The following is a 110363-nucleotide window of genomic DNA, read 5'->3' as shown; positions in this document are numbered from 1 at the left end:
CCATGAAGATGTGTATCCCTGACGCTTCTCTGCATGTCACAGTTTCAGTCACGATCAATCGAGCACTCAACTGCTACATCCGACCTTGTTGAATTGACCCCTTCATGGAAATTTCTTAATGTGCTTAACTAATTACCGTATTTCATTATCATAATAATTAATGTCTTCACTATGGCAGTTCTGTGCTAACTACGGTACCGCTCGGATCGTCTTGGAGACAGGGAGGGCTGGGCAGGCAGGGAGAACTGACCCACCCAATCCAAGCAGGCTTTGTATACACTGTGCAGAGAAAATACATTGCTTACCGTGATTGGCTGGTTGTTGTATACTGGGTTGGATTGGCGATTCTGAGGGAAGGCATGGGGGAAGCAGGAGCATCTGCACTTCAGCCAATTCTAATGTTGGAATGGCGGATCTCTAATGAAGTTTGGTGTGCATCTTATCTGTGGTGAAAAAGCAGAGTCTATCTGGTGAGCAGATACATGTGGTGGTGAATACAGTACAGCACCAGTATCTTTACATACAGTACAGCACCAGTATCTGTACCGGTTCATACAGTACAGCACCAGTATCTGTACCGGTTCATACAGTACAGCACCAGTACCGGTTCATACAGTAGAGCACCAGTATCTGTACCGATTCATACAGTAGAGCACCAGTACCAGTTCATACAGTAGAGCACCAGTGTCAGGGATCGCGGCTCCGGACTCCTGTGTCACGACGCCGTCCCCCGCGCATGCGCACTGGCGGCGGATCGCGCCGGGACACGGGCACTAGGTCCCGGCGAGCCGCGGCTGACAGGGAGCCGCGCATGCGCAGTAGAGAGCCGCGGGCGCGCCTCAGGCGTCCAATGACAGCCGGGGGCGCGTCCTAGCCAGCCAATGACAGTGCAGGGCGCACTATTTAAAGATGCCCTGCACTGTCACCAATTGCCGCAAGGTCTTCCTGTGATCCTGAACTCCTGCACCCGTTTTGTGACCCTGTTTTTGACCCTGACTACGCTGCCTGCCCCTGTGATTGACCCGGCTTGCCCTGACTATTCTACCCGCTCCTGTGATTGACCCGGCTTGTCCTGACTATTCTGCCCGCTCCTGTGTTTTGACTCGGTTTATCCTGACTATTCTACGGACTGATTTACCTGGCTGACCCTGCATGTGACCCGACTACTCCTTGCGCGCCGATTCGGTACCCCGCTTACCCCCACGGGACCACTATCCGTACCACCCTGCTGGGGCCGCCATCCTCTTCACATCTGGCTCTCCCGGTACCTACACACATCCCCGGAGGCCTCCTCAGCCGCTGGTGGGCCCGCTCAGAGGTCGTGACCTGGCCCGGGACTGTTTCAAGTCCATCCCCACCATCAGGGGCCCTGGTGAAGGCACAGCCCGGGCTTAGACCCCACGCTCTGGGTTGGTCTGTCAGTTGGCAGCTGGAGGGCTCCGCCTGGCGGATCATAACAACCAGTATCTGTACCGTTTCATACAGTAGAGCACCAGTATCTGTACCGGTTCATACAGTAGAGCACCAGTATCTGTACCGGTTCATACAGTAGAGCACCAGTACCAGTTCATACAGTAGAGCACCAGTATCTGTACCGTTTCATACAGTAGAGCACCAGTATCTGTACCGGTTCATACAGTAGAGCACCAGTATCTGTACCGGTTCATACAGTGCAGCACCAGTATCTGTACCGGTTCATACAGTGCAGCACCAGTATCTGTACCGGTTCATACAGTAGAGCACCAGTACCGGTTCATACAGTAGAGCACCAGTATCTGTACCGGTTCATACAGTAGAGCACCAGTATCTGTACCGGTTCATACAGTGCAGCACCAGTATCTGTACCGGTTCACACAGTAGAGCACCAGTATCTGTACCGGTTCATACAGTACAGCACCAGTATCTGTACCGGTTCATACAGTACAGCACCAGTATCTGTACCGGTTCATACAGTACAGCACGAGTATCTGTACCGGTTCATACAGTGCAGCACGAGTATCTGTACCGGTTCATACAGTGCAGCACCAGTATCTGTACCGGTTCATACAGTACAGCACCAGTATCTTTACCGGTTCATACAGTACAGCACCAGTATCTTTACCGGTTCATACAGTACAGCACCAGTACATACAGTACAGTATACAAATGGCTAACAGTCAAGACCCCATCATGGCTCCACCAGCAAGAAGAAAGAAATATGAAGCCAGTTTCAAACTTAAAGTTGTAAACTTTGCCATGGAACATAATCACTGTGCTGCTGCAAGACAATATGGAGTAACAGAAAAGATGGTTTGGGACTGGAAAGCAAATGAAAAAGCATTAAAGAGTATGCCAAGGGGTAAGTGTGCATTAAGAAGAGGCACCCCACATTGGCCAGAACTCGAAAAACATGTAGCAGACATGGTGAATGAGCATCGCCAAAACGGTTATATAGTGACAAGAGATAAAATACGTTTGTTTGCACTTCAGTGGGCCAAATCTAATCCAGATCACAGCAACAGATTTAAGGCCACTGTATCCTGGTGTACTAGATTCTTGGAAAGGCATAATATGACACTGAGGCAAAAGGCGAAAATTGCACAAAAATTACCTGCAGATCTTGATGCCAAAGTAAATAGTTTCCATCGATACCTAATACAACAGCACAATAAATATGGCTATGCGTTAAGTAGTATCGGAAATATGGATGAAACTCCAATGAATTTTGATATGGTTGGAAATAAAACTGTCCATCCAAAAGGTGAAAAAACAATTTTAATTAAAACAACAGGACATGAGAAGTCCAGTTTTACAGTGGTACTAGCATGCACAGCTGATGGCGCCAAACAGAGACCAATGATTATTTTTAAAAGAAAAACAATGCTGAAACTCAAGTTCCCTGTTGGTTGTTTTGTACATGTGAATGAAAAAGGCTGGATGGATGAAGAAGGGGTAAAGCTATGGCTTTATAATGTATGGAGCAGGCGACCAGGTGGACTTATTCAAAAACGTAGTCTACGGGTGTGGGATATGTTCAGGGCTCATTTAACTCCCAGCACCAAGCAAAGGCTTGCAAGAATAAACACAGATGTGGCAGTTATTCCTGCAGGATTGACATCGTTGGTACAGCCACTGGATGTGTGCCTAAACAAGCCATTTAAAGATCGCATTCGAGAACAGTGGAATGAGTGGATGGTTAGCAGCGAAAAGTCATTCACAAAAGGAGGAAACATGCGTTCTCCACAGTTGGATGTTTTGTGCAAGTTTGTCATAAAAGCCTGGAATGATATTGATGCAGAAACAGTAATCAAGTCTTTCAAGAAGTGTGGCATATCAAATTCATTAGATGGTATGGAGGACGACTACTTGTGGCAAGATGAAGAGGAAGCCGAAGCTGAGACCACACCATCTGATACGGAATTATATCCATACGATGACTGCCTTACAAATATATCACAAGATGTCATTGATGTACTTATGATATCAGATGACAAACAGGAGGATTTTGAAAGCTTTTAAAGGGGAACTGTCATGCCAGCAAAACCTGTAAAAATAGCTTGCAGTTATGATGGGCGTTGCTGACTCGCCAGGGACTTGCCCGGCACTTGCTCTCTCTCTATTGTTTGTTATCTTCCTCCTATCATCATCAGTTCCAGTTTGGTTGACTGCTTAGAAAACAAACAGCATGGCAGCTCCCATGGGTTTATTGTCTTATCCTTCTTTCAGCTTTAGAGTGAATTAGGAAAAGTTTAATCCACTTGCACTGTTTTATGTTTACATGTTTGATGACAAACAGCCTTATGTTTATAAGTGACAGTTTTCCTGCTAAGTATCTGCATGTCATAAGCATTTGAATTAAAATTACCATATTGAAATCAAATCTGATGTTTTTTAATTTTTATTTGGTGTGCATTGGAAGAGAGGTAGTCTTATACTGTGAGTATAGCCCAAACCCTATATTTTAACAGGAAAAGTAGGGGGGTCGTCTTATACGCCAGAAAATATGGTATTTTTTGCCTTTAAAGAACTACACTGCTACCTTAGGCCTTACAAAAATGGTGAATACACTAATGTTGATATGCAGTGGGTTTCGTTACAGTGGTTGTAAAGGCTGAAGGTTTTTTAGAATGCATGAAGGTAAAAAACCTTCAGTGATCAGCTCCCCCTTCAACCCCCCCCATACCTACCTTAACCTGATCTCAATCCAGGGATGTGCATGAGAGCAACAGACTCTCCCTCCTCATTGACTGAGACACAGCAGTGGGAGCCATTGCCTCCCGCTGCTGTCAATCACAGCCAGCGAAGAGGGAATGGGGGTGGGGCCAAGCCATGCTCTGCGTGTCTGATAGAGCGAGCACACACGAGTACCCCCAGAGCAAGCAGCTTGCTTTGGGGGCACTTAGCATGGGGGAGGGGCCAGGAACACCAGTGGAGGACCCGCGAAGAGGAGGATCAGGGCTGCTTTGTATAATGGAAATTTTAACTAAAAATGTTTTTCGGTCATGACTTATTGTCATAATAAAGTACAAATGATTTTACTAATAAGTGTATATGTATTCTGTGCCTCCATTTTTTCCTTTGTACTCTTCCCCCTTTTTATAGCCATTGCAGAGTAGGTGAGTATAACTTTTTTTTTTTTTTTTAAATATTCAAACCTTAAGTATCACTTTAAATTCTAGGACTTTATATTTTTAACTTGACACAGATGGTATAAAGTGAATACAGTGTGGACTAAGCAATTTACAAAACATTTATTGTGATTTACAGTCAGGTCCATAAATATTGGGACATCAACACAATTCTAACATTTTTGGCTCTATACACCACCACAATGGATTTGAAATGAAACAAACAAGATGTGCTTTAACTACATACTGTCAGCTTTAATTTGAGGGTATTTACATCCAAATCAGGTGAACGGTGTAGGAATTACAACAGTTTGCATATGTGCCTCCCACTTGTTAAGGGACCAAAAGTAATGGGACAATTGGCTTCTCAGCTGTTCCATGGCCAGGTGTGTGTTATTCCCTCATTATCCCAATTACAATAAGCAGATAAAAGGTCCACAGTTCATTTCAAATGTGCTATTTGCATTTGGAATCTGTTGCTGTCAACTCTCAAGATGAGATCCAAAGAGCTGTCACTATCAGTGAAGCAAACCATCATTAGGCTGAAAAAACAAAACAAACCCATCAGAGAGATAGCAAAAACATTAGGCGTGGCCAAAACAACTGTGTGGAACATTCTTAAAAAGAAGGAACGCACCGGTGAGCTCAGCGACACCAAAAGACCCGGAAGACCACGGAAAACAACTGTGGTGGATAACCGAAGAATTCTTTCCCTGGTGAAGAAAACACCCTTCACAACAGTTGGCCAGATCAAGAACACTCTCCAGGAGGTAGGTGTATGTGTGTCAAAGTCAACAATCAAGAGACTTCACCAGTGAATACAGAGGGTTCGCAACAAGATGTAAACCATTGGTGAGCCTCAAAAACAGGAAAGCCAGATTAGAGTTTGCCAAACGACATCTAAAAAAGCCTTCACAGTTCTGGAACAACATCCTATGGACAGATGAGACCAAGATCAACTTGTACCAGAGTGATGGGAAGAGAAGAGTATGGAGAAGGAAAGGAACTGCTCATGATCCTAAGCATACCACCTCATCAGTGAAGCATGGTGGTGGTAGTGTCATGGCGTGGGCATGTATGGCTGCCAATGGAACTGGTTGTCTTGTATTTATTGATGATGTGACTGCTGACAAAAGCAGCAGGATGAATTCTGAAGTGTTTCGGGCAATATTATCTGCTCATATTCAGCCAAATGCTTCAGAACTCATTGGACGCCGCTTCACAGTGCAGATGGACAATGACCCAAAGCATACTGCCATTACTATTAAAGAAAAAAAAAATCCCAGTATCTATACCGCCATTTGTAGACGCAATAACATTCACATAAACCAATTAATTTACACGTATTGGGATTTTTTAGCAAAGACATGGAGCAGAATACATTACGGGCGAAATTAGATTTTTTTTACTGGATATATTTAATAGCAAAAAATCTAAAATAATTTTACCCCCCAATTTGTTTTTGTTTTTTTTTATATAGCAGAATAAATAAACCGCAGATGTGATCAAATCCCACCGAAAGAGCTCAAATCAGGGAAAAAAAAGACAAATTTTATTTGGGTGCAGCGTGGCACGACCGCGCCATTGTCAGTTAACCTCTTCGCACCATCGGTACACAATATGCAGCCTCTCAGCGGCTGGCCCTTGACACCGAGCAGTCGCATATTTGCGTAGTTTATAAACAAACGTGCTGAGAGCGTGCGCCCTGCATGTGTCAGTGTCCTCTGGAGAGGAAGGAGTTAAGGAGACATACAGGGTCTAAAAGACCCCCAACGCCTCCTCTGGATGTATGACACCAGTCACACTGGCACCAGTGGCTGTGGAAGTGACGTCATGATGACAACTTGGCCTGGACAGCATCTGATTGGTCAGCACCGTCCATTGGGCACATAATTCTCTGTAGGGATCTATAGAACTCCCAGCTCTCTCCATCCATCAAGTGGGCATCTCCTCCATCCTGAAATGGGACCCTCCTCTATCAGCTCTGTATCTCCTCCATCCTAGATAATGGGCCCTCAGAATAACAACATGGCCGCCTCCTCCTCATCATCTATCAGCTCTGTATCTCCTCCACACTAGATAATGGGCCTTCAGAATAACAACATCCCCTCCATCCTGAATATGAGAAGCCTATCCCCAGTCACACACATCCCTCTCCCATCCTCCACACTCTATATTCCCGGTCTTCTCACAGAAGGATAAACATTCTCCCCTCTCCATGTCTGCACACACACGTCTTCCTCTCCCAGCATCCCCTCCGCTTTCTTATACTCCTCCCCAGACACTAGAGGACGATCCCTCCCATCACAGGGCACAGGCAGGCGGCAGCCATCTTGCCGATGACAGAACACCTTGTAAGTAATGAGAGATGTCCCTGACACTAGAGGACCGAGTGTCCCACTCAGACTCCGGCCGCCATTTTCTGGAGGACAAACTCCTCACATGGCTGTATAAAGGGAGAGAAAATGACGGGAAAGTTAAATTTCATATATATATTATATATATAATGAGCTGTGTGCTTCGCCCATCACCTCCTGCATCACCTAATATATATATATCTATAGGAGATACATAGTCCAACATTGGTTATACATAACAAAAAAAGAGTGTTCTTAATATGAGAATACTATCCCTATATATATATATATATATATATATATATATATATAATGAAACATTATATATACTATACAGGCGTACCTCGATTTACGACTTTAATGCATTCTGTGGGATTTTTCATATTGAAATATTCCGAAACTCTGTTTTCTATAGGAATACATTGAAAACCAATTAATCCATTCCGGAGGTCAGAAAAAAAGTAAAAGAAAAAAGTATTTCATCTGTTCAAAACTCTTTATAAAGTGCATTCTAAAGGCATAAATATTGTACAGGGACATGAGGCATTATTTTCAATGGATTTTCATTGGTAAACCGAAAAATATGTTAACCGAGGTGTTCGTGAACCGAGGTGCACCTGTATTGCCAAAAGTATTGGGACACCTGCCTTTCCACGGACATGACCTTTAATGGCCTCCCAGTCTTAGTCCATAGGGTCCAATACTAAGTTGGCCCCGCCCTTTGCAGCTATAACAGCTTCAACTCTTCTGGGAAGGCTGTTCACAAGGTTTAGGAGTGTCTATGGGAATGTTTCACCATTCTTCCAGAAGCGTATTTGTGAGGTCAGGCACTGATGTCGGGGGAGGAGGCCTGGCTCACAGTCTCCGCTCTAATTCATCCCAAAGGTGTTCTATGGGGTTGAGGTCAGGACTCTGTGCAGGCCAGTCCTCCACCCCAAACTGGCTCCTCCATGTCTTTATGGACCTTGCTTTGTGCACTGGTGTGCAGTCATGTTGGGACAGGAAGGGGCCATCCCCAAACTGTTCCCACAAAGTTGGGAGCATGAAATTGTTCAAAATGTCTTGGTATGCTGACGCCTTAAGAGTTCCTTTCACTGGAACTAGGGTGCCAAGCCCAACCCCTGAAAAACAACCCCACACCATAATCCCCCCTCCACCAAACTTTACACTTGGCACAATGCAGTCAGGTAAGTACCGTTCTGGCCACCACCAAACCCAGACACGTCCATCAGATTGCCAGACAGAGAAGCGTTATTGGTCCCTCCAGAGAACACGTCTCCTTTGCTCTAGAGTCCAGTGGCGGTGTGCTTTACACCACGGCATCCAACGCTTTGCATTGCACTTGGAGATGTAAGGCTTGGATGCAGCTGCTCGGCCATGGAAACCCATTCCATGAAGCTCTCTATGCTCTGTTGTTGGGCTCATCTGAAGGCTACACCAAGTTTGGAGGTCTTTAGCTATTGACTCTGCAGACAGATGGCGACTTCTGCACACTGTGCGCTTCAGCATGCGCTGTCCCCACTCTGTCATGTGACATGGCCTACCACTTGGTGGCTGAGTTGCAGTTGTTTCAAGTTGCTTCTACTTTATTGTAAATTATCCTATTTTTTTTTTGTAAAATATAAAAGATGAGGTTGCAGCGAGTAAATAAATATCCAACATGTCATATCTTTGGTACCCTATATTCTCTATAGACGACACTTATAAAGCCCCTTATAGGTCATCAGTATAGTGTTACAGAGGATGTCTCGTGCTAGAATTATTGCTCTCATCCTGGCGTGCTTGGTGATATGTAATGTGTATCACAATCAACGTCTTCATGCGTAGGCGCCCCAGTGTGTGCTTTTACGTTTGCATGTGTGTATATGTGGGGGGCTTCAAATTGTTTTTTGGAGGTGATACTATGTGCTTGGCTGTAACTTTAATTTTTTTACAATTTAAAAAAAATTTTTTTGGTTTCTTTTACTTTATTTTTTTTCACCATCACATGGGGACAAAAAGTCCCCTACGTGATAATTTTTGGTGACATGGTCTCTTTATTGAGACATCCAGGATCTAAAAGACCCTGCATCTCTCCCCTGTACTCCACTGGATGTAAGACTGATACAGAGTCAAATTCTGGTGCTTACACTGCATTAAAATATAATGATGTATTAATGATTAAATTACAAAAATTGTGTCTTTTATATCTGCCTGGAGTTCAGCTTTAAATGGCTTGCCATTTGAATCCGCTGATTCATCTTGGGTTTGAGTTTGCTGCCTGAGGAGTGATATATATTTGTAGCTATTCCTGTGTACATATTATGAGCACAGTATGAGAAAGCAAAAGACAAAGGGCAGTTTGAAAAGTAATATTCTGTTGAGATGAAATTCTTCCCCCAGGTCTATTTTGATATTGTTTAGCTGGTATATAGAAACTGAATCTTCATAATGAGTTTTATGAAAATGCAAGTTATAAATATTGCTATGAGTAACACTCCTGCGTTAAAAGCTAAAGTTTCTATGGGAACCATAATGTGCTTCTCAAATGTATATATTATTGCTGCTCTTTAGCTCCTGACATTTATGAAAGTAACACTAAATGATATCCATATTCTACAAAAATAATCCATAAACGTCCACTACTTAATGGCCCTGTAATCTATTTTTCATGAAATTGTTTCTGTGTTTTTTTTCCTCCTTTTTTCCTAATCACTTGTTTGTTTGGAATGGAAAGTGCACGTTAGTTGGGATCATGTGCACTGCTCTTTATACACGACAATTCCCATAGCCCATCTTGGGAGCAAGCAGAAGGGTGGTTATGTTCCTACATGCCATAGGACCATTTAGAGTGAACATAGCCACCCTACAATAGGAAGTCTAATCACAGCAGCAACAAAAAGAGTTTGAAGGAGGCTGAGAATTATAACATGGGCTTTAAAGCCAAACTCTGAAAAACTGGAAAGGATTAGAACATCAGATTTCCTGTCTGGCAATAGGGAGCAATAGAAGGTACTTTTCTGACTTTTTTTGTTTTGGTTTTGATAGAGGAGAGAGGGATTAGAACACTTGTTAGGTTTTTATTGCTGTCTGTGTGAGGGAGGTTCGTCCTTGCTATTTGTCCTGTTTACCATTATTCTTGAAAGTAAAAGAAAATTCTAAATTTTGGGTTGTCCCCAGAGAGTTGATAGAGGGGAAATCGTCCAATGGGGACACTAGTTCTGGTGACCTGGGGGTTCCCAAGAGATTCTATTAATTTGCAGGGATTTCCTCTCACTTCCTGTTTTGGATATGGGACAGGAAGTTAAGGTAAATCTCCCCAATCAGACAGAGGGCAAGCATAAACCTTACAGGGGTTATACCCCCCCTCCCCTTACTTTGCCCAAAATGAAAAAAAAAAAAGATTTGCCTATAGTTAAACTTTAAAGGATAAGTTCATCTTAAATATATGAATATATATATATATATATATATATATATATATATATATATATATACAATTGTGTTCAAAATAATAGCAGTCAGACATCACTAACCTGATCAATCACTGTTTGTGGTAGAAATTATATTTCTACATGGCAAATAATTTACTAGCAGGTGTAGTAGAGTAATAGAAATCCAACAGACCCAACAGTCATGACATGCATGCTGCTGATTCTGTGTAATTGAATCACTCATTGAAAGGGACATGTTCAAAATAATAGCAGTGTGGAGTTCTATTAGTGAGGTCATTCATTCTTTAAAAAACAGGTGTCAATTATTGCCCTTATTTAAGGAAGGAAGGCAGAAAATGTTGTACATGCTGGTTACAGTGCATTTCTCTCTGAAATTCTGAGGAAAATGATTCGTTCCAGACATTGTTCAGAAGAACAGCGTACCTTAATTAAAAAGTTGATTGGAGAGGGGAAAACATATAAAGAAGTGCAGAGAATGATAGGCTGCTCAGCTAAAATGATCGCAAATGCTTTAAAATGGCAACCAAAACCTGAAAGACGTGGAAGAAAGCGAAAAACTACCATTCGAATGGATAGAAGAATAGCCAAAATGGCAAGGACTCAGCCAACAATCAGCTCCAGGAAGATCAAAGAAGGTCTAAAGTTCCCTGTAAGTACTGTTACAATTAGAAAACGCCTATGTGAAGCCAAGCTATCTGCAAGAAGCCCCCGCAAAGTCCCACTGTTGAAAAAAAGACGTGCTGAAGAGGTTACAATTTGCCAAAGAGCACATTGACTGGCCTAAAGAGAAATGGCGCAACATTTTGTAGACTGATGAAAGTAAGATTGTTCTTTTTGGGTCTAGTGGCCGGAGACAGTTTGTCAGATGACCCCCAAACACTGAATTCAAGCCACAGTACACTGTGAAGACAGTGAAGCATGGTTGCGCAAGCATCATGATATGGGGATGTTTCTCATACTACGGTGTTGGCCTATTTATCGCATACCAGGGATCATGGATCAGTTTGAATACATCATAATACTTGAAGAGCTCATGCTGCCTTATGCTGAAGAGGAAATGCCCTTGAAATGGGTGTTCCAACAAGACAACGACCCCAAACACTCCAGTAAACGTGCAACATCTTGGTTCCAGACCAACAAGATTGACTTTATGGAGTGGCCAGCCCAATCCCCGGATCTTAATCCAATAGAAAACTTGTGGAGTGACATCAAAAATGCAGTTTCTGAGGCAAAACCAAGAAATAGAGAAGAATTGTGGAATGTAGTCCAATCATCCTGGGCTGGAATATCTGTTCACAGGTGCCAGAAGTTGGTTGACTCCATGCAACACAGATGTACAGCAGTTCTCAGAAACAGTGCTTATACAACTAAATATTAATTAAGTGATTCAAAGGAAAGCAAAATCTTCAAACATTTTTCAGTTTATATAGTGAATGTTTGAGTTTGTAAAGAAGAATACAAACACTGCAATTTTTTGAACAGTCTAATATTCACTTTTCTTCATTTTTTTTAGAGGAACAACACAAATTTGATATATTTTTCTTCATGTTTTGATTTGGAATAGAATGTGTAGTGTTCCCAATGCATTTGTGTGTATGGAAATAAAAGCTATTAGAAGGATTTTGAGCTTTATTCACGTTTTCAACACACTGCTATTATTTTGAACACAACTGTATATATATATATATATATATATATAAAAAAATTTTACTTATTTTTTTTAAACAATTACCTTGGCAGACACGTAGCATCAGAACAGGTCTTCACAGACCTCCTCACCAACAGCATAATTTGGCATTACACATTTGGTTGTGTTTTATATATATATATATATATATTTATTTATTTTTTTACTTATTTATTTATTTATTTATTCAAACAATTACCTTGGCATACATGTAGCATCAGAACATCCCCAATCCACTTTTATTTGAATCATTGTTTTCCGTACTAGTATTGACAGGTGGATAGAAATTGGCTATTGGTTCAACTGAGGCTTTGTTTGTTTTCTCAAATGCAAAACTATGCTGCCGCTGATTTCTATTAAACTCTTAGATACAGCTGTGTAAAAATTGACCAGTGGCAGGACAGGTTGAATCAGCAAGAACAGGAGAAAATGCACAGATGCAACATAAAACAAAAGCTAACACACATTTTGGAAATTCCTCCCTTTATGCACTATGCTGGCTTCAGGGTTTGCGAGGCTTTTATTTTACTATAATGCAGAAAAGCTTCCCAACAGGTATTCAGGTAGTTTCGTGTTTATATTCAGGTGCAATAGACAAGTGGATTGTTTAGGTACAACACTTTCTAGTATCCTAGACAAGTATTGTTTAACTTGGTAGAGCTTGCAAAAGTTTGTAAAAACTTTATTACTTTTCCTGTTTAACAAAATCAAATAGTTTCATTCACAAAAAATGTTGGAGGAAGAAATCTTTACATTGTCTGCCATCTAGTGGATGAATTGTATAATTGTAGAAGCCTTGAACATTTGAATTCATATACACTAGGGCAGGGGTGGCCAACCTGCGGCTCTCCAGCTGCTGCAGGACTACAAGTTCCATCATGCCTCTGCAAGTCAGTAACTTCCCATCTTTGCAATGCCTCATGGGAAATGTAGTTCCACAACAGCTGGAGAGCCACAGGTTAGCCACTCCTGCACTAGGGCTTACTCCCTTGCCTGGCGTGTGTTATAAAATTTCAGCCAAGTATAATTTTTTTTATGTTTTTAGATAAAGTGGGAAGAACTAGAATCTCTGTCAGGGTTTTACTTCTGTATGTGTGCATTTCGAGGAAATTTTCCCTTATCCACTACACTGAAGATGTGTTATTGTCATATCCGTGTCTACAGTGGAGCTTTACAATCACTTCCAGTCGTGACCTGTAAATGAGTGCTCCATGTGCAAGAACAGCCAGTGGTGAAGAAGATGGAAACAAAGTTGAGTGGGTAGGGTAGCTTATGTCAGAAGCCTATGGAGGGTGGGTAAACATTAATTCTCATGTGCAATAGCCTCTGCTGCCCCTCTGAAAAGCCTTTCAGAGTTTGACCGGTGGAGAGGAGTTTGACCGGTGGAGAGGAGTTGATATGTTGTTTCCTCACTGCCTGTTTTAACCCTACAAAGGCCAAACCACCCTGCCACAACTGCATGTACTGCACACAGTTGCAGGCAAGGTGCAGCTCAGCCCAGTACTGCCCACCAAATGTGACTTGCATTTTAATGTATGCTGTGGCATGTGCATGGCTCTCAACAGCTGTATGCTCTTCTTTAGGTGGGCAGTCAGGGTAACACTGTAGCTCAGCTGCCTGCTTTTACTGCCCGGAGCCACCAGTGTGAATGAGTCTTAGTGTAAATTCCATTAAGGGATCATTCATACTAGGTGTGCTGAGTTGCACTAATCAGCATTGACTGACACAGTCTCAGTGCTAGGGCACATAGAATATCATCATGCATTCTGTAAAAATGCATAAAATTTGTATTTTTAGTTGAGGCGCACAGTTGACTGAAATGTAAAAAAAAAGTTTTTAATAAAAAGTAAACAGTATGATGTGTTTTAACGCCAAATAGCGCTGCCTTTCACATCGTACACCCGCTTGCATGTGCTCTATGAACCATAAGACCTAGTTTACACCTGCTTTGCTCTGTGAAGAGCATCCCCGCGTTCAGGTTGCTCTTCAGAGAGCATTTGACAGGAGGTGCGGAGGCACTGTATTGCTTTTTTTACCCCCTAAATGCCAGACAACTGTGTGAGTTGTGAGCAATTGCGAGATGGTTGCAGCGTGACCCCATTCACTTGAATGAATTTGGTGGGAAGTGCTGCCTGGCAAGTGCGACAGTGGGTATGATTTCTGCGTTAGCCATGAACCCTCTGCAGCAAAAAAGGGAGCTGTTGAGGGGCATTAAAAAGTGGCTCAAGCTCGAGTTTTTACTGCCCGCCAATCACAAATGTAAACGAGCCCGAACATGGACGGGTGGTGTGAATAAGTATTAACCTCTTCACGCCGGCCAAACGCAAATGTGCGGCCTCCCGGCGTTTGGGCCTAGACGCTGAGCGGTCGCACGTTTGCATTCTATTAAAAAAGGACATAGGTGCCGAGAGCGCGCTCCCAGCACACATGTCTGGTACTCACGGAAAGGTCCCGATCTCCTCTTTCGATCGGGACCTTTCCCAATCATGTGACCGCCGTCACGGCGCATCACAGCGGTCACATGACCCTAAACCCCGCCCCGCCTTCTGGAACTCTTAAAGGGCCGGGAGGCGCCGGCGTGAAGAGGTTAAAAACACTCTTGTGATATAAATCCCGACAGAGGTTCTAATCTTTCTCCATTCTATGTAAAACTAAAACATGTTTTAGGTGGAGATCGGCTTTAAAATTCTGCACACTACCACAGATGATCCTCTCATTCCTGAATAATGATTATGTCATATTCTGAATCCTGTAACAAGTATGTCAGATACTTTATAAGGTCCCCACTGCTGGCAGACAGAGGAATGTCTGGTATACTGATTGATTTTAACGAATGCTGCATTGATTGCAGACAGGATGGTTGGGGTTCTCTACGCACTGCAGAGTTGTTAGTGGCCTGTTGGCAAAAGACAAAATAAAATGTTATATGTCAGAATGGAATACATACCATGAACTCTAAATGCTTTGTCTGCAGGTCTGTCTGATGATACATCAGTTTAGCTTTATTAAAAAACAATGTATAATTATCACTGTCCATAGAATGACTACTCTTATTTACATCATGTGTGATTATTAATGCTGATATTATTATTGGTTGTCATTGCTGATATTATCTGGAAGCATACTGCTACAGGGACAAGTAAAAAGTGAGGAAGATAATTAGAAAGAGAATACTCAAAACATGTTGCCTAACTTTGTTCTTTTTTATGTGCACTATAAAGTTCTTTAAATTATTTATTTTATGGATTTATACTGTGTTTTTGAAATTCTATGTCAAGTTTGCTAATTTTATTTGTGCAGATTCTTCTCACTTTAAAGCTGAACTCTCTAGGCCAGTGGTCTCCAAACTGCAGCCTGTGGGCTGAATGCGGCCCTTTGCCTGCCTCTATTTGACCCTTGGGGTGCTATTACTCCCACTGAAACCAACAAGGAGGCACCATTTCTTCCACTGGCACCAACTATGGGGCATTTTTCCTTCAATTGACTCCAATGATGGGGCACAATTCCTCCCACTGCTAGAAACAGTTAGATACTATTCCTCCAACTAATACGAAGTGTGACGGAGATCAGGAATATTATTTTATATTTGTGTTGTTTTGTTGAAATCAACAAGTGTGTCAAGCAGTCAGCCTGTCTGCATAATTAAATCTTGGAATTCCTGTGCCCCGCAGGGGGTGGGAGATGAGGTTGATCTCAGCAGGAGGCACAGACAGCATGGTGTCCTATGGCTGTGAAAAGCCAGACATGTGGGCACTGGGGGCTTGAGGCTTGGTCAAATTGAAAGGATCATATAATGTCCCTTTGGTGGGAGAAAACTCTCAGAATGTGCAGAGCTTGAGTCAGGATGGACAGAGCAGCTCATGGCTGCAGGCCTCGCTAGGAGATGCATTGAACTGTGCTTTGCTTTTTGCACTGCTGGGACTTGTGGTTCTACATTGTCTGTATGGATTTCTGGACACTGGGACTCTGCTCTCCTCTCTGCTCTGCATCCTGTGTATTGGACTAACACCGTTGTGCCCAGATCTCTGCCCTGTGCTGGACTTAGCCCGATTCTGCCCGAAACCCTTGCCTGTGGACTCCAACCCCTGAGGTGCCCTGTCGCTCTGTCCTATTGAACTCTGTGGACTATCGGCCCCCTGTTGTCCCATATTGCCAACCTGAGAACCCTACTGTATCGCTGTGTCTTGTGTTGTTCTGTGGACTATCTGTTCGATTGTCCGCACCCCAAAAAACTCCCCAATAAACGCCTGCACGTCGGGTTCCATGTGATCTGTCTCCGTGAGCTCTCTCTGCGCTCCTAGTTCATCACACCAAGGATGGGACACTATTCCTTCCTCTGGTACCAATGATGGGGCACTATTCCTTCCTCTGATACCAATGATGAGGCACCATTCATTCCACTGACATCAATGATGGGGCACTATTCCTCCCATTGACACCAATGATTGGGCACTATTCCTGCTCCTGACACCAATGATGGGGTGCCATTTCTCCCACTGTCACCAATGATGGGGCACCATTCCTCCCACTGACACCAATGATGGGGCACTATACCTCCCATTGACACCAATGATGGGGCACTATTCCTCCCCCTGACACCAACGATAGGGCATCATTCCTCCCACTGTCACCAATGATGGGGCACTATTCCTCCCACTAATACCAATGATGGGGAAATATTCCTCCAAGTAATATCAATGATGGGGCACTGTTTCTCCAACTAATACCAATGACTGGATACTATTCCTCTTATTCCCCACCTTCCACTGACTACAAGAACTATGCCATTTTTTTTTACTCCTACTGACGCTGGGACATTTCCTACTCCCACTGGCCACTCCGGCCCTCCTAAAGTCTGAAGGACAGTAAACCGGCCCTATGTTTAGAATGTTTGGAGACCCCTGCTCTGGGCAGATAGTAAAAGGTCACCACTGAATTCAGTTATATACTTGATATCTTAAACGCATATTAAATGTAGTATACAGTATGTACTTGAATCTATTGTTATATGGGTTTCTTTAAATCCTCTGCACAGCAGCACAGGGGAAGGACAAGTAGCCAATCTAACTGCTTGCAGAGTGCAGTCGCTATAACACTGGGTTTTAGCAGGCTGGGGTGCATGGCTGGATCTGGGGGGGTTTGCTAGGGTGGGATTCGCCCCCCAGATTTCAGTTGTGGGCCCCCTCCACACACACACATGCCAGCCTCCCCCATGGACATTGTTCCCAGGATGGCTGAGCTGGGACAAGGGGCAGCCTGACATAGTGTGAACTAATTACAGGTGAGACAGGAGAAGTGTTCGTAGCAGAGAAGAGAGAGCCATAAAGAGGTGATCTCCTCCTTTCTGTCATAACAGCAATCCTCAATATGGCAGATTACACAGGGTTGCCCTTAGAGTGGATTACCCACCTCCTATCTCCTCCAAGGACTTCTCACCTCCTGGAAATGTGGGTTATCAAGCCATGTACCATCCTATCTAAGAGTGACCCTGTGTAATCTATCAAATGGAGAATCACTGTTATGACAGGAGGGGGGAGAGCACAGAGGGCAGGGGCGGACTGACAACTCACGGGGCCCCCAGGCAGTAAGAGAAAATGGGGCCCCCTGTGCCCCCACCTACACTCAAGCACACCCACACAACACCCTACCTACATATTGCAGCTCAGCTGCATAGAAGGGGCATTTAAATATTTACTGCAGCAAAGACTGCATGAATGTCCCGGCTTCTTTCCGTAGAAGCCACTGGGCACTTTCAGGTTTAAAGATGGCTGCCATGTGGGCAGGGGCGGACTGACAACTCATGGGGCCCCCGGGCAATAGGGGATCATGGGGCCCCTGTGTCCTCGCCCACACTCAAATCACACCCAAAAAAGCCTATGAAAGGTACCAGGGACATCTCATGGGGCCCCCTACTGACCCCGGGCCCTCGGGCAGTGCCCGAGTTCCCCAATGGTCAGTCCGCCCCTGCATGTGGGGGAAGTGAAAGAGAGAGGGGAGTGAGAGGGTGAAAAAGAGGAGGGGTGTGAGAGAGATAAACATTGGGCATGGCTTAAAAGGGGCGTGGTTAAATAGTGTCTGAGATGACTTATATTGTGCAGAATGAGGTAATGTTAAATAGGGAATGTACAGTGTGGAGTGTATGGCGGTGGGTAGTATGTACAGGGAGAGGAGTATGGAGTGTATGGTGGTGGGTAGTATGTACAGGGAGAGGAGTATGGAGTGTATGGTGGTGGGTAGTATGTACAGGGAGAGGAGTATGGAGTGTATGGTAGTGGGTAGTATGTACAGGGAGAGGAGTATGGAGTGTATGGTGGTGGGTAGTATGTACAGGGAGAGGAGTATGGAGTGTATGGTGGTGGGTAGTATGTACAGGGAGAGGAGTGCGGAGTGTATGGCGGTGGGTAGTATGTACAGGGAGAGGAGTGCGGAGTGTATGGCGGTGGTTAGTTTGTGTAGGATGGTGTCAGTAGGTGGTGTCAGTAATTCTTCATTTTTATTAGTATTTTTTTTTTTTTACAATTGTATGATTTATTTACAAATTAATGTTTTATTATTTTTTATAATTTGTTTTCAAAATGCTTTTTGGTGGCCAGTGGATGGTGTCAGTAGAACAATGGTGTGGGTGTCAGAAGTTTTTAATTTTTATTATCTAATTATTTTTTACAACTTTTCTGTATTATTTTTTTCACAATGATTTTGTGGGGGCAGTGGACAGTGTCAGTAGGGAGTGAACAGGGAGCACTAGTATATGTTGGGCTGTCATTAGATTTGGATGAATAAACAGAACCTGTACCCCCTTATATCAGAAGGAAGGAAATGGATGGAGGGAAGGAAGGAAGAAAGAAAAGGGAGAGGGAGGGAATGGATGGAGGAAGAAAGGGGAGGGAAGGAAGGAGGGGTGGGAGAAAAGAATGAAGAGAGGAGATGGAGGAAGGAGGGGAAAGAAGAAAAAGGAGGGAGGGAGGGAATGGATGGAGGAAGGAAGGAAAGAAAATGGATGGAGGAAGAAGGAGTGGGAGGTAGGAAGGGAAGGAAGAAAAGGGAGGGAGGGAAGGAATGGATGGAGGACAAAAGGAATGAAAGAAGGAAAGAAAATGGATGGACGAAGTAATGAAGGTAAAGGAGGGAAGGAAGGAAGGGGAGGGAAAGAAAGAAGGGGAGGGAAGGAAGGAAGGAAGGAAGGAAGGAAGGAAGAAAAAAGAGGAAAGAGATGGAGGGAGGAAGGAAGGAAATGAATGGAGGAAGGAATGAAGGAAAGGGAGGAAAGGAAGGAGGGGAGGGAGGAAGGAAGGAAATGAAAGGAGGGGAGGGAGGAAAGAATAAAGAGAGGGGATGTTGGAAGGAAGGAAGGAATGAAGGGAGGGAGGAAGGATTGAAGGAAGGGGAGGGAAGGGGGAAATAAGGAAGGAATGATTGAAAGATGAGGAGGAAGGGAAGGAAAAAATGAAGGTAAGGAAGAAGAGGGAGGGAATGGAGGAAGGAAGAAAATGGATGGAGGACGGAATGAAGGAAGGGGAGGGAAGGAAGGAGAGGAAGGAAGGAAGAAAAAGGAGGGATGAAATAGATAAAGGAAGGAAGGGAAAGAGGGAGGGAGGGAAGGAAGGAAAGAATGAAGGAAAGAAGAAAAGGGAAGGAGGGAATGGATGGAGGAAGGAAGGAAATGAATGGAGGAAGGAATGAAGGAAGGGGAGGGAAGGAAGGGAGGAAAGAAGAAAAGGGAGGGAGGGATTGGATGAAGGAAGTAAGGAAAGAAGGGAGGAAAGGAAGGAAGGAAGAAAAGGGCGGGAAGGAATGGAAGTAGAAAGGAAGGAAATGAAAGGAGGGGATGGAGGAAGGAAAGGAAGGAGAGAGAGAGAGATGAAGGAAAGGGAGGGTAGAGAGGAAGTTAGGGAGGGAATGGATGGAGGAAGAAAGGGAAGGAAGGAAGGAAATGGATGGAGGAAGGAAGGAAGGGGAGGGAAGGAAGGAGGGGTGGGAGGAAGGAAGGGAAAGAAGAAAAGGGAGGGAATGGATGGGGGAAGGAATGAAGGAAGGGAGGAAGAAAGAAAAGGGAAGGAGGGAATGGATGAAGGAAGGGGGGAATGGATGAAGGAGGGAAGGAAGGAAGGAAGGAAATGAAAGGAGGGAGGGAGGGAAGAATGAAAGGAGGGGATGGAGGAATTAAAGGAAGGGGAGAGAGAGAGGGAGAGATAGAGAGGGGGGGAGAGAGAGAGAATAAGGGAGAGAGGGGGGAGAGAGAGAATGAGAGAGAGGGGAGAGAGGGAGAGAGAGAGAAAGAGAGGGGGAAAGAGGGAGAGAGAGAGGGGGAGAGGGAGAGAGAGCGAGATAGGGGGAGAGAATGAGTCACAGAGCTGCCGACTGTTCTGGTCAGGAGAGGCAAAGCAGATCCTCTCTCCACCTGCTCTGCCGTGGAGGAATGGGGGAGGGACTGGACACTGTCAGAGAAGACGAAGCATCAGAGACCTGCTGGGGGGGGGGGGGGGTGCTGAGGAGCACAGAGGGGGGGTGGGGCCAGGAGGGAAATCCGATGCACAGTCAGAGATCAGTGCAGGGGAGGGACAGTGACAGCACCGATCTCCCTGCATGAATTTCAACGAGGCAGCTGGAAGTCTCTCCCTCCTGCTGCTTTCAGCTCCTTCATTGAAATCCATGCAGGGAGATCGGTGCTGTCTCTGTCCCTGCACTGCACCGATCACCTCCGACTTTGTTCCTGATACATATCATCCATGAAGGCGGGGTGTGCACGGTGTGTCCGGTGAACACCCCACACCCATGAATGATATGCCTCTCACCTTCCCACTGCCCACCAGCTCCATCATCAGCACAGTGTCTGGACCCATCACCCGACTCACTCTGCCCCCACATGAAGTGACACGTGAGCTACTTCTGGGTCGGGATCTGAGACTGCCTCCTCCTCTGCTCCCCACACTGTCACTGGACAGTGATCCTCTCACGGACCCCCTACTGACCCCGGGCTCTCGGGCAATGCCTGAATGGTCAGTCCACCCCTGACAGAGAGCCCGCACCTCTTCACTACTCCTGTAGTTCCATTCTGTAAGATTGGAGGAGGGAATGCGGGAAGAGGGAAAGGGAGGGGGGAGAGGGAAAAAGGGGGGCTTGTGGAGGAGGTAATGATGGGGGGCTATTTGTGCTGGGAAGCGTAAAATGGGGGGAATTTGTGCTAGAAAATGAGTGGAAGGGTATGTGTTAGGAGGCAGGATTGTGGAGGATTTGTGCAAGGAGTGGGTTGTGCTAAGAGAAAGGATTTGGGGGGATTTGTACTAAGAGGGGGGATTTACAGAGGGAAGATTTACATTAGTAATGGGGATTTGGGGGGAGGATTTATGCTAGGAGTGGGGATTTGGGCAAAGGATTTACGCTAGGAGTGGGGATTTGGGGGGAGAGGATTTACGCTAGCAGTAGGGATTTGGGGGGGGGGATTCATTCTAGGATTGTAGATTTGGTGGAAGGGTTCTGTGTTGGGAGGGGTGATTGGAGGGGGGGCTTGTACTAGGATGGGGGATTTGGGGGCAGAATTTGTGCTAGGAGGGGGGATTTAGAAGGAAAGAGGATTTGTGCTAGGAAGGGGGATTTTTTTGGATGAGGGAGATTTGTGGGGAATTAGGGAGATGTTTGAACTGGAAGGTAGGATTGATGGGGGGGGGGGGGCAAGATATGTGCTGGGAGGGGAATTTGGACTGTGAGGATGTGGAATTTTTGTGTTTTTGTTTGGGGAGAATTCTGGCTTTTAGAGGGAATTTATGCTTAGGGGTGAACATGGTGATTAGTGTTTTTATTTTTTTTGGGGGGGGGGTACATAGTTTGTCACCTTCGGCTTGGGCGCTAGCTGACCTTGTCCCAGCACTGCCTGCACTACACACACATAGCTGAGATCAACTTCCCTTACAGACACAACCCAAATGTTTACAATGTGTAACTGGCTGGTATGCTGCAATTCTGACCTGTGAAATTCCCTGATCAGATTGGCAGCTGCAGTACCCAGTTACACACTGTGGAGGGATACCAATCTCAGTTATGTGCTGTGTGGGGAAGAGGAGATCTTGTGAGTTCCCTGACAGCAGTGACCCTGTCCTCAACTCTGCTGACCACTGTCTTCCACCCTGCTGACCCCTGTCCTCTGCACAGCTGACCCTTATCCTCTGTCCTGCTGACCCCTGTCCTCTGCCATGCTAACACCTGTACTTTACCTTGATAACCCACTGTACACTGCCCTACAAATGAATGGCCTCTGTACACTTCCCTACAAATTTCTGACCCTATCCTCGGCCCTGATAACTCCATGTACACTGCCTCGCTGACTCTTATGCACTGCCCTACTGACCTTGCATCCTCTGCCCCCCTGACTTTTTTTTTACTGCACCCCAAAAATCAGACAGGCTAGATCCAGCCCTGTTGGGGCGAGCCAAAGACCAAAGCTGTATCGCTCAGCTTCGTTAGTGATGCTCCATTACTATACAATTTGTAGGCTGGGGCAAGCCAAACACCAAGCTATATTGTTTAACGTCACTGGTGGTTCCTGATTACTATACAATTAGGAGGCTGGGATGAGCCGAAGGCCAAGCTGCATTGCTTAAATTCAGTAGAAACCAAGAATGTCACTGACTTGGCTATGTTGTCTGGCAGGGGTGTCAGGGTTACAAAATTGCTTGAACAGAATTACACATCTTTTGTCAGTTAAGACAATTCACACGTTTATATTCCAACTGTATGTTTAGCTAATTGCTTGGATTTCTTCAGTATAAGCCAAGGACAAAGAAGTATACTCACTTATAGTTATCAATGCAGGAATACGCCAGGTTGTGCTCTTCGATGTAATGCTGAAGCTCAAGCAGTGACTCGCTGTTGCAGGAATTTCTGAAATATAAAATTGCTTTTTTAGCATAATTTAGATTTACACATCCAGCCAAAGAGAGAGCACCATAAATATAGGAAAGATATTTTACTAATCCATGCGTATATTTGTGATGAAATATATATACAGACAGGAATGGACAGTGGGTGGACCAAGGGCACGACGTGAAAACAAAAAGAGAGGGCATCATAGATATAGGGTATATATTTTACTAATCCATGCATATACAGTATCTGTGATGGAAAATATATACAGACAGGAATGGACAGTGGGTGGACCAAGGGCACCACAACCCCCCCCCAAAATAAAGAAAACAAAAAGACACAATTTAAGTGTAAAGAAAAGCAGGACTTTAAAGCTACCCTACACATCTAATAACATATTTATATATTAAAAATTCATAGTTTTGTTAGACAAAAATCCTTTAAAGACATTTAAAATACATGACATTGATCAACTTCCTGCATATGTTAGATAAAATAAGTAACTTTATACAGATGAAACTGCAAGTAGTGACTTCAACATGTTTTCAACATGTTTCGGCATATTGGCTTCATCAGGAAGAATATTGCTACACGTACAAGTACACACAAATAAACCACCACAACAGAATGAGATCACTGTGACGTGTGTGTCACACCCCCAGAAAAAGGCAGGGGGAAAAAAGCAAAGAATAAAAAGAGGGGACAGACAATCCCTGCATATATTGTGCCTCACTCATGCCCAGATGGCTAACAGTGGACCACAGGAGGAGCATAGAGGGGAAATAAAACTGCTGGCACTAAAAATGGTCAATATTGATGTGTTATCACAAGGGGGTGCCCCAGCCTCACTGTTAGTTTAATAAAATCAGTAGAGCCTGGAATAGTGAAATACTAATGGTTGTCCCATACCCCAGCCAATACACAGGGGTTGAAAGGAACAGTCATTTACAGAGGGGAGATAACAGTGTTTGTGCTTCCAATTAGGCTCACAGGATAAGAATACCACATTTCTGCCAGGATCAACATACATTTTATGTACTTGCTGAAAATGTTCTTAGCTTGCAAAATGAAAACAAAAGTAGCCACACTACTAAGCTGCAATAAATTACCTCTTTTTTGCCTTGGGTTTACATATCCTTTAATAAAATAATGTGGAAACATTATCTGTGAGTAAATTTTCCTTACCTGTCTTGTCCTTGAATATCATCAATCACCCAAAGCTTCACTTCAGATACTTTGTTTGGATTCAAACTTGGTATTTCCACTGTCCTTAACATACTAGGAGGGAAAAAAAGAAAAACATCTATGTGTTTATAAAGGTGAAAAACATCTCCATTACAAAACTATAAGAATACATAATTTCTCAGGATTTGTAGAGTGCTGTACTTGTTCTGAGCTTACTCTGCTCTGTGCCTGTTTGGTGCCATTTCTGATTTCAGTTCATAGTTACATAGTAAATCTGGTTGAAAAAAGACAAAAGTCCATCCAGTTCAACCATTAACCTCCCTAGCGGTCTGATTATTTCAGATTTTTGGTGCTGAAAGCGGTACCATTATTTTGCATGGAAATATGTAGTTTTTTTATTGTAGGCTGTAATATTTAGGAATAACTCACTGAAATCTGTCCGAACTAGAGTCTATTAAACATCCCGGGTATGATAAAATTTGAAACACAAAATCATAAATTATAATTTAATAAATAATCATAAAAAATAATAATATAATAATAATACATTTAATTCAATAATATAATCAAACCAAAAACACTGAAATTTGAAATATAGCACCAAGTTCGCACATCACTGAGCAAAGTCGCAAAATTGTTTTCAGTGTCTGATGACGAATTTCTCCACGAATCCTTATCACTCAATTCTGCAAGTGGTTCTAATTTTGTTTCCAAAATGCATCAGGCTTGTCTATATGTTCATTTGCAAAGTTCAGACGATGATTTTTGGGGTGAGGACGTAGAAGAGGTTTTCTTCTGGTGACTCTTCCATGAAGACCATATTTGTACAAGTATCTCTTTATAGTGGAATAGTGTACCACAACTCCAGTGTCTGCCAGATCTTTCTGGAGGGATCGTGCAGTCAAACGTGGGTTTTGAATTGTTTTTCTCACAATCCTGCGAGCTGTTCTGTCTGATATTTTTCTTGGTCTTCCAGATCTTGCTTTAACTTCCACTGTTCCTGATGACTGCCATTTCTTAATTACATTCCGAACAGAGGATATTGACATCTGAAAACGCTTTGCTATCTTCTTATAGCCTTCTCCAGCTTTGTGAGCATCAACTATTTTCAGTTTCAGTTTTCTAGACAACTGCTTAGAAGAACCCATGGTGCTGATTGTTGGGGCAAGGTCAGATGAGTCTGGGCATTTAAAACCTTTGAGATTGACATCACCTGGTCTTCCCAGACGATGATTGAGAACAATCCATGACACTGGCAGGTCTCAGCTTTGCAAAGGGGGCAGTGCATGCTATAAATTCTGCAGGGTGCCCAAACTTTTGCAGACGCCATTTTTTGTTTTCTGTTATTTTGAATGATGGAAATAAAATCTAACTTTTGTTGACATATTATAAGAATGTCTAATCTGTAATTTGATGCCTTTTGGAGATTTTTCCATCTTTCCTTTGGCTTCTTTATGCACATTAATACAAATTTTTAGCTGGGGTGCCCAAACTTTCGATCCCCACTGTATGTTTACTATTGTTTTGGAAAAAATGAAATTTTTTAAAAATTTTCAAATTTCCCGCCGGCGGCGGCGGCACCCGTACGTCCCGATGTCACAGGGCCTGGAACACAGAAGCCGGATGCCGGCATCAGCCGGAGGAGATGGCCAGGGACGCTGCAGGGGACACATCGCGGGAGCGAAGGACAAGGTAAGCTCTGCAGGGACTCCCTATGCAGCGCCGCATGGTAAGCCCGAGTGTAGCTCGGGGGTTACCGCTTTTGGTACTGACATTTTACCCCGAGCTACACTCGGGAATACCGCCAGGGAGGTTAAAAAAAAAGTTATAATCCTATACCCACAGTTAATCCAGAGGAAGGCAAAAAAACCAGCAAAGCATGATCCAATTTGCTCCTGCAGGGAAAAAATTCCTCCCTGATCCCGAGAGAGGCAGTTGGATATTCCCTGGATCAACTTTACCTATAAATGTTATATCCAGTTACATTCTGTGTATTAAAGAAACAATCCAGGACTTTTTTTAAAGCAACCCACTGAGCTGGCCAGAACCAACTCTTGAGGGAGTCTATTCCACATTTTCACAGCTCTCACTGTGAAGAAACCTTTCTGTGTTTGGAGATTGAATTTCTTTTCCTCCAGATGTAAAGAGTGCCCCCTTGTCCTCTGTGATGACCTCAGGGTGAATAACTCTACACAGAGTTCACTATATGAACCACTGATGTATTTATACATGTTGATCATATCCCCCCTTAATCTCCTGTTCTCAAAAGAGAATAAATTCAGTTCCTCTAATCTTTCCTCATAGCTGAGCTCCTCCATGCCTCTTTGGTTGCCCTTCTCTGTACTTTCTCCAGTTCCCCAATGTTCTTATTGTGAATTGGTGCCCAAAACTGAACTGCATATTCCAGATGAGGTCTTACTAATGATTTGTACCGGGGTAATATGATATCTCTCTCTCTGGAGTCTATACCTCTTTCAGTACAAGAGAGGATTTTGCTCACTTTAGAAGCTGCAGTTTGACATTGCATGCCATTATTAAGCTTGTGATCTACCAGAACTCCCAGATCCTTCTCCACCATTGATTCCCCCAGTTGTACCCCCCCCAGTATGTATGATGCATGCATATTCTTAGCCCCCAAGTGCAGAACCTTACATTTATCAACATTAAACCTCATTTTCCACATAGTTGCCCAATTAAACAGTGCATTGAGGTCGGCTTGTAAATTGGAGACATCCTGTAAGGACGTTATTCCACTGCACAGCTTGGTGTCATCTGCAAAGACTGAAATGGTATTTATAATCCCAGACCCTATATCGTTTATAAATATATTAAACAGTAAGGGTCCCAACACTGAACCTTGGGGTACACCACTGATGACCCTAGACCATTCAGATTATGAATCATTAACCACTACTCTCTGAATACAATCTTTTAGCCAGTTTTCTATCCATTTACATACAGATTTTTCCAAGCCTGTAGACTTTACCTTACACATTAGCCATGTGTGGGGAACTCTGTACCAGGGGCAGACTGACCATTTGAAAACTCTGGCACTGCCCGAGGGCCCGGGGTCAGTAGGGGGCCCCATGAGATGCCCCTGGTACCTTTTTCATAGGCTTTTTTGAGTTTGGGCAAGGACACAGGGGCCCCATGATCCCCTATTGCCCAGGGGCCCCATGAGTTGTCAGTCCGCCCCTGCTCTGTACACTTATTTTGTTCTGGCCTAAGAATACTCTATAACAGTGTTTTTCTACTAGGGTGCCGAGGCATCTTGGTATGCCCTTTCAGCTTTCCATGGGAGCTCTGCTGCATCTGGTAATTTTGCACAACGTCAGGTGATTCCATAGTGCAGTTGGGTGCAGCTGCAGCATTCAGAAGGGGACTAAAGTCTGCCTCTGTTCTCCTGCTCCGCTTACCACCCACTGCCATTCTGGCACTATGTGTCTCAGGGACTCTGATATGAAAGGGGAAAGGGATGAGAACTCTGATGTAAAAGGGGAAAAGGATGAGGAGTCTGATGTGAAAGTAGGGATGAGGACTCTGATCTGAAAGGGGGTAATGAGGACTTTGATGTGAAAGGAGGGGATGAGGAAAGGAGGGGAAAGGAGGGGACTCTGATTCTGATGTCAATGGGGGAAAATGAGGACTCTGATGTGAATTGGGGGGGTGGACTCAGTCATGAAAGAGGAGGAGGCTAAGGACTCTAATGTGAAAGGTAGGAGGGCTGAGAACTCTGATGTGAAAGGGGGTTTTCTTATGTGATACAGGACCAAATGTAAGACTGGGTGTCTCAAGATTTTGCATATTCTTGAAAGGTGCTGTGAATAAAAAAAAACTGCTGAAGAAAATTGGAGGTATTCAGAGGTGAAATATTCAGAGAGTACTCAAAAGCTGAAGGTTTACCGGGGGATCACCCAAAATTTAGACAAAAAGAGTGTATAGAGATGTGGGACTTTATACAGTATATAGCACAGGTAGCCGTACTATACAAAAGTAGCCACTTGATATTAAAAAAATTATTTTATTCCACTGTATTTAACACATAAACATGATATCAATCTATACATACAAAACTAAAACCAGCATGCTTTCTTCAGGACCAACAAGGAATACTGACAATTGGAAGGTATAAAAGATTCTAAAATCATATATAAAAACAAATCCCCAATGAGTTAAGTGAAGGATACAGCCAGAGGATATAACTGTGTCAGGAAGGTGCACCTATTGGCCCATGGGAGACGTTCCCAAGTTATATTGGTGATCATAGCATGTGGTCAGATGGAATAGTAACCCAAATAAGTCCCAATATCAATGGCTAACAGACTGTCATCAGACTCAATTGTTAGGTGTCATTTCTGCCTTTTATCATCCTGTAGTGCAACATATGACTACACAATCCAAATCTCAAGTGTTACATTTTTTAACACTCTATGCTCTATACAACAAAATATTTTTTCAGTAATATTATTGAAATGATGATGTCCCCTTACATTAGTGGCCAGTACAGAAGTGGTCCCGTACATTGGTGGTTAATGAAAAATTGCCCTCTTGCATTGGTGGTCAGTGCAGGTGGGAGATCAATTCACCATTGCTAACTGCTCAAGGAACCCCTGGAAACCTCAGGAGGAACCCTAGTTTTTTATGTAGCCTGGTTGACAAAAGCTATTCTATGGTCTAGTCAGTTTCAAAGCTCCCTAGGTTTTCAAGTAGCACAAAAGATCTGGTTGGCTGCACATCCGGTTAAAATCACTTTTATTTCAGCATATTCATTTAAGCAATTCCAAGTCACAAATATTGGGGAGCAGCATCACCAGCTGACAATTATCATGCTCACGTAGCACTTAATCATAACTAACTGTATCAGCGGCCAACCAGATCTTTCTTGCTATTTGGAACTTGTGATGGAAAGGGCCAGCACCTGGAAGTGTGTCCAGGAAGGTGGAATCAGGAGACCGACCTTGAGCAGTGTTTGCTTGTATGCTTACCCTGGGTATCAAACCTGGAAGAGAACTGAAGCTGTACACCGGCACTTGCTGGCCCCTGCTGGCCCCAGCTATTGTATTCTAGTACTCATTTTATCATAACTACAGGCACACTTAATAACAAAGAAAAAATGAATGTACAACCATCCATTGCCCTAAAAAGAAGTCAGCTTTCATTAGTCTTCCCAATATAAGTTGCTACCAGATATTTTATGTTGGTTGTAATGGGTCCAGTGCCCTAATATGTTATTACAAAGGAGTGTGTTCTTTCCACTTTTATTCTATAACCACATCCTTACCACGCTATAGCCAAATGACGGCTACAGTGCGGTTGTCCAGTTTTGGGAGGGTGTCATATGACTTCCTCCCAGAACGCGTCCTCCTGCGCGCCCCCAGCAGCGTGCAGCCGGTGATCTCAGTGATTGCTGTGTCCTATGGACATGATGAGGCAAAAGGCCAATCACAGCAGCCTTTTACCATGTGATCAGCTGTCCAGTGACACAGCAGATCACAGAGTAAATACAGTTGCCGGTTATCAGCAGCACTTTCCTCATGCTGGTATTATTATTATTACACAGGATTTATATAGCGCCAGTAGTTTGCTCAGCGCTTTACAATATAAAGGGAGACAATACAGCAACAATACAGTTATGGAAAGTACTGCCGATAACCGGCAGCTGTCACAAAGCAGATCGGCACTGATCATTAGGGCAATAATGATCAGTGCCCTGATGATCTGTGCCCTGCAGTGCTGCCCGCCAGTGCCCATCTATGCCCAGCGGTGCCACCCATCAGTGCTGCCCAGCAGTTTCGCCCATCAGTGCCGCCAGTCACTATCGTCAGTCAGTGCTGTCAGTCAGCGCCGCCCATCAGTGTCACCCATCAGTGCCGCCTATCAGTACCCATCATTGTTGCATATCAGTGCAGCATCATCAGTGCCTCCTCATCAATGCCCACCAGTGCCGCCTCATCAGTGCCACCTCATCAGTGCAGCCTATCAGTGCTGCCTATCTGTGCCACCTCATCAGTGCTCATCAGTGCAGCCTACCAGTGCCCATCAGTGCTGCCTATCAGTGCAGCCTCATCAACGCATCAGTGAAGGAGAAAAATTGCCTGTTTACAAAATTTGTGGCAATTAAATACCTCCAAAAGAAAGCTCTATTTGTGTGAAAACAAATGATAAATATGTCATATGGGTACAGTGTTGCATGACCGCGCAATTGTCATTCAAAATGCAACAGAGCTGAAAGCTAAAAAATGGCCTGGGCACGAAGAGGGTAAAAGTGCCTGGTAGGCAAGTGGTTAAACAGTTTCATCATACTACACTGTATTTAGTGAAGTGTACAAAACTTAGAAAAAAAAAGTGTCACGGTATGCACAGCCTAAATGTGAAGATATTTTTTTCAAAGTTTAACATCAGTATTTGAAACATTTTAGGTCCCACACCCCGTACATCCCCCACAAATACACTCCCATGGATTCAAACCTGTACCGTGTCTTCCTATTCCTCTATTGTACTGTACACGCACAATACAAACATTATCAGGGCAGGGGTCCTCTTATTAATACAGGTATTAAGGATGAGTATTTTCCATGCACTGGAAGAAAAAGTAATTCAACACCTTTCTTTCCTGGTGATGGCACCATCTGCAGAACCATTCAGCATCACATGTACTGTTCCACAAGATGCTTGAGAAAACTAGAGGGAAAACAAGACAAAAAATAAATGAGTAAGAATGGTCACGGTTATTACAATATCACGGCATTTTTTTCAATTGACCTTAAATATTTTTTTTTGGTTGGTATTTGCTTTAGGTTATCCAGTAAAACAAATTAGTTCTCCTGAAATAAATAGAACTTATCTTGATCATGTTTTAGAACCTTCAGTAACAAATGTCTCCACATTCAATGTTGCTACTATAAGATAAGTATACACATGAAGCAGACCTTTCTGCCTTTCTGAAAAGCGATCCACGATGGATGATAGGCAGTGAGGAGGTGATGTGTAGCCTCCTTGGCACCTGTGTTAACCCTCTAAGGTTTGTACCATCATACCGCAACTTCGGTTGCAGGGCAGTTGCTGCATGGCCCCATTCACTGCCCCCTAAATGTGACAGGGGGCATACTTTTTTTCTGTGGTCAAGAAGCATCGCGGTCACAGCATGTGTATATCCCTGTCTAGCTGCAGCTCAGCTTTAAAAAATAGTAGAAGATGCATGTACATGTAGAGCAGTGGTCTCCAAACTGCAGGCCTTTGCTTGTCTTTACCCAGCCCCTGGAGCATTTGTTCCTTCCACTAATACAATGCACTATTCCTCCTACTGACACCAACAATGAGCTACTGTGCCATCCAATGACACCAACGACAGGGCACTATTTCTCCCACTGACACCAACGATGGGGCACTATTCCTCCCCACAATACCAATGATTGAGCACTACTTCTCCTACTGACTACAGGCACTATGCAATTTTTTTTACTCCTGCTGATTACCAAGCCTGAGACATTGGTTACTCTCACAGATGCTGGGGCTTTTTCTACTCCCACTGGTCACTGTCTGGCCCTCAAGGTCTGATGGACAATAAACTGGCACTTTGTTTAGCAAGTTTGGAGACCCCTGATCTATAGAATTGTTATACCCACTACCAGGGGCGGACTGACCATTTGGAAACTCGGGTACTGCCTGAGGGCCCGGGGTCAGTAGGGGGCCCCATGAGATGCCCCTGGTACCTTTTTCATAGGCTTTTTTGAGTCTGGGCAAGGACACAGGGGCCCCATGATCCCCTATTGCCCGGGGCCCCATGAGTTGTCAGTCCGCCCCTGCCCACTACCATATCTCCCTGCAGCTCTTTAGTCATATCTTTACATAGAGTTGAAGAATACATATGCATGTATACATGACAGAAGCAGTCCAGTCCTCTTTAGCAGTTAAATTGGTTCAAAACATATTTTTACCTTAATGCATTCCCTGCATTAAGGTAAAAAATGTTCCAGTAGTTGTCCCCCCTGCCCCCTCCTTCCCCTAGATACTTACCTGGGTCCTATCTCAATCCAGCACTGTGCCTGTCTGTAGTGCTGCTGCTCTCTGTTCCTCTCCTCACAGGACATAGAGGCAGCAGAGGGAGCCATTGGTTCCTGCTGTTGTCAATCAAACTGTGTGGAGGGAGAAGAGGACAGGGCTGAGCTGTGTTTGTCTATGCCTGCAGGAGTGCCCCGACAGCACACAGCTTGCTGCGGGGGAACTCAGAGAAGAAGAGGAGCTATTAGCATGAGCAGGGGACCCCAGAAGGGAAGGTTCAGGGAGGCTCTGTACAATACATTACAAAGGGTACGTAAGTATAACATGTTCTTTATTTTAGGGAAAAAATAGTGCTTTAGAAACACTTTAAAATATCATGTATAGATGCAGTCTTAGACTACAAGAAAATGGTGCCTGGCCACACACAGGATCAAGAGACGTTTAGCTACAATACTGAAAAATGATGAGAATTGGCTTCAGCTCAGTTCCCCACTCATAGAAGAAATCCTCCTAATGCATTTTGCTCATGTGGGGCTTAAAGTGATTCTAAAAGCATGATTTTTTTAAAAGAAAAAAAAACAAACATGTCTGTACTTACCTGCTGTGTGCAGTGGTTTTGCACAGAACAGCCCTGATCCTCTTCTTCTGGGGTCCCCCGCAGGCTCTCCTGGCCCCTTCCTCCTGTTGGGTGACCCCACAGCAAGCAGCTTGCTATGGGGGGCACCCGCTGCTCCATGTGTCCATTCACACATGGGGACATGGCTCAGCCCCGCATCCTCTCTCTTCTCATTGGCTCACTGGCTGTGATTGACAGCAGTGGGAGCCAATGGCTCCCGCTTCTCTCTCAGCCAATGAGAAGAGGGAGTCCCGGGATAGCAGAGACTCTAGTGCACATCACTGGATCAAGAGGAGGCTTAGGTGAGTATTAGGGGGGCCGGGGGGACGCTGCACGCAGAAGTTTTTTTTATCTTCATGCATAGAATGCTTGAAGGTAAAAAACCCTGAGACTTTAGAACCACTTTAATCATAGGCCTCTATGATTAAGCCCCATATGGGTGAAAAGCATTAGGGGGATTCTTCGATGGGTGGAGAACCATGAGATTTAATCGTAGGCCTCTATGACTAAGTTCCACATGGACGAAATGCGTTGGGGGGGGTTTCTATGGGTGGAGACCCGAGCTAAAGCCATTTCTAATCATTTTTCACTATTTTAGCATTACAGTCTTCTTTGAGGCCGGGCACCAGTTTCTTGTAGTCTAAAATGAGCCTGAAGAGCCTTAAATCATTACCAGCACCAGCATACAGCCACGGGACTTACCTTCTGGAGCATTAGAGCAATAATGTTTTTTTAGTTTAGCCTACAGTATTATAGATTCAGTCATTACACTTACAGTAGCAGAGGCAATCTTCCAGAAAGAGGAGAGCGAATTGTTGGCACATTCTTTCCATGAAGGACACGCATTATAGTTCATCCCTAAAATGAATAATATAAATTCATAAGAGGCATATACATTAATTATGTCTCTTTATCAAGTGTTGAAGTCGGTAGATATAGTACTGTGCTTTTTATACCATTCTGTCACTAACTTTCAAGACCTTTTGCCCGGTGATCTCTACTATGTGGTACAAAGATTCCTATAGTTCTGATATGGAAAGATATCTGTTTGCCCTGCTGGAGACCTTCTGTGATGAAGACAAGGCCTAAGGCTGGCCATATATGATTTGTTTTCATTCAATGCAACGAAACAAAGGAAAATTAATCAATTCCTTTATCCACATATTTGAGATGGGTGGGGGAATCCCTCCCATGGAGCTACTGTATTCTGATATAAGGAGAGGAGGCTTCCCGGCTGTCAGAATACACTCATCAGCACCACCAACTACAGTTGGCGGCACTGATCGAGCAAAAATTTTCCAGCAGGCTATTTGTACAGAAGTCGATCAAGAGATCAACTTCTGTACAACCAGCCTGCCCATAGATGGATCCAAATTTGGCAGGTCCCTGCTGATTCGGATGAATTTCGATCCATCTATAGCCTAAAGTGATTTTAAAGGCAGATTTGTTTTTAAATAACAAACATGTTATTCCTGATCTGTGTAATGGTTTTGCACACAGCATCCCTGATCCTCCTCTTCTCGGGTTCCGTGCAAAGTGCCCCCACAGAAATCCACTGCTTTGTTTATCCATTTACATACAGCACAGCACAGTGGCTAAATGGTTAGCACTTCTGCCTGGCAGTACTAGGATTGTTGGTTCAAATCCCAACCATGGTACCACCTGCCTGAAGTTTGTATGTTCTCCCCATGCCTGTTTCCTCCAGGTACTCTGGTTTCCTCCCACACTCCAAAGACATGCTGGTAGGTTAGTTGGCTCCTGTCTAAATTGGTCCTAGTATGTATGATGTGAGTTAGGGACCTTAGATTGTATGCCCCTTGAGGGTTAACGACTGATGTGAGTGTGCAATATTTATGTAAAGCACTGCATACATTGAAGGCTCAATAAAAATACCTGAAATGAAATAAATAGAGACACAGCTTGGCCCCACCCCCCACTATCTACTCATTGGTTCACTGACTGTGATGGATGGTAGTGGGAGCCAATGACTCCTGCTGCTGTCCCAGCCACTGCAAGAGGCGAGACCCTAGACAGCTGATTGAGATGGGACTGGGTAAGTATTGGGGGGCTGCTGCTCACAGAATATTTTTTTCTACATTCATGCATAGAATGTATTAAGGTAAAAACCTTGAGCCTTTACACCCACTTTAAGACGTTAGCTTCTGAAATTTACTTCCTAAAAAACAAGAAATTATTTGTAGCTAATTATTTAGACATATTGTAAGCAGCACTATAAACATACAAAGTACCCTAAAGCAACTTTGATAATTATTAAATAAATTCATAGAATAAACACTGTCTCTGCAGAGTCCAGTTATGGAGCTTAAACTTAATGTAGAACTAAAGGCAACACTTTTTTTTTTATTTTGAGTAGAATAAAGGAGGGTTATAATCCCTGCCTCTTTTGCCATTTGTGTCCCATTGGGGAGATTTCCCTTCATCTCCTGTTCTATAGCCAATACAGGAAGTGGGAGGAATCCCTCCAAAATTAGGAAATCCCTGGTTGTTACCAAGAACACCAGAAGTGTTGTTCCCATTGGAAGATTCCACCCCCCTCCCCCTTTTCCTGTTCTTGGAACATCCCAAAGTTTTGGGTTTTCTTTCACTTTTGCATCCCAATTTTCTGAGATGGGAAAGAGGGATTCATATTAGCAAAAAAGACAGAGCCGTGCTGCGCCCCATTACATGGAGAATTACTATAAAGACTATTACTATTAAACCCAAAAGTGCATATTTGCCACTACTGCTCCCTTTTTCCTGGCTTTTTAAATTTACAAATGCAACAATTTAGAAATCATATGAAAGGTGTAGCTCTATAAAACACTTTTTGATAGATAAATAGTGCATTTTTATACAGGTATAGTCCATAAAGCAATTGTTATATTATCTTGTCCGAACATTTGAGCAAAATTCTACAGGCATAAGGTCAACTTAAGTGGCGCACTGTACAGTATACAGGTGAAACTTGAAAAATTAGAATATCATGCAAAAGATCATTTATTTCAGTAATGCAACTTAAAAGGTGAAACTAATATATGAGATAGACTCATTACATGCAAAGCAAGATAGTCCAAGCCGTGATTTGTCATAATTGTGATGATTATGGCTTACAGCTCATGAAAACCCCAAATCCACAATCTCAGAAAATGACACACTTCTAAGCCCTGCATCCTATGCATCATACGCTCCTTGACCCTGCAGGAGTGTTAAGTACCTGACACCTTTTCTCTGAGAAAAGCCCTATGTGTATATAATGTGTGTGTATATATGTGTATATATATATGCTTTTATTTATTTATTTATTTATTTTACATCAGGGGTCTCCCTTTGCTAGCCTTTGTGTGGCCCAAATTTCTCCCAATGATATGCGGTACTCCCACTGACACCAACAAAGGGACACTATTTCTTACGCTGCTACCAATGATGGGACATTATTCCTCCCATTAATACCAATGATGGGTATTAATGGGAGGAATAGTACCCCATGTTTATTTTCACTGATGCTGGGCCCAGGACATTCTCTACCCCCACTGATCACAATCCAGCCCTCCTAAAGTTTGAAGGACAGTAAACCTGCCCTTTGTTTGAAAAGTTTGGAGACCCCTGTTTAACATCATGCCAATGAGTCACTGCATTCCAATAAGTTTCTTCCTCAATATTTACTTTCTTTATTTGTAGCAAACACCTTCTGACAGAAGATGATTACTACAGTATGAATGTCATAAGATGTTTGCTTCAACTAAAGAGAGCAACTACTGAACAAGAAACGTTTGGAAGAGAGCGGTGTCTGGATGCAATGGAGTAACATGTTATGAAGGTCGCCTGGCAATGTCATGACTTTATACAGGAGAAAAATGGGATTGCAGAGACATAATGCGGTCAAACATATCAGAGGGGCACACCTTGAGAAAGGTGGCTGCACCCCAACCAAACCCTAAACCACATTAAAAGATTCTACCTGTAATTTGTCTCCTATACAAAGCCCTGAAAGTGCCCCAGTGAACATTTTTGTTTTATTGCCATATGCTCTTAAAGAGAGACAAACTTTGCTTTGTAAAGGGCCCCTACATACAGTATTTCAAGCTGGATGGGAACACAGGACCTTATTGCTGTACTAAGGGAAATTTGAAAGCTGCTATTGCTGAACCTCTTCTTAAAACATTAGTTGCCTGATTGATATGTTGTTGCATTGCCTTATGTATTTTCTAAATCCCCAATCCAGAACAAGCATGCAGCAAGTAAAGTCCGAGGTCCTGATCTGTGTATGCTTAGTCCCGGGTTAGTGAATAAGTAAGGAGAGAAATCACAGGGATAGCAGAATAATCATTACATTCCATGGGCAGAAAACGTTGGAGCTTCTATCTGTATACTAAAGGAACATACTGTATACTGAAACTTTTATAAGTGCTTTTAAACCCAATATCTTTTTTTTTAACATAGTCCACCTTTCACCAATTTTCTCTACAATCCTGATTCACCTATATTTGAAGGGTCAGTCCACCCAAGAGTGACATATTAGTTATTGTTGAGTCGCCTATACTATGAGAATTTTATATTTCTTGGAAACTCCAGGATTGAAATATCCACTCCCCAGTTCCAAAGCCTGTTCCAGAAAACCTGGCTGAGTTCCCACCCCTCCTGATACATTCCCCATAATATAGCTTAAAGTGGAATTTCACTCAAAAAGTCAAGCACTGCTGATTCTCTCCCTTCCTACTTGCCTGTGACTGAGTTGCTGATTTTTGGGGGAATGGGGGGTTTTGAGTACTGTGTTTAGCCTGTACCCACTCCCACTTCTGCAATCCTCATCTAGACTTGTCCCACCCCCTCCCCACATACACTACAGAACACCTCCTCATATGTTATAGAGATGGGTAGGTGTTCATAATCCAAATCAGGAGAGCAGCCTATATTAACAGTGCTACTCCTTCATAGATTTAGTACAGTGAGTAACAGGGGCGGACTGATCATTTGGAAACTCGGGCACTGCCTGAGGGCCCGGGGTCAGTAGGGGGCCCCATGATATGCCCCTGGTACCTTTTTCATAGGCTTTTTTGAGTTTGGGCAAGGACACAGGGGCCCCATGATCCCCTATTGCCCGGGGGCCCCATGAGTTGTCAGTCCGCCCCTGGTGAGTAAGTGCTGTGACCCTAGGTCAGGAAGTGTATTACTGGCAAGATCACTGGATGAAAATAAAGAGAATAAAAGGCCACAAAAGAAAACTAATGCAGCCACAACATCTAAGGATTGGCAAGCTGCAATATATGCAATTATTTTTCTTGTGTTTAGATAGTATTTAATGTATTTTATTCCATCATTTCATGATTGGTACTCTCTCCTGACACCAGGGAGGGAGGTCCAATCATCAAGTACTAATGTTGTCAGATGGAGAGTCACATACTTGGAAGTATTAGAACAGGGGTCTGCAAACTTTCTAAACAAAAGGCCAGTTTATTGTTCTCCAGATTTTTTAGGGGGCTGGACTGTGGCCATTGGAAGTAGAAACTGTCTTGGTGTCAGTGGGAGTAAACAATGCATGTTTGGTATTAGGAGGAGGAATAGTGCCCTACCACTAGTGTCAGTGTGAGGAATAGTGCCCCATCATTGGTGTCAGTGTGAGGAATAGTGCCCCATCATTGGTGTCAGTGTGAGGAATAGTGCCCCATCATTGGTGTCAGTGTGAGGAATAGTGCCCCATTGTTGGTGTCAATGGCAGAAATAGTGCCCCATCGTTGTAGTCAATGGCAGAAATAGTGCCCCATTGTTGATGTCAGTAGCAGAAATTATGTCCCATTGTTGGTGTCAGTAGCAGGAATTATGTCCCATTGTTGGTGTCAGTGGGAGGAATAGTGTCCAATTGTTGATGTCAGTAGCAGGAATTATGTCCCATTGTTTGTGTCAGTAGCAGGAATTATGTCCCATTGTTGGTGTCAGTGGGAGGAATAGTGTCCCATTGTTGATGTCAGTTGCAGGAATTATGTCCCATTGTTGGTGTCAGTGGGAGGAATAGTGTCTAATTGTTGATGTCAGTAGCAGGAATATTGCCCCATTGTTGGTGTCAGTGGGAGGAATAATGTCTTATGTCAGTGTAAGAAAATGTGCTCCAAGGGCCAGATAAAGGCAAGCAGGGGGCCACATCCGGCCCTCAGGCCACAGCTTGGAGACCATTGTATTAGAGATTCTCTTCACTACCAGCATATGAACCAAGTGGTAGGAGAGTGAAGGTACAATTCTGGTTCTGGGTGGAAGGAGGGGATTATAGTGTAACTTTTGCTATTCCTTGCCTCATTTTTACTTTTAAAAGATAAATTAGTATTCCATATTTTAATCACCAAAGGTTTACCTGGACTAGCAGTCTTCCCACACCACGTAAGGCCATTGAATAGGAAGCCTAGGAAAGTGTCCTCCAGTGTCAGAAAACTTTCTGTGGCTTTTGTATAGCGATGAACCAGATCATTTGTTCTACTCCAAAGAAGACTCTTGAATAAAACATAATACATTCAGGCAATGGTGGAAGACTCTGGGCACAGTTATTCTACATATTTGAATGTACTGTATTGTGTGGTTAGTCTGTAAAGACAGGACTGAAGAGGTTTCAGCTACTTTTGTATTCTGTACAGTAAAAAGTCTTGTTTCATTCACAATTCCTTTTCCACTCTAGTTAGTATTAATGTATACTGGTCTGTAACCAATAAAAAAAGAAAAAATGTTAAAGTGGAATTCCAGGATTAATCCCAATTGCTCTTAAAACTGCCCCCTCCTTCCTAACATCTATGCTTACTATCCTGTGTTAGAAAGAGTTGTATACATACCTATTTTTAGCCTGCTCCGGTTGGGTTGCATGACTCCACTCCCCTGTGTCAGCTAGCGCAGGCACATGGGAGAGGAGGGAGCGCTGACAACAGATGGACCATTGAAGTCTATGAGTGATGTCACCACTTCAGGCTTTACTAGTCATTGTTGGAGCACTCTCTCCTTTCCCCCGCAGCACACAGTTAACCCTTTGATTGCCCCTCATGGTAACCCCTTCCTGCCCAGTGCCATTAGTACAGTGTCAGTGCTTTTTCTTAGCACTGATTGTAACAATCATGCACACAAGGAGAGGCGCGGTTCTCCATTTTGCTCCAAACTTCTGCATGTTGGTATTTCTCTTAAATTCCAAATCAGTCTCCCTCCTCCGATTTTCCCCCTCCCTCAGGAATGCAATCAGTGTATGATGCTGAGCCCTTGCCTAACAATCCTTTGCCCAAATAAGGTAATTGGGTTCTGTTGTAAGAGACACCCTGTTGACTTTGGGTAAAATAAGCTGTTATGCTTTGTGTGTAGACAGAGAAGTGAGGACCTTCTGCGTTTTAACATCTAGAAGACAGAGAGAAAGGGGAATCTTGCTGTAACAATGAAACTGAGTGCGAGACCAGAAATCCCTTTTGAGCTCACCAGTCTTGAAACTGCTTAACCCCAGGCATCTTTCGGCAAGTACTTATTTACCTAATCTTCTTTCTGTTATCTGTTTGCTGTGCTGTTGTGCTCTGTATATTTATATATATATATATATATATATATATATATATATATATATATATATGTTACATCTTTTTTCTGTAAATATTTCTACTGCACCCTTTTGACCTTTTAGTAATAAATCTTACTTTCTGAAAGTGTTGAACTGTTTCTATAGCTCTTTAATGTGACTTATGAATCCCTGCCGCTGAAGAGTGCTACTATGAGTGTTTAACCCTCTGTATTACCTGTCCGCGGAGATAGCGGTATACCGACGATTAACCAATCATCCTAGTGTATTGCTGAGTTTCCTCTTTCTCTATACAAAAAGGAGGTGGTGGCAGTGTGAAGGGTTAATTGCATAATTAACCTGACCCAGTAATAAACGCTCCCAGGCTGCAGGTACATCGATTGTGGTCCAATTAGCTGGAAAATTGTTGTGCAGGGTGCAGCTGGGCGTGGCATTGTTAAGCACATGACATCGCGGTTTTAGATTGGCTAGTCCTTCGGTCATGAGTAGAGATGAGCGAATCGAACATGACGAAGTGGAATTCGTTCCGAAGATTTGGAAAAATTCTATTCGCGACGAATCCGAAGATTAGCAAACTTCGGATGCACGAATCGAATTTTCCCAAAAATGGCGGCGACATGTGTGGCGACGGAGAAAATGGACAGAGAAGATGGGGCGGGGATCTCTGGGAAGGCGCGCAGACAAGGCGCGCTGATCCATAATGCATTCATGACATGTGATCGCATTAGCCAATCAGCAGCCAGCCAGCACTGTGTAATGGTGGAGCTATAAATCGCGGCCATCTTAGAATTCTCCATTAGCCTCCGGTCATTCAAGAGAGACAGACCTGTGTGTATTAAGGGACAGAGTTAGGGCCACAGAGACTTTAGGGCCACAGAATCGTTACTCAGGGACACAGAATCATTACTCAGGGACACAGAATCGTTACTCAGGGACACAGAATCGTTACTTAGGGCCACAGCTATCAAAGAATCGAAAATTTAAAGTGACATACACCCTTTTTTTTTTGGTGGCTGTCGTGCACAGTTGGTGCTGCAGTTTGCCGATTGTGCAAAATAAACGGACTTTCGGCTTCACAACCACTATTGTACGTTCAAAGAGTTAAATCCATTTACACGCCGGCTGGCGGTAATATTTTTTGGGTGATTAGTGCATTCCAGTGACATAAACGTACAGTTTACAGCCAACGGCAAGCTGCAATTGACCGATTGTGTACAATAAACTGACTTTCTGCTTCACAACCACTATTGTACGTTCAAAGAGTTAGATCCATTTACACGCCGGGTGGCGGTAATATTTTTTGGGTGATTAGTGCATTCCAGTGACATAAACGTACAGTTTCCAGCCAACGGCAAGCTGCAATTGACCGATTGTGTACAATAAACTGACTTTCTGCTTCACAACCACTATTGTACGTTCAAAGAGTTAAATCCATATACACGCCGGGTGGCGGTAATATTTTTTGGGTGATTAGTGCATTCCAGTGACATAAACGTACAGTTTACAGCCAACGGCAAGCTGCAATTGACCGATTGTGCTAAATAAACTGACTTTCTGCTTCACAACCACTATTGTACGTTCAAAGAGTTAAATCCGGTTTTATTTTTGGGGTGCTTATTGAATTAAAGAGTATGTCAGACAACACGCAGAGGAGTGGCAGAGGAGGCAATGTTTCAGGAGCGAGCAGACGTGGCAGCAGAGGAAGGGGTCGAGGCAGCACTAGTCGCAGCCAGAGGCCAGTGCTCCCGGTGTCATCCAGCGGTCGTGTCTCCACCGACAACCCTGCCGTCATCGATTGGTTGACTCGGTCGTCTTCCTCTTCCCAGGTCACCTCTGACACCTACAGCCAACGGTCGGTGGGTACATCAGACACAACCGTTAGTTGGCATGGCCCGGGAGCAAGCCCACTGAAATCACGTGTCCTCGACCTGCCCCTGTCCTTTGGTGTTCTCTCACCAAGCGAAGTATCGCATGCTGTGGGCTCAGCCCCACTGTACAGTGAGGAAGAGCTAACAGAGGGCGGTCAGGAACGGGGGGAGACATCCGCCTCTTCAGCAGCCAGGCGAAGAAGTACTGGCGAGGAGAGTGGCTCGGTAGCCGGTCTAGAGACAGGTCTGTCTCCTGACCCACACGCAGCCGAGGGGGCTAGTAGTGACACGGAGACCCTAATTGATGATGATGAGGCTGATCGCACTTGGCAGCCTCGTCGTCATCAGGCTATTGCTTCCGCATCATCAGGAGAAGAGGGTGCCAGCTTGCCAGCGAGCCAAACAGTCGGTGGGTTGCCCAGGAGGCAGCAGGGTCGCAGCAGTGTCAGTGGAGCCAAACGGCCACGGAGTAGAGCACCAGGTCCACTGCAGCCTACCACCACGGCCAGTAGTGGTGCCGGTGTGCACGGAGGAAGTAGCAGTCAGCCAGTGAGGAGCAGCGGGGGCAAAGTTTCCTACTCGGCGGTGTGGCAATTCCGCCCGAGGAAGTAAACGTAGCCGTATGTCGACTATGTGGCCAGAAAGTCAAGCGTGGCCAGGGGGCCAATGTTGGGACTACAGCGTTCCGTCAGCATATGCAGCGTCGCCATTTGGTGGCCTGGGAAAACCGTGATAAAGATACGGCGGTTCTGCCTGCCCCAGCCCCCGCTCCATCACCCGCTCCGTTACTTGCTCCGTCACCCGACGTCAATCTCCCTCTATCAGCCAGTCAAGGCTCCAACACCTCTGCTGAGGGGAGTTGTCGCTCGTTGGCATCTTCCGCTCGTTCAGATGCTCCTTCTCCTGCTACTCCTCTTTACGGATTCCGTCAGCAGTCTTTCTTGGAATCCGTTTCCAAGAGACAACAGTTTGCGAGCACACACCCGACGGTGCAGAAGCTGAACGTCCTCCTGTCCAAGTTGCTGGTGCTGCAGTCCCTCCCTTTCCAAGTGGTGGACTCAGCACCTTTCCGAGAAATGATGGCTTGTGCCGAGCCGCGGTGGAGAGTGCCAAGCCGGCATTTCTTCGCCAAAAAGGCAGTGCCAGCCCTGCATTCACATGTAGAAGAGATGGTGGGCCAGTCTTTGAGCATGTCGGTCTCTGCCAAAGTGCACGGCAGCGCCGACGTGTGGAGCTGTAACTACGGTCAGGGACAGTACATGTCATTTACGGCCCACTGGGTGAACGTGGTGCCGGCACAGCCGCACCAGCAACTTGGACAGGTCACGCCGCTTTTGCCTCCACGTTTGCACGTCCTTGGTCCAGCAAAGATGTCCGCCTCTACCACCTCTTCTTCCGCCGTGTCCTCAGCCGCCACCCCCGTGCCAAGTCCCATTACCCGACCGGCATATCACATGTGCAGGGCGCAACGGTGTCACGCTGTGCTGCACGTGGTATGCCTTGGCGAACGTAGTCACACAGGGGAGGAACTTCTGAGTGTAATGAACAGAGAAATCGACAGATGGCTGTCTCCGCGCAAACTGAAAATCGGAACCATGTTGACCAACAACGGAAAGAACATGGTGTCTGCTCTGCGTCAAGGAAGGTTGTGCCATGCGCCATGCATGGCTCACGTGTTCAATCTGGTTGTCAAGCGGTTCCTAAAATCCACCATCCCACTGCAAGACATCCTTAAAATGTCACGTAAACTTTGCATGCATTTCAGCCATTCCTACACCGCAAAGCACACCCTCCTTGAGCTGCAGCGGCAGAACGGAATTCCACAGCATCGCCTGATCTGCGACGTTGCAACAAGGTGGAATTCAACCCTACATATGTTAGACCGCCTTTACGAACAGCGAAAGGCCATCACAGATTTCCTGATGTTACAAGCGGATAAAGGTACTCCCCTGTGTAACTTAGATGTCAGCCATTGGCAGCTCATGCGTGACACCTGCCGCTTGCTCAGGCCCTTTGAGGAGGCCACGCTATTCGTGAGTCGGCAGGACTATGGGATGAACGACGTCATTCCTCTGTTGCACGTCCTGGAACAAATGCTGTTAACAATGGCTGGTCAGGGTGCGGTAGACATAGCGCACAGATCTCAACGCCACATGACCCCTGTGGGGGCAGGACAGGAAGAAGAGGAGGAGGTAGAGGAGGACATTGGTGCTCAGGAATTATTGAGTGAAATGGGTGGTTTTTCCACTCAGCGGACAGGAGTGGAGGAGCAGGAGCATCTGGTAGAGGAGGAGGAGGAGACAGAGGACCCAGACGCACCATGGCAGTATGCTGTGGAGATGGAGGCAGGGAGTCCCTCGCATTCCTTGGCACAAATGGCCCATAGCATGCTCGGTTGCTTGCATAGCGACAGCCGAATAATAACCATCAGACAGAGGGATGACTTTTGGCTGTCCACCTTGTTGGACCCTCGCTACCGTTCAAAAATGGTGGCCTTTTTCACACCTGCTGAGAGGGAGGCCAAAATAACGTACTATAAAAACCACCTATGTAGTCAGTTGGTCTCTGCCTTTCTGCGCCAACGTCCATCCTCAGACACTGTGGGCCCTGTGCGCTCGCGTTCCGCTGCCATGGCAGCAGGGGAGGGGTGGGGTGGTAGGAGCAGTGGCAGCTCCACCAGCAGCGGCTGCCTCAGTCTGCAGTCGATGATGAGTAGCTTTCTTCACCAGCGCAGTGAGGAAACTACTAACCAGCCGCAGCAGCAGCAGCATCAGGTGGACCTGGAGCAGGACCTCAAACAACAGGCTTGGGCCTACTTGGACAGCACCCTGCCAACCAAGGTAGACAATCCCCTTGACTACTGGGCAACGAAACTTGACCTTTGGCCCCAACTAGCTGAATTTGCCCTTGAAAGGCTGTCATGCCCGGCCAGTAGCGTGGCATCGGAGCGCGTGTTTAGTGCGGCAGGAGGTTTTGTAACTCCGCGGAGGACACGACTGTCCACCCAAAGTGTGGAGAGACTCACGTTTGTGAAAATGAATCAGGCGTGGATTAGTCTGGATTTCAAACCACCAGTTCCTGACACAACTGACTAAATCCGCCATGAATCATGCCCCAAACATGTTATTAGGGACAAATGGAAGACCTCCACCTGATCCGTACATTTGTATATATATTTTATTGAGAGGCTGCTGGTCGGCCGACTCATGTTTTGCACATTTTTAATGACTTATACTCTGCAGGTCGGGCCCCTCATGAATTGGGGTTTTTAAATTATTTATACTTCGCTGGACGACCGTCACATGAATTGAACCTTTTTAATGACTTATACTCTGCTGGTCGGGCCCCTCATGAATTGGTGTTTTTAAATTATTTATACGTCGCTGGACGACTGTCACATGAATTTAAACTTTTTAATTATTTATAGTCGACCAGTTCCAGACCGATGGAATAGCAATTTTTTTAAATATTTATTTGACACGTGTTGTCCATCTCATCAATGAGGTGGACTGTTTATTTATTGGCCACGGTTTGGCCCCCTCCTGTTTCTTACATTGTTAACTTGTTGTATCGGTCACGGTTTGGCCACATGTTTGGTTGTCTTGTTAAGATTTTCTGTAATGTACACAGTTACGCTTGACTTGTCGACTTTCCACAATCTACTAAGGTATAGCATCGCATCAAAGTTTTTTGTTTTTTTTTGGTCTAAACCATTTCTTATAATGTCAATTTGTAGGATACGCCGCTGTAAGGCGACCTACTTTTTTGTCACTGTGTAGACATCTATTTATAGGCCGATGTTTGGCCAGAAAGATATATTTAGTAATAACCTAGCCGTTCAAGCCGCTCACTGAACACCTCGGGAATTGCTTTGTATATCTGTCGCCTTAGGGGCCGCTGTCTGGCGACATAATTTTTTGTCACTGTGCAGACATCTATTTATAGGCCGATGTCTGGCCACAAAAATATATTTAGTAATAACCTAGCCGTTCAGGCCGCTCCCTGAACACCTCGGGAATTGCTTTGTATATCTGTCGCCTTAGAGGCCGCTGTCTGAACAGCTCATGAATTGCTTTCTATATGTGTCGCCTTTGAGGCCACTGGCTGGACAGCTGATGAATTGATTTGTATATATGTCCTTATTGTCCGCTGTCCGGACAGCTCATGAATTACTTTTTGTATATAGCCTTCCAAACCACTCTCAGAATAAGTCATGATATTCATGCTGTGTATAGCCTTATAGACCAATGGTCAATCAAGTCATGATTGTTATAGTGTGTATAGCCTTATAGGCCGCTGTCTTTACAACTTTATAATTCCATGCAGTATATTTTATGGGTATTACTGTTTAACCAGATGGTTTTTAATCCATACGTTTGTCATATTTGATGTATTTGGTTTTTATCTGCATCTTTATTCAGTGCCAGAATCGCTTCATATATGAGATCCCACTCATTTATATTTTTATAACTTTGCCTTTCACCAGGCCGTTTTTGCTACAAGGGGGCACACAGTATGGTCCATGCATTACTATACTTGCCCCGTGCGTTTTTAGGATTGCAGTATCTTATTCCCAGTAAGATTACTGCAGAACCAACACCTGTATGTCCATATATTCATGTTGGTCTTCTTTAAAATGGCCGCCGCGGACACTACTGCGCATGCGTGAACGGCCGATCGCTACTGCGCATGCGCGAACCGGCAATAACGGTGCCGCCGCATTGCAGTGATTTTGGCGCCTTTTTAGGTTTAAAACACCACACTTACCACTGGCACAGTCCCCTCTGATGATGTGTACTTACACGATACGCGTTAGGGAAGTGCCAAGCTATCTTATGTACATGTACCTCCGGTCTGGCCGTTTATAAGCAGCTGTACCTTTTGCTAGCTCTTTATTTCTGGGGAGCCTGTAAATCCAGAAGGTCCTGGGACTGTGCCCAACAAGAACACATCTGCAGTGACATCCCTGGATCCGTGATACAGCTTCTCCTGGAACCGATGACATCTAGTGGTCACCCTATAGATGACACCCACCTGATCCATTAACACAGTGGCTGGATACAGCTTCCATCCGGACAGATGACATCTAGTGGTCACCCTATAGATGACACCGCCTTGCTCCAGTGATACAGTGGCTGAGTACCAGGGACAGGTCTTAAATGTCCCATGCGCTTTAACATGCGCTATCTGGTTAGTGCATTACTTGGCTATTCTTTATCATTTCTGATATCTACTATCTCTGGCTCCTCACGCGTTGGAGACTGTATACGTATTTAGCACATCTGATGAACTGACGCCGTCATTTTGCCGATCCACATTCATATGGGATCTATCATATGTGTAATCATTGTTTTAAGTTAGCGCTGCACTTTCATATTTTACCATTTACTCTGGAGGTTCACGAGGTGCCTTTTTGTGCCAGCAGCTACCCTATCTACATCCACATACTGCGCTCGATTTTATATATATTTTTTATATATAAGTTTATTTGATTTGTATATATGTACTTATTGTCCGCTGTCCGGACAGCTCATGAATTACTTTTTGTATATAGCCTTCCAAACCACTCTCAGAATAAGTCATGATATTCATGCTGTGTATAGCCTTATAGGCCAATGGTCAATCAAGTCATGATTGTTATAGTGTGTATAGCCTTATAGGCCGCTGTCTTTACAACTTTATAATTCCATGCAGTATATAGCCCTATCGGCCACTTTCTGGCATCCAGTTGCTGTAGCCCCCATCACCACACTGTGCCACGGGCCCCTGTACCGCCTTCTCATACTGCTGCCAGATCCATCTTCTGCCATGTGCGTCTTTGTCGTCTGCTCACGCTGCTGGGTTCCAGTTTTAAACCTAGGCCTGTGTATGGCTTCCGAATACTGCTGCCTCCACCGCCACCCTGCGCCATGTGCCTCTGTCGTCTGCTCACGCTGCTGACGGCTTCCGCTTTTTAACCTAGGCCTGTGTATGGCTTCCGAATACTGCTGCCTCCACCGCCACCCTGCGCCATGTGCCTCTGTCGTCTGCTCACGCTGCTGACGGCTTCCGCTTTTTAAACTAGTCCTGTGTATGTCTTCCGAATACTGCTGCCTCCACCGCCACCCTGCGCCATGTGCCACTTTCGGGTCTCCTCACACTGCTGCCAGGTCCATACTGATTCATGGCCCCCTGTACCGGCTCCTCATGAACGTGGTTCAGCGGGTTTGCATCACTTAACGGCAAATTGTTGACAAATGCTGGGACGTTCAGTGTTGTGCGCATTAAGCCAGACACCAAAGGGCAGCACAGACCTGTTATTACTCGCTCAAGCATGGCTGAACAAAACCAGTCTCTACCACAAATTGGACCCAGACCTGCCCAGGGTCTCGTAACTAGATTGCACGGAGGAGTAGAGTCCGTTATCGGAATTAGACAAAACGCCACACCAAAAAGAGTGGCCATTTCCAACACTTATTCCAGAAAGAGGAACAACCCGTTTCATATACGGCCCGTAGACGTTTCACGTCTGCCACATTCAGTCGATTTAAGACGCAAGCTCCACTTCCTGTGGTCTCTGACCGTCGATATACCTTTAAGTGTCAGCTTTGAAGCTATATTCCCTCCGGAGCACTGACACTGGTGCCCTTCCGTCAACATGCCTTTAAGTTTCAGTTTTCAACCATATTCCCCACAGAAGCCAAACTCTTGGGTATCCCAGAAGCTGCTCAGCGGGTCAGGGCAATAAAGCTCCCGGTTCGCAGGTTGTTCCGTCTTATGGATGGAAGTACGACGGTATATGATCTTCTTCGCACCCACGGCATTACCTCATAAAATTTCTGCATTGCATCTGCAATCACAACGCTGACTTCCCGGATCGCCACTCAGCCATTGGACTCTTGATAGTCGTCTCCCCACACTGCTGCTGGGGGGACTTTTTAACCTAGGCCTGTGTATGGCCTTCAATTGAAGCTGCTTCCGCTCCGCCACTCTGCCATTGGACTCTTGATAGTCGTCTCCCCACGCTGCTGCTGGGGGGACTTTTTAACATAGGCCTCTGTATGGCCTTTAATTGAAGCTGCTTACGCTCCGCCACTCTGCCATGGGCCTCTTGGGTATCCCAGAAGCTGCTCAGCGGGTCAGGGCAATAAAGCTCCCGGTTCGCAGGTTGTTCCGTCTTATGGATGGAAGTACAACGGTATATGATCTTCTTCGCACCCACGGCATCACCTCATAGAATCTCTGCATTGCATCTGCAATCACAACGCTGACTTCTCGGATCGCCACTCAGCCATTGGACTCTTGATAGTCATCTCCCCACACTGCTGCTGGGGGGACTTTTTAACCTAGGCCTGTGTATGGCCTTCAATTGAAGCTGCTTCCGCTCTGCCACTCTGCCATTGGACTCTTGATAGTCGTCTCCCCACGCTGCTGCTGGGGGGACTTTTTAACATAGGCTTCTGTATGGCCTTTAATTGAAGCTGCTTATGCTCCGCCACTCTGCCATGGGCCTCTTGGGTATCCCAGAAGCTGCTCAGCGGGTCAGGGCAATAAAGCTCCCGGTTCGCAGGTTGTTCCGTCTTATGGATGGAAGTACGACGGTATATGATCTTCTTCGCACCCACGGCATTACTTCGTAGAATTTCTGCATTGCATCTGCAATCACAACGCTGACTTCCCGGATCGCCACTCAGCCATTGGACTCTTGATAGTCGTCTCCCCACACTGCTGCTGGGGGGACTTTTTAACATAGGCCTCTGTATGGCCTTCAATTTAAGCTGCTTACGCTTCGCCACTCTGCCATGGGCCCCTGTACCGCCTCCTCTTGCTGCTGCCAGGTCCAGAGTGTGTCATGGGTCCCTGTACGGCCTCCCATTGCTGCTGACTTCATCGCCAGACTCTGCCATGTGCCATTTTGAGGTCTCCTTACACTGTTGGTGGGTTCCATTTTGTGATAGAGTGCTGTATGGCCTTCCATTGCTGCTGCCTCCACCGCCACCCTGCGCCATGTGCCTCTGTCGTCTGCTCACGCTGCTGACGGCTTCCGCTTTTTAACCGAGGCCTGTGTTTGGCTTCCGAATACTGCTGCATCCACCGCCACCCTGCGCCATGTGTCTCTGTCGTCTGCTCACGCTGCTGACGGCTTCCGCTTTTTAACCTAGGCCTGTGTATGGCTTCAGAATAATGCTGCCTACACCGCCACCCTGCGCCATGTGCCTCTGTCGTCTGCTCACGCTGCTGCCAGGTCCATACTGATTCATGGCCCCCTGTACCGGCTCCTCATGAACGTGGTTCAGCGGGTTTGCATCACTTAACGGCAAATCGTTGACAAACGCTGGGACGTTCAGTGTTGTGCGCATTAAGCCAGACACCAAAGGGCAGCACAGACCTGTTATTACTCGCTCAAGCATGGCTGAACAAAACCAGTCTCTACCACAAATTGGACCCAGACCTGCCCAGGGTCTTGTAAGTAGATTGCACGGAGGAGTAGAGTTCGTTATTGGAATTAACTGTGAGGGACTTTTAAACCTAGGCCTGTGTATGGCCTTCAATTGAAGCTGCTTCTGCTCCGCCACTCTGCCATTGGACTCTTGATAGTCGTCTCCCCACGCTGCTGATGGGGGGACTTTTTAACATAGGCCTCTGTATGGCCTTCAATTTTAGCTGCTTACGCTCTGCCACTCTGCCATGGGCCCCTGTACCGCCTCCTCATGCTGCTGCCAGGCCCGTAATCTGCCATGGGCCCCCGTACCGACTCCTCATGCTGCTGCCAGGCCCGTAATCTGTCATGGGCCCCTGTACCGCCTCCTCATGCTGCTGCCAGGTCCAGAGTGTGTCATGGGTCCCTGTGCGGCCTCCCATTGCTGCTGTCTCCATCGCCACACTCTGCCATGTGCCACTTTCAGGTCTCCTCACACTGCTGGTGGGTTCCATTTTGTCATAGGGTGCTGTATGGCCTCCCATTGCTGCTGCCTCCACCGCCACACTGTGGCTCCACACTCTGGTTTTGGCCCCGTGACTGCCCAAATGAGTGAAGTGTGCGGTGATTCTAAGATTGACGGCACTCATCTGCATGTCATACTGACTGACAGTATTATTTCTCTTCCCCAGCAGACTCCAAGGGCATTTAAATTAAAGGTACAGTGTTCTGCACTAATATAAAGGCTCTCTGAAGCCTAGAAACACCCTTTTTATAGGTTAAATTCGCAGCGAATATATTCGGCTCAAAGCGAATTTATTCCGCGAATTCGGCGAATCAGCCGAACCGAATTTTTGAATAATTCGCTCATCTCTAGTCATGAGTTTGGTGAGAAGGTCAGGGGTCTCACACCACGATCGTCACACTGATCACTGTATTGGTGTCAATGGGGATGTCAGTGACACCAAGTCAGTTCCCTCCAGTGTCAGAATGCCCGCTGCAGTCCCGCTATAAATCGCTGATCGCCGCCATTACTAGTAAAAGAAAAAATAGGGGAAAAAATCCCAATATATATACCGCCATTTGTAAACACTATAACTTTCGCGTACACCGATTAATTTACATGTGTTAGGATTTTTTTTAGCAAAGACATGTAGCAGAATACATTTTGGCCTAAATTCATGATGAAGTTTGATTTTTTTTTTTTTTTATGAACATATTTAATAGCAAACAGTCAAAAATATTGGTTTTTTTTTCTCAAAATTGTTGGGCTTTTTTTTTTTATTTTATAGCGCAAAAAATTAAAAGCGCACAGGTGATCAAATACCACTGAAAGAAAGCTCAATTCGTGGGAAAAAAAGGGCATAAATTTCATTTGGGTGCAGCATTGCATGACCGCACAATAGTCAACAAAAGTAACGCAGTGCTGTAACGAAAAAAATGGCCTGCTTAGGAAGGGGGGTAAATCCTCTGGAGGGCAAGTGATTAATCTACTAGTGTATGGCCAGCTTTAGTATGTATGTGCCATACCTGTGGGATCCCTCTGAAATCTGGAAATCCCTGTACTAGGCACTGCTAGACAGGAAGAAGGACAGAGGTGGGGAAGTGATGTCACAATTTCCATCTTGTCCAATCAGAGAACACTTTGCATTCACTGAGAAATTGGAAAGTGTTCTCTAAATGGCATCCATGCCAAGCGAGTGACCTCCTGTGTTCAAAATGCATCAAGGCAGCTGCTCAGCACAAGACCTGGAAGACAGCAAGGATCACTGTAGCAGTAGTAATGGTGCCTACTATGGTGATTTCCAGCTTCCAGGTGGATCTCACAGGTTTTGCATATACATTGGTCAAAGATGAACTAATGTAACTATGTAAACATTGCCAGGCCTGGAATTCAGGTATAAAATTAGCACAAAACAGGACACTGAGAGTTTTCTGTAAAAGAAGGGCTCCAAACCAACCAAGTAATACTTTGCACCAGGGTTCTTTCATTTTATAGTTCCATCCAGGGCAGGGTGGCAATTGCCCCTGGGCCACTCTGATGCCCCCCATAAAGACCACTGCAGCGCCGTTTCACTCACAGTATGAGTGTCCCATTCCCCTTGTTCCACACTGGCTGCTACTGCCCACTGCCTGGTTGATAGGACCTAGCATCTGGCAACCGGGGACATCACCTAATGCAGGCCCCAGCATTTAGGGTTGGGTTTGGGGAAGGATGAAACGTCTTCCTCTTACTCCTAGTGCTTAGCTCCAGCCACCTCCTCCGGCCCCCTGTTTAGCATTTGGGAGTCTCAGTCTACTCAGTCTGAGGTGAGGCGGGCGCCAGGGATGGAACCACATGTCATGAGGGAGCCAGTTAGAGACCCATCAGAAAGGATGACCGCTGAGCTGCTGCTGTAGGAGGACAGATGAACCCCGCTGAGGGATGGGAGGAGGAGGTCACAGCCTTAGATCTCTGGGTTACATGCTGGGATATGTAGTCCTTCACAGTTGGGGGATGTGACCATCTCAAAAATGGAAGACTAAAGGTCCCAGCATGAACCCATCAGAGCTGAAGATGTGACACCCCACCCACCCCAACTAGTGATTTCCCATCTTGAACCCCTGAGATCTAAGAGGTCACATCCTTAGATCTCAAGGTTCATGCTGGGACTTGTAGTCTTTCACTTCTGTGGGGGTCACATCCTTAGATCTCAAGTCTACTCAGTCTGAGGTGAGGCCGGGTGTCAGGGATGGAACCACATGTCATGAGGGAGCCTGGCAGAGACAGCTGAGGATGACAGCTGAGCTGCTGCTGGTGGAGGACAGATGACCCCCGCTGAGGGATGTGAGGAGGAGGTCACATCCTTAGATCTCAGGTTTACATGCTGGGATATGTGGTCCTTCACTTTTGGGGTATGTGACCCTCCCAAAAGTGAAAGACTAAAGGTCCCAGCATGAACCCATCAGAGCTGAAGATGTGACCCCCCTCCCCCAAACTAGTGAATTCTCATCTTGAACCCCTGAGATCTAAGGGGTCACAATCTTAGATCTCAAGGGTTCATGCTGGGACTTGTAGTCCACTTCTGTGGGGGTCACATCCTTAGATCTCAAGGGTTCATGCTGAGACTTGTAGTCCTTCACTTCTGTGTTGGTCACATTCTTAGATCTCAGGGGTTCATGCTGGGACTTGTAGTCCTTCACTTCTGTGGGGGCCACATCCTTAGATCTCAGGGGTTCATGCTGGGACTTGTCACTTTTGTGGGATGTGACCCTTCCTAAAGTGATGGACTGCAAGTCCCAGCATGAACCCCTTTGAGGTGAGGACGGGAAACACCCCAACAAGTGAAAGACTACAAGTCCCAGCATGAACCCCTCAGAGCTGAGGATGGGAAACACCCCAAAAAGTGAAGGACTACAAATCCCAGCATGAACCCGTGAGCTCTAAGGATGTGACCCCTCCAAAAGTTATCAGTAGTTGGACTGATAAATTATATGCTTCTTTTAATATAATACTTTTTTTTTATTTTGTTTTTTTTTTTTGTTGCAGGGGGGCTGAAGGGGTGCAAGTAGCTGGTCTTGCATAGCGTGAAACACCGGCCCTGCATACACAGTATTGGATTACTATTTATCATTCAGTATTTGCCATTTCTTGTGCTCTGATGTAAAGAGGGGTTTGTATGGCGGAGCCACAGAAGGACTACATTATTCACACACTAAGGTCCCTGAAGAGGACAGTTGGCCATGACTTGAAGTTAGAAGAAAAGAGGTTCACAAAGTGGACCAATGTAACTATGCAATACAAACCATACCTGGAATTCGAAGGAAATAGATAAAATGCAGCGCTAAAATCAACAAGCAGAGAAATCGATCTAAAAAGTTCGATCTAAAAAGTTCGATCTGAAATTTGTTATCAAATGTTTGTTTAGTTCATCAATATGATATTAAAGTGGGCACAGCTATGAGGAATCCGGAAGAAATGGCAAAAATGCGCACTCACCGACCGCGCAAAGGAAATGCGCATGTGTGTATTAAATTCCACAGATATCGATCTCCCTCAGGAAGGGATGTCATCAAACGATAGTCTGCTGGGCTCACAGTGTCCCCTCTGATGATGTACCTTAGCACGAAAGGCCTCAGGAGGAACTGACAGCCTGTGACGCCTTATTGCCGCACAGACCACGAGGAGGTCTGGTGGCCATTCTACTATTCAGGGTCAGTAACTTTTTTAACCCTTTGTTTTCCTGCATTATATTTCTTGGCATTTGCCAGCACCTATACAGATCTACCCTGCACTAAGTTTGTTACCAATAAAGTTTTTTGACATACTACACTATGGGTACTCTTCCCCTTTTTGCCCCTCATTGAGGGGTCAGCAGACACAGCTTCCAATTTATACTACATCCAGAGGAGGGAAGCCTTCACCTGGAGGGATTCTTTATCCGGTTGAGCCATCCTGATCCTAAGGAGGTCCTGTGAGCCCAGCAGACTATCGTTTTGATGACATCCCTTCCTGAGGGAGATCGATATCTGTGGAATTTAATACACACATGCGCATTTCCTATGCGCGGTCGGTGAGTGCGCATTTTTGCCATTTCTTCCGGATTCCTCATAGCTGTGCCGACTTTAATATCATATTGATGAACTAAACGAACATTTGATAACAAATTTCAGATCAAACTTTTTAGATCAAACTTTTTAGATCGATTTCTCTGCTTGTTGATTTTAGCGCTGCACTTTATCTATTTTCTTTTACTTAAGGCGGTTGTGATCTCCTTTTAGTGCTATTAGCTGCTTACTTTATTATTATACAGGAGCGCTCACTACATTTTTTACATTTCATACCTGGAATTCAGCTTTGATAAATAGCACATTTGCTTCTACAGGTCCATACATAAGACCTAGAGGTGGACAGAATAACAGATGGATCTGCTGCCGAAGAGGGACCATCACTCCAAAATGAAGAGCCGAGGGATCTTTGTCTCTAATTCTAATGCTGGCCATATACAGCTGGAACTTTCTATTGAAATTCAGGTCACGGGTGGTACTCTTGGCACTACCTGACTTGACAAAATTAGATTTGAAAATCAAAGAATCTGCGTAAAATTCTAGGTTGAACAGTGACTGCAGCCAATCAGATATCAGGTATTGTCACAGTTGCAGGAGCAGCAGCTGTCACAATATAATAGCCGGCAAGGGAGATTCCTCACTCTTCCCTGTTTATCATGGATGGGGGAATCTATTGATGAATGAGAGAAATCTTAAAGCAGTATTAAACCCAAAAGAAAACTTACTTTTATTATATTGCAGCTTACTGACTCTTAGATGTTAGGCTGCATTGGTTTTCTTTTTTAGGCTTCTTCCATTTTCATCTGGTGATCCAGCCTGGAAGCTGTTTTTCAAAAGAATAAGCTCCCTTGAAGTTAGCGATGAGACAAAATATGTAGCACTGACAGGGGTGCTTACAATGATAAGCTTTTATTTATTTATTTAAAACCTTTATCCCAAAAGGAGAAAACTGTTCGCTGTAACTACTTATAAAGTGTGAGTTGGAGTTTGGCTTCAATTTGTTTATGTATTTAAATCTGCTAGTGCATCTAACACTCCCCTTCCCCCAGACTGACAATGCCGCTGTCCAAAAGTACCTCCTGTGCACCTTCATCCAGAGTGAGGGCACTCTAGAACAGGAGATGTGTTACTGGCCAGATCACCAGGTAAAAACAGAGGGAAGAACTCCTATAAAAGAACACATCTAATGATTGGTAAGCTGCAATATATTACATTTTTGGTTTTGGATTTAATTCCTCTTTAATGTGTATGGCTAGCCTAGGACTGTCCATACATGAGCCATTTTTTTGTTCATCTAGCGCATGGGTGTCAAACTGGTGGCCCTCCAGCTGTTTCCAAACTACAAGTCTCATGAGGCATTGCAAGAGTGACAGTTACAAGCATGACTCCCAAAGGCAGAGGCATGATGGGGCTTGTAGTTTCACAACAGGTGGAGGGCTGCCAGTTTGACAACCCTGACGGGTTGAATGAAAGAAAATGACTCAGTTCCCCTATCCACACACTCGATGTGGATGGGGAAATCCCTCCCACTGAGCATTTGCATTCTGACAGCAGAGAGACTACCCCACCATCAGAATACACTAATCAGCACCGCCGGCTGTAGCCGGGAGCGCTGATCGAGAGAGCATTTTCCAACAGGCTGGTTGTACATGATAGACTGACTTGTGTACAACCAGAGTGGCCATACATGGCATGAAATTTGTCTAGTCCCAAATTTCGATCCATGTACTGTATGGCCAGGTTTAAGCTGGGTTTATTTAGGTGCTGGGTGCAGAATATGGTCCAACACTTGTGTTTTTAGGCTCTTTTCAGTCTGTGCTGACAATGCTTTCTTGCCAAGTCAAATCATTGCAACTATTGACACAGCACAGTCCACATCTCCAACAACATTCAGGTCAAAGGCTGATGGATGGAGAAGGTAGTGTTGATGTCCATGTGTTGATGTCCATGTGTTGATGTTCATGTGTTGATGTTCATGTGTTGATGTCCATGTGTTGATGTCCATGTGTTGATGTCCATGTGTTGATGTCCATGTGTTGATGTCCATGTGTCACTAACCTTCCTAATTGTGTGTGGGTTTGTAAGATGATTAAATGTCATTACCTTATCACATGGTATGGTCTGTGCAGTCACTTGGGCTAGTTTTTTGTAGTCTTCCTCCGTGATATTACATGGCTCTTTCCTAAATACTGCATCTGTTAGCTCTTGCCATACTCCACTGCAGTCCTTCACCCTTTAGGAGGAAACAAACAGATAACTGTGTGCTTTTGTATACAGACTAAATGTGTCACAATAAGAGGCATTCCTAACAATGACTTGCTTTTAAATCTGAACCTCTAAATTAGGAAACCCCTACATATTGAGATTTTTTTTTTAGCAAATGTAGCAGAATAGATTTTGTCCAAACTTTATGACAAAATTAGATTTTTTTTAAAAATTTTTATACTAGCAAAAAGTCATCAAAAAAATAAAAATGCACAGGCGATCAAATACCAATGAAAGAAAGTTCTATTTGTGCACCTAAATTTCATTTGGGCGCAGCGTTGCATGATCGTGCAATTGTCAAAGTAACGAAACGCCGTATTGCAAAAAATGGCCTGTTCGGGAAGGGGGGGGGGTACATCCTCTGGAGCGGGGACGGACTGACCATTTGGTAACTCCGGCACTGGCCAAGGGCCCGGGGTCAGTAGGGGGCCCCATGAGATGCCCTTGGTACCTTTTTCATAGGATTTTTTGAGTTTGGGCAAGGACACAGGGGCCCCATGATCCCCTAATGCCCAGAGACCCCATGAGTTGTCAGTCCGCCCCTGCTCTGGAGGGCAAGTGGTTAAACAGCCTTCCATGTTATCCTATGTGTCCATGCACACATAGACGTTTAGCAGCTTTTAGTGGCAGGAACGTTTTGGCAGAAAAATGCTTGACGCATGTAAACACATCTAAACATACTTAAACGCCTGTTAACGCTAGGTATGCTTAGCTCCTGAGCGTTTATTCATTTCAATGGCCAGAATAAATTATGAAATGTTGAAATGAAAAAGCACCCAAGCAACTGACACCTGTAAAAGCTCCTAAACGCTTGTAAAAGTGTTAGATACTTTTACAAGTGTCAGGCGTTTTTTCTGAAAAAACGCTGCTGCCAGGAGGAAGGCTTCTAATAGAGTTTTTTCTAACGTGTACATAAGGACTTATTGTACAGAACAAAAAAAACACTCAAAAAAGCTGTTAAGAGCATTTTATATTTCAATATATTTATTAATTATTTTTAGAAACATTATACAGAAAGACAGGAGATGCAACCCACCAACATGACGAGTTGCAGAACATAAGCAATAAAACAGTAAATTCAAGTACAATATGTAGCAACATAACAAAAAAAATCGACCAATAGAGCGTAATGAGGAATACACTGGTAGCACAAACAAAGTTTGATCGATTATGAGCAAATTGCTCCATAAACAAGGTGATATGAATAATATCATTAAAATAATAGACAAAAATATAGAGAACAAAAAATGAGGAAAGAACTGAAGAAGAAAATAAACAATAAAACTCAGAAAAGAAATACAAGAGAGGGCCAGCCAAGAGTCCGTGAAATAGCAGAAATGTACTGAATCCATGGATCCCAAGCGCTCTCAAATGTAGAAGTATTGTTGTTAACCTCCCTGGCAGTATGATTATTTCAGATTTTTGGTGCTGAAAGGAATAACTCACTGAAATCTGTCTGAACAAGAGTCTAGTAAACATTCCGGATATGATAAAACTTGAAACACAAAATCATAAATTATAATTTAATAAATAATCATAAAAATAATAATATAATAATAATAAATTTAATTCAATAATATAATCAAACCAAAAACAATGAAATTTGAAATATAGCACCAAGTTCGCACATCACTGAGCAAAGTTGCAAAATCGTTTTCAGTGTCTGATGACGAATTTCCCCACAAATCACTATCACTTAATTCTGCAAGTGGTTCTGATTTACTATCGCTGTTCTGTAGCTGGTCTAAAACCGATTTTGACCTAAAGAGATGCTTTTTGGACACCATGGACTTTTCCCAGTTTCCAGGCAGAAAGAACAGTCAAAATGCAGGCAGGGCACAGGACAAAGCAGTAGGGACAAAATGTATGTGAAATGGTTTGAAACAGCAATGTTTCACTATGTAATAATCATTTTAAAAAAATTAAATTTTTTAAAAATTTCAAATTTGCCGCCGGTTCCGGCGCTCGTACGTCCCGACGTCACAGGGACCAGAACACGGAAGCCGGATGCCGGCATCGGCCGGAGGAGATGGCCGAGGACGCTGCAGGGAACACATTGCGGGAGCGAAGGACAAGGTAAGCGCTGCAGGGAATCCCTGAGCAACGCCACATGGTAAGCCCGAGTGTAGCTTAGGGTTACCGCTTTTGGTACTGAAATTTTACCCCGAGCTACACTCGGGAATACCGCCAGGGAGGTTAAGTATCCCAGTAAGTTTATTGTTAATCATAATCCAATTACGTTTCTGCTTGACTGATTCCAGCGAAATTGTTGACTGTTTCCAGCGTTTGGCTATCGTAATTCTCGCCGCCAACAGGATATAAAGAATCAGTATAAACGATTTCTTAGGAATATCAGTGGGCAATAAATGAAATAGAGCTATTTCAGGGGATCGACGAATATTAACCCCCCGTTACCGAATAAAGGAAATTAAATAAACGGATCCAAAACCTAGTCACCACAGGGCATCTCCACCATATGTGGAGCATAGTACCCTCTTGTCCACAATGTCGAAAACAGCTGCGTGACACAGAAGGGTACATTTTAGCAAGACGTGTAGGGACCAGATACTGTTGAGAGCATTTTAGTAGCATTTAGGAGCATTCAGCATTTTGTTTCTGCCAGGAAAATGCTCTTAAAAACTCTACAAAAACAATTTTATTCTGTTCCTAGAAAAATGCTTCTAGCATAAAATAGTGTGCATGGACACATAGGATAACACTATTAGCTTCTAGGAGCAGAAAAAAATGCTCATATTATCTTCTAAGACAGCGGTTCTCAACCTGGGGGTCGCGACCCCTTTGGGGGTCGAACGACCATTTCACAGGGGTCGCCTAAGACCATCGGAAAACACATATTTCCGATGGTCTTAGGAACCGAAACACCGCTCCTGTCTCAGGCGATGTGTGGGCGGGATGATACGCTGCCCCTGTCACCTCGCCACACCTCCGGGATCACTCAACAGCTCCGCCTCCTCGCCGCTGATTGGCCACCGGAACTGTAGCTCAGGAAAGGCACACAGGCGGCCAATCACCGGCGAGGAGGTGGAGCTTGGAGAGGAGGAGCCGAGCGGCAGCGCGCGGAGATCAAAGAAGATCGAGGGAGCTGCAGGAGCGAGTGAAGAGAGAGGCCAGAGAAGGAAGACAGCTGACAGGTAAGTACAAATTTTGCTGCTGCAGCCAGGTATGCAGGCTGTAGATGGGAGAGGGAGAGAGCAAGCCCAGGCTGGAGCAGGAGTCAGCAAGGTAAGTATCATTGGTGTCAGTGGGAGGGATAGTGCCCCATCATTTGTGTCACTAATACCAACGATGGGGCACTATTCCTCCCCCCACTGACACCAACGATGGGGCACTATTCCTCCCCCCACTGACACCAACGATGGGGCACTATTCCTCCCCCCACTGACACCAACGATGGGGCACTATTCCTCCCCCCACTGACACCAACGATGGCGCACTATTCCTCCCCCCACTGACACCAAGAATGGGGCACTATTCCTCCCCCCACCGACACCAACGATGGGACACTATTTCCCCCCCCCCCACTGACACCAATGATGGGTCACTATTCCCCCCCCTGACCCCAATGATGGGGCACTATTCCCCCCTCCACCACACTGACATCAATGATGGGGCACTATTCCTCCCACTGACACCAATGATGGGGCAGTATTCTCCCCACTGACACCAATGATGGGACACTATTCCTCCCACTGATACCAATGATGGGGCACTATTCCTCCCACTGACACCAATGATGGGGCACTATTACTCCCACTGACACCAATGATGGGGCACTATTCCTCCCACTGACACCAATGATGGGGTACTATTCCTCCCACTGACACCAATGATGGGGCACTATTCCTCCCACTGACACCAATGATGGGGCACTATTCCTCCCACTGACACCAATGATGGGCACTATTCCTCCCACTGACACCAATGATGGGGCACTATTCCTCCCACTGACACCAATGATGGGGCACTATTCCTCCCACTGACACCAATGCAATGATGGGGCACTATTCCTCCCACTGACACCAATGATGAGGCACTATTCCTCCCAATGACACCCACAATGGGGCACTATTCCTCCCAATGACACCCACAATGGGGCACTATTCCTCCCAATGACACCCACAATGGGGCACTATTCCTCCCAATGACACCCACAATGGGGCACTATTCCTCCCACTGACACCCACAATGGGGCACTATTCCTCCCACTGACACCCACAATGGGGCACTATTCCTCCCACTGACACCCACAATGGGGCACTATTCCTCCCACTGACACCCACAATGGGGCACTATTCCTCCCACTGACACCCACGATGGGGCACTATTCCTCCCACTGACGCCAATGATGGGGCACTATTCCTCCCACTGACGCCAATGATGGGGCACTATTCCTCCCACTGATGCCAATGATGGGGCACTATTCCTCCCACTGATGCCAATGATGGGGCACTATTCCTCCCACTGATACCAATGATGGGGCACTATTCCTCCCACTGACACCAATGATGGGACACTATTCCTCCCACTGACACCAATGATGGAGCACTATTCCTCCCACTGATACCAATGATGGGGCACTATTCCTCCCACTGACACCAATGATGGGACACTATTCCTCCCACTGACACCAATGATGGGACACTATTCCTCCCACTGTCACCAATGATGGGGCACTATTCCTCCCACTGATACCAACGATGGGACACTATTCATCCCACTGACATCAGTGATGGGGCACTAGTCCTCCCACTGCAAAATTACAGTTATGAAGTAGCAACGAAAATAATTTTATGGTTGGGGGTCACCACAACATGAGGAACTGTATTAAGGGGTCACGACATTAGAAAGGTTGAGAACCACTGTTCTAAGAGCTTACAAAAAATGCTAGTGTACACAGAGCCTGAATTTGTTTCCAGTAAGTGTCCTGCATCATCCAGGTGCAGTATTATAGACATAATAGTTAAACAACAAAGACTAACAGATAGTAATGATGTTCTTTATTCAGGCTTCATGCAACACAATTCAGGCAGATACACAAAGAAAGGCATAGACATGTTCTGCAAATGCTAAGCACAACAAAGCACTTTGAAATTCAAGAATCTGCTAACACACACCATCACTGATCTTTAAAATATACCAAAATACCATTAAGTATGAGGATGGGTGCGGTACGGTATATCGCATGTGATACGCACAGGAACCGCACCACATTTCTGTGCAAATTTCTGTGCGATTTGTGTGCGGTGCGATAGAAGCTATACATTTTGTATGGCTCCAATCGCACCACATCCACACCAAAATAGCGCAGGACCCTTTTTTTGGCACGCACTAGAATCGGACCGCATGGGTATTCACACCTATGCGATCCAATTCTGCACATCGCACCACGTTTTGCACACCGATTTCAGGGTGTTGTTAACACACACACCCGCAGCAGTTCGCATGAACGGGGTGCGATTGTAATGCGGTGCAGAATTTGCACAGAAAACGCTGCAAATTTTGCACCGCATCATTGTGAACCCAGGCTGAAGATTTGACAGGTTAATAGTATGGTACTGTATGAAAAAATAATGTCAAATGTTTTTCTTCTGCGATCTAAGGCCACATACCAAGGTCGCCATGTCCATTCTGGTCACATATGACGGTAGCTGCCCAAAACCTGACATCCTTATCATATCTGTCCATCATTTTCACACATCAAACTCACTGTCTCGCGTGTCAGAGCCGCACACCTACATAATAGTTACAATTACTTTTGAGCACCACTGACCTAGTGTAATCGTCCATTTACAGTGTATTCGGGGCCATTCACATTAGTTTCTGCCTGTAAAGGAATTTACATTCTATTCCAGGATAATTTGCTGACCCTTTCAAACAAATACAATTTCCAGTCCTGCAAAAGGATTGCGTAACAGACAAACTTTGGGGGCAGCGTGTACATATGGATGTCTTCTACATTGTCCCAGGAACCCCCACACTGCAGAACACTCTGCAATGACTTAAGGCGACATTAAAAGCTTCACTCATTTTTTTTTTCACTATAATAACAAACATGCTATACGTACCTGCTCTGTGCAATGGTATTGCACAGAGCAGCCTGGATCCTCCTCTTCTAGGATCCCCCACCAGTGCTCCAGGCTCCTGCTTGGCAGGTGCCCCCATGGAAAGCTGTTTTCCATGGGGGCACCTTGTGTGGGCTCACACTAAAATCATTATTATTGGACACAAACACAACAAGACTTACAAAACTCCTGCTAGATCAAAACAACAAAACTGTACGGAGTTCATTTATAAAGCTCTGTGTGGTTGCTGGTGCATGTACAGTGTGAATCCTCTCCCTCTTGCCAGATTTCAGCTGCTGCAGAGAGCCATACAGGGGATGGGTTCCAGTAATTGCCTGCCCCGCCACGCCCTCCCTGCCCACATCTGATCCCCCCCCTCGCCTGGACCCCATACTAGCCCCAGCGGTACTCCCTTTTCAATGGCCCTGTGTGACTTGCAGGAGGGAAGTAGTTGTGTGTAAAGAAACAAACAGAGGGCGCACAGGCCTAGTGCATTACCTTCTAAAAATGAGATTTATTGAATAAAAAGTAGTATACTCATAAAAGGATAAAATCCAGACACATCACAAAAAAGACAGCATGGTCCAATCTCCCTAGATGGTGGCTGTTGGGAGACTGTAGGTCTCTAAATGGCTGACGCGTTTCGAGGCAGAACCTCTTCCTCAGAGTCTACACAGCCTGTGTCCTCTCTTAAATGAGCTGTTAATGTGGGACCAAAGTAGTTGACTGCCTTGCACTGATCTGCTTGCCTTTCCTTTCCTTTCTATGGGTCCTTAGCGTTTGGATAAAATGTGGAAGGGTTAGAGCCCCTGTCAGGTTTTATTGCTGTCCATGTCGCTGCTGGAGAGATTCACTCCTTTTGTTTGTCCTTGTGGCCATTTTTTCCAGAAAAAAACAGAACAGAACAGGAGGTAGAGATACATATTTCAGCTGGAATACCTGTTATGGTGACAGCTGTCTAAGAGGAGATTTGGATGTATTTATTTATTCTTCCCGCTGTGTCTCTAAGGGCCGGTTCACACTATGCCCTGATATGAATCACATAGGAATGTGCTGTGCCTTCCTGTGCAATTCATATGCGGGTCTATGTGCTGCGATTTGAATGGGGTGAAACTAATAGTGCATGCACTACTTTTTTTAAATGCACAGCAACCACATCACATGGCTCTTTGTACCCTGCGGCTTGGTGCAGGCTGGTACAGACAAACACAATGCTTTTGCGACCTGTGTTTGGGGTGTCGTTAACTTTATCTGGCCCCTGCAGCAGATCGCAAGGGCATTGCAATCAGAATGCGGTGCAGGAAGCTTCATGGGAACGAGGCTCTTCCACACCACATTCCAGTGTGAACGAGCAGTAAGACAGGATGTAAAAAGAAATCTCTCCAACAGGACACAGACAGGACAGGGCAGGAGTCTTCTCCATGCCTACTCTATCCAAATTGCAAAAAAGCGACAGACATTGTATCAGTAGTTTATACTGAAGCAAACGAGGTGGGCCATCAACTTTTCTGATCCATGTTACATTTTTCAGTAAATTCGTACTTTTATTACCAGTTTTTATAAGACTATGAGACAACCTATATGGTAGAAAAATATATTTGAAATATATTTTAAACATATTCTTCCCAAATATATTGCCATACTACACTTTTGGCCATATACAATATATTTCAATAAATCTCTCTCTCTCTCTTTCTCTCTATATATATATGTATGTGTATATATGGGTATGTGTATATATATATATGTGTATATATATATATATATATATAGAGAGAGAGAGAGAGAGAGAGATTTTTTTAAATATATTTTGAAAGTACATTTTTGTTTTTTATTTTAAAAATACATTTCAAATATACCACGTCTTTAAAAATACAAATCTGCATTTTTGGAATGCATTTATAAATATATGTAAAAAATATATGTTAAATTACTTTTTTATATGTTAAAAAAAATTTGAAGAATATATTTAAAAATATATATTTTTCATATATTTTGTAATAAAAACGCATTTCAACATGATATAGATATATATATATATATATATATATACATATATATATATATATATATATTGAAATACATTGAATATGGCCAAAATTGTAATATTTTAAGTATATGGCAATATATTTGGGAAGAATATTTTTTAAATATATTTCAAATATATTTTTCTTCCATGTGGGAAAAAAGGTGCACTTGTATCAAAGTCACATGTGGGACATAAATACTATACATCCTGCACAAAGCAGTCAGTGGTGGGAATCCAATCCAGGGCCCAAAGCTACAGAGCTTTCTAACCACCCATATGAAAGCCTGAGCCTCTCTTTAACTTGAACATAGAGTGGATGGACAAAAAAATGGAAACACTACATGATTTGCAGGTGTGAAAGTGATTATTATTAGTATACAGGATTTATATAGCGCCAACAGTTTGCGCAGCGCTTTACAAAACGAAGGTAGACATTACAGTTACTGTACAATTTGGTACAGGAGGAAACAGAGGGCCCTGCTCATTAGAGCTTACAATCTAGGAGGAAGGGATGACATGTTTCACGTTAAAAGTGGAAGTGATGTAACATTCTTTTGCTTCCATTAGACCCCTAGCTAACAGGTGGGCAGCCTAACTTTCGTCATTTACTGCATGTGCTACTACTAGTACAGAGTCATGTCAAAGCTGAAAAAGTGACTGCAGAGCTCAATCTCAGTCTTCGTGGGACTGGGATTGAACTCTGCAGTAACTCTTGCAGCAGTTGCTTTCTTATTCCGGGTCACAATCCTGCACAATGTCCTTCTGTCTCTTTCGGTCAGTTGACCATGTCCACCGTGCTTATGCTTATCAGACAACATTTTCCCGGAAACTGTATATGCCGTCATAACCTTTGATCCTGTACCTCGCGACACAGCAAACTAAATTGGCAACTTCAGTCACAGAGGCACCAGTGGGCACTGACAATTTGCCCTCTTTGAAGATGTCATCACTTTCACACTTATAAATCAAGTAGTGTTTCCATTTTTTTTGTCTAACCCCTGTAATTACCCTTCTTGTGCCTTCAGGAGTTAAAGCAGAGTTCCAGCTGAAAAAAAAAAATAAAATAAAAGTCAGTAGCTACAAAAACTGTAGCTTCTGACTTTTAAAATACAGTCACTTACCTGTCCCTCGGTCCAGTGGTGTCCGCACCACCGCTGGTTTCACCGGCCATCTTCTCTCCCTGGTGCGGCATCTTTAGTGTGGGCACCCGGCTGTGACAGCTTGCAGGTTCACAGCCGAGTGCCCACTGCGCATGCGCGAGAAGCGCTGCATTTTGTGAATGGCCCCGTAGTTTTCTGTAAATGCATAAAAAGTGTTAGCTGGAGTTTGGCATTAAAGTGTTAGTGTATCTATATCTACTAGTACATCTCCCTCCCCACAGACTGACAATGCTGTTGTCCAAAGGTGACCTTTGTGCTCCTTAATCCAGAGTGGGGGCTCTCTAATACAGGAAGTGTGTTAAAACAAAGAGGGGGAAAAGCCTTAAAAAAGAAAACTAATGCAGCCACTACATCTGATGATTGGTAAGCTGCAATATATTACATTTTTGGTTTGGGGTTTATTGACGCTTTTACAGTATTTCTGTGGCAATGGACAGTTGCTAGATCCTCACACTCTCCCATCAAATGCATCCATTTGCACATATTCATCTTTACCTGGTGAATTTTCCATTGAAATCAGTGGAGATGCTTCAAAAAGCATGTCAACGTCGTGTTTAAAGTATATGAAAACCCTCACCTTGTAAAACAACCCATTCGGTTAAAAATAATAATGAAATGAAAAAAGAATAACAAACACCTTTTTTTCCCATTTTTAAAAGTGATTACATACCCTCAGCTCTCAGCAACATAAGGAGCTCAGAGAGCTGCAGGAGGAGAAGCAGCAGTACACTGATCTTCCCAGTGAATGGCTGAGCGAGAGGGGGGGTCCTGTCAGGACTAGTCTGATCATTGGAGGAGAGCAGGCTGATTTCCAGCATAGCTAGAAAACTGACCATGTTTTGCTCTCCTGCTTAGTGTGGTCAGTTTTAAATAGGAAAACAAAGAGACTGGCAGGAACAGTAGGGATTTCACACAAAGGAAGCAATACAAAGAGAACAGGATACTTTTTCTTATGAACATATGGTACAGCAGGCACATATCAGGAGTATAAAAAAGTTGGGTTCCCCTACTCTATTGCATTTCCATTTATATCAATGGAAATCTGCATCAGTCTAAAAAGATACACATGAATGGTTAATATGGCCTTTGATAGCCAGAACAAGCAATTCTTGCAGTACCAATCTGTACAAACCCAAGATTTATGCTGAAATCTCTAAACTTTCTTAGTTGGGAAATAGGGACACCAAAATGTTTACGAAAAGGTCACACCCACGTTTATAAGTTAACCACTTGCCACCCAGCCATAGTAGATTTACTGTGACCGAGCGGAAGCTGCAGGCTCAGCAATGTAAATAAACTTTGCACGTTTGCTGACCTGCTGATCGGCTGTGTCCAATAACAGAAAAGACAGCCACATCTCATGCTAAAAGCAACACACATTACACTTGTTAGGCACACAGTTAACCCTTTGATTGCTCCTTGATATTAACTCCTTCCCATCCAGTGTCATTAGTACAGTGAGAGTGTACAGTATTAACACTGATCAGTGTATTAGTGTCACTATTGATGTCAGTTAGTGCCAGATAGGCCACCACACTATCACAGTCCCACTATAAGTCACGGATCACTGCCATTACCAGTATAGTGTCTCAGCTGCACAAGTTCTAGTATACTGTATATACCATAGTAGGCATAAACGTTTGCACAAACCAGTTAACCACTTGCCCTCCTGAGGATTTACCCCCCTTTCTGACCAGGCCATTTTTTGCAATATGGAGCTGCTTTACTTTAACTGATCATTGCGTGGTCATGCAATGCTGCACCCAAATAAAATTTAAGTCCTTTTTTTTCACAAATGGAGCTTTCTTTTGGGGGTGTTTTATCGCCTGTGCGGTTTTTATTTTTTGTGTTATAAACAAAAAAATACCAGCTATTTTGAAAAAAAACAATATTTTTGACTTTTTGCTATTAAACATGTCCAGTAAAAAAAAATTTAAAAATCAAATTCCGTCATAAATGTATTCTGCTACATGTCTTTGCTAAAAAAAATGGCAAGACGTGTAAATGAATTAGTTTACGTGAAAGTTATAGCGTTTACAAATGGCGATATATACTGGAATTTTTTTTCTACTAGTAATGACAGCAATCATTGACTTATAGCAGGACTGCAGCACTGCGGCACGCATTCTGACACTGGGGGGGGGGACTGACTGTCACTGACATCCCCAGTGACACCAATACAGTGATCAGTGCTAATAAAAAGCACTGACACAGTACTAATGACACTGGGTAGGAAGGGATTAACATCTGGGGCGATCCAAGGGTTAACTCTGCTGTTTTACTATGTGTGCTGTGTGTCTGTGATTTACACTGTAATTCACACTACAATGCAGTGTGCAGGAGCTGACAGGGGAGGGATCTGCATTGTTTACTTAGAGGTCTCTCCCCTGTTACTGATACTCAGAGATCTACTGGCTGGGACCCAGTAATCAAAAGCCAAGGCCGCCAACTACCTGGACATGCAAAATCACATATATATATATACGTGATTTCGCACAGCCGTGCTGCCCTGTAGCAGTATTTCTGCTATAGAGCGGCGCGGAAGCAGTAAATATACACTTTTTGGGATTTATTTTTAACAGAGACATGTAGCAGAATACATTTTGGTCTAAATTTATGAAGAAAATAGATTTTTTATTGGATATGTTTTATGACAGAAAGTAGAAAATATTGTTTTTTTTTCCAGACGTTCGGTCTTTTTTCATTTATATAATAACAAAATTAAATCCCAGTGGTGATCAAATACCACCAAAAGAAAGCTCTATTTGTGTGAAAAAAATATAAACATTTCATTTGGGTAGCTTGTTGCATGACCGAACAATTGCCAGTTAAAGTATCACAAAAAATAGCAAAAAATGCCCTGGTAAAACCTTCCGGAGGTCAAGTGGCTATTTGTTTCAGATTAGATAGAAAATGGACCATAAAACCCCATACACACAGGTGGTATCAGCTTGTTCAACGGGAACCAGCCAACATTCGGCCCATGTGTACAGCAGACAGCCTGACAGAAGGCAGATATTTGTCCTGCATCTGTCGAAGGGGCAAAACAGAAAAAGGTCTGCCAATCGGCTTCCGATCGGTGCGTTCAGCCAATGGCTGACTGGTATGCTCTAGGGGGGGGGGCTGTCAACCTATCAGAACACAATAGCACAGCAGGGGAGATCTCTGTACTGACATTGCTTGTCTTCTTACAGCGATGTGTCAGTGTGTACAGGGCTTAAGAATTTAATTTGTAGCTTTAAATGCGTTTACAGGTAGCAATACCAGCTCCCATCAGAAAAAGAAGACACATTGAACACACTGACATTTTTTAAAATAGTTACGCTGCTTGTAAAATGTATGTTTTTAAAATGAGATAATGAAATTAAACATTTGACCAGTTAGTTTTGGCAATGGCAATACCTTTGCTCAACCCTAATGTTTGAAAAGGTACAAATCATTTACAGGATTGATTCAGAAATCTGAATCTGTAAATAAAGACGTTCTGTACTGCGAAATACATTAAAATACATTTAAATACATTAAATATACAAAGTAGTTCTGTACAGTGCGTTTGGAGAACTCTTCTGACCACTGGAAATTGACAGCAGGAAAACGCAGGTTTAAAAACGTCAGTTTTGCCACGTTTGCATACCACGTTTATGCATTTAGCCGCGTTTGCTTTCAGAATCTTTTTTAAAGATAAGCACAGGAGAACCTCCCAAATGCCCAGAATGCACTGGAAAATGGTAAATTATTAACTATTTCAGATATTTTGAGAGAAATGGAGAGAGTAGAAGCAGAGAGAGCAGTATTTGTTGAGATTAGCTGTCTTTTTGTTTTTGTGGTGTTTGGATGTGTTCCAGCTCATTTCTGTGCAGAAATTATTGCCGCAGTGTCTAACATATTTTCTTTCATGCAAAACCTCAAAGTATGGTGTACCAGGTCCATTTGAGTACCGGAAAAACGCTTTGCATGCATTTTTCATGGTGAAATAAGACTCTGGACAGCATCTGGAAATGGAAGAGTTAAAAAAACATTTCCAAACGCAAACGCTTATAAACGGAGTTAGCCACGTTTAGACGTGTTTACAAGCGTTTGGCGTTTGAAACGCTGATAAAATCTACTCCTGAAGGCAAGTTTGGTGCGTTCAAAAAAAGACTGTAAACTCAACTGCCTGTAAACGACATAGTGTACATGGACACATAGGAAAACATTAGGGAGAGTTCAGGGGCTACTGAAAACAAACTCATAAAAGCTCCTGAACGTGCGTTTATCAGCTGCAGTGTACATGGAGCTTTATAGAGCCTACACCTACCTGCACAGCGCCAGCAACTAATCCTATCCGGCACCTCAAACCTCAACCATCCTGGTATAGGGCACCCGTGTGCTCTCTTCTAGCTCACACCATCCTGGTATAGGGAACCCGTGTGCTCTCTTATAGCTCACACCATCCTGGTATAGGGCACCCGTGTGCTCTCTTCTGCCTCACACCATCCTGGTATAGGGAACCCGTGTGCGCTCTTCTAGCTCACACCATCCTGGTATAGGGCACCCGTGTGCTCTCTTCTGCCTCACACCATCCTGGTATAGGGAACCCGTGTGCGCTCTTCTAGCTCACACCATCCTGGTATAGGGCACCCGTGTGCTCTCTTCTAGCTCACACCATCCTGGTATAGGGCACCCGTGTGCTCTCTTCTAGCTCACACCATCCTGGTATAGGGAACCCGTGTGCTCTCTTCTAGCTCACACCATCCTGGTATAGGGCACCCGTGTGCTCTCTTCTAGCTTACACCATCCTGGTATAGGGCACCCGTGTGCTCTCTTCTAGCTCACACCATCCTGGTATAGGGAACCCGTGTGCTCTCTTCTAGCTCACACCATCCTGGTATAGGGCACCCGTGTGCTCACTTCTAGCTCACACCATCCTGGTATAGGGCACCCGTGGGCTCTCTTCTAGCTCACACCATCCTGGTATAGGGCACCCGTGTGCTCTCTTCTAGCTCACACCATCCTGTTATAGGGCACTCGTGTGCTCTCTTCTAGCTCACACCATCCTGGTATAGGGCACCCGTGTGCTCTCTTCTAGCTCACACCATCCTGGTATAGGGCACCCGTGTGCTCTCTTCTAGCTCACACCATCCTGGTATAGGGCACCCGTGTGCTCTCTTCTAGCTCACACCATCCTGGTATAGGGAACCCGTGTGCTCTCTTCTAGCTCACACCATCCTGGTATAGGGCACCCGTGTGCTCTCTTCTAGCTCACACCATCCTGGTATAGGGCACCCCTGTGCTCACTTCTAGCTCACACCATCCTGGTATAGGGCACCCGTGTGCTCTCTTCTAGCTCACACCATCCTGGTATAGGGCACCCGTGTGCTCTCTTCTAGCTCACACCATCCTGGTATAGGGCACCCCTGTGCTCACTTCTAGCTCACACCATCCTGGTATAGGGCACCCGTGTGCTCTCTTCTAGCTCACACCATCCTGGTATAGTATCTGCAGTGCGAACAACTAGGTAGGTATTTACATGCTTCTTTCACAGCTAAATCATTCTAGACACTTTACTTTTCTTGGAAGGGTTGCTATCAAAAATCCACTTGAATTCTTCATTTGGGTTGTATAAGCCATTGGTTACTTTAATCTCCCAGTAAAACCTTTCTGGTGTTACATAACTAAAATCAACTTAATAAAACACTTAAAGTGTTACTAAACCCACAGCAGCAAAATCAGTCTGTATATGCAGTAAAGCATGCTTGTTATACTCACTGTGGAACCTAAGGGGTTAATCCTCTGCATTGTGTAAAAAGGCCATTTGATCCTGACTTCTCTGCTCCTCCTCTTGTTCAAATGTTCACAACTTATCTCCTGATAAGACAGACTGAACCGTAGCCATGCTGCACATGCTCAGTTTTTTGTTTTTTTTTTGGATAGTGCATGTGATCAGCATAGGGCCAATCAGCACTGTCCAGACAGCGGTCAGGGGTTTTGCCTCCTCCTAGAGCAGAAAGAAAACTCCTCCTACAAGCTTTAACCAGTGCTCGGCTGTACACTGATAAAAGTCACAAGACTGCTCTAACTGCTGATGAGGAAAGGTATTTAGCAGTTTATATTTACTAAAATATTTGCATTTTCATGTTCTGTGTACTGAGGGAGACCAGATATAGTGAATGCAGGGTCCTGGGTTATAGTAACACTTTACAGGTGGTCATAGATGGATCGAAATTCAGAAAGCGCAGCAGGACCAGTCAACTTTCTATACACATGTGGCCACTTCTGCTCAATAGAATTCAATCTAAATATTGACTTCTGTCAGATAGACTTGGTGGATTTTTTTTGTCGATCTGCAGCTGCAGCCAGTGATCAGTGTATTCTGACAGCAGAGAGTCCATGCTGGCAGATTTACTAAAACTGGTGCACACAAATTCTGCAGCAGCTGTGTATAGTAACCAATCAGCTTCCAGGTTTTTATTGTCAAAACTTATTTGAACAAGCTGAAGTTAGAAACTGATTGGTTACAATCCTCACCTGCTCCAGATTCTGTGTGCACCAGTTTTAGTAAATCCTGGGAATAATTCCTCTATCTGCCACTAATGTGTGGATGGTGGAATCCACTGGCTGAACAAAAAAAAATGATTTGTCTATGACCAGCCTAAACTCCCATTCAATCCTGAGTGATCTGAAGTGTGTTTCCTGAAGTGCTTCAACACACAACACAAGATTTCTATGTTATCCTATTGTACCCATTCACATCTGAGCAATGTGCTGTCACTCAATGCTCAAAAAAAATTAAGCAATTAAAAAAAAAAAACACATAATGCTCATTTTTGTTTGCGCGATTTTGTGCCTACCAATTGCTCCTCCTCCTAGTAACTAGCTAACCATTGGCTGAAACAAAAACACTCAAGCCTGAAAATGCCAAATAAAACAAATAAAAAATGTTCCAAGAGCACATGCTCAAGTGTATGAATAGAGGAGAGATCTCAGCGCACAAATGGTTAATGTCCAGTGTTATATGTCCATAAGTCCCAATAAAGTCTATGGTAACCGTTTCAGATAGCAGCCATCCCAGAGTAAGCCAGCTCTCTATACAAAAAGAAAAAGGAGAGGCGCCCTCTGAGTGCAGTATGCAGGGAATATTTAACCACTTGCCGCCCAGCCTATGGTCAAATGACAGCCAGGCGAACACTTTGTCCCTCCAGTAGGGCGTCATATGACGTCCTTCCCGGATCGCGTTCTGCGTGCGCTGTGGCGAGATCTGTCTCCGGCCATGTACCTCGGACACGGTCAATGACAGATCTGTGTACCAGCCCTGTTGCCAGTACCATGTGACCTGCTGTGATCAATCACAGCAGGTCACATGACAATTGTATACAATGGATGGCTTCCTTTCATGCCATCCATTGTATATAAGTGTGTCTTGCTGTGAATGGTCACAGCGATCACATGCACAGGCTGGGCCAATCACAGCCTATCTGTGTCATGTGATTAGCCATGGCAAATCACAGCTAATTAGAACAAAAAAAACCTGAATGACTCAATTTCATTCAGTTAAATGCTTGCTTATAGCAAAGGAATTCTTTGCTATAGGCAATCAAATTGTGTAAAAAAAGAACAAAATACTGATCACTTCCCCAAAGTAGTACAATGTTACTATGGTAACATTATACTACTTTGGTCATAGTACAATATGAAAAAAAAATCTTAAAAAAAGAGAAAAAGTTTAATAAAAAATAAAAATAAATAAAAAATTTTTTATTTTTTTTTCATACTGTCACCAGTCATTGTCCCTGATCACCGCTTACCAGTTATATGCTGATGCTGTACTGCACTGGTTACAGTATGTTAAAAAAAAATTGGGAAAATAATTTTTTTAATTTTTTGCGAAAAATTATGACAAAAAATTACAACTTCAAAAAACTCACCGTGCCTGTTATGAAATACGTCGGACTGTCTACTTTGCAAAAAGGGGTCATTTTGGGGATACCTGTACTGTTTTGACATTTTTGAGCCTCAAGAAATTAGACTGGCCGTCAGTACTTCAGGATTGATCAATTTTCAGATATATCCCACAGTTTTTGAACTCTATAACTTTCCTACAGACTAAATAATAAATACTGATTTGGGTTATTTTCACCAAAGACATGTAGCAGAATACATGTTGGCCTAAATTTATGAAGAACAGTTATTTATTTGCAAACTTTTATAACAGAAACAAAGAAAAACATGGTTTTTTTTTTCAAGATTTTCGGTCTTTTTTTGTTAATTTAGCAAAGAATAAAATGCCCAGTGGTGATTAAATACCACCAAAAGAAAGCTCTAGTTGTGTGAACAAAATTATAAAATTTTAGTTTGGGTACAGTGTTGCATGACCGCGCAATTGTCATTCAAAGTGTGAGAGTGCTGAAACCTGAAAGTTGGCCTGGGCAGGAAGGGGGTAAAAGTGCCCGGTATTGAAGTGGTTAATAGACCACAATCGTAAAACTCACAATGTGAAGAAGTTTAGAAAGCCCATCAGTAAACCGTTACTGTGTCCTGCAGGGGTCCATCTCATGGGGTGCTGGCCGCTTAGGATGCCCGAGACCCTGTCACCCTCCTAAGCGGCCAGCACCCCACCAGATGGACCCATGCAGGACACATTCTTCACATTGTGAGTATTACGATTGTGGTCTATTAAATATTCCCTGCATACTGGACTCGGAGGGTGACTCTCTTCTTCTTTTTCTTCATGCTCAAGTGTGAATCCATTGCAAAGGACAATGGATAATTCAACTTGTTGTCTTTCACCTAAAAAAATGTGTATTTTGGTGCTCTGACCCTCTAACAAAAAAAACCATACACATTAGTATTAATAATAATATTACCATTACAGTGACGCATAAGGAAATCACTTGAACTCACCCAGTGGCTGGATACAGGGACATGTAGTGGTAGCACCGTCCTATAATAATGTTTCTCAGATTCGGTGTGGGTTCCTGGCCCAGTGTACCTTTTTTTTGGTGCTTTCAAATTACGTTGTGCCTCAGCAGCACCAAAACCGGATGCAAGAATTATACCTGCCAGAGCAAGTATACTCTTTCTCCATAGGAGCCTGCTCATCCTCCCTCCTGTATTCATAGTACGGCTGCTAATTAGGACTGCAGCTTTCGAATGTGCTACCCACGCCTGTATGAACAGTCAGACAAGTCAGTGAGCGGCTGCTGCTGAATTTATATTCTATTTGGCCCTCCCTCCCACTCTTGTTTACAGCGTATACAGACAGGTCTTTTGTGAAAATTTGAAAGGGCAAACTCTCTCAGCATGTCAAGAAGTTTCTAAAAGAAAAAAAAAGTGAAACATCCCACAAACTTTATTTCCCCTATGCTCACTGCTTGAACCTTTCATCTCACAGACTACAGCAATATTGACATTTTAGTTGTGGATCTGTTGGTTCCAGCAATACCCATATGGAAGAAAAATATATTTGAAATATATTTTTAAAATATTCTTTCCAAACATATTGACATATATTTGAAATGCTACACTTTTTGGCCATATTCAATATATTTCAAACTAGAAAAGCTACAATTTCTGGGGAAATTGTGTGAAGTGTTCTTGCCTCCACCAGTACAAGACCCAGACCTACATTTTGATGCATAGTATGTCTCTGAAATATTATCAATGAAGGCACAGTCGCAGTTTAGAAATTGCCCTTCAAATTTGAGGTGGCTAGAGTGGAGTTTCAATGAATGTCAATGGGCGGCGTGAGTTGCAAACAAATGGTCATATTGTGAAAACTATCAGGACTATGGCTTAGCATTTTTAGTGGCAGCAGGGATAGCTGAACGTTTTGATATAAGATTTGTGTAGGTGGGCTTGAAAATGAGGGAGTGATGTCAGTTTAGAAATCATGTCCTGATTTTTCAGCTCACACTCTAGCTTTTGTCAGCTCACACTTTAGTTTTGAACATTCCACCATTCATTCCTATGGGACCAATTTCACCACAAAAATGCCACTATTTCGTGAACCATTCGGCAAAACGTTCCACAAAGTAATAGCACACCAATCGGGAACAATCCACACGTTTCGGGATATTACTGTCTATGTAGTATAAAAAGTGTGGGAGGAGTTAGGGTGGTAAATTTGTCTATAATAATAAGAATATATATGTGAGATAACAGTAAGTGGTCTTGCCATGCAAGAACACTTAAATATATTTCACTGCAATGTAAAGCATCAGCTGCAGTGGTGTAAAGTACGCCGCCACTTGACTCTAGAGCAGTAGAGACATGTTCTCTGGAGTGACGAATCACGCTTCTCTGCCTTGCAATCTGATGAACGTGTCTGGGTTTGGCAGTTGCCAGGAGAACGGTATTTGCCTGACTGCATTGTGCCAAGTGTAAAGTTTGGTGGAGGGGGGATTATGGTGTGGGATTGTTTTTCAGGGGTTAGGCCTGGCCCCTTAGTTCCAGTGAAGGGAACTCTTAAGGCATCAGCATACCAAGACATTTTGGACAATTTCATGCTCCCAACTTATTGGGAACAGTTTGGGGATGGCCCCTTCCTGTTCCAACATGACTGCGCACCAGTGCACAAAGCAGAGTCCTGACCTCAACCCGATAGAACACCTATCTCACATCAGTGCCTGACCTCACAAATGCGCTTCTGGAAGAATGGCCAAACATTCTCATTGACACACTCCTAAACCTTGTGGACAGCCTTCCCAGAAGAACTGAAGCTGTTTTAGCTGCAAAGGGCGGGCCAACTCAATATACTCAGAACCCTACGGACTAAGAATGGGATGCCATTAAAGTTCATGTGCATGTGGCCCAACACTTTTAGAAATATAGTGTATTTGTTACATTAAGAGGTGTGATGTAGTGAAGTAATGCAGAAAAGAGGTTGAAATGCACTTTGACTGGACATTTGCTCATTCTTGGTAACAGGCCTTGGGCCAGGAATGTGTGCATTTCAGGCCTCAGACCAGGAGTAGTGTGAAACAATTTAGTGGAGGACCGCCAAACAAAAGGTAGGTGGCTGTCCCATCCAAGAAGAAGCAGCTTTGTGTAAACTGCCAACCAATGAGAGGAACCCTCACAAGGTGACACTGGCTATTGTTATAAGATGCAGAAATGACCTGAATGACCAAATAATGCTTAAAATTCCCCAACATCGCTTGCTGTCTGTACCCTTGAAATATATTACTTATCTAGATGTGTGTTATGGACGGACTTGTAGGTTTGGATAAGAAAAGTTGCACATGTGTTCAAACTACGGGTACCGCCAGTAGCCCTCCGGTGTGGGCCTTCCTCAAAAAATAATAAAAGGATAGTTTCTATTGTGACATATTCACTTACGCAGTTCAACTCATGGCGGTGCTCTCCCTTGCCTTGCCAGACGCTTGTCATTGAATAGGTCACTGATGGCAATAAAGAAGATGAGTCCAGGCTGCTTTTTAGAAGTTAACTTGCTTGCGACTACATAAAAGACATTCTTTCAGTTGTCAGCTTTGCACATGAACTTTCCTTTCTATGCCCTACGCTGAACCCAACTATGTGACAGGATGCCATGGCGTTCCCCAGCCGAAGAAAGACTACTCAAGGTCCTACATTGCTGCTTTTCAGGCCCCACCAAATCCCATGAGGTCCACACCAGGAACATCTGCTCTACTCTGTCTCAGCATAGAACCTGCTCACTTCTATTTATACTAGAGACGTACACGATGAAAAAATGTGTTTCATTTTGGATTAATTAGTTAAGTAAATAATTTTGTTTTGTCATATTTGTTATGTTAGAATGATTTGTTTTCAGGATTTGCTTTGTATATTCAAATTTGTTTTGTATATTCGGATTTGTTTCATATAAAAAAAAAAAAAGATACGACACAGCAAAAGAAAAGTCTGGGGGGGGGGGGGGATACTACACTCACACAGAGGCAGTCATGCTTGAGCTGATAGTCATAAAACTGTTGGATAATGAGTGAGGAATCCCATGTCCAAATTCAGGCCGTTATCTCTTGTGTCAAATAGAATTATCATTCTTAGTTCAAAAGTTTTTCTTTCCTGAATGGATTTGAAATTTCCTTTAAGAACTAAAACATTGAGGTCTCCCAAAGTGTGGTTCGGTTGTGCGAAATGGTGTCCCACAGGTGTGCAGAGGTCATCTTCTTTATGTTCCTTGATGGTATGTCTGTGCAAATTCATCCTTGTTTGCAACTTCTGTCCTGTTTCGCCAACATAAGATCCTTTGCTACACTTTCTGCACTGGATAGGGTACACAACATTACTGGAGGTGCACCTGTATGATCCGGAGATATTGAAGATCCCTTTTGAGTGTCTGACACTTTTTGATGGATTGATTTGGTTGCACAGTTTGCAGCGTTTCTTATTGCAGGGTTCGCTTCCATTATTTGTGACCTCATAATCAGAAGGAAGTTTCCTAGTGATTAGTTTATTTCTGAGGTTGGGGGGTTGTCTGAAGGCCAGTATTGGTGGTTGCTGGAATATTTCTTTCAGAGTTCCATCCTCTGTTATGATGGGTTGTAAATCTTTGATTATTTTTCTTATCCCTTCTAGGGCTGGGTTGTATGTGGTTACTAGAGGTACACGGTTGTTTGGTTTTTTCTCCTTGTACTGAAGTAGATTTTCTCTTTGGGTTCTCAAGGCTGTGTTTATGCTGGTGTTGATAGTTTTGTCCTTGTAATCTTTCTTATGGAAGGCGTCTGCTAGTGTCCCGAGATGTTTATCTCTGTCTCTTGGGTCAGAACATATTCGGTGGTAACTAATGGCCTGACTGTGTATGATGGCACGTTTCGTGTATTGGGGGTGGAAGCTGGAACTGTGGAGGTAGTTGCATCTGTCGGTGGGTTTCCTGTATATTGAGGTGTGAAGCGTATCATCCCTGATGTATACTGTGGTGTCTAGGAAGTTGACGTGTGTGTTTGAGTATTCCATTTTTAGTTTGATTGATGGATGAAAAGTGTTGATCAATGAGTAAAAATGTTTTAGGTATTCTTCACCTTCTGTCCATATGATGAAAATATCATCAATATAGCGATAGTATCTGTATGGTTTTTGTTCCATTCTGTTCAGGAATTTTTCCTCCAGGTCAGCCATAAATAAACTGGCATATTGGGGTGCCATTTTACTTCCCATTGCAGTATCTATACATTGAAGATAGACGTCTTTATTGAAGGCAAAGTAGTTGTGTGTAAGTATGAATTCAATGAACTGTGTAACATCCTCAGCAGTGTATTTATGGTTTGGTGAGGATGATAAGGATCTGTGACATGCAGCTAATCCATCCTTGTGAGGGATATTACTATACAGGGATACTACATCCATAGTCACTAGAAGTGTATTAGATGGTAATTGCTGTATGTTGTTGATCTTGTTCAGAAAGTCAGTTGTGTCTTGCAGAAAACTAGCAGTATTCTTGACTAACGGTTTTAAAAAAATTTTCTACAAAGCCTGAGATTTGTTCGGTGAGTGTATTCATACCTGTTATGATGGGTCTGCCTGGACTTCCTGGCTTGTGGATTTTGGGCAGCATGTAGAAGTCCCTGATTTCTGAATGATCCGGAATCGCATTTATAATTGGATCATCCAGAAATCGGGGACTTCTACATGTTGCCCAAAATCCACAAGCCAGGAGATAATGGCCTGAATTTGGACATGGGATTCCTCAATCATTATCCAACAGTTTTATCACCTCAAGCATGACTGCCTCTGTGAGTGTTGTCTTCCACCCCCCCCCCCCCAGACTTTTCTTTTGCTGTGTCTTATCTCTCTTTTTTTTTTCCTCCCTATCCCCTACATCTCTTCCAACATTCTGCTAAATCTGTGTTCAGTACTGCTTAGACCTGAAGAAGGGGACATTCCCCGAAAGCTTGTCCTCAAAATTGTATGTTAGTGTAAATAAGAAAAGTATCACGGACAGTACTCAATTGTTTCTGTCGCAAATGCACTAATACGGCTACAATCACCTCGCTTGTGGTACTGAAACTTTACCTCGAGCTACACTCGGGAATACCGCCAGGGAGGCTACATCTGTGCTCTTTTTCCTTCATTGCCCAATCAGAGGAGTGGGGGTGTGTTCTGGACCTGGCTGTGCCAACTCCTGTAGTAGAGATCAAAGACATGGTCAGACAGTTTAGCAGGGGTACCTGCTAGATTTCTTTCACTGGAATATATAGGAACACACGCTTCGGCACCCAAAGCAACACCTCTCTGCTAGCATTGCCTTTTTTACATAAAACGTTTTTTTCGTGTTTTGTTCTGCACATGATACTCTGTGGTCCTGAGTCCCAGACACACCACACCACTCCGGGATTTTTGGTAGTCAGTATTTACTGCTAACATGTAGCAGCTGTATCTTCCAAAGAACATGACTAGAATGTAAAACAGTCCTGATTCAATCAAGATCACTAAACAATACTGCCAGCACTGTGATAATAAGTTTACATTCCTATACAGCAGCTGAGAATTGTAAGAATACATCCTTGTGATATCCTTATATTCATTTGTAGCCCTCTTTTTTTTGCGGGGGTTACAAAAAATATCTTTCTCAAAACCTGTAGGTAAATAAGAGAACCAGGACCTTCACTAAGTGGAAGGGTGGATTTAATAATATTGCCAGTGCCTCCATCTAGGACAGGACCTCTGTTAACAAAGAAGATTGCATTCATGGGGAATTAACCAGTAATCTAATCAGGGTAATTACGACCAGAGGAACTACTGCAACCAGCATATAACATTAACCATAAGTATATAGATGCACACCAGTATGGAAATAATACAAGCTTTATATAAGAAGAGACTAAAGTGGTATTAAAGGTTCGTCTCTTTTTTTTTCAATAAATATGTTATACTTATCTGTTCCTGGTAATGGTTTTGCACAGAGCAGCACTGATCCTGTTCTTCACGGGTCCGCCATGGCTCCTCTCCCTTGATCAGTGCCCCAAAAGCAAGTTGCTTGCTATGGGGCACTGGTGTGTGCTCGCTCTTGAGCCCAGCTCTAGGTATCCATAAGACACACACATCAGAGGCTCGGCCCTACCCCACGCTTTCTCCCCATTGGCGCATTGTCTTTACAGCAGTAAGAGTCAATAGCTCTGGCTGCTGTCTAAGCCAATGAGGAGAGGGAGTCCTGGGACAGCCGAGGCTCTTGTGCATGCACATCGCTGGATTGAGAGGGGGCTCAGGTAAGTATTAGGAGGGCTGTGGGGAGAGCAGCACACTAAAGGTTTTTTACCGTCATGCATAGACCTTCTGCATTTACAACCAAGTTAATAATAGTACATACATCCAATGTACAAACAGGTATTATTAGCAAGGGCTCAACAAGAGTCCTGGTGGAATTGTGCACATATACCTGTGACAAAAGCGGGATCGCTGCCACCAATATGCGACGATCCCACGATCGCTGTCACCAATATGCGACGACCGCTGCGTCAGACCCCAGCCCTTCTCACCAAAACAAAGATGTAACCAATATATATATAAATATACAGAGAACAACAGCACAGCAAAGAGATAATTGAAAGGAGGTTAAGGGGTTAAAGTACTTGCCAAAGTCCTGGGTTAGCAGATCAAGTTTCAGAGCAAAAGGGCACGGGTCTCCCCAGGTGGTCCTGATGTTAAAAGGGAGAATTCTTCAACTAAACTCTCTTAGGCCTGACAGCCCAATTTGTAGTTCCCCAGCAGGGGGTGTCTCTGAAGTCAAGGACCAATACCCCGTTTAGGGCGTGGAGGTTTGGGCGTAGCCCTAAACTAGAACCAAAATCTTGTGTAGTTCATATTTTGGCTCATAACGTTTCCTATGTACAAGTGACACTCCACCTGCAGGTAGATTATGATGCAGGCATGTCTGAGGATTGATTAGATATGAATTATGAAATTATACACTGAATGGTTCCCGAGATCTACTTTTCTGCTTTCCTATGTATTCGAGACAAGGAGAGTGACCCATCAAATTGAATTGTTCGTCTCCTCTTAGCCAATCTGACGATATGTCTGGTTTTTATGTAAGTCTCTCATATTCCAAGATATGAGACATAGGGGAAAAATGGATTTTTAAAAGTGTTTATCTGATTCGTGCTTCGTTGGAATGCCTTGAACTCCTGGGAAAGCTTGCCTTATCTTATACGAGATGTTATATGGTACACCTCGCCCAGACAGCCAGGCACCTAGCTCAAAACTGTTTTATAGCTCTGGGGTTCCCTGCTGTGCTGGCCTGCCAGTAACACACAACCACCACACACACACTGGCCAAATGTCTCAGTGCCTCTCAGAGAGGGAGGGGGAGGGAGTGAGGGAAGAAAATGGAGATTCCTAACAAAATGGAGGCTGCGTCCTGCCTCTGGTGCGCACGTTTGCGGCAAATACCCATTTATTAAAAATGCACTCACATAAAAATAAATCAGGATTGCATTCTACAAAGACTTCAAGGAGCCAGGGTTCTCCTCTGCAGCTCACCACTCTACCGAGATCAGGCTGACAGCTCTGGCTTCATTCCATTAAGGTTGGTCTGCTGTGGGAACGATCGTACCCCTGTAACTGTGTGAGCATCTAAACGCTCCACCCTATGCATTACATTGTTTAACTTCATGTGAGGATGAATTACTATTTGGTTTATGTTATATTTACCTGCTCTGTGCAATAATTTTGCACAGAGCAGCCCTAATCCTCCTCCTCTTGGGTTTCCTGCTGGTGCTGTTGGCTCCTCCCTCCAGCTAAGTGCCCCTACAGAAAGCAGCTTGCTATAGGGGCACCTGAGCAGGCTTGCTCTCGAGCTGCTGCTCTGTGTGACCATTCACACACAGCCGTGGCTTGGCCCCTGATGATGTCATTGGTTGTCAGGATGCCGAACGCTAGAAGGTTGTAATGTTGCACAACAAAAACGTGTGGCTTTGTGTAACTAAAAGGCAGGCTTCTTCCACCCGCCGGCTTGAAAAGACATTTTGCCAAGGCACCCCAGAAGAAACTTTAAGGCACCCTGGTTGAGAAAGGCAAAAATAGAGAAAATTTGATTTTTTAAGTTTGATCTTTTTTGGAGCTTCAAGCTTCAAAACACTCAAGTATGAATGCAGCCTGATAGCTGCTGGACAAAGGATTCCGTTCACGCCTTCCTCTAATAGTAGTCTGCTTTTTGGAAAAGAGGAGGGCACCTGCTAAGAACAATGCAGCCATGCAGCACTGTAACACTCCTGGTATGCCCCTTTTACTGCCACCTCCCCCCCCCCCCCCTTCCTATTAGTGCAACATTTCAACCTGGCTGGAAGAGAAGACTGCTGTCCCTACAGGTCGGACTATAGACAGCCAGGTAAGCACTCTTTCCCAGTGGCAATCTGCATTAGGGCTAAAGGATAAGTTCACCTTTAAAAAAAAAATGCTAATTTTTTTTGCAGGTAAAAAAATTTGCATTTACTATCTTTTTTTAGGAGCCTGTATACCATTGTACCAGTAACCACAGATCGCTGGTGCCATGCAGGTCTCCTGCAGACCTGTCAGTGTAAGCTGTCTGCCCATTGTACAGGCAGGCAGGCAGGCAGTTTAACCCGGATAGGCAGAACCAGTGAACTATCAGAGCTCTCAACAGTGCTGTCGTAGTTCATTGAGAACTACAAGCCGACAGCCGCAAAGGATGTAGGTACTTGTAGTTGATTCATTCGCAGAACTCTGTGAATGGATGAGGTGATTGAATGGGCGGAGACCCACACGGTTGTGCTCTGTTCAAAAAGTGGGAGCTGGTATGGGGAACTTCTCCCATTCCACCTGAAAAACAGGGGGAACATGTAACATGTTCCCGAAGGTGAACTTATTTTAATGCTGCAGGAAGCGATAAGACCAGCAGACAATGGATGCAGACTGGCAAGGAATGGGCTTGTTTTGGTAAATGTACCCACAGTCCTCCTCAGACTGATGCAGTACATTTTTCCTCACCAACACTGATTCAACAGCATTTTATTCTGCCAGTGACACCACCAAAAAAAGGACAATTTTTCCTTCCAGTGACTCACAACCAACACAGGGACATTTTTTTTCTTCCAGCGACACCACTGCACACGGACATTTTTTCCTTCCAACAACATCACCAATACACAGACATTTCCTCCTTCCAGTGACACCATAGACACATTGACATTTTTTTACTTCCAGGGACACCACTGATGAGGGGACATGTTTTGCTTCCAGCAAGACCACTGATGCAGGGAGATTTTTTTTCCTTCCAGCAACACCCACTGACACAGGGACATTTTTTTTACCTTCCAGTGACATCACTGATGCAGGGGCATCCAGGGACACAACTGATGCAGTGCCATTTTTATCTTCTAGCGACACCACTGATGCAGGGACTTTTTTTTCCTTTCAGTGACACCACTGATACAGGGACATTTTTATCTTCTAGCGACACCACTGTTGCAGGGACTTTTTTTTTCCTTTCAGTAACTTCACCACCACAGGGACATTTTTTCCTTCCAATGACACCACTGATGCAGGGATATTTTTTCCTTCCAACACATGGACATTATTTCCTTCTAGTGACACCACCAACACAGGGACATTATTCCCTTAACCTCTTCATGCCGGCCGAACGCAAATGTGCAGCCTCCTGGCGTCTGGGCCTAGATGCCGAGCGGCTGCACATTTGCGTTCTATTAAACAACAATATGTGCTGAGAGCGTGCGCCCTGCGCGCTCCCAGCACACATGTCCAGTACTCATGGAAAGGTCCCGATCTCCTCTTTCGATCGGGACCTTTCCCGATCATGTGATGGCCTTGACGGCGTGTCACGGCAGTCACATGACCCTAAACCCCGCCCCGCCTCCCGGTTTCTGAAACCCTTAAAGGGCCGGTGCCAAGGGGTTAAACACTATTTGCCCCATATTTATGTGCAGGACAGTATGTACACTGCTATTAAACTCTTCAATTTATTGCAGTGTGCCAACTACTATTGGCACTATTTTAGCGCATGCCGCCATCATTGCATATTTTTCAACTCAGCGCCACTCTTAGTCCAGTCCCCACTCCACTTGGGAAGGGGGTGCAATTTGGCATCTTCACCCTGGAGCTGAATGACTTTGTCCCTGCACTGCTTAATCTGTTGAACTCCGGGTACAAAAATATTCATTTGAATATATTCCTCAATAGCCACAAAGAATATATCCACTTTTTGTGCACCAAATGCCTTGTGATTAGATAATATTTGCTTATGCTGGAGTTCAGCTTTACTGGAACTAATGATTAATGTGTTTATTGGTGCAACAGATTTGCCAGCTGTACATTAGAATTCCTATGTACTTGACATAATTATGTTTTGTCCACAAACAGTCTGTAATAATATGTAAATGTTATCTTTAAAGTTCCTGGAAAAATATGTTCATGAAAAAATATTTGTTTTATTCCTGTATTTGAGCAATAGCAGCTCCCAGTGTTTTCATCACATCTAAACATGGTGAAATATTTGTTGGGGCCTCCTATCAGGCTAGGTTCACACCTATGGATTTTGCAGTCCATTTAACATGACTTCCTATGGGTCACATTCACATCTGTGCATTTTCAAATGGTAGGCTTTTTGGTAAAGGTCAGGGAATTTTTTGCCCGCACCAGATTGCATTTTTGTTTCCATAGACTTCAATGGAAACGCATAAAAAATGCATGAAAAACACATTTACATGCGTGTAGTTCATAAGTTTAGTTTAGAAATTTAGTTCAGCTTATAGGGAAGTCACAGACAGGGGGTACTCGCAGACTCCAGGTTTCTTTTCTGAGTGTTTCTTTAACGAGTGTTGTCACAGTTTTAAGAAGATACAACAAGAGCTCTGCTCCACTCTGGAAGGACGCCAAGCAAATCAACATTTGATATTTCCTTTCCTATGAAGTCTGATTCCCATTAATATGCTCCCTCTCTTGTCTTTACCCCTCATCTCCACGCCACAGCCTATACATATCACCCTCACTCCTACCCTCTCCCTATTACTGCACCCATCCAGGGCCGGTGCTAGACTATTTTGCGCCCTAGGCAAAACCAGATACTGCAAAATTTCTTTTAATTTTCAAAAATAAGTGCAACAGGATACCACCAGCAACAATATTAAAGATAAAATCAGTGTCGCGAACAGACTGTATCTGTGGCTGGCAGTGGCAGGGTGACAGTTGCAGTGAGTGGAAAGTGATGGATCCACACTCTGACAGATCCCAGGCTGGAATTCCCCAGGCAATGGGGGGAGATAAAACGCTATGACAGCAGGTAGCCCACACAGAGAACACATGAACTGAGTGATCCCACACAGTAACAGATCCAACACAACACACTAGAAGAGCATTCTTTGGGATCATGATGATGTCATCAATCACTGGCACATTGCACATGTGATGGATGGCCAGCCAGCCGGGTCACACTCGAGACATCAGAGTCTGACATTACCTTCCTCCACAGGTGCAGCTTCACCTCCACTGATGAATGGGAAGAGAAGGGCTGGAATTCCACAGTGATCCACAGCTGCCAGCTGGCTTGCAGTAAGGGACTGAGTCTGATCGGAACACTGGAAGGAGCGGCAGCTCAGCTACTACATTGGCCCCCAGACACCCAGCATCTTCCTCTGTCATTTCTGCCTCCCTTCTGCCACCCCTCCCCTTAGCTGAAGGATCATTCATGATGTGGTGGCATCCCACACAAAGAGAGTGCCGGCCTGTGTTGCGCCCAGGCACTCCTAGGTGGCAGTGCGCCCTAGACGGCTGCCTAGTTTGCCTTGTGGAAGCACCGGCCCTGCACCCATCACCTGCAAATACTGAACTCACATGCTGATACAAACAAGACAGTGAAATATGTGTAATCATATATATCCCACTCCCATCCTACTTTCCTCACACTCCTTCTTCTCCTAATCTCAGGGGACATTTCCCTTAATCCTGGCCCTCCATTTTCTAACTGCAAACCACCTATCTGGCACCCTTCCTCCTCTGGCAACAGTTGAAGTCTACTCAGTTTAATTTCCAGAAACCAGCCCCCGAATCTCATGCACCCTCTGGAATGCCCGTTCAGTCCATAACAAGCTCATGTCTGTGCATGACCTTTTTATCTCCCACTCCCATTGCTTTAACATACTTGCCATAAATGAAACCTTGCTTCAAGATTCTGACTACTGCTGCCCTCTCCAATGGTGGCCTCCACTGAACTCACTCACCCAGACCTAGTGGATGGACAGGAAGTAGAGTTGTATTCCTTCTATTCCCACAGAGCACCTGATTTATTGACCTCCTGGACCAGTATCATGCTTTTTTGATGACTTCTCTGCCTGGCTACCCTACTTTCTCTCCTCTGAAATACCCACTATCATTCTTGGTGACTTTAACATCCCTGTTAGTGTTAACAGCCTGGCTACTGCTCAGCTTCTCAACTTAACCTCATCTTTTGACCTAACACAACGGACACCCACTTCCACTCACTCCAATGGTAATACCTTTGAACTTGTATTCTCCCATCTCTGCACACCTGGCATCCTCACCAACACCCACTTTCCTCTCTCTCTCTCTCTCTGATCACAACCTCATCACTTTTACAGTATCCTTGTCTCCAACCACCTATCCCTCCAAGCAGCAAACATTTTGTAGACTTGTAGAAACCTTCACCACTTTGACCCCACTCTTCTCTATTCTACTACTAATAAGAAAAATTAATAATAGCGCCTATGGTCAAAATTATATAATTTACTAATAGTGTACCAGCTGCAAAAAATCACCATATATAAAGTGTACCAATAAATAAATAATTTGCGCTAGTAAATGTGTATAAAAAGAAATCATCAAATCATAAGTCCAGAAAAAAATATATATATACCAATACCACAAAAAAAAATAAAAAAACTTTTAAGTGCAAAAAACTTTTGTGCAAAAAAAGTGTCTAAATATAAAAAATTTTTTCACCAAAAAACCTTGATAATATAATGGCAGATCATCCATAAATATATCTTCAGAAACGGAAACTCTGCAACACACCGATCCTCATCGATCGAAATAACAGGATGAAAAACTTTGTAGTTAATCGAAAATCCACTTCTCCAATAGATAAAGGACCACCTTCAAACGTATCCATGGGGGGAAATGCCAAGCACTCGAGAGAAACAGAAAGACTTCATGGTGCAATATTATAAAAACCAATTCCTTTATTAGGTACTCATTGCACTTACTCAAGAGGTGTCCCAGCGGACACCAGCATCAACAGCATAACAGCAATCACATAAACGAGCCTGGCTACTCAGCACATGCGCAGTAGCTGGCAGCCAAAAACGTAATGACGTCACATCAATCAAGCTCCGCCCTACGCGTTTCGTCATTGACGTCCTCACGGAGCAGATAGATGTGAGACGTCTCAACCTCCTTAAGTATTCACTCACAGGAAACGAACAGCTGACATCAATGGGGAATCAAGCAAAGCAAGCCGCCCCACAAATGACAGGAGTCCACAAAGGATATACAATGTATCCAATATATATGCCATCACAAGCAAAAAAACTTAAAAACAAGAGAACAAAAATAGAATAAAAAGAAATTTGAATAAAACACTAATGATAAATAAATTAAATAAGTAAATACATTAACGGGCCAGCACCCTCTAAGACTGTGTTTCAAAAAGGGAACTTAAAGGGCCAGTAACACTTTCAACACAAATAAAGGGGAACTCTAGTAATAATACAAAAATAATGCAAAAATTGTACAAAAAACATACAATCTCCCATATATCATCTTTAAACAGTTGCCTATATAAAAATATACTTAAAATAACATAAAAATTAAAAATTTGTGAGAAAACAATTCAAATCTATATCGACATTTAACTCAAATGGTTGCAAGGAATTTAGTTCATAAATCCAAAACGTCTCTTTTTTGGAAATCTCATTAACCAAATCCGAGCCCCTCCAATGGGGTTTTACCATCTCGATCCCATAAAAGGTAAGTAAGCTCGGATCACAATTATGTACCAATTTGAAATGTTTGGATACACTATGTTTATCAAATCCTTTTACTATGTTTCTTATATGTTCGCCTATTCTTGTTTTTAAACATCTCCCAGTTCTCCCAATATATCTCAAATGACATGGACATTCTAAAACATAAATTACATGTGTAGAATTGCATGTAATCAGGGATTTAATATCATATTCTTTTTTGGAAAATGAAGAGCAGAATGACTTTCTTTTTTTATTATTACCAACTTTTACAGTCCTACAAACTTTACACTTCCTACAAGGAAAAAAACCATTTAAATTTGGAAACAGATCGAACTTTTTTGGGGGTTCGATGACATTGCGAGCCAGTTTCATCCTAAGAGACTTATTTTTCTTATAAATGAATTTAGGAGTTTTAGATAAGAATTTATTTAGTATATCATCTTTTAACAAAATGGGCCAATATTTTTTAAAAATTCGTTCAATATTTTTGTATTGCATATTATAGTTAGTAATAAAGGGTACATTATTTTCAAATCCCAAATGAGCCTTTCTATTTCCAAGAAACGTCTCCCTATCTTTAATACCAATCGAATTTCTCTCTTTAATCAAAAAGGTCTTATCATACCCTTTCTCTAGAAATCTTTCAATTAACACCTCAGATTGGTCGAAAAAATCTTTGTTAGCGCTACAATTTCTTTTTAATCTGGTAAACTGACTTTTTGGAGTGCTATATAACCAATTTGGATGATGTCCACTAGAAATAGGTATATAGCTGTTTTTGTTCACTTCCTTGAAGTAAGTTTTGGTACAAATTTGACCATTATCTTTGTATAAGACCAGATCCAAAAAATTAATTTGCTCAAAATCACTAATAACAGTGAATCTCAATCCATAGCGGTTCATATTAATATATTCCATAAAGGAATCGAGCTTTTCTCTGGATCCATCCCATACCATTATAATGTCATCAATATACCTCTTGTATAGCGCCATCTCTGGCCATTTATTGAAAATACTTTCTTCCTCCCATTTATCCATTACCAGATTTGCCACACTGGGAGCATACTTAGCTCCCATGGCAACACCCTTACATTGCTGAAAAAAAGTGTTGTTGTACCAAAAGAAATTGTTATTCATCGCAAATTCAAGTAATTCAACAACAAATTTCCTCTGCGATCTTTTCAGGAGTGATTTATGTTTAAGGGCCCATTTTACCGCATTAATTCCATCATTTTGATCGATGTTAGTATATAAAGATTCTACATCTATAGTAACCAACATACAATTATCAACATTATGTAATTCTTTAAGGATGTTAATAAGATGTCCACCATCTCTCAGAAAAGCCCTATTTGTCATAACAATGTTTTTCAGAAAAGTATCAACATATTCACCAACTCTTGCAAATAAAGAATTTATCCCACTCACAATGGGTCTCCCCGGTGGGTTCTCCTTATTTTTGTGTATTTTTGGTAAATAGTATATAGTAGGTATTTTCGGATGTTTAATCAATAAATATTTTGCTTCTTTTTCAGTTAATACCCCCAACTCTTTTCCTTTGTTAATAATACACTTAAGTAGTAATTTAAGTTTCTTAGTGGGATTTTTTTGCAAAATTTTATATGTATCTTCAGATTGTAATAATCTCTTCATTTCTTTTTCATAGTCATTCTTATTTAAAACAACAATACTTCCCCCTTTATCAGCACTTCTAATTACTATATTCTTTCTCTTTTCAAGATCCTCAATACCCAATTTTATATCTGGTGGAATACAGTACGAATTTTTAACATTAATACTCTTAATCTCATTTTCTACCATATTTTTAAATATCTCCAGAAAAGCATTACCAGAAATCTTAGGGTTAAATGTAGAAGCATTTTTTAAACCACTATTTTGAAAACCATGAGAAGATAAAGTAGGATTGTTTCCTTGAGATTTATTCAATTCAAAAAAATTTTTAATATTAAGTTTTCTCACAAATTTTTGCAAATCAATAAAAACATCGAATTTATTTAAATTCGTCCTAGGTATATATTTCAAACCAAGGTCCAAAACTTTAATTTCTCTTTCAGAAAAAGTAACATCACTCAAGTTATAGATTCCTGCCCCTATTATTCTCTTTTTCTCTTTTTGTCTCCTTCCTCCTCTTTTGCCTCTGTATTTCTTATTCCCTCTTCCCTGCCATAATTCCCTTGTTCTCTCCAATCTTTCTCCTGTGGTCTGTAACCCCTTGGTGCCATATTCCACCCCCGGTGATGGTATGAAAAACCCCCCCTCGATGGAAAAAAATTTTGGTTTTGATAACCTCCTCTCCTATATCCATTACCTCTATATCCACCTTGACCTCTATAGTTGGAAAAACCTCTTGAAGGTCTACCATTATATTCATATTGATGAGGTGATTTATCATGAACATTTTCAGGTGTTCTATTGCCAGAATTCTGAAATGTCACTTTTTGTTTAGGAGGAGATATAGTGGTTTGATTAACCGTTGGGGATTTTAAATTAGGTATAATAATTTTTTCAGGTGTAGAAAGTTGGGAGTCACACCCATCTGTAGTGATCTTATCTTGCCATTTATACACTCTATTATTCCTATAATCTTCAGTGTCTCTTTTATATTTTTTAACCTTTTTGTTTTTAGTATCCTTATCGACTTTAACAATATGATCCTGTAAATTCTTTGATCGATCTTTATAATCATTGGTATCTGCAAAAGGTAACATCACATCCTTCAACTCTTTAATTTTAAAGTCTACTTTCCTCAATTTAACCTGTCGCCTTTTTATAATTAATTCCAATAAACTGCATTCACAATGGTTAAAAAACTGAAACCACTCATCTACTAATTCTCTATCATCCATCCCATCATTGGCAGGTATATCCCATCTCAACCTCCTGGGAGTAATTTTCTCTTTTAGATAGAGTTCCAAAGTATTCACATCCCACCATATTTTAATTTGCTTCTCCAAAAGATATTTTAAACTTTTGAAATTTTCTTCTAAATTCATACTATTTGAAATACCCATGGGATTGAAAACTTCACTAAGATCAACTTTTCTTTTTTCCATATATCCAAAAATATCCATGGCTGCCAATTATAAAATCCCTCTAAAAAGAGAAATTACTAAAAATAAGAAAAATTAATAATAGCGCCTATGGTCAAAATTATATAATTTACTAATAGTGTACCAGCTGCAAAAAATCACCATATATAAAGTGTACCAATAAATAAATAATTTGCGCTAGTAAATGTGTATAAAAAGAAATCATCAAATCATAAGTCCAGAAAAAAATATATATATACCAATACCACAAAAAAAAATAAAAAAACTTTTAAGTGCAAAAAACTTTTGTGCAAAAAAAGTGTCTAAATATAAAAAATTTTTTCACCAAAAAACCTTGATAATATAATGGCAGATCATCCATAAATATATCTTCAGAAACGGAAACTCTGCAACACACCGATCCTCATCGATCGAAATAACAGGATGAAAAACTTTGTATTTAATCGAAAATCCACTTCTCCAATAGATGTATTTACTTATTTAATTTATTTATCATTAGTGTTTTATTCAAATTTCTTTTTATTCTATTTTTGTTCTCTTGTTTTTAAGTTTTTTTGCTTGTGATGGCATATATATTGGATACATTGTATATCCTTTGTGGACTCCTGTCATCTGTGGGGCGGCTTGCTTTGCTTGATTCCCCATTGATGTCAGCTGTTCGTTTCCTGTGAGTGAATATTTAAGGAGGTTGAGACGTCTCACATCTATCCGCTCCGTGAGGACGTCGATGACGAAACGCGTAGGGCGGAGCTTGATTGATGTGACGTCATTACGTTTTTGGCTGCCAGCTACTGCGCATGTGCTGAGTAGCCAGGCTCGTTTATGTGATTGCTGTTATGCTGTTGATGCTGGTGTCGGCTGGGACACCTCTTGAGTAAGTGCAATGAGTACCTAATAAAGGAATTGGTTTTTATAATATTGCACCATGAAGTCTTTCTGTTTCTCTCGAGTGCTTGGCATTTCCCCCCATGGATACGTTTGAAGGTGGTCCTTTATCTATTGGAGAAGTGGATTTTCGATTAACTACAAAGTTTTTCATCCTGTTATTTCAATCGATGAGGATCGGTGTGTTGCAGAGTTTCCGTTTCTGAAGATATATTTATGGATGATCTGCCATTATATTATCAAGGTTTTTTGGTGAAAAAAATTTTTATATTTAGACACTTTTTTTGCACAAAAGTTTTTTGCACTTAAAAGTTTTTTTATTTTTTTTGTGGTATTGGTATATATATATTTTTTTCTGGACTTATGATTTGATGATTTCTTTTTATACACATTTACTAGCGCAAATTATTTATTTATTGGTACACTTTATTCTACTACTGACCACCTGTATGACAAAATCTTTTCCCTTTCCTGTCCTAGCCTGGCCTCCTCTGTCTTCAACAGTTCACTCTCATCCTCACTGGACACACTTTCTCCTCTAACTATTAGAAGAATCAGGCCCTGATCATTACAACCTTGGCAAACTGACAACACCGGAAATCTCAAGAGATGTTGTCGTACTCTTTAACGACTGTGGTGTAAAACCAAATCCCTGCAGGACTTCACCCTATATCTATGTCTATCACGAATGTTGCTGCCAGACTCATCCACCTTACTAACCAATCCGTATCTGCCACCCCTCTCTGCCAATCCCTCGACTGACTTCCCATTGCCCAACAAATAAAATTCAAAACATTAACAATAACATATAAAGCCATATATAACTCTGCCCAGATTACATCACCAATCTTGTCTCCAAATATCACCCAAACCGTCTTCCCCGCTCCTACCATGACCTCCTGCTCTCTAGCTCCCTTGTCTCCTCCTCCCATGATCGTCTCCAGAACTTCTCCAGAGCCTCCCCCATCCTCTGGAACTCTCTACCCCAATCTATCTGACTATCGCCTATTCTGCACACTTTTAGGTAATCTTTGAAAACCTATCCCTTCAGGGAAGCCTATCCTGCCTTCAGCTAATAACAGAATCTTCTATTCCTCCTACCAGTTCATCCCCCACAGTTATTACTTTTTGTACCACCAGCCCCTCCCTCTTAGATTGTGAGCTCCAAGGATCAGGGCCCTCCTAACCCTCTTGTATTGAACTGTATTGTTTCTGTATTGTCTCCCTTTACATTGTAAAGAGCTGAGCAAACTGTTGGCGCTATATAAATCCTGTATAATAATAATAATATAAATCTGCCCTCCTAAAATACAATTCCTGCCTCCATACTGCCAAACAAACCTACTTTATCTCTCTTATTAATACCTTGTCATCCAGTCCTCATCGGCTCTTCGCTGCCTTTAACTCTCTGCTTTTGTCCTCCACCCTCTTTACCCACCAAGTCACTCCCTGCCCAAGAGATTGACAATCACCCATGGCTTCAAATGCTACTTCTATGCTGATGGCACCCAAATCTATCTCTCTACTCCTCATCTCACTCCTTCAGTCTCCTCTCTCATTACTAACTTACTGACATATTAGCATGGATGTCACACCACTTCCTTAAAGCAAAGTTCCAGCTGAAAAAAAAAAAATTGTCAGCAGCTACAAAAACTGTAGCTGCTGACTTTCAAAATACAGCCACTTACCTGTCCCTCGGTCCAGCGGTGTCCTCACCACCTCTGGTTTCACTGGCTGTCTTCTCTCCCTGGCACCAGCATCTGCAGTGTGGGCACCCGGCTGTAACAGCTTGCGGCTTCACAGCTGGGTGCCCACTGCGCATGCGCAACAAGCGCTGCACTTTGTGAATGGCCCCGTAGTCTTATGGGACTTGTCACATGTCCCAGAAGACTACAGGGAGGGAGGACAACTTCAGCTCCCCCCCACTCCCCAAAGGTGTCAATCCTTATTGGGGAGCAGGGAAAAAGCATTAAAGTGGAACTTCCCCTTTTGGGTGGAGCTCTGCTTTAAGTGAAATCTGTCTAAAACTGAGCTGATAATATTCCCCCCACTCATGCCCTCCTGCATGACTTTTCCATCAAGATCAATAATGCAACTATCAGTCCCTCCCCTCAATCAAGGGTACTAGGTGTAATCCTAGACTCTGACCTATCCTTTCGGCCCCAAATTCAATGACTTACAGTTATGGACCTGGCTCCCATGAGTGACAAGGGGCCACATGTGACATCACATGTGTCCCCTTGTCACTCACGGGAGCCGGGTCTGTAACTCGTTAGATTGAAGAGGACATACAAATGACATTACTGTAAGATTTACATTGAAGATTTTGCTTTCCTTTGAATCACTTCATTAATATTTAGTTGTATAAGCACTGTTTCTGAGAACTGCTGTACATCTGTGTTGCATGGAGTCAACCAACTTCTGGCCCCTGTGAACAGGTATTCCCGCCCAGGATGATTGAACTACATTCCACAGTTCTTCTCTATTTCTTGGTTTTGCCTCAGAAACTGCATTTTCGATGTCACCCCCACAAGTTTTCTATTGAATTAAGATCTGGGGATTGGGCTGGCCACTTCATAACGTCAATCTTGTTGGTCTGGAACCAAGATGTTGCACCTTTACTGGTGTGTTTGGGGTCGTTGTCTAGTTGGAACACCCATTTCAAGGGCATTTCCTCTTCATCATAAGGCAGCATGACCTCTTCAAGTATTCTGATGTATTCAAACTGATCCATGATCCCTGGTATGCGATCAATAGGCTCAACACCGTAGTATGAGAAACATCCCCATATCATGATGCTTGCTCAACCATGCTTCACTGTCTTCACAGTGTACTGTGGCTTGAATTCAGTGTTTGGGGGTCGTCTGACAAACTGTCTCCGGCCACTAGACCCAAAAAGAACAATCTTACTTTCATCAGTCCACAAAATGTTGCGCCAATTCTCTTTAGGCCAGTCAATGTGCTCTTCGGCAAATTGTAACCTCTTCAGCGCATGTCTTTTTTTCAACAGTGGGACTTTGCGGGGGCTTCTTGCAGATAGCTTGGCTTCACATAGGCGTCTTCTAATTGTAACAGTACTCACAGGTAACTTTACACCTTCTTTGATCTTCCTGGAGCTGATTGTTGGCTGAGTCCTTGCCATTTTGGCTATTCTTCTATCCATTCGAATGGTAGTTTTTTGCTTTCTTCCACGTCTTTCAGGTTTTGGTCGCCATTTTAAAGCATTTGTGATCATTTTAGCTGAGCAGCCTATCATTTTCTGCACTTCTTTATGTTTTCCCCTCTCCAATCAACTTTTTAATCAAGGTACGCTGTTCTTCTGAACAATGTCTGGAACGACCCATTTTCCTCAGAATTTCAGAGAGAAATGCACTGTAACCAGCATGTACAACATTTGCTGCCTTCCTTCCTTAAATAAGGAAATAAGTAATAAGGAAGATAATAATCCTCTTGGCCTGGGGATCATACAAGTTCTGTCTGGAGAGCTGAAAGCCACAGAACAAAGGAGGAAGAGGACCCTGTGGTTCAAATGATCAGACTGAAGACATATTAAGAAGCTCGTTACTCCCAAGCCCCCCCCCTTTCAAGGCATATCATGATGACCTGGTGGCTACCACATTAATGGTGAGACAGGCTCCCCCTGCTGGTGAGAATATTGCCTTTCCCTGGTACCTGGAGACCCTGAGGGTGCGATACTTGCCTAGCTGATGCTGGCCAGACGATCCCCGCTGAGATCCAGTTCCCATATGTGGATGACCAGGAATTGGTTATTAATTACTCAAACGCGCATTAAATTGCGCTTTCCGGTTAGTGCAAGCTACACTCATCTCCCTATAAGGAACACGGTCACAGAAGTCACCAATTTTTTCACTATTTTGCCTTGAAAGTTTCACTGTGCACTCCATAACACAAACTTTGGACGTATATATATTCATCAGTATTGATCACATCTCTGAACGCCAATTTTATCCTATTATCCCTTATATGTATGAGATTAAGCCTTGATTGGTTTGTTGTTTGTTGGTTGCATTTCAAGATCTCATGCTTCATCTTTTTATTTGTATTAGCGCTGCATGTTTATATTTATACAGGTAGAAGGAAGTGATTGTCACATTGTCACTGGGAGTGAGGTGGTAATCATGGCTGTACTGGAGAGTGGGACGCAGGCTCTGTGGTGTCCCCTCAGAATGACTGCATTTGTGAGAAGGTGTACAGCGACCTGGGAAAAATGCTTAACTGCGAAGTGTTTAATACTACAGAGTGAAACTGTGAAAGGAGAATGTTTTGCTTCTGATATGGGGTGCCGCTTTAATTCTGACCTTGTTCATGGTCCATGCTCGTGTTTTCAAGCCATTCGCGAGGGTCCCAGGTATCGGGCTCTGTGCCCTGCCACCCGTGAGCTGAAAGAAAAGTTCCTCCTTCCCCTAAATAGCAGGGATTGATGAATCTCCTGCTGTTAATATTGTATCAAAATACCCCAGCAGTGCCTGCATTCGATTGGACGGAGGCACTGTTCAGCCAACAATTTTCTGCCCAGTTCGTTAGACTGTTCAATCAAAGAATGCTGGGTGGGCAGATGCTTCATTTTGCTTCCTCAACAAATGGTTGAAATTTGTTCCATGTATGGCCAGTTTAAAGTGATACTAAAGGCTACTTTTTTTTGCTTTAAAATAAAAATGATGTTAAATTTATCTGTTCTGTGTAATGGTATTGCACAAAGGGCTCTTTTTCAGTTTCCTGCTATCACTGTTCACGCCTGCTTCCTCCAGGTGCCCCTCAGCAAGCCGGATGAGCTCTCAAACAGGGCTGTATGTATCTATAAACACACACAGCACTGGTAAGCAGGGGAGGACTGACAACTCATGGGGCCCCCAGGCAATAGGGGATCATGGGGGCCCTGTGTCCTTGCCCAAACTCAAAAAAGCCTATAAAAAAGGTACCAGGGGCATCTCATGGGGCCCCCTACTGACCCCGGGCCCTCAGGCAGTGCCCGAGTTTCCAAATGGTCAGTCCACCCCTGCTGGTTAGCCATGCTGTCTCCCTCTTCACAAGAATTTTACATCAGAGATTTCACCTCCAGAGTGATGAGAAATTAAAAAAGTTTATGGCTAATCGTACTTGCCAGCAACAATTCAAGCCACAGAAACAGAATGTGATTTCTATCAATAAATTCATTGGCAAGTGTGATACATAAACTAGAGAGGTAATGACCCAGGTCAAAATCTGTGTTTTTTGTGCAGATTGTGCACCCTCTAGTGGCTTTCTGTATTTTCACAGGATTGATATGCATGGCTTACATACACTTGAAGACCAAGCATTTTCTGGCACTTTTTTCTTACAAGTTTAATCAGTATTTTTTGCTAGAAAATTACTTATAACCCCCAAACATTATATATTTTTTAACAAAGACCCTAGAGAATGAAATGGCAATCATTGCAATTTTTTTATGTCACATGGTATTTGCGCAGAGTTTTTTCAAACGCAATTTCTTTGGAAATATACACTTTAATGAATTAAAATAAACAAAAGACAATATACAGCCCAATTTTTTGCAAAACATGAAAGATGATGTTACATTGAGTAAATAGATACCTACCTTGCCATGTTTTAAAATTGCGCACGCTACTGGAATGGCAACAAACTACGGTACTTAAAAATCTTTAAAACTCTGTAAAATTTTTTACAGGTTACCTGTTTAGAGTTAGAGGAGGCCTAGCGCTAGAATTATTGCTCTCACTCTAACATTTGCAGCGATACCTCACATATGTGCTTCGAATACCGTTTACATATGCATGCATGACTTACAAATGCATTCACTTCTTTGCGTGAGCTCAGAGGGATGGGGCCACTTTACATTTTTTTTTTCTTATTGATTTTATTTTTTTATTTTTGCACTGTTCTATTATTTTTTTTATCACTTTTATTCCTATTACAAGGAATGTAAACATCCTTGCAATAGAAATAAGGATGACAGGTCCTCTTTACATAGTGATCTGGGGTCAAAAATATTCCAAATGTCTCCTTTACCTGTAAAAGCAAAGGTTTAAAAAACATTTTTTTTATCTTTTGCTTTAAAAGAAAAAAAAATAGTTTTCATCTTTTCAGACCAGAAGTGACGCCATGGCGTTACTCCAGTCTTCCAAGGCCATAGAGGTGAGGCGGAAACAATAGAGTCTCTCATCGCCCCTGTGACCAGACGGCTGCACCATTGCATAGTTTCTCGGGCACGTTAGTAGAAACAGTAAGCCTAAGAAACTGTGAGGGACCGCCGAGCGGCACCACTAGCACTCCACCGGTCAGGCGTGCCCAGAGCGCGGAATCTAAGCCCCAGGGTACTTGTTCACCAGGGCCCCTGATGGTGGGGATGGACTTGTAGTACCCTGAGACCAGGTCGCCTCTACTGAGCACACCTGTCAGTGGTAGGGGTGTCCGCCAGGGGTTCCAACCCGGGAGAGCCAAATGTGAGGAGGTCGGGTGACCCTGATGGGATGGATGGATGGATGGCTGAGCAAGTGCGTAGTCAGACAGGCCGAGTCGGTAATGTAGAGGACGGTAAGGTACAAGGGAGCAGGCAGAGAATCGTCGGGTCACACGCCAGGTCAGCAACTGGAGGTCAGATCTACAGAGGGGCATCCAGGGAGAGAGGTCAGGCAAAGCAAGGGTCTGGGCAGGAGAAATCAGCAAGGTCAAAGGCAATCCGGGTCAATAACTTACAGGATACAGGTTCACAGGATCAGGAATGCAGGTAAGACCAGAAGGCAACGAAATGACAGCTCAGGGACCTTTAAATATCCCGCCCTGCGCTGCCATTGGTGCCCAGCGGGCGGCCGCGGCTTCTACTGCGCATGCGCGAACTCGAACGCCGCGGCCGGCCCGGACCTAGTGCCCGTGTACTGGGAGGAGCAGTGCGCCTGCGCCGGGACCATCGAGGGACGGATCGCGGGGATCCCTGACATTGCCCCCCCCCTACGGGCAAGCTCCGGATGCCCACCCGATCTCTCCACCACGGGTGATCACAAAGAAACCTCCGGACAAGCCTAGGTGCATGGACATTATGGGCTGGTTCCCACGAATTGTCCTCAGGGCCGTAGCCCTTCCACTTGATGAGAAATTGGGTCTGGCCCCCCCTTCGACGGCACTTCAAGATTGCCTCCACCTCGAATTCTTCTTCCTCTTCAACCGTTACGGCCTCCGGGGGCCTGGATTCCCGTTCCGGGAAGGCATCAGGGACTACCGGTTTCAACAGGGACACGTGGAAGACAGGGTGGATCTTGAGTGTGTCAGGGAGAACAAGTTCATAGGCCACCTCATTGACCATCCGTTTGATGCAAAAAGGGCCTATGAATTTAGGTCCCAACTTCTTCGACGGGCAAAGCATCCTCAAGTTTGACGTAGCCAGCCAAACCTTCTCTCCGGGCTGCAACACCAGGTTCCCTCTTCGCTTCCTATTGAAAGCCCTCTTGTAGTCTTCTTGGGCTTGACGGATGGCTTCCTGTAATTTCTTATTGTTGGAGGTGAAGAAGGTCAGTGCATCCTGTGTCGCTGGAATCGGGCATTCCGGGACCAAGTCCGGGAGGAAGACCGGATGAAACCCATAGTTGGCGAAGAACGGGGACTGCCCAGTTGCTGAATGGCAAGCGTTGTTGTACGCGAATTCTGCCAAAGGGAGGAGTGGCGCCCAGTCGTCCTGAGAGAATGATGTGTAGCATCGCAGGTATTGCTCCAGGGTCTGATTGGTCCTCTCGGTCTGGCCATTGGTCTGAGGGTGAAATGCCGAGGAAAGAGACAGCTTGATATCCAGGGCTTTGCACAGCGCCCTCCAAAACTGCGAGGTAAACTGCACCCCTCGGTCCGAGACGATGTCTTCGGGAACCCCATGCAGTCTAACGATCTCTCGAATAAAGACTTGTGCCGTCTCTGCTGCAGATGGAGTCTTCCGTAAAGGGATGAAATGGGCCATCTTGGATAAGCGGTCCACAACCACGAGAATTGCTGTGTGGTCCAGCGAAGGGGGGAGCTCGACTATGAAGTCCATGGAGATTCTCTGCCAGGGCCGTTCAGGGATGGGCAATGGACGTAGCAGGCCCCATGCCTTGTTCCTTGAAGGCTTGTTCCGCTGGCAGATGGCACAGGAGCCCACGTAGATCTTACAATCCTTGGCCATGTCCGGCCACCAGAAGGAACGCCGGAGAAGTTCCAGGGTCTTGACCGGTCCAAAATGTCCTGCCAGTGGGTGGTCATGGCAATGTCCTAAGACTAAGGTTCGGGCATCCTCTGGCACCACAATCCGGTCCTCCCTCCATAGGAGTCCCTCCTTGTTCTGGAGGGGGGCCCCATCGGAGGTAGACATTGCTGTGGACGCCCTCAGGATCTCGGAGCGAAGGTTTGTCTGAAGGGCCAAGAAATTCCCTGCCGGAAGAATAGTGTCGGGCACTGGGATCTCCTTGGTGTCCTCATACATGCGCGACAATGCGTCAGGCTTCGTGTTTTTCGAGCCGGGCCTGTATGTGATGTGGAACTGGAACCTCGAGAAAAACAATGCCCATCTTGCTTGTCGTGGGCGTAGACGTTTGGCCGTCCTCAGATATTCCAGGTTCTTGTGGTCCGTGAATATCAGGATGGGATGGGAGGCACCTTCCAGCAGGTACCTCCATTCCTCTAAAGCGGTTTTGATAGCCAGTAGCTCGCGATCCCCAATGTCGTAGTTCCTCTCCGCCGGGGTAAGTTTCCGTGAAAAGAATGCTACTGGGTGAAGTAATTCCTTGGCGCCCTTCCGCTGGGAAAGGATGGAGCCAACCGCGTTTTCAGATGCATCTACTTCTAAGATGTAGGGCAGGGAGGCGTCGGGATGACCCAGAATGGGTGCCGAGGTAAATAACCTTTTTAGTGCCTCAAAGGCTTCCTGTGCCTCGGGCGTCCATCTGAATCGCGTCCCAAGCTTAGTTAATTGAGTGATAGGGGAGACCAGACCCGAGAAGTTCTTGATGAACTTCCGGTAGAAATTTGCGAACCCAATAAAACGTTGGACACTTTTCCTGTCCGTGGGTTCAGGCCAATCTAGGATCGCTGAGACCTTCTGAGGGTCCATTGCGACCCCCGTGGTGGAGATAATCAGACCCAGGAATGTAACGCTAGCCTGTTCAAAGCAGCATTTCTCTGCTTTAGCGTACAACCCGTGCTGCCGCAACCGCCCCAACACCTTTGTTACATGTACCCTGTGCTCCCCCAGGGAGGATGAAAAAATCAAAATGTCGTCTAAGTAGACGATGACAAAGATGTCCAGGAAGTCCCTAAAGATGTCATTTACAAAGTGCTGGAAGGTGGCTGGCGCATTGCATAACCCGAAAGGCATGACCAGGTATTCAAAATGGCCGAATCGGGTGCGGAAGGCCGTCTTCCACTCATCCCCCTCCCTTATGCGAACCAAATTGTAGGCTCCCCTTAAGTCCAACTTGGTAAATACTACCGCAGCCTTTAAGCTCTGGAACAATTCAGGTACCAGAGGTAATGGGTAACGATTTTTAATGGTGACCCTATTCAGCTCCCGATAGTCAATGCATGGCCTCAAAGTCTTGTCCTTCTTTTCTACAAAGAAGATCCCTGCACCTGCTGGGGAAGTGGAGGGACGGATGAATCCCTTACGGAGGCTATCCTCAATATAGTCCTTCAGGGCCCCTAATTCCAGCTCAGAAAGGGGAAAAATTCGCCCGAACGGGATTTCAGAACCGGGCAACAGATCAATCGGACAGTCATATGGGCGGTGGGGGGGTAGAGCATCTGCTCCCCGTTCACTGAACACATCAAGAAACTCATGGTAGGCTGCAGGGATCACTTGTTTTAGGCTGTCATCCCCTTCAGAGCACAGGAGGACCTGGGGGACCTCCGGGCCCGAAGTTCGACACAGTTCCCGACAATATGGGGAAGGGAACGAGACAACCCCAGTTTCCCAGTCAATTTGGGGGTTATGGGCCCGCAACCAAGGGAGCCCCAGAATGACTGGGAAAAGGGGTGATGCAATAGCATCCAGGCGGAGGAGTTCCCGGTGCTGACCGGCAATGGAAGTCATAATGGAAGGGGTCTCCTGGTTGACTACTCCTGACTTTATCCGGGAACCATCAGCTAAAAAGATATGAAACCCCTTCTCCTTTGGGCGGAGAGGAATACCCTGCTGGTGAGCAAAATTGATATCCACAAAACAGCTGCATGCCCCCGAATCAACTATGGCCGTCACCTCCACGGTCCTTTCTGAAAGCTGAAAGGAGAGGGGAACAACTAAGTACTGGGACGGGGTCATATCGCCAACAGATAAAGAAGATGAAGTGAACTTACTCAGTTTCTGCGGGCAGGAACGCACCATGTGACCAGCTTCACCGCAGTACAGGCACAGATTCTGGGAGCGTCTGCGCTGGCGTTCCTCAGGCGATAGTTTAGGCCGAGCCAGGCCTAGCTGCATGGGTTCGGGGGCATCTTCAGCCGGCAGGTTCTGGATGCTTGGCCTAGTATGTTGACCGGATCCCTGAAATGACCGCCAGGGATTTCCGCGACCCTGACCAGACCTTTCCAATCTGCGCTCCCGTAGCCTACGGTCAATTTTAATAGTGAGTGCAATCAAGTCCTCTAATATCTCGGGCACCTCTACCCGGGCGAGCTCGTCTTTCAGAGCCTCAGATAGGCCCATACGAAACTGGTGTAAAAGGGCGAACTCGTTCCAACGAGTGTCACCCATCCAGCGCCTAAAGTCAGAGGCGTATTCCTCAGCCGTCCGCCGACCTTGTCGGAGTGCGTATAACGTGGCCTCGGCCAAGGCCGCCCGTTGTGGGTCATCATATAAGATGGCCATAGCGTTAAAGAAGCTGTCGACCGAAACCAGGTGAGGGTCATTGTTTCCCCTTAGTCGGTGGGCCCAGTCTTGGGGTTCACCCTGCAGCAGGGAGACAACAAACCCCACTTTCACTGACTCTGTCAAAAAGGTCCGTGGCTGTAGTTCAAAAAAGAGCAGACAAGAGTCACGAAATGACCGAAAACGTGTGCGATCCCCATGGAAGCGCTCGGGTAAGGGTACTCGGGGTTCCGCCATAGGGAGTGATGTGGGAGGCCCAGGAGCCGGCTCGTGGGCTGCTGCGACTGGAGGTGCAGGAGCCGGGGCCTGTGAAACAGGAACAGATATGGTGCAGGCCTGAAACCGATTCTCGATCTGCAGACATCTGTCCTGTAATGTGTTTACAGCTTGCGTCAGGGTAGACAGGTGCCTGCACACCTCGTCCAACGGGGTGAGTCCTCCTCGAGGCTCAGTCATGGCCTTCTGGTACTGTGAGGGACCGCCGAGTGGCACCACTAGCACTCCACCGGTCAGGCGTGCCCAGAGCGCGGAATCTAAGCCCCAGGGTACTTGTTCACCAGGGCCCCTGATGGTGGGGATGGACTTGTAGTACCCTGAGACCAGGTCGCCTCTACTGAGCACACCTGTCAGTGGTAGGGGTGTCCGCCAGGGGTTCCAACCCGGGAGATCCAAATGTGAGGAGGTCGGGTGACCCTGATGGGATGGATGGATGGATGGCTGAGCAAGTGCGTAGTCAGACAGGCCGAGTCGGTAATGTAGAGGACGGTAAGGTACAAGGGAGCAGGCAGAGAATCGTCGGGTCACACGCCAGGTCAGCAACAGGAGGTCAGATCTACAGAGGGGCATCCAGGGAGAGAGGTCAGGCAAAGCAAGGGTCTGGGCAGGAGAAATCAGCAAGGTCAAAGGCAATCCGGGTCAATAACTTACAGGATACAGGTTCACAGGATCAGGAATGCAGGTAAGACCAGAAGGCAACGAAATGACAGCTCAGGGACCTTTAAATATCCCGCCCTGCGCTGCCATTGGTGCCCAGCGGGCGGCCGCGGCTTCTACTGCGCATGCGCGAACTCGAACGCCGCGGCCGGCCCGGACCTAGTGCCCGTGTACTGGGAGGAGCAGTGCGCCTGCGCCGGGACCATCGAGGGACGGATCGCGGGGATCCCTGATAGAAACACTGGCAAAAGGATCCAGTGGCTAATGAGCTGCTTGGAATGCTTTCATGAGAAAGCTGGCTACCGGCTGAAAAGAAGATATCAGCCACAACCCTGGTAAACCACTTGCAAACCGCAACGTGTATATATATATATATATATATATATATATACAGTATATATATACGTATTGTGGTCAGCAAGTGTAATCTAGAACAGTGTTTTTCAAGCCTTTTTCAGTCAAGGCGCCCTTTAAAATTATGGACCCCATTCTAAAATATAAAATGCTAAACTAGTAGTTTTACGTAATGCAGCAACATCCACACACATAGGACACCCAACATTAGGAGGATATTTATTCCTTCAAAGCAAACACACTTTTGCACACTGGTACTGACTAGCATGCCAATGTTTCTCTTCTCCCTCACTCAGTTAATGTGACCCCAGTGCTGGCAGAGAGGTTCAGGGAGGGGCAAACAAGGATGCTGTGCAGGCCCATGACATCTTCAATTTTATTGCTGTGGGGCCACCCGACAGGGGGGAATGGCCAGGAGCGCCGGCTGTGGGACCCGAGAAGAGGAGGTAAGCAAAACCTTGGACAGAGGGATGGCTGTGCATATCGTATACTTGGATTTTGCAAAAGCATTTGACACAGTTCCCCACACGGCTAATGTGTAAGGTAAAGTCTACGGACTTTGAAAAATAAGTCTGTAAATGAATAGAAAACTGCCTAAAAGATCGTATTCAGAGAGTAGTGGTTAATGATTCATACTCTGAATGGTCTGGGATCATCAGTGGTGTACCTCAAGGTTCAGTGTTGGGACCCTTACTGTTTAATATATTTATAAACAATATAGGGTCTGGGATTATAAATACCATTTCGGTCTTTGCAGATGACACCAAGCTGTGCAGTGGAATAACGTCCTTACAGGATGTCTCCATTTTACAAGCTGACCTCAATGCACTGTTTAATTGGGCAACTATGGTTCAAATGAGGTTTAATGTTGATAAATGTAAGGTTATGCACTTGGGGGCTAAGAATATGCATGCATCATACATACTAGGGGGAGTACAACTGGGGGAATCAATGGTGGAGAAGGATCTGGGAGTTCTGGTAGATCACAAGCTTAATAATGGCATGCAATGCCAAGCTGCGGTTTCTAAAGCGAGCAAAATCCTCTCTTGTATTAAAAGAGGTATAGACTCCAGAGAGAGAGATCTCATATTACCCCGGTACACATCATTAGTAAGATCTCATCTGGAATATGCAGTTCAGTTTTGGGCACCAATTCACAAAAAGAACATTGGGGAACTGGAGAAAGTACAGAGAAGGGCAACCAAACTGATAAGAGGCATGGAGGAGCTCAGCTATGAGGAAAGATTAGAGGAACTGAATTTATTATCTCTTGAGAAGAGGAGATTAAGGGGGGATATGATCAACATGTATAAATACATCAGTGGTTCATATAGTGAACTCGGTGTAGTGTTATTCACCCTGAGGTCATCACAGAGGACAAGGGGGCACTCTTTACAATGAAGGAAAAGAGATTTAATCTCCAAATACGGAAAGGTTTCTTCACAGCAAGAGCTGTGAAAATGTGAAATAGACTCCCTCAAGAGTTGGTTCTCGCCAGCTCAGTAGATTGCTTAAAAAAGTCCTGGATTCTTTCCTAGATACACAGAATAACTGGATAATAACATTTATAGGTAAAGTTGATCCAGGGAATATCCGATTGCCTCTCGGGGGATTAGGTAGAAATCTTTCCCCCCTACAGGAGCAAACTGGATCATGCTTTGCTGGGTTTTTTTGCCTTCCCCTGGATCAACTGTGGGTATAAGATTCATTTTTTTTTCTTCCTTTTTATGGTTGAACTAGACGGACTTGTGGCTTTTTTCAGCCAGACTAACTATGTAAGTATGTAACCACCTGCAATGGACATGCTGCTGCTGGGTTTAAGGGGTTAAAGCAGTTGACGAGAATGCGATTACATGTGGATGCAAATGCAGATTGCTCTTCAGACAGCATTTGACAGGCGATGAGGAAGTATTGTATCGCTTCTTCACTGCCTGCTTTATCTCCTTGATCTCACACTAATGCAGTGTACTCTTTCCACCTTTGTGTACAGAAGTAACCACTTTTCAAATGCAATGTCCTTCAGAACTAACTGATACCAGCTTGGCTTACCTTCTGTTCTCTTCCAGACATACCTGCTGAAGCACAAACAGATAGATCCAGGAGAATTTGCAGACAGAGACACCCACAACCATGGTCCGTGCCTTTGCCGCATGACAGCGAACAGTACTTTGCTCTCCATTGCAAGTGGTCTTTAAAATTTGCTGCACAGCATCTACCTATACTGTACATTTTAACTGGTTCCTTATGCACCTTGTGTTTCTTGAACCATTTAAGTAAAAGCTGTTGTTTTTTTTAACTCAGGTTCTCATTAGTACCTTGCCTGGGCTGAACCCTGTAATTCTTGCTTTTTACCTTCACATATTAGATACTGCCCAGCATCCAACAAGAAAAGAAAGGGGAAATTGTACTGTGTAGTCCCATACAACCAGAATGTGAGTCTGTGCTCACTGTCTGAAATATGGAGTACCTGCTGTATATGGAGCTCAGGTTTTCATGAAGCTTTGTAAAATAAACGCATTTAGTCAGGTTGAAAAAAGATACAAGTCCATCTAGCTCAACCAATAGAAAGAATAAAAAAAAAACACAAAAAATGAAAACCTCCATTCACACAATCCTTTACTCATGGTTATTTCAGAGGAAGGAAAAAAAACCCAATAAAACATGATGCAATTTGCTCCAGCAGGGGAAAAAATTCCTTCCCTATCCCCCAGGAGGTAATCAGATATTCCCTGGATCAACTACACCTGTAGTTATTACCTATAAATGTTAGTATACATATACCATATAATATCTGCAATATACACTCACTGGCCACTTCTTTAGGTGCACCTGTTCTATTTGCTTGGTAACACAAATTGTTAATCAGCCAATCACATGGTAGCAACTCGATGCATTTAGACATCTAGACATGGCGAAGACAACTTTCTGAAGTTCAAACCAAGCATCAGAATGGGGAAGAAAGGGGATTTAAGTGACTTTGAACATGGCATGGTTGTTGGTTCCAGATGGACTTGTCTGAGTATTTCAAAATCTGCTGATCTACTGGGATTTTCACGTACAATCATCTCTAGGGTTTACAGAGAATGGTCCGAAAAAGAGAAAAAATCTAGTGAGCGGCAGTTGTGTGGATGAAAATACCTTGTTGATGTCGGAGGTCAGAGGAGAATAAGCAGATTGGCTCGAGTTGATAGAAAGGCAACAGTAACTCAAATAACGACTCGTTACAACCAAGGTATGCAGAATACCATCTCTGAATGCACAACACGTCAAACCTTGAAGCAGATGTGTTACAGCAGCAGAGGACCACCCAGGGTGCCACTCCTGTCAGCTAAGAACAGGAATTGAAGGCCGCAATTTGCACAGGCTCACCAAAATTGGACAATAAAAATTGTGAAAACATTGCCTGGTCTGATGAGTCTTGATTTCTCTAGAGATGGTTGTGTGTAAAAATCCTAGTGGATTAGCAGTTTTTGAAATACTCAGACCAGCCCATCTTGTACCAACAACTATGCCACATTCAAAAGTCACTTAAATCCTCTTTCTTCCCCATTCTGATGCTCGGTTTGAACTTTAGCAAGTCGTCTTCACCACGTCTAGATGCCTAAATGGATTGAGTTGCTACCATGTGATTGGCTGATCAGCAATTTATGTTACCAAGCAATTGAACAGGTGCACCTAATAGAGTGGCCAGTGAGTATATAATCACATTTTGAATGATTTGGAAAAATGTTATTTGAGGACTTGAGAGGAGTCCACGGGTCTAGCTCAGTGGAAGGCAAGGGACTCGGCTCATGAAGAGCCTAGGGTCCCAGCTTGGGCAGGTGGAAGGCACGTAGCCTAACTCATTAGGAATCAAGGCTCCTGTCTCAAGGGCAGGCAAATGTCCAGGCTTGAGAGGAGTCCAGGGCCTGGTTCAGGGGCAGACAAGGGACCTAGTTTGGTATCAGGGGCCCTGTCCAGGGCCTGGCAAGTGGTAGAGCTGAGTGAAAACAAGGGGCCTGGCTCAGGATAAGTCCAGGATTCCAGCTTGGGATGAGTTCAAGGTCCTGGAATGGTGGCAGTTAAGGGGCCTAGCTCAAAATGAGTACAAGGGCATGGCTTGGTAGCAGTTAAATGGCCAGGCTTGGAATGAGTCCAGGGGCCCAATTTTAGACCTGTTCAGGGACCTGGCTCCTGAGTCATTCAAGGGCCCAGTTGCAGTCCAGGGACCCAACTCAGTGGCAGTTCTGGGGCCAGGCTCTGTGGCACTCTAGGGGCCTGGTTTGGTGGCAGTCCAGGGGCCAGGCTCAGTGTCAGTCCAGGAGCTCAGGCCTGTGGAAGTCCAGAGGCCAGCTCAGTGGCAGTCCATGGGCTCGGCTCGGTAGCAATCTAGAGGCCTGGCTCGGTGGCAGTCCATTAGCTTTCCCGCTGATAACTGGTGAATTGATGACTGATGGTGTAATGAAGAAGAAGCAGCAGAAGAAGTGGAGAAAGATATCCTTAGCCACTGACCTAGCTAGTGAAGTATGTAGGCAGTAAAGTCTGAACACCCAATCGGCATGTGGTCTCCGGGTCAAAGGCTATAAATACGTTTCTCCTACTTTCACCTACAGTTAGGCTTATAGTAAAGCTTACCTGTGGGTAAAATGAATATCTCCTAAGTGTGCATCGTTTAGGAGATATTCCATTGAGAAGCAGCCCATGACATCACCGGTGTATGCTGTCCCTTCAGAGGTCTGCGCGGCTGCCGTGACCGCTGTGCTTA

The 110363-nt window shown here is 44.2% G+C and overlaps 1 protein-coding gene across 1 annotated transcript; it reads right to left on the bottom strand.

The window, feature by feature from the left end:
* Positions 1-12551: 12551 nt before the first annotated feature.
* Positions 12552-75775, bottom strand: LOC149462103 (ADP-ribosyl cyclase/cyclic ADP-ribose hydrolase 1-like). The gene is given in 9 exon segments (XM_089677441.1): positions 12552-14981; positions 22874-22960; positions 24128-24220; positions 30732-30808; positions 33520-33602; positions 39088-39223; positions 57193-57322; positions 75507-75574; positions 75576-75775. Coding segments are annotated over 9 exon segments (891 nt in total). The 5' UTR covers positions 75723-75775; the 3' UTR covers positions 12552-14911.
* Positions 75776-110363: the final 34588 nt, after the last annotated feature.

This window comes from Staurois parvus, unplaced genomic scaffold (assembly GCF_062004578.1).
Source record: "Staurois parvus isolate SC_StPar_1 unplaced genomic scaffold, SC_StPar_1.0 ptg000186l, whole genome shotgun sequence".
Taxonomy (NCBI): domain Eukaryota; kingdom Metazoa; phylum Chordata; class Amphibia; order Anura; family Ranidae; genus Staurois; species Staurois parvus.
Note: the sequence above shows the minus strand (reverse complement) of the source record. Positions and strands in the feature narration are given on the sequence as shown.